Consider the following 144179-nt stretch of genomic DNA (forward strand, 5'->3'; position numbering starts at 1 on the left):
AGCTCTTATGCAAGTGTCTTTCCAACCTGTATGCTTGGTTCATAGACTTGTGACTGTTTAACTTTCTAAGATAGCACCAGGCTGTTATTCTAAGTAGCGCTGTTTGAATTTCTTACTGAGCTTTATGAAAAATATGTCAATGCAGCTATGATTCAAAAGAAAAGGCAGGCAGGCAAGTAGGAAATAAGGGAGGAAGGGAGAGAGAGCAAAAAAAAAGAATTCCCCTATTTAGTTTAAGGCTATTATAGGAAAATACATGAATTTCCTCAGGTGGTTTCTTTTCCCCCCTCAGGTGTTTTGCCTTATCTAATGATCCAAATTCAACTGCTCCAGGGTGTTCAAAATGTTATTGGAAGATCAAACATTTATTAAGTCCAGTCGGTGTGCATATGAGGAGACTGGCACTTTCACTTACTGTTTATAGAGTGTTAACTGTCCTCTTTCTTGAAAATAATTTAGCAAAATGAAACAAAAGTCCTTAAAACCAGTATAACTGGCTTAACACTTCCCTTCATAGGATTCTAAGAAAAAAATATGCCAAGAAGTTTAAGTATGTTAACTGCAGTTACCGATAGCAAAAGGAAAGGAGAAATAATCTAAATGTCCAGAATTTACTGGTTAAATAACTATGCAGCAATTTAAAATGACAAAAGGATGTGTATATCATAGTGAGCAGGGAAAAAGCAGTTATATATGTACAGACCATCCTGTATGTAGGAATGAGCGGTTTCTGAGTGACGGTGTACATGCGTAGGTTTCAGATGGCCCCTATGTGTGGGCAGAGCTGAATGTGCATTCTGATGTGAGCATTTAGACACTTGTAGGATAACCTTGAGGGCAGAGTATTAAACCTGCTTGGTACTAATATTTCAAGACAGGATTTTGCTCTTGATTCAAGGAGGGTATTTTGCTCCTGGGAAGAGCTATATGCCTCCCTTGGCAATCTGGGAAGCAACTACCACCTATTTCTTCCAGATCTTGCTAGGTCTTCTGATAAATTAATCCCAATCATTAGTGGAGGTCTATGTACTTATTATTTCCAGACTTGATGCTTCACATTATCTGGTTGAATTCTGAATGAGGCGAGATAGTACTGTTTTATCCATTTCCCACCTTAAGAAAATGGAGAAATAAAAGTACTAAATAATTAAAATAAAATGGAAACTTGGAAATTACAACTAACTTACCCAGAGTTGTAGCTAGAAAGTCGCCACACAGCCATGCTTTTGAGCCCAGACCTACTGGCTCTCCAGGCCGCAAGGCTACAAAACACATTGGTGGCATGATACCATTCCTTTTGCTGGCATCTGAATCCAGATAGACCTCCTGAATTACTAACTCTCTTTAGCATTTATTTGTTCCCAGTTACAGTGATACCAAATGCAGTATTTTCCTTTTCATTTTGGTTGTTCATAAATCCTACACTTAAGTTTTAAGGGGTGTGGAGAAAGGAGAATGTGACAAAAATGTCTACAAAACCCCAAGACTCTTTTTTTCTGCAAAAATTAGGAAATTCCAGCATCTAGCACCCTCCAGCGATTAGAAAAATCCTATATACCTCAAGTCTACTGCAGGGATCTTAATCCATTTTCCACCTGCCAGTCTCTTGAATAGAATGGGTTTGTAACACTTCATGTAATTAAAACATGATAGAATCATGCTATTTGCAAAATGAGCAGTTCTGAATCTCTGGCCTCCATGGCTCAGGCAAGTCCACTGAGGCACAACTGTGTGTTACCTTGGCAAGAATTCCTGCTGAGTGGGCAGTCCATCTAACTTGGGTCTTGAGAGAGTCATGCTTACCTAGCAGAATGCAAACGTCTCTGAACCTTGCTTACTGAATAAAAGGCAGCTTTAGCTTCCCATTGCATATCCTCTGGCAGGATCAATCACACATCCCAGCCAGACACTCGTGGCCCCTGCTGGTGATTAATCTCACAGAGAAGCTCCTCCTTGCACTGAATTGCTGTATCTGAATGCAGCCTTGGGGTGGTGTGGGGAATAAAGGCTGGGAGCAAAATAATAAGCACATGACATGTTTGAGAAGGCTGCTCTGTGCCATGTGCTCCAGGAAGCTTTTTTTAGTGGTTGATTCACCACCAGAAAATTCATTTTTGCCATGAATGCTACCTAGCATCATGGATTTCTTCTTTTCTACGGTGAATGTGGTGCCTTAGTTAGTTGTGTGTGTATGTGTGTTGTGTGTGTGTGTGTTTTCCTGTTTTCTTTTCAGCTAAATGAAAGTTGGCTACATCCTGTCCCTTTGGTTGTTCTAGGGATATACTCAGCATTCACATGCAGTCAGAGGGATAGAAAGCGCTTAGGTTTCTCTGCTCTGAAAGACTTAACTGATAATCATATGATTGAAAGAGGCCTGTTTTTACTTTGCTCCTGAGACTCTGCTTTTGTAATTCTTCACTGAGTTTGAAACTGCTCAAAAGCTGTTGCAGTTTTTAAAAACTGGGGTCATCTCAATGGGTGTGGGAGGGAATGATCCAGGGAGGCGGAAGTCCCACATGCATTTATCAGAGGTGGATTAGACTTAGTTGAGGTACTAAGAGCTTCCAAAAGGGCTGTCAGCTCCTTGGCTTTCCTAAATGATGCTGTTTATTACTATTTTAGGATCCAAGCAAAATACAGAAAAACCTTGCTTTAAAGAAACCCAATATACAGAAACTTCTATTGATACAAAAACCTCCTAAGGAGTGACTTCTTCAAGAGATCTACAACACTACTGAAAAGGAAGTTTCTTCCATATCTTAAGTATCATGTTTGAGACACATTTTATTTTAGGGCCATGCCCCATTGTATAAAGAGAAGCTCATCCGCATTTATCTCTGAAAAGAGATTTCTTTTGAAAAAGCACCTCCCTCCTCTGCAAGCCCTGGAAGACATATTGACAACAGGAGGATTAAGACATAATGACAATAGGGGGATTATTTCCTAACCTGGTGTGTGACAAATGCCTATTAATAAATGAACAAGCCAGTCCTGTCTCCATTTTCTCTCCAACACAAAGCCCCATCGCCCAACGACTGGAGCTGAGGCAGCCACGGGGTTGCTGTCCTCTCCTCTCCTCTTTCTCCTTTCCTCTCCTCTCCTCTTTCTCCTCTCCTCTCCTCTCCTCTCCTCTCCTCTCCTCTCCTCTCCTCTCCTGCCTATCACCTCTCCTCTCCTCTCCTGCTGCCTGCTTAGGACTGGGGAGAGGCCCTCCCAACTCGCCTGAGCATCCCCAGCCCAGATGGAGGTGGCTGTGCTGAGAGCAAGCCCTGCCACCCCAGTCAGGTGGGCTGCTCTCTGCTCCTGTGTGCCCCTCCTATCTTGACCCCTGGCACTTCCATTGCAGACAAAACATACATTGGAGAAGCTTGATCAAGCAACTCCTCTCAGGAAAGAACAGAAGTTGTTATTTGAAGACCTTGACTGGCATTGAGACTTCAAAAGCCTTGCTGGGCAGTTCTGGTTCTCAGCACAGATCTAATTTTTTTTTTCTTTTTTTTGTTTTTGTACGGGGAAGTCCTGTTCCCGCTCACAATTCCTGGCCTCTATCACACCAGGTTTGCATTCTCTTCTTTCCAGGACTTCGCCCAAGAAATGATCTCTTACAAAATGCAGCAACTAATGTAGTCTTGAAGAAAAAAAAATCTTTTAATGAAATGTGATTTAACACAGGAGCAAGGGGAGGTTCTGTTGAACAGTATGAACTACCTCTACAACAGCACAAAACACTCCAGAAAAGATAATGGGAACAGGCTTCTGAGAATGATGAGTCACCACCCCTCCTGCACTCACAGCCCTGAGTTGGGGGAAATACTGGTGCACACACTCACACCTGTGCTCACCCACCTGTGATGGCTCGCTGCAATGTCATGTTCACAGTCTGTTAGGAGATTACTCAGCCATTATTTAGAGATCACTAGCAAAAGTGAAGGACAAATCACAAGTCTAAATCTTTCTGACAGTTTCTGGTGGCTGGGAGTAGTTGTGTCCTGGAAGGTCCACTCCCCAGACTCTAGACCTAGGCACATCCTTGACATGACTTTTGCAGAATGTCATTATTGGAGGAGCTCAAGGACCCACCTCTGTTAGCTCCTAAACAAGCCCAAGATCAACTGGAGCTAGTGAATTCCTCTGGAATTCAGCACACTTCAAAAAATGCCTCTGAGTCCTGGGGGCAGGAGCAGCTTTCCTGCAAATGAATGGGCTCACATGCTTGGGGTAGGGAGTTATTCAGAGGAACAGGAAGGTGGGATGGACCAAGGCAGAGGGGAGAATTCAGGAGGTCCACGCACCTTCCTTGGTAACACTGTTTAAAAAAATTCTATGTGTAATAACTTATGGATGAAATGGAATGAGTAATACTTAGACAAATATCCCTGACACTTCAGATGAAGCACTTTTAAGATCCTAGGTATCTTAACATAAGTATTTAAAGATGATATTATGAGAAGGTCCATCTAGGACATAGAAAGACCAAGGACCCCTTCCCCATACGAATGTCAATGTGGTGGAAGGTGGACATCAGCACGGATATGAAGATGTGGCTCCATCTGACCTTCCTGCATTCAACAGCCTTAGAATATGTCCACATGCTTCCATTCACCCCATGCCTCAGTTTCCTTACTGCTAATATGGGAGCCTCAAAATCAGACAATGTGTGTCTTTGTCCATAGCCAGGCTGCAACCAACTCAGAATACCTCGTCATAAGGCACAAAGCCCTACTGACCTGCAGGTACCACTGAGCTTCTCCATCCATTTTCTGGACACAACACAGGATGTCCAGCCTCCTTCATTCTACAAAAAATTCCAGAAACTGGTCACCCTTCTAGTCACTCAACATCAGACTCAGCCAAAGCAACCTTGGAACTCAGCTGAATGTCACGGGGGCATGCTTTCTCTTCACCAAAGGAAGCCCACCTAATCACTGACCTGCTGTTTTAAGTCTGGGCTGAAAAAACTTGGGAGGGGTGGTGGGCATGATCTCTGGGGAATTCTCTCCTGCACTTGTGTATTTTTTAAAGACATACCGATAAGGCACAGCTGACGTCACAGAACCTGTAAGTACCTCTTAGCTCTCGTTTCACGCAATGCTTCTAGAGACATGCTTTCATGGGTCTTTTAAGCACAGATGGCAAGAGGATGAAGAGTTTCCTGTTTCAGGGTCCAGGAGTTCTGTTCCTTCCATTCTTCATTCTTAGAACCCAGGCTGGCTGGCGATACAGTGCTCTTTAGACAAAGCAGCAAGCCCACCACCTAGCTGATGTTATTGCTTTGTCCTCTCACTCTCAGGCAACAGCTGCAGACCTGGGGGCTCAGAAGTGGGCAGGGCTTTCAAAGGAAGCTGAAGAGAAAGGGCTGTAAGGAGAAGACTCTCTGCAAAGCTTGTCTTCTCAGCCGAAGATAGACCTGACTTCCATCCCCCTTGTCCTCAAGAGGCACCAAAAAAGATCACAGTGTTGTTCCTATTTTGTAGATGGGGAAAACCAAGGCAGTGGGTCTCAGAGTAAACTTTTCTGAAAGCAGTCAATTTAATCTTTATAAAAATTTGTGAGGGGGTAGATGTACTCTGTAAACATTTTTAACTTTCCTCTGGAGCAAATTTTGCTTCATAGTTAATGCTTTTTATTTCCTTTACTCCACAACGGCTTCAGACCAGCAAGGAAATGGTAATGAAGAATGAGGCAGCTTATCCACAACACTGACTCAGACTGAACTGGTGGGAAGCTCAGGGGAGCAGGTTGACTGCCAGAAGGGCACGGGGAGACATTTCCAAACACCACTTCTATTGCCTCCTCCAGTTTGAACGATTTGTTGATAGGACCATGGGTGGCTTCTGGAGGTGTCTGAGATTATGACCTTGCTTCTTCTGGGGAAGCTCTGTAGTCAGAAAATGAGAGTTACCATCACTCACCCCTGAATGACCCTGAGGCACTGACTCATCTATCTCAAGCCTCATCTGCATCATGTAGAACAGGGGATTGCATTATCATAATTGAACTAGACAACATGTCCACGTGAGGCTTTGCCATTTATGAAATCCACCTTCCCGGGGCTGATGCTTCAGCACATTTAACTGTAAAACACTGCCCACCTTTTGTGGTTGCTTCTGAGGGTCTGACCACCTAGTACTCATCAAGTAGAGGGCAGTGTGGCTGGAGTTCAGAGAAGACTCTCACAGAGCGTGGGTGGTACCTGGGGTGGAAAGGTAAAGGGTAAAGGTCAATGAGACGGACTGCCAATGATGAGCTGACAGTTTCTTTATCTGTAAAATAAGGACTGTAACAACACTTTTCCTCCTTGGCTGTCAGACGGAATAAAAGAGATAATCCACAAGCTCAGTAAATACTCACAGCCACCACCACCATCATCACCATCATCATCATTGTCACTGGCAGCTCGTTACAGAAATAACCCAAATGTCACATTGGGGAGGTCTTATAAAGCTCTGTGTTGGGGATCCCTGAGGAGTGGTACACACTTTGGAACATTCCTTCTAAATAATGCTCAGAGTTCTTTATGCCAAAGCGTAACATGTTGGTAGAACCTATTATGTTCTTGGAAGTGTTTACCTCCAATATCAAATATTAGGAAGAAAAATTAAAAAGGATCAAAGTAGAGGGACTCAGATGATTCACAGCCAACATGGGCTATGGAGTGTTCAGGTGTTTCTATAACGAAATCACAGAAAAATAATGGAAAAAGGAAACATACAATTAATGTCAGTAGGAGAGCTGGCTAGCAATATTGAGAAAACATTTTGATGCCCATTTGGTAACTACGACCTTGTCTCTGGAGACTAAGTTCTATCATTGGCTTCTGCCACACGGTGACCCCATCATCCCCACCAGCCTGCCCAGCCTACAGAGCCCAACCACCACAGAGCTCGTCAAGGCAGTTGGTGCCACCTCACTACATTTCTCAGAGCCTTAGCAGAGCATCCTCTGAGCCCTCTCTGGGGACGGTGAGGAAATAGGTGTGCAGACTGCAGGTGATAAACCTACTCCAACCTCCCAGCCATCTTAAGCTTTTGCGTCCTTCCTTCTGCATTATCCCAGGAAAGTTCTAGAACCTTGCTACTGAATGTAGAACCACTGAGTTTAACTTATAGCCAATCAGCAAAGCAATCTTTTAGAGCCACTTCCAACTGCTTGAGCTAACACATGAATTCAGAATCTCTCTATTCCATCTTCCTTAGTCAAACACCCTTAGAATCCATTCCTGAACATTTCTCTGGCTTTCACCAGTATAATTTAGCAAAACCTTGCAATCCTTTTGGAGGAATGTCCCTCCTGGGCTCACCCTGTTACACTGCCCTGGGGACCAGACGTTACTCTGGCCACCCCCATGGGGGTCAGGCCTTGGTGGAGGCAGGGCTCCTGGGCCCCAACTCTTTCTGCTCCTAGTTACCATCAGTGTTTCCACTTGTGGAGACAGCTCCTTAGGAAGCAAAATTTGCCGACTGAGGTGCTCAGTTCTATTTGGTGTTTTGCCAGAGATCTTTTTTTTTTTTTTTTTTAAAGATTTTATTTATTTATTCATGAGAGAGACATACAGATTAGAGGGAGAATCAGGCTCCATGCAGAGAGCCTGACATGGGACTCGATCCCTGGGTCTCCAGGATCACGCCCTGGCTGAAGGCGGTGCTAAACTGCTGAGCCACCTGGGCTGCCCTTGCCAGAGATTTTGATTTTGAAATTAAAGAGTCCTTCTGATCATGAAAGGGTTCCAGAGGCATGAGCCTGAGGCAATGCCCTGGAGTTCTCTGACCTGATGACACTGCTGTTCAGAATTGCCTCTCAAACAGTCTTTGCAGGCTGGGCCCCAGTATTTACCTCCCAGCACGAGACATTCCTCTCTCTCTCTTCCCTCCAAATGTCAAAAGATCTTGAATGGTTATCAAAGACAGACGGATTTTAGGTTTGCCGAGAAGGGACAGTGATGTGCGGACAAGGTGGCAGCTTCTGGAATTCCCAAGTGTGCTGGGTGGTCCAGGTGCCCTCCACACCTCTCCAAGGCTCCCAGAGAGGGAGATATAACATTGCCCCCACGTTATGTGTGACAAAATGGAGACATGGCCTCACCCCTGTGCTCCACCCACCTCTATATGTGCCCCCAGTGACAAGAGAGGATTGTTTTCACTCCCCAAATGAGAAAACAATGCATGCTCTGGAGCTCAGAGGGGAGGGAGGGGAGGAGGAAGGGGCTCTGGGTCAGTCATGGGGGAGAACCTGGGTCCTGGCCACAGTCCTCCAGCCCCCTGGTGTTGTCAGGAGGTGTGGTCTTTCCTCTTCTCGAAGGTTGGCAGTATACCTACTCTCCGCTGTTTCCCAAATTCTCTGGATGCAGAAGGGAGACCAACTCAAGCCATTCCATTTATTCGTGCTTTAGACACACCTCCTTAAACTGGAGTTTTGGAAAGCCTGGAATTGGCAGTAAAATGGGCCTTTTGGATTATCTAAGAATGTAAACACTGATGCTGCACTTGGGAAGGCACAGACTTCCTACAGGCAAAACAATCCTCCGTCTAACAGTCAGCTTGCGGACACCGTGCTTGACATCGACCCAAAGGAAACAAGGTTAAAACGTTTAAAACAATTCAGCACCAATACATAAATAAATGAGAGCTACTTCTTTTCTCAACTTTTTTTTTTTTTTTAAGCAAGTAAGCTGAATTCTGAGTTATAGTGGAAAACTTTTTTAAAAATGAGGCTTTGGTGGGAGAGCTGGGACCTGGGGTCAGACAGACCCAGAGGCCCAATCCCTCTCTCTGGGGTCGGGGGAAGCCATGTGGGCTCAGCCTCCTCAGGGTAAAACTGGATGGTGGACCCTCGGAGGATTGCAGTGGGGACTGATCCAGTTGAGCACGGGATGTAAATGCTATCAGCTCCCAGTGAGAACAGTGGAGCCGAACACATGTTTTTACTCTCCTGGCCCTTGGGATGCATTCAGGTCTCAGGAAGAGAGTGTTTCCATATGTCCCAAGCATTCCTTCGAGAGTTCCTTTCCAATTCTAAAAAGACTGGGTTGGACACTACCAGATTTGGTCACCAGTGATTCAAAGAATGAACACAGAACATGTAAGCACCAAAGTCAAGTTAATCAGCTGGCCTTTGCTAGCCTTTTCTCTTGAAGGGAAAACCAATTTAACCTACTAGACTTGGAACACAGAGACTTCCTTCAAAAAGAATGTGGGACCGACCGAAGTGCTAACAGTTACCTACACAACCGTAAAATTAGTCAGCAACCTCCAGCTAAAGCTTGTATTCTGAACAATAAGGGGGTAAGTGAAAACCAAATCCTCCCAATCCAGCTGAAGAACAGGATGAGAGAAATAAGCCCGCTGCATATGCCAGTCAGGAGGAAGGTGAGGTTTTATTTAAATCCTTGGGTGACAGGATTTTGCTGGCACTTGTTTTCCTCTTGCTCTTCAAGTTCACCCCACACTGGGGGATTCAGGATGCAAAGTTGCAAGGGCAGTGACATGTGGGGAAAGGAGGTAAATATGACTCAGCCTGTGGGTTTTGCAGTGTCTGGTTTCTGTCAAGATGGAACCAAGGAGGAAGGGGACAGACTCAGGTGCAACTGTTGAGATTTGTGGGGAAGATACGAGCTGCCCCCTTTCTTCCCACAGAAATAGAATCCGCCTGACAAAACATCCTAAATGCACAGAACTCCTCTGAGCAGACTCAGCTCTTGGAAATCATCTTTGAGGCTTTGAGCCTCATTAACAACAAAGGGTCACCTTATTTTGGCCTGATTTTGTTTTTGGTTCACTTTCAATTTGGGTTGTCATAAACCAAAGTAGTCAGAAAGGGATTATGGAACCATCTTCCCTGTCCCTCCTCTCCACACCCAGATAGCCCCTACCCCATCCCCCAATTCTTAGTCCTTGCTGCTGTGACTAAATCTATAAGCGTACAAGTGCCATTAACTGACATTCATCAAAACACTCTTCATTGTTCACAGACACAAGCGACCAAGAGGTGGAAATTACTTGGCATTTCATTTTAATCTGTATTGAAGATTTGCCTGACAAAACATATTAAGTGTAAGCATTGCTGGCTGGGGAATGAAGCTATGTTTATGGCATACCCATATTTTTCTTTCCTAAAGGAAGGGAAATGACACTTCCCCTGTCCTTCCCAACCTTGTGCAGCTTACCAGCCCCCACCACACCCCCACCATCTGTGAAACCTTAACGTTTAATTTTCCTTTGTGAGTGAAGCTTTTGTTAGCAGTGTCTATAAAATTATAATAAACACTCTGCGCTGCTGTCTGAGATTAATAACAAAAAACCCGCCACCACCACCAAAACCCAGGCAACCCTGCCTTTAATACGGCATTGTCGCATTGTCGGCAGCATCTCCCTTGGGGAGGTCCATCTAACTGCAGACCATGTGAGCTGCGTGCTGCTCTGGAGGGAGGCTGTCACCAAATGCTTCTGACAAAGAAAGGATGCTGTGCTAATGGATGCGCATAATTACCAAGGGACAATGATTCTCCCTTCCAGGTTCTACATAAGGTTCTGTGGTCCCAGTGCCACAACAGTGCACGCACAGTGCTTGCCGCGGCCAGACCATGGTCCGTTTGCTTTGGAGCCTCAGGTTAACACTTTAATCTTTCAGGAGACTACACATTGCATCAAAAAAATAAAAATAAAGCTCTCGGAGATGGAAGATTGTTTATTTCTTCTTCTTCTTTTTTTTTTTCTTTTGGTTTTTGGTCTCTCTCTGGATTAGCTAGGAGGCTGCTTTAGGGTGAGGCACAATGTGAGTGGTCCATACTCTCTGTGCTGCGGCTGGCCCAGATGAGGCACTGGGGTCCAGGAGGAGGAGAAACAAATAGGCGCAGACCTAGGAGATGGAGGTTTGGAGGCAGATCCAGGTCAGCAGGGAACCAGAGGGACACTTGGCTTTGCTGAGAAACCTGATGCTGCAAAGTGGGCTGTCTGAGTGTAGGCAGGGCAGAGAAGCCCTATCTGTGCATTCTGTCGTGTGCTCCTGTGACTCAGCTTGCACCCTGGGCAATTTCAGAGTTCTGCTTCTTGATGAACTTTGTTTCCACGCTTGACCATCTGGCTTTGCTTTGCTGACCCTGGTGAGGGTTAGGTGGACCACAGGCTTTCTGGGGAGGCCTCTGTCGTCCCCCACCTTGGCTGGTGTTCATTTCAGCCCTTCTATTGGCCTCTGGCATTTCCAGGACTTTGGAATCAGGAATTGAGAGCAGAGGAAAGGAAAGGAGAGCACTTCACATCCCCCCTTGTATCTTCAGCTGCTGTTTCCCTGAGGGGAAATAAACTTAAAACTGAAATTCCAGGGGCTTCTAGCCACAGCTCTTATGAGAGGGCAAGGCCACAGAAATCCTGAGGTTCATGCTGGGGGGAATGGGGACACCTCCATCTTTGGTGAAAGCATGTGGGTTGGTGGCCCGGCTGGCTCTGATTGTTTGGTCTCATCACGAGCATTAGACAGGCCTTGCTTTCTCATCTCCCCCCCGCACCCCCTCCCAAACAAATTACCAAATGAGTGGCTGAGGTCAAGCTTGATGGAAGCACAGATACCCAAGACATGCTTGTTGAATGAAAGGGTGAATGAATGAATGGGAAGTGACATCTTTGTTCCACAGAGCTGCTCACTCTCCGCTTGCTCTCTGAAATACCCCTGGCTTTGCACAGAACGTATGTGAGGAATGGTTCATGTGTTTTTCCCTAATACACACCCCAGCACCACTCACAGCTACATCTGTGACATGACCATCTCAGGCTGACACCAGAGGAGAAGAACACATCAAGCTGGCCTGGAGGCTTATTACCAATCAAGCCTTGAACAGATGCAGCTCTTCCTGCTTCTCATTGCCAATACAGGCTACCCTACTTTAAAAATTCACACCTTAATAGCCCAAAGGCATGACCTTTTTCACAAGATCTGAAAAAAATAACACCTACCTGGTTTCCAGTTGTAATTTCAGTCTGTAACCTTTTGATTTGCAAGATAAATACTATAAGAGAGACTTGCAATATGGCCCAATTTTCGGGGCAGCTGTGAACTGAATGGTAATTACTTGCTAAGAGTTGCAGAACATCATTTGAATGAACTCCGAGGTATAGTCACATCATGGCTAGAAAGCATAAGCAAGACAAATACCTATTCTAAATTTGTTGTACGTAGTTCTGATTCTTTTCCATATAAAAATTAGGTTAAACAAATAATAATGCCCTATTAGCTTCCTCTTGAACAAACTAAAATATATTTTTTTTTCAGGAAAGAATTGGTCAGATTATCAAATGAACTCTTTCTCAGTTCCTTGACCTAGTTCTGTCTGTAAGATGTACACAACTCTGTTTTGTCTCCCAGAAACTCCAAATGACTTAGCATCTCCTATAGATCATCAGACAGGAGCTCTTGGGGTCCTGCTGGCATCTCCCCACATACTCATCTTGGATCTAGCCCAAGGGAAAAGATGGAGTAGGCAGGCAGTCTGGGCAGACAAGCACTAGGGTACAACCCACAGTCAGAGAGGACATTCCACGGGAGGAGCTGGGTGAGTGCCCTAACCATTTCCCACACTCTTTCACATTAGCCTGTTTGATGAGCATTACAGTACTTGTCACCAGCTGTAATGATGTTCTCCTGGCTTTATTTACTAAGATGATGCATGGCCCTTCACTGGACCCAAGCTCTGTGAGTAGGGACTCAAGTCTGAGCTGTTCACCTCTATGTGTCTAGCTCCAAGAACAGTGCCTGGCAGATAATAGATACTCAAGACTTGCTGTTGAATAAATAACTGAGTGAGTGGGAAGCAACAATCTACAGAGCTTCCCAATCTCCCCTTCACCTCTGTAGTATTCCTGGCTTTGCACAGAGTAGGTATGAGGAAGCAGTTTAGGAGATTCTCATTAAAGCTGAAAAAGAACAGGTGAGAACCTAAGCTCAGAAGTGGGGCTAAGAGTTATAAATCAGAAGGATGCACCAAAGTTCATGGTTAGAAGCCCCAAGACCCTGGCATTACAGCCTAGAGACAACTGCCATGATGGTGTCCCAGGTCTTTATTTTTTAAGACCGGAAATAAGTATAGAAAGACAGGAAGGAGAGGAAAAGAAGAAAGGAGAGGCAGAAAGGAGGGAAGTCAAGGCACTAAGCAAAGAGCTCACAGAAAGAGGCTGAGAACAACTGTATGATCCTGTTCAGAATTTATAATGTGTCTGTGGGCCTGGGTGAAAATGGCCCATGGCAGCAGACACGGGGCAGCTGTGGAAGACAGACACAAACCTCTTTGGTTCCAAGGATGAGAAGCAGTGCTTTGACTGTCTCTTCTTCCAGATCCATCCGTGTGTAGACATAAACTCTGACACACATGTGCCACAGTTCCCACAAAGGCCTTTTTTCCTGACCTAACCTACCAGCAACAACCTGAGTGCGCAAGTGTCGACCTGAAGGCGGGCAGCCTACATGCTGAATTCAACGGGGCCTGAAGGGGGACGTTTCTTTTAACCTTGTTTACAAATTTCTTTGCACTACCAGGGATGTTCACTCCTAATTCTCAGACCTTTAATTTTTCAGCCACCCTTTCTTTTAAAATGTAACTTGCTAACTACCTGCAACAGAAGAACATTTGGGATAGCCTCAATGTTTTTCACGAATGTATGTGGCCTTTTGTTTTTATATCTCTGAAACACTTATAAAGGGGAGGGAAAATATAGGTTTCAGCTGAAATGGCTGCTTCCTATTTTGGAATGAGACCCTGGATACTGTGTTAGCAAATGCCTACTGTGTGTTGAGCAGTGACACTAGATAGTGGAGGCCAGAGCCCTTGGCATGTGCTGTCTGGGCAGCCAAGGCTGTGAGGTCTGCTAGCCATCAGCTACTGGACAATCGCCTTAAGGACTTAGATTACTAAAAGAAGATTGCAATTATTAATTGAAAAATGTGTCTTCATTTTAATCATGACAAAATATCAGAAATACCTCAAATGGGGGATCTTCTCGGTTCTCTTAAAACTGCCAATGCCAGGGAAGACAAGCCAGACTGAGGAACTCTTTCAGAATACAGAAGATCAAAGAGATGTAACAGCCAGACACAACGAGGACTACTGGACTGGACCCTGGATGGAGGGGAGAGACACTGCTTCAAGGGTATCGCATCACTGAGGCAGATGGCACAATTGGAGTATGGACTATGACCCTGTATCAATACAATAGTTGTATTGACACAATGTTAAATCTCCTGAATTGGAGAACTGTATTTGGTTATGTTTTCAGGCAGAGGGAGAAGCGGGCTCCATGCAGGGAGCCCGATGTGGTACTCGATCCCAGGTCTCCAGGATCATGCCCCGGGCCGCAGGCGGCACCAAACTGCTGTGCCACTGGGGCTGCCCACAAATTAAAATATTTAAAGATAAACTAACTCTCAAATGGTTTGGGAGAACGTATGCAAGCATATATGTATATATGGGAGAGAAGAAGGGGGAGAGAAGTGGTAAAGCAATTAGTCTGGGTTCAGAGTACAGGGGACTTCACTGAACCATTCCTACAACTCTGCTTTAAATTTTAAATTATTTTGGAAGGAAGACATTTTTATTTATTTATTTTCACTTGTGATGTTTTTTCGATTTTGTTTTTTTGAAGAGGCAGTAAAAAGTCGTATTTGAAGGAACTGACGTCATATTCAGTGTCAATTTATCTGTCATGGTATGTCTTTAAACTCCACCATATATGATCCCAATAATTACTTCATGTACAACATAAGCTTAAATTGTTTCTTAATTTGCTGTGTCTTGCTCAAAAGCTGCTTTGGGAGGAAAAATGAAATTTTTGTTTTTTATGGAAATGGGTAAAACAGATGGTTTATACTTTTCTTCTAATAGTATAATGTGGCTTAAATCACATCATGCCCTTTGGCTTTTCATCTAAGTCAGAACAAATAAATTCCTAGTAGTTGATCAGAGCTTCTTCCTGCTCCGGCCCCTCCTTAGCCAGTGTGGCTAGAGGTCCTTGGGAAGCCTCATCTCTCATACATGTTTAGTCATTAAAGGGTACTCATTTTTAGCAAGCAAGGCCAACAAAAATGTGGCTTATTTGACACTAAAATATTCTTCCTTCCATTCAAATGGCAGATGATCAAAAGGATACAAGCAAGAATATTTTGCTTGGCACGTGGCCTAAAAGTTCTAAATTTATCTATTCTATTTTTGCTTCATATTCAGATTGGATTAGTTACTAGGCAACTGAAGTATTTAATTTCATTTGCTAATAGTTACATTTTAATAGAGGCAGCTAGTGTACATGACCAATGCTGCCAATACAAACACAGCCCAACACCCAATCTCTGCTGGGCAGTAGGGTTTACTACTACTTCATTCTTGTTGCAGACAAACACTGTTAATACTCTTATATTTTGTTTATTTGACTTTCACATACAGGGAAAGGGGATGTCTCTTTTGGAATTATTTATATTAAAATATTTTAGTTATTTGTTTTCCTCACTTCAAAAGCTACCGGTTTGTGGCATGCTAAACTGTCTTTAAACTTGTGGTTCACAATGGCAGACCAAGCACTTAGGTCTTCCCACCACCAAGAAGGAAAATAAATCCTTAATAGCACTGAAAGGGCATTGTCAGTGCCCCAGATACATTGATAGGTGGGGGCAGGTCAATAGAAAAAATGAAAATAGTGAAAGCTGCTACCCAAAACAAATGTAGCAGTAGGCTTGGAAGAGGTAAGAGAATCTTCCCAGGGGTGCCCAGGTCATCCAGTCAGTTAAGTGTCTGCCTTTGGCTCAGGGTCCTGGGATAGAGCCTCATGTCTAGCCTCCTGCTCAGTGGAGAGCCTGCTTCTTCCTCTGCACCTCTCCCTGCTTTTGCTCACTCGCTCTGTCAAATAAATAAATGACATCTTAAAAAAAACAGAAAGACAAGAGAGTCTTCCCAATGGCAAGCTGGAAAAAATCTGAGTTTGGAGAGAGGGCAGACTGTTGGGAGCACTTACGAGGGAAATTATTTACAAGATAGTCTCCACATACTCAGACCAATCTTACCCCTGTATGTAGAAGGCTGGATATGGTTTGCTATGGGAGTGCCTCCTAAAGACTGCTGGAAGTTGGTCTAAGATGGGGTGAGGAGCTGTTTTTTTGGCTACTGAGTCTGGAACATTAGCCAGAGGACAGCACAGGTATCTCAACAGCCAAGAGCTGGGGGAAAGGAGGGAAAAGAGAAACACAACTCTGCCCAGATGTGGGCTATGGGAAGCTGTTCCATCTCAGGGCAAAACTTCTCGGTGTGGCCCCCATGTGGGTCCCCAGCTGGCCTGGCTGCCTTCTTCCCCAGGCACCCCGAAGGTAAATATATTGTCACACCATTAATGGACATGTGCTTCTTAGCCATCTTTTCCTTCAGAGGAGAGATCTACAAAAGAAACCAAGCATATGATTGCTGAGGAAACACCAATCCACATATTTCTGCATTTAAAATGTGAGCAGACAAGTAAGAATTATGAGACCTATGAGGAAACAGAGAAAGATGAAAATAACCTGAACTGGACTCCAATTCAGAGAATGAAATGTACAGAGAAACACACACACACACACATGCACGTGCTCTGGCTACCAGAGACATTGCAATGATGACACAAGAATAGGGTACTGTGAAAACAGGGCTATCAGAGAGCAAGAGAGAGTCCTTGGAAGTTAAATAGAGGTAAAGATGTGCTACAGATTTTGTCTTGTGGGGAGAGGAGGTTACAAATTCAGATTAAAATTATATTTCCCTGTCAATGATGAGAATTAAATGCCCTGCTTTAAACACCCAACAAGAATAGGATTTAGAACTTTCAAAGCACAAAAGGGAAAAAAGAAAATGTTATAACAATAAAGAAAATAGGGCAGCCCGGGGGGCTCAGCAGTTTAGCGCCGCCTTCAGCCCAGGCCGTGATCCTGGAGACCTGGGATTGAGTCCCCCGTCGGGCTCCAGGCATGGAGCCTGCTTCTCTCTCTGCCTGTCTCTCTCTCTCTCTCTCTCTCTCTCTCGTGTCTCTCATGAATAAATAAATAAAATCTTAAAAGAAAAAAACAATAAAGAAAAAGGAGATAGGGAGAGAAATGACGAGAAGCATGTGAAGTACACAATGAAAATAAATGACAGGAATGAGCCTAAATGTATAGATAATTATAATAAATATGAGCAGTTTAATTCTTTTAAAAGATAAACTTTCAGATGGGAAATATATAGAACTGAGCTGTATGTTAGTTAAAAAATATCTTAAAAGGCACAAAAGAGAATGGAGATAAACGTAGTAAATGTTACCAGAAAGAAAGAACAAATGCAAACCAAAACCACAATGAGCTATCACTTCACACTTGTCAGAATGGCTACTATCAAAAAGACAAGAAAAGACAAGTGTTGGCGAAGATGTAGAGAAAAGGGAACCTTTATGCACTGTTGGTGGAGATGTAAACTGGTGCAGCCACTCTGGAAAACAAGATGGAGGTTCTTCAAAAAGTAAAAATAGAACTACCATATGATCCAGTAATTCTACTACGTGGTATTTACCCAAAAAAAAGGAAAACACTAATTCAAACAGATATATGCACCCCTATGTTTACTGCAGCATTATTTACAATAGCCAAGATATGGAAGCACCCAGGTGTCCACTGATAGGTAATGGATAAAGATGTGGTGTGTGTGTGTGTTTGCGTGCATGTGTGTATTTATAATGGAACGTTATTAAGCCAGAAAAAAGGGGATCTTTCCATTTGTGACAACATGGGTGGACCCACAAAGTACTATGCTAAGTGAAATAAGTCAAACAGAGAAAAGCAAATACCATATGGCTTCACTCATATGTGGAATCCAAAAAGACAAAACAAATAAACAACCAAATAACAAAGTGCACACTGGTGACTGTCAGAGGTGAGGATGATGTGGGAGCAGGTGACACAGGTGAAGGAATTAAGAAGTACAAGCTTCCTGTTATAAGTCACAGGGATGAAAAGTATGACATAGGGAATATAGTCAATATATAATGCAATTATGTTGTGTGGTGATAGATCGTGACTACACTACTCATGGTGAGCACTGAGTAATGTATAGAATTACTGAATCAGTATGTTGTACATCTCCAACTAATACAACATTGTGTGTCAATTATTCTTTAATAATAAAAAAGCAAAAAATTCAGTATTAATATCAGACAAAAATAGAATACAAGGCCAAAAGCAAGGAATATTTTATATGCATTAAGGATACAAACCAGAAGATTATAATAGTCATAAACCTTTTTTACTGAACAACACAGCACGGATCTATGTAGTAAGTGTTAGAAATGCAAGCTAGAAACTATTAAATTCATGGTCATAGTGGGAAACTTTCACACCTCTTTCTCAAAAATTAACAGGTTGAGTAGACAAAAACATAGGTAAGGGTATAGACGATTTGAATACACAATCATCAAACTAATGATTTTCATATTAAACTCCATTCTCAACCAACAGAATACATGTTTAAATTTCCAGGGAACACTTAAAAAATCTGACCAAGTAATGACCACAAATAAAATCTCAATAAAACCTTTAAAAGATAAATACTACAGGTCTCTTGGAACTCTAACCAAAGAGTAATTTATAAAAGAAAATCAAAGCTGAAATTAGCCTATAGCAATGAATCATAAATGAGAGCACTCAGCTCAAAATCTACAAGGTGCATCAAAGAGGGACTCCAAGTTTAAAATGCATTTGGAAATCAAAGATTGAAAATGCATAAAATAATCATCTCAGTAAATTTTTTTTTAAAAGAGCTAAACAAAGAATACAGAGAATCAATAAATTCAAAAACAAGAACTGATGAAATAGAAAACAAGCAAGTCAGGTTTATTATTAAAACCAAAAGATGTTTAAAGACCAAAGAAGAGAGATAAGTCTGATAGAAAAAGGTAAGCAGAACAAAATTAGGAATAATAGGGGATATAACTATAGACATAGATTTTATTTCAAAATTATTAGAGTATACATGAATTCCAATAAATTTGAAAAAATTTTGAAACAAAATTGAAAGTAGAAATAATTTTCTAGGAACATATAAACTATTAGAATGACTCAACAAAAGGCAAAAAATCTGAAAAGACTAGTAACTACTGGAAAAGAAAAATGGAAAATGTAGTCAAAGCCTCCACCTCTAACTCCTAGCAACCAGGTCCCAGGCCCAGATGTTTTTGCTACTTTTTTTTTTTAACTTTTAACAACCTTTAAATCTTAAAGTACATATTAATTCCTGTGCTAGATTTCTATAGAACATAGAAAATATGTAATGATTCTCAATTTATCCTATAAAGTTAGTATAACCTAAATACTGAAAGATGGGTAAGATGATGCTAAAATAGCAAAGTGCAGATCAGAGTTCAATAACTAAAAATGCCTATTAAAGCCAAGATATTTAATAGTACGAAATTTTTTACTAGGAAATCTGATAGAGTGACCATACGGAGTGGTCCACGGCAGTGTGGAGAATATATGTCCTATATAAAAGAGATCATCAGTTTGGTGTACAGCAGGGATTAGAAGTACAATTTTATTAATGCACACATAAGCAGAAATTCTAAATATAATAACAAATCAAAATTAGTAGTTTCTTAAAAGAATAACACACCATAACCAGGAGGAGTGTTCTGACCAATGCAAGGTGGACTCAATGCTAGAAAAATCTATCATTATACTTCAACTTGTTAATATACCAGAGGAGAAAAAACACATGATTGTCTTGATAAACTCAGTAAAGGCATTTAATAAAATTGCATATCCATTCCTAATAAAAATTCTTAATAAGCTAAGTTCAGAGAAAATATTGATAAAGGATATAAACAGAAGCCTACAAAACCATCTATTAACACTAAACAATTAGAAGCAAGAGAGGGATGCTTGCACATCATCATCATTGCTACTCCATATTACACATTGGGCAAGGCAGTGATGTGAAAATAAAGTGAAGCATAAACATCAGGAAGGAAGAGCAAATATAGTTCTTTTCAAAGTACATGGCTGTTGTCATCCAAAATCCAAAACCATCAGCTTAAAAATGGCTAAAACTACTAAAATTGGTAAGGTGCCTTACTTAAAAGATATATCTTTTTATCTGTTCTATACCTCCACATCATAAAGATACAGATATGAAAAGCAGAGAGAAGAAAGATGACCAATACAATATATAGCCCCTCTGGAGTTCTTGAATTTTCTAAATTATGTTGAAACAAAATTCTAACACTGTCTGATGTAGTTGTAAGTTTGGTAGAGGAAATATTTAAGACAGGGAAGGATAAAAGGATGCAAAAGTAAGGTTTTTTATGCATCAAACTGGTGCAATACTGATACCAACAGACCGTGATAAATGACATATGCTTACATGTACACATATACACACATGCATACCTGTAATATCTAGACAAACACTTCAAAAACACACAGATAAAAAAAATGGAATTCTAAGAAATGTTTATGTAACCCAGAGGTAGACAGGAAAAAGAAAACAGGGAAATGAAAAAGAGAGAGAGTGCAAACAGAAAAGAAAAATAAAATGGCAAAGTTAAGCCCTGGCATACCAAAACTTAAATTAAATATACCAATTAAAATAAGTTGGCTGAGTAAATAAAGAAGCATGACCCAGCTATATACTGTCTATAGGAAATTCACTTCAAATATAATAATGCAGATAGATTAAAAGTACAAGGATAGAAAAAGATATATCATACAATCAATCAAAAGCTAATGGGAATGACTATATTGATATCAGATGAAGTAAGCTTCTTAGCAAAGAAAATTACCAGAGACAGAGATGGATATTACATAATGATAGGAGAGTCAATATATCAAGAAAACACAGCAAATCCCGAATGGGTATATACCAAACAACAGAGCTGCAAATATGAGAATCAAAAACTGATAGAACTAAAAGGAGAAACAGAGAAATCCATAATTATAGATGGAGACTTAAACATCTCTTACTCAAAAGTTGATACAGAAAACAGGCAGAAAAGCAGCAAGGAGAGAGGGACCTCAGCATCATCCCCCAACAGGTCTGAATCAACATTTATAGTACACTCTACCCGACAAGAGCAGAATATACACTATTTTCAAATGTCTGTGGAACATATTCAAGGAAAAACAATACGCAGAGCCAAACCATACAACACATGCACACACACACGCACACACACACACACACACAGAGGAAACCAGATATAAATAACAGAAGGATAACTAAACACCTGTAACTAAACAAAAGGCTCCTGAGTGATACATGGTTGAAAGAGGAAGTCTCAAGGGAAATAAAACATGCTGTACTGAATTAAGATGAAAAAAACATGGGGATCCCTGGATGGCTCAGCGGTTGAGCATCTGCCTTTGGCCCAGGGCATGGTCCTGGAGTCCCAGGATCAAGTCCTACATCGGGCTCTCTGCATGGAGCCTGCTTCTCTTTCTGCCTGTGTCTCTGCCTCTCTCTCTCTCTCTCTCTCTTGTCTCTCATGAATAAATAAATATAATCTTTAAAAAAAAAAGAAAAAACAGCTAATGCAGTGCCAGGAGGGAAATTTATAGCACTAAAATGCTTATTTTAGAAAAGAGAAGTCCTAAATAATAATCACCTAAGCTTCTACCCCAAGAATTGAGAGGGACAAAATAAACGCAAAGCAAGCAGAAGAAAGGCTATAATAAATAAGAGAAACCAGTGAAATTGAAAACAGAAAAATAAAAGAAGTAAGAAACAAAAATCTGGTTCTTTAAAAACAGCAGGAAAAAAAATAAAAACAGCAGGAAAACGGATAAGTCTCTTAGGAAGACCGACAAAGCAAAAAAACAAAAAAACAAAAAAAACAAAAAAACAAAAAACCCACAAATTACCAGTATCATGAATTAAAACAGAGGATATTACTATATAATCTGAAAACTTCAAAGGGATAATAAGGTATTACTACAAATAACTATATACACATAAATATGACAACTCAGACAAAATGGACCAATTCCTCAAAAAACACCTACTACCACAAACTCACCCAATATGAAAGAGACAATTTATATAGTCCTATAAATATTAAGTAAATTGAATTTGTAATTTTAAATTTATCAAAAAAGGAATTTCCTGGCCCACGCAACTTCTTAGAAGTCTGCTAAACAAGAATTAATACCAATTGTATACTTTCTCTTCCAGCAAGCAGAAGAGGAGGAAACATTTCTTAATTTATCTTATGAAGCCAACATTATCCTAATAACAAAACCAGGCAGGGAGAGTGTAAGAAAGAAAACTAGAAAATATCATCCTTCATAAAAATAGATGCAAAACTCCTTAACAAATATTAGCAAACAGAACTCAGCAATACATAAAAGGAATTACACACCATGACCAAGTGGGGTTTATTCTAGGGGTCTAGCTGGTAAATATTCAATTATCAGTCAATGTAATTCACCATATTAACAGGCTAAAGAAGAAATTTACATGATCATATCAATGCATAAAAAGTCTCTGACAACCTTCAATATCCATCATGATATAAACACTCAGAAAAATAAGGGAACTTCCTTAACTTGATAAAAAGCATCTATAAACTATTATACAGATAATATACTTCATGGTGAAAGACTGAATGCTTTCCCCCATAAAATGGGAAAGGTAAGGATGGCTGCTCTAACCACTCCTGTTCAACATAGTGCTGGAAGTTCTAGCCAGAGAAATAAGGCAAGAAAAACATTTTTTAAAGAACAAAAAGGAAGAAATAAAACTGCCTCTATTTCTAGATATCATGAGATTGCATAGAAAATCCCAACAAATCTAAAAACAGAAACAAAAATGAACAACTAAAACCTGTAAGAAAGCTCAGCAAGGTCACTGAATATTAGATAAATATTCAAAAATCAATTGTATTTGTTGGTATGCAATGAACATTAGTGAATGCTAAATTTAAAATACAATACCATTTACAACTACTTGAAAAAAGTTTTATAGGTAAATCAATAAAACTTGGATGCTGAAAAGCACAAAATGCTAATAAAAGAAATCAAAGATCTAAATAAATAAGAGACATACTTGTGTTCATGGATTTGAAAACTCAACACAGTGAAGATGTCAATTCTGCCCAAGTATATACTAGTTTAATGCAATTCTTTAAAAAAATCCCTGAATTTTGTATGTATAGACAAAGTTATTCTAAAATTCTTCTGTAAAGGCAAAGGTATTAAAATAGCCAAAACAATTCTCAAAATGAATCAAATGAGAAAAATCAATATACCTGTTTCAAGATTTGGTATAGAGCCTCAGTAATTCAACACTGTGTGGTACTGGTGGAGGGACAAACAGATCATTGGAAAGAAAAGAGAACTCAACTAATTCCATATTATTGCCCAGCTGATTTTTGACAAAGGTGCAACAGTTAATCAGTGGAGGAAGGATGGCCTTTTCAGCAAATGGTGCTGGAGTTATTGGACACCAATAGACAAAACCAAAATAAGCCTTAACTTAAACCTCATACCTTGTACAAAAATTAACTCAAAATGGATGATGGACCTAATTACAAAACGTAAAACCATAAAACTTAGGAAAAAAACCTAAGAGAAAACCTTTGAGATGTGGGGCTAGGCAAAGAATCCTTAGATGTGTCATGACACCATAAAAGAAAACAAGTTAATAACTGCACTTTAACAAAATAAAATCCTTCTATTATACAGGCTGGGAGAAAATAGTTGGAAGCCACACATTCTACAAAGGATTATTATCTAGACTATACAAGGAACTCTCTAAGCTCAATATTAAAATAACAAGCAATCCAGGTAAAAAATGGGCAAAAAGAATGAACAGACATTTCACTGAAGAAGATATATGGAGAGCAAATAAGCACATGAAAAAATGTTCAACACAACTATTCATTGGGGAAATTCACATTGAGACCATGACAAGATATCACCCTACACCTATTTGTGCAGATAAAATAGGAATAGTGACAGCACAAAATGCTAGAGAGGATGTGGAGAAATCTTTCATACATTGCCTATGAGAATGTACAAATGGTGCAGCCACTCTGGAACACAGTCTGGCAGTTTCTTCAAAAAATAAACACATATTTGCTATACAGCCTAGCAATTGTACTCCCAGGCATCTGTCCCAGAAAAATTATTAAAAATTATGTTCACGCAAAAACCTGCACACAATTGTTATAGCAATCTTCCTTGTAATAGCCTCAACTGGAAACAACCAAAATATCCCTCTAAAAGCACATGGTGAAACAAACTGTGGCACATCTGTCCCACGGAATACTACTCAGCAATAAAAAGGAACAAGCTTTTGAAGCAACAATGTGGATGGATCTCAAGGGCATTATACTGAGTAAAAAAGCAATTAGAAAGTCCACATAATGAATGATACCATTTATATAACATTTTCAAAGTGACAAAATTACAGAGGTTGAGAACAGACTAGTAGTTGCCAGGGGTTAAAGATGGTTAAGGGGGCCTGGGGTGTGTGTGACTACAGAGGAAGAGTACGGAGATCCTTGGGGTGACACATAGCTCCTGATCTTGACTGGTGATGGTTACACAAATCCACTATATGTGATTTTGTATGGCTGCTCTTGATAATGTACTATGGTTATGCAAGATGCAACTACACAGGAGGGAGACTGAGGAAAGGATGCACAGGACCTCTCTGTATTATCTTTGCAGCTTTCAGTGAGTTTATAATTATTCCTAAATAAAAAGTTTTTTTTTTTTTTAAGTTACTAAAGTTTAGAATACGAACTATCTGAGACCAGGGACCTTACTGATTCCTGGGTGTTTTATCCTTAGCACCGAAAAAGTGACTTACCCATAGTAGGTGCTCAATTAACATTTGGCAGCTAGATGAATACTTCTGTAATAGAGTCCCATTTCTGTTTTCTAAGGACCATGATTATAAATGGTGAACATCTGGAAACATAAACACCACATGGTAAATGGTAGTTACTTCCAGAGATGCGACAAGATGGGAAGAGACAAAGTTGGGAGGTGGTGACAAAAGGGAGATCTTATGAACACTGCAGAAATACACAGAGTAAAGGGTGAAAATTTTCATTCATTTCCCTCTCCATCATTCCAAAGGAGGATTTTCCTCATCTTAATGATTTTTAAAAACTGTAATACGTGCTTAGTCATAAGAAAAGAGCAAATATACATGTAGATAAGGGAATCCGCCTGTGTCTTGATTCTGCTGTACTGGAAGACAGCGAGCGGAGGAGGCTCGTAGCATAAATACCCGACGACAGTGAGTAAGTAAGCTGGCGACCAGTGCACAGTTGCGCCACATACTCCCCAGGTTGTCTCTGCACAGACCTGCTGATCAACCACAGGATGGAAAATGCATGTTACGTAGGAAATAAGTCCAAGGGGCTTTCACAATTCTTCAGTTCTTAAAATAACTTATAAAAATTATGTCAGTAATTCCTACCTATTTAAGAATCCTTTTCCCAACTTCTATTCCCTTTCTGTCATGAAGCACAGTGCAAGACATGTTTAAAACATCATCATGAACAACAGTGGTGTTTCAACCAATTAATTGCCCTCTGCAGGCGATGCCATCACAGGGTAGAAGCACTGCAAAGTTATCCATTTTATTATTAACTTCTCTTTAAACTTCTGATCTTTTGCTAGATCATGGCTTGAATGTGCCTATTTTAGTGTAGCCATCATATCCATGTACATAAAGTCCACAGCGGATAGTGAAACCTTAATAACACTTTAGTCTTACATTATATCATATAGTGCTTTGGCCTTCTCAGGGTACCTCCACCTAGATCTCTTTAAAAGCATGTAATAGCCCTGTGAGGTAGGCAGCATAAAAAAAAATCTCAAGAAATGAAATATTATACCTAACATTTCATGTTTAGACAGTAGATGAGTCAGAATTTAGACCAGAGATTTCTGCCTCCCATTATACCATACTTTTATGTGTTCTGGAAGGCATACTGGTGGAGAAATAAACACACTATTTGTTATAGTTTTATAAAAAGAATGCCTATTTGCAATGATGGCTATTTCACTTCGTTCTTCCTGCTTCACATAATTCCTCAACTCTACACATGTTCTCCTTAAATGTAAATTTAAAACATTGGCATATATTAATTAAGACCTGAAGAGCTGAACTAACTTTCTAAAGAAATTCTGCTGGGACAATTCTAGAATAAAGGAATCTTCTGGTCCCAAAGGCATCCTTAAAAGCCAGCAGATTTATGAAGTTGGAAGGGTGTAATGTCATACAGTGCTTAAAGCTTTAAGCCATTTTCTTGGCAAGAAACAAGACTATCAAAGATCATATCAGCTGTGGAGGGGAAATGCAGCTGCAAAATGAAACGTGTCAAAAAAAAATCAATGGGAAAAGTATGGAAAACTTGGAAAGTCTACTAAATAAGTGGGGACTAGGATGCGGGCAGGTATCATTCTGAATGAAACCTTCCCCAAAGCTGTCTTGGGACGTTCTCTGAGATCGGTGCTTCTCAAACTTGACTGCACAACGGATTCTTGTGCACTGTTTAGGGAAAAGCACCAATGTCGGTGTCTCTCCCCCAGAGACACAATTTAACTGATGTTGGGCTCATTGGAGAAGAGGGGCTCTAAAAGCTCCCCCACTATGTAATTCTAACTGGCAGTGAGGTGTGAGCTCTCCCTGAGCTTGAGATCCTGTGGCTCCAGGGCTGTTCACACACCTTTCCTCCTGTGCCCGGTGACTGCAGGGATGTGAGGCCACGGGAGCTCGAGGGCCAGCTTTCCTGGGACGACTGAGACGTGCCATGCAGCACTGTGGGGCACCCTGCGCACCTGCCGCGCCCCAGGGGTTCAGGGTCCTCTTGTGCCTCTCGGTTCTATCTCAGCAGGCCTGAGGAAGAGGGAGCAGGAGCTTTTCTCTGTGTCTTAAGGGGGCCAACTGTGCCAAAAATGGGAGCCTTTTGGTCTCTTTGTGATTTTTTGATGTCCCCGTTCATGTTCTTTATCAAGAAAAAAAGAAAGAAAATGATAGTTGGTAAGTATTAGCAACTTATCACTACCCAATCTGGATTTGGGGAAATCAGCCTTTATAGTTAATTGGCCAATAATTACATTTTTCCATGGTGGCCTGGAGAGAACATCTCCAATATCACAGCTTAGACACCTTTCTTTTCAAAACCAAGTAAATTTGGATGAAGGGAGGAAATCTTTCTTCCCTTCTATCACCACATGGTGAGGGAATTCAGACACTTTTGGTTAAAGAAGCCAAAAGCTACACACCTTGAAAACTAAATGAAGAGGGCAGAAAGGGACGAGATGTGGAAGAAGGTGGTAAAAGCATCACAGCTCTCCACTGTGGCTGCTGGAAAAGGCTGCCTCTGGGGGCAGATAACCTTCAAACTTTTCAGGCCTGGCCCAAGGGGAGCAGATGAAGGTCAGGGAGAGACACAGGCACAAGCTCAGGAGTCACCTGAGATTGGCTCCACCTGACTTATTACCTAAGAGGGAGAATTAAACTGTTGACAAGGACCTTAGATACAGAGGCAGAAATCTCTCACACTTTCCTCCCTCCTGTCTTCTCTGGGGGTCATTAAAAAAACAGACAACTCGAGAATTGGTGGCAGCCAGAGATCCTAGCCATCCCCATTCTGGCTGGTGGGTGATTTGGGAGCAGCCCTCACGTTTAATCAGTTTGAGACACATAGAGCCCTTCACAACTTGCTTTGCGTCTGGAAGGTGACTTGTTGCACTTCACCACAGTTGGTTTTACCTCTTCCAATTAAGTGTTTCTGTTGTAGTTCTTTCTGTGATACATTATTCATTGAGCATCAATCCCCTTAAAATTGGTCTTTGCAGGGAAACTTTGCTTTTTAAAAATGAGTAAGTGTTTAATAGAGGGAGCTGGTCTGGGCTCTGCTGATGAGCAAGCAGCTTCATAAAGGCAAAGCCCTGGCCTCCCTGCTCCTCTGTGCACACTCCCAGCCTCTGTCCCTGCCACTCGCTGAAATGCATTTTCTGCCTCTCTCTCAGCTAATAGACTCTCTTCAAAAATGGAAGTTAATCCTTGGGCAATGCGATGTTAAACCGCCTGAGGAAGAATTAAATATTTCAGAAGAGAACATGGTAAAAAATGGCAACTGCTATTTTAGATTCTTTGAAAATTTAAGTAGGAGAGCAAAAAATAGAAAGCAGCTTGTACTTGGTACAATGGATCTAAGTTCACTTTTGTGAGATTCTTGAGAATATGCAGGGAGAGAGAGAAACAGCAAAATGCTTGGACACTGAGGTGACCTGGCCACTCTGGTCAGAGTTGCAGAGGCCCAGAGATGGTTCCAATCCCTCAGAAGTGAAAAGAACATGCAGTCTGAAAAAAGAAAATTGACCTATTTCCCTTCCCCTTGTCATAAGGTAGCGGGTAAGTAAAACTTGCACCTTTGCGAGGAGCGGGCTCTGGAGATGGGCACTTGGGTGGCAAGCCTGACTCCCTGGGGACCGGCCCTTCGGCTTGGAAAACACTTGGCCTCGGTGCCCACAGGCCTCTCCTCTGAAAAGCAGAAGTGCCAAGAGAGCCTGTGGGCCGGGCAGGTGTGAGTCTTGGTGAGTGGTGAGCAATCAATAGACGCTGGACTATGAGGATATAATAATGAAACAGACTTAGGCTGGATACATTTTTACCACAGAAGTACAAAGAGAAAGCACTCTTTCCTCTATAGACAGAGGCAAACCAGGTAATTGTAAAAATGCTGCAATCATTTTTCTATCCTGTGCTTTTACGATCCAATTTATCGCCCTGCTCCTCACAGCTGCTTTCCAGAGCCCACAGACTGTGGTTAAAACATATTAACTGGAGTCAGAATAGGAGGTTCAAGTATTTATGTATTTATGGCTTGCCTCAAAGAGGCACAAGTGATGTGACTTCAATTGTTTTAATTTGCTATGCCTTGTCTCCCTCTGCCTCAAGGGGCTCTGCACATTCACACAGGCAGCCAGCAGGGAGAGACACCCCCTTGGGGGTCTGTGCCACTCAGACAAGGGTGTGTAGGTCCAAAGGCACCTCTAGTTCCAAAACCAAACCATCTGGATGCGATGTGCGCTCGGAGCCTGATCCGGCCTGAAGACACCTCAATCACACATTATTAGGGGCAGCTCTTTGGCTATTCAGCCTTTGGTTTTGAGAATTTTGAGACCAGTTTTGATTCCCCATGATGGGGGTCAACCATCATGAGGACCTACTCTGGTTTCTCTCCTCACGTTGCCTGAGCAAGCCCCCTAGCCTCTCTGGGCCTCGGTTTCTCCATCTGCAAAATGGAGATGAGAAAACTACTTTCAAAGGTAGGGGCAGGATTAAATCAGATGAATAAAGTGCTGAGTGGTTTAGGAAATGTTGGCTCTGTTATTAGGGAATTAAGATGTCTGGCAAGCCTACATGGTAACGCAGGTCTAGACCCCCAAATGCGCTGGCCTGACTGGTACTCCTCAAAGTCCACAGGGACTTTGCTTTCCACCTGCAATACCCTACCCCTGAAGCTTTTGCCCTGAGTCCTACTGCCTCATTTCTGTCTTGTCTCAAATGCTACCACTTCCATGAGGCCTCTCCCCTTCTCTGCTGCCCAGCTATCTGCTTCCTTCCTGGGCCTCCCATTGCACATTATAAAGGCACATGGCATGTGCTCTGGATTGCCACATGTCATCACTGCCAGTGCCCTTCAGGCCCTAGACACAGGGGCTGTGTCTTGCTTATTCCTCTCTGACCTCTCCATGGTTTGCACTCAGTAGATACACACCATGCTTTGGCTAAACTGTAAGTTTGCTTACCTGAACTAAACAGCCCAGCTTTCAACAATCCCAGTCAGAATGTATTGGGTTCCTAACTCAGTGAGACATAAATGAATGTACCAGATCCAGACCCTCTCAGAATCTAAGACAAGTCCTGCTGCTGAGGGCACTGGGAAAGGATTGCCTAACCCAGAATCCCTCAGCATGCCTGAAAATGCCAGGGGTGGCACTTGTCATTGAAGGAAAATGCCTTGACCCAAATCCTGGATCTGGGTGTTGTGAAGCACACAGGGGAGGGCACACAGTACCTCGTCCTACACTGGCACACTGACATTGTTAGTCTGTAGTGTTCTAATGTAGGGACGGCTTGAATTGGGGTCCTCGGAACTGCTCCTGAGCAGTTCTGGTTAGGGTGGAAACAGCTTGAGCTGGTGCTCACACTAGATGGCACAGTTAGGAATTAGGTGCTTAGGTGGATGGGTCTAACACCACCATTTTCATCTGAGTGCCCCTCATCAAGAGTAATTGATCTGTATATGTGCCAGTCTCCTTTCTGAAGTGGGAATTGACCAACCCCCCACTTCACAGGCATCCAGCATGGCAGTGAGCTGCTGCATGTAGTCTGGTCCAGTCCCTGGAATACAGTATGTGCTCAGTAATGCTCATTCTCACTGGAATGCTGCTGCGGATAGATACATTTGGACCTCTCTGAGGTGAGCCTGTGATCTCATAAGGAGTGAATCAAGTCTCCATAGTGAGCCAGGGATTATGGATGAAACTGTACTGCTTGGTGAGCTTGAGTGGAGAGAAAACAATCTAGAAAAAGAAAAGAAGATGACTAGAACCAGGGATATTCAGACCGTGTATGCTGATAAATGCCGTGTATGCTGATAAATGCTACACTCTGCTTCTTAAAAATCCAGTTCAAGAAGAGGCAGTGGAGTGGGGTGGGGCTGGAGTAGGTTGAATGGGTTTTTCCACCTCAGTGACCTTAATTTTCAGAGTAAACTGTCTCATGACAACTACATCCCTAGGTCTCAGCTCACCTCCCAAAGATTACAGGTACATAACAGGTAACAAGGGAAAGGCAGGTCCCAGCTGAGAATCTTTGGAAGTGAAGAAGCCAGGACACTGCTTGGCTCACTCTTAGCCAGGGAGAGGCCTAAGTGGGGGTCTGAGAAGTCCCCCTCCTCAAACAGTCTGTGCTTTTCAGATCCAGAAGAACTCTGACAGCCCTCTTCAGGCAATGAGTGAAAAAGACACTGGGGGACTGCCTTTCTGACATGTACCAGGACAGCCAGAGTGACAGGGAGGCCAGCTTGCAGGCAGCAAGGTTAAGGGGGCCTTTAAAGGGGCTTGTGAACTATCGGCCTTCATCTATGACTCAAATCACCCCAAGAAGTTGAGGGAGCCCACTTTTGGGGTGCACAGGGGGGCAGGAAGAGGGGAGTGGTGGTGAAACACTTCTAGCATACCATAGCACAGGAGCATAGGAGAACCATCTCAGGAAGATCAGCAAGCCCAGGGCTAATCTGTGGCACACTGATATTAAGTTAACTTAAAATGTGCACGACAGGTTTTGTGTCCAGAAGCATCTGTTTTTGAACAGCACACTCTGTCTACCAGCAGAGAACATCTGAAGACATATTCAGAGAGTGATGCACTAAGAGGGGCAATTGATCTCACTGCTTTGAGCTGCATTTCCTTTTTCTTTCTTTCCCCCTTTTTTGGGGGGGGAGGGGAGGGAGGTTTGTATAGATGTTTCTCACCCAGTTCTTATACTTGTGATCACCTAACTGCTGCTTCTTCCCCTGAACCCCCACTCAGGTCATTAGAAAAGGCCTTCTGTGGCCTGGCTGTGCCCAGTGGCTCCAGAGACCACCAGCACCTGGCTGGGGAGCTGGTGGGAATGCAGACCCTCGGGCCCACCCTGGACCTACTGGATGGGGAGCCTGTGCTGAATAAGCTGAAGAAGCCTGCTCTCAAGCAGATTTTGCTAACATGTCGATTCTGGTGAATTGAAAAGGAAGGGGAAGGTCTGATTCTTACCAGGCTACTAGTTCGAGAATATTATTCTCAAGCACCATGGAGGTCAGATTTTCTGAGGACAAAAATTAAGGGGAAGTAGAATTTGGAAATTCTGGTTTCTGCTAGTTTTGTAAAAACAAATCATAGGATACAAAGGCTCATCAATTGGTGGGTGTTCACTCTGTAATCATCATCATCATTACTCAGTTTTCATGGATTACTAAAATATTTTTTCTTTTTTATTATTATGCTTTTTCTGGAGGGAGGACTGACCAGAGATGTATACCTATGCCTGGTTATTGAACTCAAACCTGCCCCTTCCCATCGGGTTCCTCCCTGTAATCTTCCATGCCCTCCCCTGCATATGCACAGCTGCCTGTCACCACTCAGGCTGCCCAGCGCCCACCTCCCTGCACCATCTCCATCAATCTGTTGTGGTGTCTGCATCAGCAGACACTTCGTCAATGGTGCCCATCTCTCTGGTGGGGAGAGGCAAGTGAGGCTGGGATGCGGCTGTCCCTGGGTTCACCTTTGGCTAGCTCCCTCTCCATGCGGCCTCTCAGGTTACAACCCTCCTCCAGTCCCCTGTAGGCTGGCTGCCACAGCTCCCAGTCCCTAGACTGCACCTCTCCCTGTCTCCCCACCCCCTGCCCACATTTCTGTACTCTGCCCCTTAGTCAAACTCTCCTCAAATGACCCAACATGAGTGGCCATCTGTCTCCTCCCCACCCCTGGCCACTGACACATGGCTCTACTATCCTGTGTACCTCACATTACTGAACATCCCCATAGCCTTATGAAAAATAAACCGAAGGGTGGTTTGTTTCACCTTCAGCCTCTTTGCACTACGTCTGATAGTTCCCCAAACACCTCATGTTCAGAACGTCTACAGTAACTCCTTTCACTCTCCAAATTTGCTCCCCCACCCTCTTCCAAGGACATCACCACTGCCCCCTCCATCCAGGCTTCTATCCTGCCTTCACTTCCAGGGTGAGGGATGAGGGATGGCCTCCCAGACTGCACAGGCCCCGTGCCCCTGCATACAATCTGGTGTCTCACCGCCTCTCCACCTGAGGACACCCTGCAGCCTACTCTCACCTGTGGAAATGAATCCTCTAGCAGAGCTCCAGTGCGATGCACACTGCCACCCAGACACCACGCCCTTTCTACCCCTTGCTCTTATTCATGCTGCTCTCATGTTGAGGATCAGTCCCAACCCCAGGCATCATTCTAGTTCAGATCTGGCTCAGGAAACCCTAAAGGGCTCTCCTTTTCTCTCATTTTCTACAGTCCCTTATTTTCTGTCCCATTTATCATTAAACAATTAATCACGTCCTACTTCTGGCTGCCTTGATCTGCTACAAAAGACACATGTTTAACTCTTCAGCTGCACCTGCCTAGCTGCTCCAACCAGACCTGAAGCACTCTGGAGATGTGACTACTCATTTTGTGTATCTCGATGTCTCAGCATCTAGCAAAATGCGATGCGAACAGAAGGTACTGGAAAGACAGAGTACAACCCTCCATTTTATGGCAAGGGATATCTGAAAAGATGGTAGAGGCTGTTTTGGGTTCTCCGAGTGCCCTGTGAAGCAGTGAAAGTGCAGGGACAATCACTTTAATCATGGTTGTGCTCCAAGCCACCTAAAATGAGGTTTCCAGTTTCTGGTTTCTGTCTTCTATGTATGTCTGTTCTCATTACAACTGATTAAATATATCACAGAATTCTATTTTAATTTAGGTTATGACTTACAGATGTTTTTCCCCAAAGGTGCTGAGATGTTTCTGCATCCTGACCCTCATGTGAGACCCTCGTGTGACTGCTGACCCCACCCCTACTCAGGTACAAACCGCAGCTCCTGACCCTCACCCTGTCTAATCCATTCTTCCCACAGCAGCAAGAGAATGAAACAAAGCTGATCATGTCATTCTCTACCACCTCGACCTTCCAGTTCCCCAAGGCTGTCCCTGCCTGCTGTCCCTGCTGCCCATCAGGATACCTTGCCTTTCCCCCAACTTCTGCACAGCCCCCTCCCCCTGGCAGCTTCGTTAACCCATCCTTCGGCTTTGTGCCTAATGTCACTTAATATCTGTTCGCTCTCCCTCCTGCCCCTAAGACAAAAACTAACAGGCAGCAAGTCTGGTCTGATGCCCTCTGCCTCCTGAGCACAGTAGGTCATCAAAATGTCAGTTTCACTTTCTGCAAGATGAAACTGTAACAGCGTGGGATTCAGGGATGCCAGTCATCCCACGGAGTTACTCCCTAATAGCCCCCAAAAGTGTCATTCTTGTCTCAAATTAATCTGGGCTATAATACTCAGAGAGGCTTGTTCCATCCTTGCTGTGGAGTCCTCAGGTGGTATGGAGGTGACAGGCTGAGTGAGGTCCCCTGTGCCTGCAGTAGCAACAGATGCGTCTCCTACTCTCCACTGGCCTCATTGGAGACGACAGCTAGCCACTGAGTGGTCCTGGAGAAGTTACTCAGATGTTGGTGCTTGGTTTTCCTTCTTTATTTTTTATTGTAGTAAAATATACATAAAATTTACTAATCATTTTTAAGCGCATAGTTCTGTGGCATTAAGGACATTCACATTGCTGGGCAACCAGCACCACCATCTATCCCCAGAACATTTTCATCTTCCCAAAGTATAAACACTAACTCCTCCTTCTAGTACCCCTGGAAACCACCATATGGTTTCTATGATTTTGGCTACTCTATGAATTGAATAGAAGAGGAATCATACAGTATTTGTCTTTCTGTCATTGGCTTATTCACTTAGCATAGTATCCTCAAAGTTCATACATATTGTAGCATGTGTCAGAATGTCCTACCTTTTTTAAGGCTGAATAATAATCCATTGTGTGGATAGACCACATTTTGCTTGTCTGCCCATCCTTCCATCTGTCCATGGACAGTTGGGTTGCTTCTACCTTTTGGTCTTCCTTCCTGTAAAAGTACAATTATAGTTTTGGTCTGCCTGAAAAGACAAAGCCAAGCACCCCTTCTCTAAACAACTGTAGCATGGGTGCTGATGCCCCACCCATATTCCCTGGGTACCAGCTGGTGCCACCCAAGGTTTCTTGCTCCAAGCTTGGATTCTCTCTGCCTGAAGCTACAGAGGGCAGGCTAGAAGTGCTGGTACATTAACAGCCCAGGAGCAGCCCTCAACCAGTAACCATGAGAGGTGGTGGGTGAATGTTTCACTGAGCTCCTTCACCCCTCGGTGGCTGTAGTCAGGAACTCTTGAATGAATGCCTGCTATCCTGCCTTTTCCTCTGGCCTAACTATTGTTGCCTGGGCTCACCTCCCAGATACATTATTTGCACCTGAATCCTCTCAGTGTGGGCTTCTGGAGGAATCCAAATTAATGCCCACACCAAGCTCACCCCTGCACAGAGGCAATGATGGAGGAGGAGCAGACAGGCACATAATGTGTACTCTGCTGACTGAGAAGCCCATTATTCACTCACAGGGGCAATGGTCCCCACCTGTAGTCCAGGGGTACCCAGGGAAGATGGGTAGATCAGTTGGGGGATCCTGCCCTAAATTGTCCTGGAAAGACTCTTGGGAAATGAATGAGGAGGATCTTTTCTGACTGCTCCAGGCTTAGGATGGCAGCTATATCCTCCTGCTAAAACAGGCCAAGTCACCCATCTGGATTGCGGCTGGCCTCCCCTGCCCACTGTACCAAGTAGTATCTCCCCATACATGGTGATGCCACAACTATTCCAAGGCTAATGTCCCAGGCAGAGACCTCAGGGACAGTCAGGTCCCATGCAAATCTCACTCCTACAGACATAACACCTGCCTACTTTTGGCGGCTCAGTCAGCCCCTCAGTGCAAATGCAAGGGTGTATCATGTCTCACCATGCTTAGGCAGCCAGGGTAGAGGCACACCTTGAAGAGTTATCCATTCAGACTAAACACCCAGGCCACATGGGCACCCACCTCCCCCACCATGGGAGCAGAGCACTAAGTGTTTCTTGGAGTCACCAGAGCCTCCCGGCTGCCTTCCCATCTCTTTTCTGTTGTGACACTTGTTCTGCCAAAATGACCCTTTCCTGCAAATTGTAGAAGATTTCATAACTTAGCCACATGGCTCTGGTAACATCAGAAAGGTGAGAGCTAGAGTGTGAGACGTTACTGGAGCAGGCATCCTCCACACCATCTGCTGTCACTGTGTCATCTAAGTGGACTTCATGTGGTTAATGAGGTCACAGGTCATGTTACCCTCCACCCTGATTCAGTGCCAGGTGACCAGAGGATGACTGCTTTTCAGCAATGCAGTTGGAAGTCCTCAGCTGGATTGGACCTGCTGTGGATGCAGGGCTCTGAAGTGTTTAGAAAGAGCTGCTGATTATAAAATGGAGCTCTCCAATTCCACTAGGCCAACTTCTACTTCTTCCTCTGCTCAGAGCGTGTTCTGATCTGCCCACCAAGGCTGGGAGTAATACCTGTATGTTCAACAAGTAGAGACTGATTGTTCCCCTCTCCCTGATCTGTGGCACTGGGGTCTGTGGCAACACAGAGAGCCCTGAGCCAGGGAGGGGCTGCCTTCTGGGTGCGTCCAGGCTAGCCAAACCCCATACAAGCCCCAACTTGTATGCAGAGCACTGTGCAACTATTTCAAATGCCTTGTGTCCGTTAACTTTTCAATCTTGCGGCAGCCCTTTGAGGAAGGTATTATCATCTGCATGTCATGGAATGAGGAAACAATAGAACTTCCCTGCCTCAATTCACCTAAAGTCACCAGGCTATCAAGCAGCAAGCCAGGATAGTAGGCCCCAGCACCCACATTTATTTTTTAAAATGTTTTATTTATTTGAGAGAGTGAGAGAAAGAGAGAGAGAGAGAGAGCAAACATGAGCAGGGGAAAGGGAGAGGGAGCAGCAGGGAGCTTGATGTGGGGCTCCATCCCAGGACCCCAGGATCATGACCTGAGCTGAAGGCAGATGCTTAACCGGCCAAGCCAGGCAGGCGGCCCCAGCACCCACACTCTTAACCACTGTGCCACATCAACTCCCCAGAAGCACAAACGAGAGTGATCTTTACATTTCCCATAATCACTACATCAGCTGTCACCCTTTCTGAGCCTCAGAGCAGTTGTCTCACTGTCATAGGGAATCCACAAGGAAAAACAAGTATCAATTCACCTTTCTGAACATGCCAAGCTCTGCTGACCCTTGTGCAGAGCAGTTTTGCATGAATAATAGCTAAAGTCAGGGTTTTGATGGAGAGAAACAAACCACGATGTCTTATGAAATGTTAATCAGGGTGGTGAGGGCTCTGAGTTGTGACAGAGGTTTCCCCTACTGCAGAGGGCAGCCTCTCATGAGGCTTTGCCATCCTGCTCCCAGGAGTCACTGAAACCACCTTAGCCCCGTCTGCTCTGCTGTGGTACAGATACTCCAAGGTGCGACGATCTCAACAGAATACGGCATGTACGCAGAGACATTTTTGCATGCAGACATGCAGACACACATGCTTTCCATCTGGGTTGTTTTAACACAGAGTCTGCACATCCCTATGGTGGTAAAGACAGGGACATTCGTGCCTAGCACTGTGCTGGGAACAATTCAAGGCTCTCGGAGTCTAATGAGAAAAACAGACCTGAAGAGCTTGCTTCAAGACACTATGATAACAGCACTGGTTACACAGACTCTGCCAGGAGTGGTGTGGGGCACCTGGGAGCCAGGGAAGGCTTCTCAGGAGAGGCGACGTAGAGCTGAATCTCAAATACAAAGTAAGAATCACTTATAGTTCTACAAAAAACTAAGCAAGGCAATGGTGTGATGAGGAAGAGACACTTCCTGGTCAGAACTGTGGAGACAGGCTTGGGGTATGAGCTGGAGAGGCAGAAAGCCTACATTTAGACCCTTGCCTTCTTGCTGGGCCTGAGACCTTGAGCCATTTATTGCTTCACGTGTCTCCTTGCCTGTTGAATGGGGACTGCACTATCTCATGTAAACCTTAATACCAAGAGCTTAGCCTACTCAGCACCTGTTCAACCAACTGCTTATTAAAATGGTTCATGGATAGAGTGAATACTTGGCTTGTTTTCTACTATGACCATGTCACTTTGGTCTCAAGATGGGGAAGTGCCCCCAATCCAATGTCTCAGAGTTCTGCAGGGTCCTTGGCTCCTGGATTAGACCTTGAAACATGAATAAAAGAGGGTCTTTTGGTTTTTATTTATGAACTGCCCATGCTTCCTCACAGAATAATGTTGGAAAATACAGAATTGCCAATATGCTACCCTGAAGAGGCAGGAGATTGTCAACAGGCTCCAGGAGGGAACAGGAAAATATATCTTCTGTTTAGTACCTTTAGGGGCCTGCCATTTAAACGGTCATACCCTTTGCAGAAGGTATGGTGGGGTGGAGTGGGGTATGGAGGCTTGGCTTGAGGGTAAAGGGAATTTCCCCCAAACTGACAGTTAACTGTGGTAAATTGCAGAGAACCTAGAAGCAAAGCCCCCCTTTCAGAAAACAACTCACAAATAAATTGCCAATCAATACAGCCCTAAGTCCACCACAAATTCCCCTTCAAGATAGCAAAGGAAAGGGGCCAGGGAAATTTATAATCTCTTTTCCTAGGCATGCATCAGCCTATATTTTTGACAGGCAGTAACAGAAAGCAGATTTCCTGCATGCTTCTATTCTCCTTGCTCTTGGTTCTTGAACTTGATTTCTGCTCCTCTCTGCTCTGGTAACATTAAATTTATTTTGTGATCCCGACAAGTCTAGTGACCCAGACTTGTATGAGCCTTGCACAGAATTTTAACTACAGTTCTCTTCTGGACTTTTCATGGTTTATATGTTTCTTCAATTTTCCTGGCCCTTGGTCCTTGGCAAGAGAGAACTTAGAACACAGCACTATGAATGAGCTGCCATAGTGACTATGGCAGGACCAGGGACCAGAACCATCTTCAAGACAGGCTTCACAAAAGGAACTGGGGGAGAATAACAGAGAAGGTACAGTAGAATAAGAATCGTTTTAAAGGGACTAAATTAGAGGCTTCTAGAAGCTACCTTAATAAAATCTACAGAAAATGGTGATGTGATGGACACCAGCCTCTCTGTCCCCCAACAAAGATCACCAATCAGGCTGCTATCCACAAACAAGACCACTCTGGGAGAGCTCTAGAGTCTACTTGAGAAATTTTAGCAACACAGTGGAAAAAACCTGAGAAAACGTGCATAAGAGAGAAGGAAGTTTCACTTTGCATGCATCAGCCCATCCCTCAAGACAGCATTGATCAATACCAAGAGAGAACTTCCAAGCTACAAAGAGCTCCCCTCTCTAGGAAAGGAAGAGCAGATTGAACAACTAGCTTCTCCAGTTTTTTGGGGTAAGTGAAGGTCCTACTTCAGCTTTGCCCTAGTTCCTTCTCAAAATTTAATGTGTATGTGAATTACCTGCAGGTCTGGGGGGTGGAGTCTCAAATTCTGTTTATAACAAGCCCCCATGGAACACAGTTTGCATGGCAAGATTCCAGATAACCTAATTCAACCATCTCATTTTCAGATGAAGACACAGGTCCAGAGTGAATGAGTAACTCGGGGAAGGAACTCAGAGTGAGAAATGAGTCTAAAATCTATGTCTGTGATTCCTGGCCAATAGTTCCCAAAGGAGCCTTCCCACCAGCTCTGCCCTTAGTCATCCAAGCCCACCAGGAATCTGAGATTGGAGCTCCACTTCCCCAGCTGATTCTAATGCTCAACCAGTTTTATTTTTTTTATTGTTATTTTTTTTAAATTTTAAATTTTTATTTTTTTTGCTCAACCAGTTTTAGAGGCCAACAGATGAGCTGACCCCTCAAACTACCTTGCAGCCTGGGATGGTGTCACCACTTGAGACAAGGCTGGAGACCAGGTTGCTCGTTGTACACCTGGTAGCAAGGGGGATTACGGGTACGTTGCAGGAGGGTGAAACCAGAGCTGCTTCCCAGAGTTAACAAAGGGGTTATGAGAGTAGCAGGGGATCCCCACCCTCCATCTCTCTTTGAAGAGAATCAAAGCCACCCATGATGAGGAAGGACACCAATGAGCTACTGAGCTACTGTCATTGTGAGGAGGATGATCTGGATGTCTCAGTATCTATCAGAGAAAGTAAGGAAAACTGAGGCTGTGGTCTCAGTGTGAAGGGAGACACATCTAGAAAAAAATATCCCTTTGAAGAGCTTTTGGGAATCAAATGAAAAATATCTGATGTGGGACAGTTTTTCTCTGAAACTGTGAGTGGCCTGCTGGGTGGCTTCTGTGCTGTGCAAGAGCATTGTTATGAGGATGGTGGATTTGGGGGTGGGGTGGGGTTTGGGGTCTAGGGTTTCCTCCTGCTTATAAGGAAGGAAGGACACAGAAAGAAGGTTCCACTAAATGAGCCTCCAGGGAGTGTGGGGCTGTGGTGCGGGCACTACTGAGCCAGATTCTGACCCTCCTTCCCCTTTGTTTGCCACATGGATTTGCAATTCTTCCCACTAAGGAGGGGAGGGGAGCCTGCGTCTCTGCCCCTTGACTTTGGGTTGGCTGCATAACTCAGTTTGGCCAGATCACCAGGGACCTGATGCATTTTTACTTGCTCCATCGCCCCTCTGCCATCACCCTGAACAGACTGACCACTGTGTTACTGGTCGGTGGTGTGAAGAGTGCAGCCACCAGTGGCCACCACCTGAAGCACAGAGGCGTCACCAAGCCGACCTTGGGTCAGCAGAAGCCCAGTGGCCCTGCAGAGGTGGGCAACACAGAACTGTTGAAGTCCTGAGGCCGGGGCACTCCATGATATAGCTGTACCTTTGGCACAGGAAGGAGACCGGCAGTGGGCAGGAGTGCACTCCCAGGGCCCAGTCAGCACTCTGCTCGGGGCCACCAGCTGTTCCAGAAGACTAACAGCTGAGCCGCTAATTGAGAGGACAGGACAACTTTAGTAACCGGTCATCACTGACTCCAATTTCGTGATCCCTTCTGCATTTCAGACCTTTGCTCTCATTCCTACACATAATGAAAAGAAAAACCAGACTTTTAATCACGGTGGTTGGCTGCAAAAAGTGACACTTTTGCTAATAATAAACATGCGATCGTTAACGCTTTACCACATCACATGCCTTTGGCTCAGGTCTCCTGGTACTTCATAAACACGTCCTCATTCATCATTTGGAGGCCTGAGGTTTCTGCTCACTCCCATGGCGAAGAGAGGCAGCTAACTCCTGGCCTGGGGGACCTTTCCTGGGGTCCTGAGTTAATAGGATTCTCCGAGGAACGGAGGACAAGGAATTACCTATGGTCTTGTTGGAGAACACTGACTCTAAATAATTTCCTATCCATGCACCTGCTCACCATCTCAGTGCCTGACTTGGATTTTAATCTGGTTCAGCTTCTTCCTGACTGTTGTGACCTTAGGGAAATGAACTTTTCTGACCCTCTGCTCCCTCAACATAAAACCTTAAGAGTTGCTGTCAGGGTTCTAGATAATAACTACATAAGAAAAAAACTTCTGGTCCTATGCTTACATGTGTAGGTTCTTAAGGCTAGCTGTTTTCTTTATCAGAGCACACAGGAAGGAGGGTTGTCATGTGTGAATGTATACATTGTTAACTGCAAAAGACGCCTAGCCAAGGAGGCAAACAGGGCTGAAGTCCAATCCTTGTCTCCTCTGTGGCTTGTAGCTGTCCAGAAAAAAGGGTCCCTGTTCCTAACTTGCACACAGGGTATAAGGCAGACCTGATGGCCCAGCACCCTGAGAGTCAAAAACACTTTTGTGTTGAAATGTCTCTGAAAGAAAGTGAAAACCCATCACTTGAGTAGCCTGCAAACAGTCATTCCGCTTTCTTTTTGATTGAGCACATCTGGGGAGACACCTTGGAATCTGTACTCAAAGTCAATGTCTGGGATGTCTGTCCACACCGAGCCTCATGAACCACTGTGATGTTTCTGGTCTCCTTGGCTCAGGCCTGGGCTCCTGAGAGATAACAGCGGGTCGAACAAACAAACAGGAAATAATCTACACCAGTTCAAGTTTAAATCCCAGGGTTAAAAATCCAGAAATACCCGCTGTGTCTTGTTAACAAGAGCTTCAGTCAGCAGGGCCTCCCAGAGCACTTGGGGCAGAGAGAGGCCAGGCGCAGAGGGGGCACGTGGCAGAGGGGCAGTTGGAAGGTGGCCGGGTCTGTGACAAGTAGCCTCTGATGTACACTAATGATAGGAAAGAGCTTGGCCACTGAAGGCAATTACAGAGGATGAGACACTGCGCACGCCAGCGAGTCAGGGGAGTGCAGGGGGATCTTATTATCTCTCTGTCTTGCTTAATAGGAGTTAATAGTTGGAAGGGAATAAAAGAATGGTGTGTGAAGTTTAGTGCCAATACGGTCTAATATACATGCTATGTTTTTATTTCAAAGAGGATAAAGGCCCAAATTTTATACTGAAAACAAATGTTAAAAATTAATTATAAAGAAGACACCAGAGGGCCTCGAGCATGTTCCCTGGGTGACTGATTAAATGCCTGCCTCATTTAGACTGGTATAAACCCAATCTCTTGGAAGAAGGCCAAAACTATTTGCCAACGTCCACAGAGACTCTCCAAGAAAATGATCCTGGTGCCAGGAAAGAGAAAAACATACTCACCACTGCTGCCTGGAGCCAGCCACAGCCATGGGGTGGGATCTAGTCACGGGCAGGAAAGGGAATGCTTCTGCTAGGTCAGTGTGGGGCAAGCGCATCCTTTACCACCTGAAACTGATCACTGAGGACCCAAACAAGTGACACTGCACAAATCTGTGATGAAGGTGTCCTGAACAGTCCCTTGAAGCTGGGGGGTGGGGGTGGGGGTGGAGATGGGAACTTTATTTTTTTTAACCCCTAGATTTTGTTTGGTTTTAGAGAATATCTTCCCAATTCTCAGAGTGTGCAAACTCTAATTGAAAATTTAGGAAGTAGGAAATAAGCCAATGGCTCTGTTACCTTTTGAATTTTAAAATTATATTTTAATGGCAAGATAACATGTTCCTTGTTAAAACTAAAAGATTATCAAAAAAGCTGCCTTCGACACTCTGCATAGCCCCAAACCCTAATTTCTTTCTTTCCTTCTTCCTTCCTTCTTTTCTTTCTTTTGCCTCAAGTCTGGTGTGGGCTCTCTCTGACCCTCAGAGAGCACAAACACACAGAATCGTTCTGTGTAGTATCCTTCTACTGGTGTCATCACACAGGACATATTTTTCCACACCTCACATTTTCCATTCAATGACAGGTTTTGGAATTTAATTCACATTGGTACATATACTAACCATGGCATAATATTCTAAAATATGGATACAATTACTTCACATTCAACATTTTGAAAAAAGGTCCAAGTTTCTTAGGTTGATATTTAGGGCTGTTCACAGTAAGATCCCAACCTTCTCTGATATATAGGGCTGCTCACAGTATGACCCCAATATTCTCTATTTTCCACAGGTCCCCCTCTCTACTTCAAAGGAAACCAACCAAACCAGAGGAACCATTTGCTGTTTCTCACAAGGGAAGGGCAGCATTTCAATGAAGAGCTCTCCGTACCATCAGCTCTCCTCATCCTTGAAGGGCAGGCCCTGGAACCTTCCTCAGGAGGGCCAGTGTCCTTCACATGCCCCCTGTGTGGGGCCCTTACCACTCGTGCTGAGCATTCAAGTGACTAATGGACTATTCTCACTGTCCCTTTTCAGCAGCAAGCCCCTGAAGGGTAAGAGCATGGACCGGGATGTAGTAGCAGGTGCTCAACAAGTTTTTGTTGAATTAAGAAAAAAAAGTAACAATGTCTTACTGATTCTTTATACTGCCATGGGAGGAGCAAAGGCCAAGCTAGAAGTTGGACTGTGGACACATTTTCCTCCCTACCATCCATCCACCTATCCACCCATCTTTCTTTTTTATTCCTCTTTCTACCCCACCCTTCATTCTTTCTCTTTGGTGGCAGCCATGAAAACATGCCTTCAGATTTCTGACAGCACTGTAAAGCTGGGGTAGGATAACTAATGAGAAGCATGAGCCAGTGCTGGATACGTGGCCCCTCTTGTCACCGTGGGGGTGTGGCAGGACTGACAACAGTGGCTCACACTGGCTGGGCTCCTTTGAGCCGCACCCCCAGGCTGCACTGATTCCTGGAGTCCCCATGCATTGGCAAGGGCCTCACGTGTTTCATGGTGCATTCACTTTATCCTACTGCGACCTGGGATTTGACAACCCCTATTTTATTTTATTCATGAGAGACTCAGAGAGACGGGCAGAGACACAGGCAGAGGGGAGCCCGATGTGGGACTTGATCCCAGGATCCCGGGACCATGACCTGAGCTGAAGGCAGACGCTCAACCACTGAGCCACCCAATGGCCCTGGGCAGCCCTTCTATTTCAGAGTGAGAGGAAGGGACTGCCAGAGAAACTAGTGGCTTGCCTGAGGGGCCACGCCTGGGCCCCCTTGAGCCAAGTCAGATGCTCAGACGCCAGGGGCAACTGCAGCCGGAGGCAGCGGGGGCTGAACAGTCAGGGCCCAAGATGTGCTAGAACAAAACCAGTTCCATGATTCCTCTCACTTCCATCGGCTGTCTCTTGGTGAGGGAAGGTCTGATATGCCTAGGACACGCTAAAATGCTGACATTTGTTTCTTTAAAGCAGACTATGTCATTCAGGAGCGATGGGCTCTTCCTCACTTCGGATTTTCTAAATCCTGAGCTTCTGCAGCGAGTCTTCCAGTTCTCGACAAGCACTGACGGTGGGGTCTGTGGGGTCAGCACAGGGCTTCCGTGGCAGCTCCCTGCTCCCCTGGGCCTGGAGGCTGCTGGCGGCCCCCACTCTGCCCCCCTGCGGCCCTGAGGCAGCTGTCCCTTCCAGTGGGCCCCTGGCAGCCCCACGGAGGGCAGGCCGTGGCGCCCTCATGTCGGGGGCCCAAGGTGAGGGGCAGGGTAAGCCCTCACAAGATGGGCTGCCAGTGCCATATGGGGGCCTGGCTGAGCCCCCTCGGAGCCATCAGCTCTGCTGCCTCCTAGAACAGATGACAGGGACTGCCTTGTGTGTGTCCACCAACCTCTCCTGACCTCTGGTAGCCCTTGTCTGGTAGCCCTACCTCTCCTTCCTCTCGGCTCGGGTTTGGGAAAACAGGCTTCTAAAAGCATTCCTGCTTGTCAGCATCCTATCAACCATTTTCTTGGCTGATTGATTCTTGTTTTCTACAATTCCAAAATTCATGTCCTGTGTGTCCTCACGGCTCACATTTCCTGGTGTCCTTCCTCTGTTCCTTCCCATCCTCTTACTGCCTCCTCCACACACCTGCCCCGCCTCAGACCTCTGGGCTTGTTTTGTCCAGACAGACAGGACTCCATGAGCAGCACTCAGGTGCCACCATCCAGGTGGCAGCCTGCTGAGACGGGGACTGTGAGGATATGGCCCCAGGCACAGCAGAGCCCCTTGGCAGTTCTTAACACACCATCAGATTTCAGAGATGCACTCAGCCTGTTTGGGCAAACAAGCAATCTGAGAGCCAGCGTGGGAGTTACTGGGCAGGAACCAGCAATCTGAAAGAGAAACAAACAAGGGCCACCCAGAGTGCTGAAGTGGACGGAACCAGCGGGCAGAGATAGTAGGTCTGGGTATAGAGAGCAATACTCATTTTCAAGTTGCTTCCTACGCCACCATCAGTGGGCAATGGATGCTGGCAATGATGATGATGATAATACAAAAGAAAAAAGGTTACATCAGTGAATTTAACTTTCAAAAATCAGATGACTATATCTATATTCCTGTTTTAACAGTTAGAAGATAAACTAGAATCTAGGTCAGTGTCAAACTAAATAGCTGTTTGAGGTGCCTTCCAAAGACGAGGGTAAAGAAAGCACTTTTTAAAAAAAATAATTAAAATTCTCCAAAATAGGATTAATTTCTTACTATTCTAATTTTTATTTCAAGTGTACAAAACCTGGATCCTGATGTGAAGAAGATGACCATCATTTCCAAGTCTGGTTTGGTTCTGGTTGTTACATTAGCCCCTACATCATATGTGGGTTCCACATGCCCCCACACAGCTGGGAAAGTCTTGCCCTCGCCTTTGCTTTTATCCTTCTTGGAGGAGACTAAGACATCACATATTCCCCAGAGGAGGAGAAGAGGACAGTGCATTTTGCCCTTAGCCCCTCCATCATTATCATTCCAAAATGCTGCATCTTAAGTGTGGCTTTCTCTGTCTGCTAAGAACTCAGATTCTTCCCACTGAGAGATAAGGCTCCCCAAAACGTCACCAAAATGTATTCCAGAAGCGGTTAGCAGCCCTTGCCCTGGCCTGGGTGAGCAGGATCTAGTAGGAACCAGCCCCTTCACCTCACAAAACCAGCCATCCTTCCCAAAATGTCAAATAGGGAATAATTGGTTCAGGTAAGTGTCAGCTCCCCAGCCCCCAGGCCACCAGTTTTTGGTATTCTTTCTTTGCTTTCTAGTAATTCATTTCACAATGACCTTCCTCCAAAAGGCTGGCATTTTTACAAGTGTTTCTTGGGGAAGGTGTCCCGCTTTGCTAAAGCAGCATCCTATGAAACTACAGCAAAGTCTTGCTGGTGTTGCTTGTTACTGCTGGGGAAGTCGAGATTCTGGGTGAGCGCAGACCTCCACCTCCAGTTGGTGTGCACTCACCTCCTTCAATTGGCACATGTATGCCACTTCCAGGAGGGTAGAATTTAACCTGAGCACTTCCCCCCAAAGTGTGAACTACGTTCTCACACACTGTCACCTTCCTTTGTGTTTCTAAATTAGAAAACCTAAACCCAAATGTCACTTTTCTCAGACATGAAACCCTCTCATGGTCAATGTAAAAGGAGGAGGCAATTAACTTCCTGGGTAAATTCAACCACGCTGAAAAAAGTGGTTAAAAAAGAAAACCTATTCCACAAACGACATCCCTTGTTTAAAGCCAAAATGATGAATGCAGCTCCTGAGGCTCCTGTCAAATGAGCAAGGTGGAGGAGAGCGCTTGCCTTCCCTCTGTTGCCAGCTGGCTACGAGAATGCACTGTTTCTATGCTGCTGGATACACTGATTGGCTGTTTGATGAGGCCGATTTGTGGCTAGTTTCTTTGCTTTTTTTCCTTTTTCTTTTTGATACTGTCCTTCAAGTTTTCTAATAAAACAAGCTCCATTTCTGAGTTTCCAGTGGGGCTATTACGGCCTAGCACACAATGGGCCCGGCAGGCCCTGACTGAACGCACTGCATTCTGCTAGTGAGTCCAGTAATTATAGAGGAATAGACCTATGCAGAAACAAAAAGACAGAGGCAAGGCTCCAACTAGTTGTTCAAGTCTCAACAGTTTTCTTCCAAGTTTGATTAAAATTGTGCTTGAAAATTTGCCGTCTCCCACCTCTGCATAAGTGAAAATGAAAACACATTTTTATTTGCACAGTTCTTTAGATGGTCATGTTGTGACTCAGAGGGTGAAGGGACCTGCTTAACCATATTTGAATGAATTTCTAAGCCACAGACTGATTCCTGCCAGGATGGCTTAGAGCCCTGGAGTTCCCATAACCACAGGAGGTCAACCATTTCCCCATGACGAAATTTCCTCAACCCCGGCCAAAGGCATCAGTTGCTTCTCTAGAGGAGCTTGACCTCAGGATACAAAATAGCATGTGGAGCATGGCTGCACCTGGCACCTCAAAAATAGCTTCTTATTAAGGCACCAGCAGGTCCTAGCATCTTAGCTCAAAGACTATGGCTTCAGTAACAGAAGTGGGGTATGCTGAGTGGAAGGTCTGGAAGTTTCTGTCCTACTCAAGCCAGTGCCATCTTCCCAGAGCTACTGATGGCCACAGGTGTGTCTGTGATCACGGGTTCTCATCAGCCTCTGGGGAAAGGCAAGCCTGTGGCTCAGAATCCCTTTTCAGGTTAGGCCCTTGAAGAACTGGCCATGGGTTCTAAAAAGACACGGAGGCACAGACAATAGGCCTGGCCAACAGCTCCCCCAGGTACCTCTTGGGGGTTCCAAGAACTCTTTCCAGCTGCTCCACCCCCAGGGTCCCCGTCAAGTCACTCGTTTTCATTATCCTCCAACATACCACCACCCGATGTCTAAGCATTCTCCCCTCCCACAGCTGACATTCCCCCTTTTCATTCCAATCTCACTGCCAAATCCCATATTTCCTAAATCAGCTCTAAGCATTACTGAGAGACCTCAAAAAGCGGCAAGCCCTGCAAAATACCTTTGCTCTTGACACCGTAATGCCCCCTGTGACCCCTGGTTCCACGAAGGACTGCACAGGAGTCACCTCATCACTCTCCCAGGTGCAGGGAGACATCCAACACTGACAATGAGGGAGGTGTGGCAGGATGGGGTGCTGCCTGGCCCCAGGGACCAGACAGGACTGCATGTGTCCAATAATGATCATCAGTGCTGCCTGCAGGCTGGCACTGTAAGCCCCCTTTCCCTGTCATCCTCAGTTGCAAATGTTCTCGGCCATTTTCCAGGCACTTTTTTAATCTCTCCAGCCTTGCCAGGCAGGGCCATATCCTCCCGCTGCTTCCCTGTGCTGCCATGATGCACAAAGTGGCGGCAGTCACTTGACTCGGGTCTAGGGCAAAAGTAGCCCCAGGCTGGATCCTGCAGCCCCCCTGGCAAACAGACCCTTCAGGACTAAGAGGAGCCCAGCGGGGCATGCAGTGGGCTGGGCATCCTGCCTGTGCTCAGAGGCGCATGGGAAGCCGTGGGGCTGAGGGAAGGGGATGATAACACCCACCCACGAGTCCCTGCTTTGCACGAGGTGTGAGCAAATGAGGAACCGGGAGGGGAGCTTTGCAACCCGCTGCTCTCAAAGGCTGGCAAGCTCGCTCTCTCCATGACTCATCCAGTTTCACTCTCAGGACTTCTTAATGCCTTTTATCTGCCACAAATGTTCCTGTCAGGGAGCTGGTAGGTGTTAGATGTTCAACTAGACTCAGGGGTGTGAGCACACACACACAGTCTTTTGAAAAGCACATTTGTCTCGCTTAAAAACAAACACAACAACATACCTGCCTGCCTTAAAGTACTTCTCTGGGAATGAATGGCCTGCCTCTGACTTCTGAGCTCCCAGTTCACTATAGCTCTAAGTGGATGAGGGGCTTCTGCTGGAAGGGAGAGCAGCCCCTCGGACCCGGACCTGTGTCCTGCTGGGGTGGTGTGCGGAGAAATCAGGCCGGGGCAGTAGGCAAGCTGGAGTTGCCACTGCGGGCCACCCCAGCCCAGGCTCAGGGATGAACAGGACCATGGGCAGGAGGTGGGAGGGATGGCAACAGGCACTCTTCTGAGATGGCAAAGTTAAAGGGACAGAATGGTAAGGGAAACGAAGTGTAACAGTCAACAGCACTCTTCTCTACCTTTCCGTTAACGGTTGCTGACGTAAGGTTGTTTCCTAAATCTTCATGTCCCAGTTCAAATACTCCGTGAAGTCATCCATCTTCCCACAAAGGTGGGGCTCCAACACCTAAAAAGGGATTCAACTCCATGCCACAAACAGCCAGAGAAGAAGGAATGGCACTGCCCCCCAAGTAGCTGATGGCTCCGGGAAACAGGCAGATAGATAAAGTGTATGATGCTGCAGAAGCAGGTGAGCGGGGCCCAGCAAATGCTGTGGAACGCAGAGGAGAAGCTGGCAGGGGGGCAGTCTGCAGGGCAGCGGGGGCACAGGCAGGGGGTGGGCTGTGGTGAAGGGTAGCTGGGCACCTGGGGTGACCATCGGAGGCCCACGCAGGCCTGAGGCTGGGAAGGGAGCTGTTGGCACAGTGTGGAGGGGCCGGAAGCCTCCCCGTCCCCCGGGACCCCCTTCGGAGAAGACTGTCATGGGTGCTTCCTGTGGGGAGGTGACTGGCTCTAGTGTGGGGGGCTGGCTGGGGGTGGTCAGGGGACGACTAGAGTGAGAGCAGGTAGAAGGGAATGGCCAGAGCAGAGAACACTGAAGACAGAATTCACGAGACGGGCTCACATGAAGAAGGCACAAAGATGTGTCTGCCAAGCAAGAGGTCAAGGGTAGGTAGCTGGAATCCAGGGTACCACAGATTAGGGTGGTGGGCAGGGGTGGAAACAGGGCAGGAGCTGCATCTTGATGCAGGGCTGTGTCTTCCGGTTTCTGGGCCCCCAGGAGCAGGCACTGGCCTCTTCCCAGGGCCCTGCACACCTCAGCACCGATGTGCAGGTCAGGTAAGGGCTAAGGGAGAAGCTGCCATCCAGCCCGGACAAGCGACGCAGCATCACCCTGACTCCAAAGGCTGACATTTCGCCACCGCAGGTGGAAGGACAGCTGGGAAGTCCAGCAGGGCTATGCTCTGGTCAGCTTCAGCAAGAAGAGCTGCTGTGCTGTTCTGTCTTGGAGAAAGCAGGGAGGATGAGGGGAACAGGGTCTGTCGGCAGGAAGTATCAAGCACTTTCCCGGCCTTATTTTTAGATTAATGTGCTGATGCTATTACTAGCACTGGATTCCCAGCAGGAAGGGGCTAGGGAAGCAGGCGTGTTCGCCGTCTGTTCCATCACTTCAGCCACAAAACTTTCACCCTTGCTACCCCTCACAGATGGTCCTCACTCCTCCATTTTATTTTATTAAAATTTTTGAAATATTTATTTTCAAAATTTATTTTTTTAATTCAAGTATAATGAACATACAGTGTTACACTAGTTTTAGGCCACAGAATCATTTTTCTAGATCTCCTGAGGCAAAGAAAACAAAAGCAAGATTAAACTATTGGTACTACACCAAAATAAAATGATTCTGCACAGCAAAGGGAGCCATCATAAAAGAAAAAGGCAACTCACCGAATGGGAAAAGATTTGCAAATGACATATCCAATAAAGGGTTAGTATCCAAAATAAATAAAGAGCTTGCTTATACAACTCAACACACAAAAAATAATCCTTAAAAAATGGGCAGACGATCTGAATAGACATTTTTCCAAAGAAGACATCCAGATGGCCAACTCACTCCTCCATCTTAAAGCCTCAGCTCCGGGAGGTATCCTGCAGGGATTCTGGCTGGCTGCCCTAGGCTGGCCCCCTACCTGCCAGGACACCCAGGTGTGCCCTAAGGCACACACCTTCTTAAAGGAACCTCATGGCCATGCATTAGGTGATGAGACAAAATAAAATGACCAGCCTATTTACCTTACATTACAAACTGCACTTCAAAAGGGGAAAAATACAAGAAATATTCTAAACATGCGCTTCCTGGCATGGCTGAGCTTTGGCCTGACTCATTCTGCTTATCATCTTTTCCACAGAGGGCAAGGGAGGAAAAGTGAGGAAAGATCACAATTTCACTTCATAAAGGGACTTGGTTTTCTCACATAAACACGTATTTTTTTTAAGATTTTTAATTTATTTATTCATGAGGGACATAGAGAGAGAGAGAGGCAGAGACACAGGCAGAGGGAGAAGCAGGCTCCATGCAGGGAGCCCGACATGGGACTCCATCCAGGGTCTCCAGGACCACACCCTGGGCTGAAGGCGGTGCTAAACCGCTGAGCCACCAGGGCTGCCCTCTCACATAAACACATATTTTTCATGGAAACCTGAACCCATCTCATCAACCACACAACCACACGGTGTTCTGTCTTAGGTTACTGCAATTAGCTAAATACGATCTGTGTTCAGGCAGGAAACGAACAGCACAGGGTGCTGAGATTCTTCCCCCAAAGTTATAGTTTACAGAGCTCTGGTATCTCAGAACAATCCTGCAGTTTCAGGAAAAAACAGCCCCATATTCTCTGGGTCTACTGGAAGCCTTCGCCAAAGGTCTACAGACTTAACTTGGTGACCCATCAGGGACTTTTGTCTACATTCCTCCTTCACCAAAACAGTTACTTTTGTGGTTTTAGAAGAAGTCTCACTGCTTACAAAACAAAATGCAAAAGGAAACAACACTCAGAGTGCTCATGAGGCACTGAACAAGTTATCTCCAACACAGAGAATCTCAGGCCCTGCTTGTTTTATTTTGTCTGGTATTATAATTAGGGACGACTTGCATTCTCACCAATTATGTCTCGTAGTCTATCTCTGGGATTAGAAAGTTAGGTATCTGAAGCAGCAAATGAGTGATCCTTTCTAGTATTCTCCAAAATATCTGTCTGATGCCTTTGTATATGCAATACCTTTTTCAATGAACAAGGAACAATTGAATGAATGACCATCACTTTACTGTAGCTTTGGTAGGATCAGCTATGCTGTCCTTTTTTTACATTAACGAAAATCTTCTCCAGTTGGGGGGTTGAAGGCAGTTGATAAGAGGATTTGGAAAGGACTGGTCAGGGAAGGTGGCAAATCCACAACACCCAAACCAGACCTCCTTCGTGTGCCCTTGGCAGACATTAATAATCACTTATGGGACTCTTGTTGAGTGGTGATTAGGTCTCAGATTTCATCTTAGATACCAAGCCCAATCAATTGGCAGTAGCCAAGTGTAGAGAAAGCTCTATTTGCCTTCTTTGTGTTAGGTCCAGATTTTTAAAAGCAACACTTTACTAAAAATTAAAACAAACAAACAAACAAACAAAAAAACAGATTACAGGGTTATTTCTCTAGTTTCTTAAAAAGTTTTTCATTTTTATTTTTAAACCCCTTCTTTCCTGTGCTGATTTGTGTGTGTGCATTCTGCCTCAAACTATTTAAACAGAACTTTGTCTGATGATCCAGTTGACTTTCTTTATGGTTGCTCTTTGCTCCTGCCTGGTGCCTAGGACCCTCCTCCAAGTGGATTTCACTACATCATCACACACCTGCCTGCACCCCTAACAGTAGGGAACTAGAGGTTACAGTGAGGAACACTGGGTCATTTTCTTCCACCTACAAATATTCCAATTTGTTTTTAAAATTCTCCTTAGAGAACACCACCTCAAGTTTGATCCTCAGCACAGAGGATCTGCTTTACGTACTAGGGCTTGGGGGAGCGACATGGCTCCCACTGGACCCTTGGGCCATCACTATTTCTGAGGTCACCCCCTGCCTGCTCCAACTGTCTACCTTTCTCCGGAGGGGTGGGAGGACTCAACAAGCAATTGGGAATGGTTCTTACAGGGACACACCTGAAGGTTCCTGCGCATGAGAGGGATGCAGACACAGAAGCTGTCAATGATGAAGTGAGACCTGTTAGGAGGTGTGTTCAGTTAATATGAAGGAAAGAAAATAAGATCTTGTCCTTGCCCTTGGGAGGCTCATGATCTCATGGAGCAGATGAGACCCATGTAGCAGACCAGGCTAAAACACAAACACGGCCACTTTGTCTTGCCAGCTGAAAGATCACAAAAGCATGAGAGGGGTGGGTTTCCTATTTCCCTCTCACAGGAGAAAGCTGGAAAGCAGAAGGTCTGAGGCTTCTTTGGCATCTGGAGAAAGAGGTTTTGATTACTAGTTTTTTGAAATCAAATGGGGAAAAGCTAGATGGAGAGAGCAGTGAGTCCCTCCAAGACTTGAACAGGCCCAGTGGAGCCTGTTCCCCCCCCTGAGGGGGAAGGGCTCTGCAATTGGAAGGGCTGTGGGCTCTGTTTCCACACTGAGGGAGGGACCTGGGAGCTGGAGACAGAGTTCTGGGGGCTACCCTCCCCAGGGCTGCAGGGTGCTTCCCTTAACCATGACTTACCAGCTTTGTATGCTTTTGCTCACATAAAAATACTGATTAAGTTGAATGAAAATATTCTGACAAGTCCTCTAAGAAGGATGTGATGAGGAAGAGTCCCAAGCCCAGCTCTAGAACAAGGTCATAATGAAAAAGTCTAAAGAAAAGCTACGGGAATCAGGAGTATTTGCATCTATGTAATTAAGATAATAGCCTATCACCACAGCCGGCTGTAGTTGACTTAAGATGCGTATTGTAAGTGGAGTTGTGTTTCTGTTTTGTGTCCTAAAGGTGTGTCTTCTTGTTCAGACAGTTGTTCTGAGCTGTGAACCCTGGGAAGGGCCCCTGGAAGGAAAGTGAACCAAGGCCTGCACTGGCTGAGGCTCCTCCCAGGAGGCCTGGACTCCTGGCAGCACATCTATTACTCTCCTAGACCAAACGAACTGGACTGGGGGAATTTGCTGGCTGCCTGAGAGCCAAGTCATCCTGAGCAGCAGAGGATGTGACAGTCGATGAGGTCGGTGGGAGCATCATTGCGCTACAAGGTCCTTAGCATAGCAATAGGCAGAGTGTTGGCAGCACTGTCTTGGGCAGGGCAAGAGGACGAGGCCAGCCTGGTAGAGTTAACGGGGTGTTCCTTGGAGGGGACTGTAACTTCTTACTGCCAGAATGGGATGCCAAAAATGAAGTGCAGGGAGAGTGGGCCCTTGGGGCAGGGAGGCTTGTGTCTCCAGAGGCCAGTCATCTCTGCAGATACAGGTGGGGGGAAGGCAGACACATCCTCCACCTCTCGGGAGCACAGGGGCTGGGAGAAGTGCTCAGTGGGGATGCTTGCGGAAAGACAGGCCTTTCTGGTGGGCACTTCTCCTTTTCTCTATTACAAGTTGCTGACTGCTGGGCTAGGTTTAAATGTGGCAGGTGAACTTCTACTGGGCTCGGGGAATGGTGCCTGAGTGGAAGGAGAGGCAGATCCCTATACCCCTGGGCCACGTGGTGGCAGCAACCCCAGTGCTAGGGAGGCTGGTAGTCCTGGCCCTACAAGGAGATGAGCTGGGGATAGGCAGGGAGCCTTGGCAGGTGGAAGTCAGGGCAGAAAATCAGTACCAGGCCCAGGATGGGTCTGCAAAATGTCTAAATACACCTCACCCCTGGGGAAGCTGCTCAGGCAGGCCAGACGGCCAGTGTGAGAGGAAATGTGGTGTGGGTTTCCCCTAGGCTGACGCTGGGCAGAGCCACTTCTCCTGTGGTCTCAGGACCTCTGGGCAGGGACAATATGCTTTCTGGCCCAACAGACACTGCTCTGGACACGTGAATGGTGGCTCGAGGGGTGAGCAGGAGGAAGGGCAACTGTGTGGATGCCACACAATATAGGGAGCACTCCCTGGGCCCCAGGCCTCCCGAGCCACAAATACAAACGTCTTGGCCCGTGAGTACTTCATCACAGACAAAACTCATTTGGATAAACAGAGATCTCCAATTTCTCTGTCTGTGGGTGTTCTGTGGTCACCGTTTCCTCTGCTGTCCCTGGGGGGATTAGCAATCCAGTGACAGGGATCCCTGGGTGGCTCAGCGGTTTAGCGCCTGCCTTTGGCCCAGGGTGCAATCCTGGAGTCCCGGGATCGAGTCCCGCGTCAGACTCCCGGCATGGAGCCTGCTTCTCACTCGCTTGCGTCTCTGCCTCTCTCTTTCTCTCTCTCTATCATGAATAATAAATAAATAAAATCCTTTTTTAAAAAAAGGAATCTGGTGACAAATGAGCCCCCAGGATTCCTATCAGGGGAGCTCAGAGCTGAGTCCAGGGTGAGGGGAGGCTGTACCATTTTCCTGTGTGGGCTTCTCTACTGCTTCTGCCTCTCCTGCTGTCTTCACCCACGAGGACTCTTCTGACCCGACACATGCAGTTTCCTGCATGCAGCCTGGCATCTCCCCAGAACCCAAAGGCTGCCCCTCTTCCTCCTGAAGCCCCAGTGCAAGAAAGAGCCCAATAAACAGTTCCCGAGGGAGCGTCTTACTGAGGACACCAGGCTATGTCTGTGTGGTTCCCCTGAAATTCAGAAATCACCTCTTTACCCTTTAAAAGAATCCAATCTCATTTAGAATCATGCTTCTGTTTGCTTCCCTATAAAGTAAGATCCAGGCAAGTCTCTAAGATGCCCTGTGATTCTAAATCTGATTTCATACAGCATACGGTACAGAGGCTTGTGGAAGGATATATACGAAAGCGACCTTAAGCTTGGGGCGCCAGCAGTGCCACACGGACAGTGGGGGTTTGTTGGGGTCAGTTATATGAGACTCAGCCAGGCCCCTACCCCCTGCCTGGCTCTGTCCTTTGTGCCAGTGACAGTGCAGATGTGCTGACCAGCAAGGGGCGGGGTGAGCAGCCTCATCGATGCTCTGAGACTGAGGACATGCTAAGGACTGATTCAGAGCAGTGGCAACAGCTCCATGGAAAGCCCTTTGTGATGGGCCCAGCCCCAGGGGGAAGGACATAAGGATCAGCCATGAAGGACCCATTTCAAGTCAACAAGGATGTATTGAGGTCCCACCAGGTGCAAGGCACTGGGCTCAGCCCCGGAGAGGCCAGCAGAGAGGGACAGCAGACAGATAGTGGTGTCAGGCCTGCAGCTCACCAGTGTCTGTCAGCCGAGCCCCTGGCATCATGCTGCACCAATGAACAGTGGGGATCTTTGCTCCCATTGTCCTTGCATAATTCACCCTGAGTTGGGGGAGCTGTACACACACTGAGCGTGACCCAGAAACAAGGGGACACACTCTGGCTTTCTCCTTCAGATGGACTATTCTGCAGCATCATAAGGTGACTAACTGCCAATCTGCAGGTGGCAGCGTGGACATCACAGAGATACAAAGACACCCAGAGGGTGCCGATGTCTCCACCAAATGGCTTTCTCCTCCACACTCCTGGGTCTCCACCTAGTAAGGGTTACAGTATACGCCGTGTGGCACCCTTTCATCTGCCCTCACGCTGTCACACATGCATCTCAGCAGTTTAACATGTTGATGTCAACGGAACTAAAGTTGATTTTTGAAATTGGATTAAGCATTCTGACACTTGAGTGTTAAATCGCTTTTGAAATGTGAAGACTGCAAAATGGTATCTAATGAGTCTGTAGATAAAATTCCTTTAAAAGTAGGAAAAATCTGGGGATCCCTGGGTGGCGCAGCGGTTTAGCGCCTGCCTTTGGCCCGGGGCGCGATCCTGGAGACCCGGGATCGAGTCCCACGTCGGGCTCCCGGTGCATGGAGCCTGCTTTTCCCTCTGCCTGTGTCTCTGCCTCTCTCTCTCTCTCTCTCTCTGTGACTATCATAAAAAATAAATTAATTAAAAAAAATAAAAAATAAAAGTAGGAAAAATCTTTCTGCCATGAGCCAAAAGGGCTTCTATACAATGATATATAAGAATATCCACAGCAAAGAAAATAAAAATCTCTACTTATTTACTCTAGTTTTTTTTCAAAATTTTAATGCAAAGGCATGAGTGGGCCAAAATCATAAATGAAATTTTATCCCCAAATGAAATCTTATTAATAAACTTGATTACCAGAAGATCTCTGTTTAACACTGCTAAGCCCCAGTCAGTATTTATATGCCATCATGTTCTAGTATAAGCACCAAACCCAGACAGTCTCCTGGAGTTTGGTGCTATGGGGTTTAAGCTGTATTAGTTGTTGTTATATCTGATAGAGAGGTTTGTGGAGGAAGCCCTGATCAAACTAGACAGTCCTGCCTACAGAAAAACAATCAATTCACATCTGTATCTGGAAGATACTCTGCAGAACCAGAGTCCTTGCACTGCTGGAAAGACCTTATAAACAGATGAACAGACTCCACAGTGGAACAGTCACTTTCCATGTAGGTGAGAAGAAATGCTCTGGTCAGACAAAGCTCAGAGTTCGGAGGCTGACTCCTGGTGATCCCAGGTAAGTCCTTCACAAATAGGACCCCTTACACAGGTGTAGTAAAAACCCCAGCGGCTGGCTTTAAGTGTTGGCAGGGAGGGATCTCAGGCTGCTGGGTAGCTCTGGGGTGACAGTTTGCCAGCTGGTTATCACTCTTTGCCGCTGTCCGTGGGAGACATTATTAATTAGTCACATGCAACTTCATACCTCCTAACACTGACCGCAGTCCCCGGTACCCTCCCCCCCAGCTATAACAAGGAAATCCCCTCTTCCAAACACAGATAGCATTTCCTCATCTATAGTTTTCGGACCACAAGCCTAGGGACATTACTAAGGAAATGGATTATAAAAGCTTTGTGCTTAAAGATAGCATTCAGATGTCTACCACAGTCATGTTTAGCATTCCAAGAATGGACTGGTATGAAGAAGGCTGGCTCAACTAACTTGGTCAAAATACCAACAAAACCCAATACACTGGGCCCTTTGTTTATCTGGGCTGTTCACAGAGAAATGTCCCAATTCAAAAGTATTTACAAAGAGCTGAAATGACCATTCACCAAAGACCTCAGGGTTGCTCTGAACTGACTAGCAATGGAGGGCAGGCCTCTAGAGAGGACATGAATTATCTGGAAGCCAGAACCTTCCTGTCAAACTTCATTCCCAAGATAACAAAGGAAGTCACACAGGCTGTCAAACTGCTTCTGTATTGGCTGGATCACCTGCTTGACCTCCATCACCAGACTCTGCTGGTTCATAAAGGTAGAACCCAGAGACCACTCTGAGGATTGCAGAAAACCCTCCTGCCCCTTCATCCTGGGAACATGATGTTTAACAGAGGGATAGGAATCAAGGGCCTTCTACAAACACGCTTGTGCCTTTAACTTAATGGTGTACAAGAAATGTGGATGCCGGGGAAATGTGGGATTGTGTCCTACATCGGGTTCCCTGCATAGAGCCTGCTTCTCCCTCTGCTGTGTCTCTGCCTCTCTATGTCTCTCATGAAAGAAAGGAAGGAAAGAAAGAAAGGAAGGGAGGAGAGGGGAGGAGAGGGGAGAGGAGGGGAGGGGAGGGGAGAGAGGAAAGAAGAAAAGAAAAGAAAAGAAAAAAGAAAAAAAAGAAAAGAAAAGAAAAGAAAAGAAAAGAAAAGAAAAGAAAAGAAGAAAAAGAAAAGAAAGGATGCCAAAGACATTTTGGGACCCTGACTGGGTTACATAAATTCAAGGAGGTTCCTGAATTTCTGTGCCCTCCCTGTGGAGGGGGAGGTCTTGCTGCTTCAAGATAATCAGAAGCAGGGCCTGGTGATCTGGAAGGGACGGCCATAGGCAAATGTCTGAGGCCTGGTACTGTCCTGTGCAGTAACTCAAAACTAAGGGTTAATCAAACGTTAAAAATTTAAGAATAAGATCTGCTTTTAAAAATAGCACTGTCAGGTCTATCCATATAATCACATCCCTTGCATTCAGATGAGCTGCTGGAATGGGAGAAGGTAGTGACTTTCGGCAACTACCAGGGAACTGCTTATAGGTGTCAGCCTGCTTTGTCTGGGCCACTGGCCTCAGTGAGGACCCATTAATCTCATCCTGTCTAGGGTGATGGCAATTACTAAGTACCTTTGTGCTTTGCTCCCCCGCCTGAGATTGGGTGGCTGTTAGTTTTGTTGGAATCTAAGGGCACCCCTTGAAGTATATTTCATGTGTCACTATTACCTAATGCCCATGTTTAGGGTGGGGAGAGGGACAAGATTTTCTCAGAAGCAGTGGGAAATCTTTGTTTTTTTTTTTTTTTTTTAAGATTTTATTTATTCATGAGAGACACAGAGAGAGAGAGAGAGAGAGAGAAAGGCAGAGACACAGGCAGAGGGAGAAGCAGGCTCCACACAGGAAGCCCGATGTGGGACTCGATCCTGGGACTCCAGGATCATGCCCTGGGCCAAAGGCAGATGCTCAACCGCTGAGCCACTCAGGCATCCCAAGTGGGAAATCTTATGATGGAGAACCGAGAATGGGGCAAAGGAGGCAGCTGCTTGGAGCAGCTGGTTACTGCTCAGACGGGAGTCTCAGGTCCCATCTTGCTGGGAGGAATTCCAGGTTTAGGTCAAGTCTATGCATCTTCCAAAGGCTTCTCACTGCAATATGGTTCTCAAATGTATGTTCAGTGCTGAGAAGAGAAGGTACTCCCCACTCTACCTGAATCATGGTGTGCATGGAGATGTACTTCTCACTGGAAAGCCCTTGATGAGTTTTTGGATTTACAAAGAAAGTGTAAGGAACAAGGATAGATCTTCCAAGGTCTGAATCTTAGAACCAAGAAGCCAAATTGACACAAATGACCTTCATGATCATGACCGTGTCTCTGTGATCTATTCTCACCTTTTTTTTTTATTCTCACCTTTTGACAAGAAAAAATACATATTACATGAAAAAATTGGGGTTATGAAACACTGTTCAACATAATCATACTTTGGTTAACCAAAAATGCAAATATTTAGAGAAAAGATGCTAAAATATACAGCAAAATATCAGTAGTGGTCCCCTCTACTATTCACTTCTGCAGTTTTTCTATCATACAGAATGACAGCATTGACTGTGCTGTAGGCCCTTTAGAAAGCTCTTCATTCTGTTATGCACATACAGAGGCTAACAATGTATGTAAAATACGACACCGCACACTTTAAGGTTTCTGCAGGAAATAACCCCAGTGCTATTAAGTGCACACCAACATACCATATGATGCTGTGAGGAAAATTATCAGACTTGATCTACACAATTGACGCTTAGTTTGAAGTCTGTTAGCATTTTCATCTATTCAACTGAAAATTGACTCTCTCTGTTCTAGATTAATGGCAATCATCTAACACAGTAGCCTCCAAACTTTTCTGAGCACAGGACCCCATTAGTGAAAGACAAATTATGGTCCAGCCTGCTGCTATATGCATATTTATTTATAAATTAGGTGTATACATCACTATACTAACATATTAGGTCCATTTTCAAATGCAAGAGGATAAACTTTTCTAGTCTAATGTGCATTTTTTCCCACACCACAGTGGGTTCTCTGGTGGTACACCACTTAGGAGATCTCAAGTTTGGACAACTGAGAGAAGAAAGTGGTCATGGCTGATGTTAATTTCCTGCCCCCAGCACAGGAGCTCCAGACCCTCCCACCATTCACCCTGTGCACATGCACTGGGGACCTGCCAGGCACACCCTGGAAACTCCCAACTAGATGAGCGGAGTGGCCTCAACCAACTGCACCTGGCTGGTCACAGCGGGAACTTGCTTTTCCCTGAGCTGAAAGTCCCTTCCCACAGTGAAGTTCATAGCAGCTATGACTGGGGACCTGGGCATTGCTGGCTGAGGTCCAGGGAACCTCTGAGAATGAAGCACTTCCCTATTTTTTTTTTCAGATGGCTTTCTAGATGATGATTAAATTAGAAAAGCTTTAGTGATTCTTTTTCTGCTTGGAAATCTATAAATACAGTCAGCTGTCAGAATAATAATATCAGAGGCTTTTGAAATTTTTATAAAAATCTGATATCAATTAGGACATTAAGAAAAGTTAAGACAGGGGATCCCTGGGTGGCACAGCGGTTTAGCGCCTGCCTTTGGCCCAGGGTGCGATCCTGGAGACCTGGGATCGAATCCTACGTCGGGCTCCCGGTGCATGGAGCCTGCTTCTCCCTCTGCCTATGTCTCTGCCTCTCTCTCTCTCTGTGTGACTATCATAAATAAATAAAAAATAAAAAAAAAAGAAAAGTTAAGACACCTTGGTACAACACTGCATCCAGATCTGTCCCTAAAATAGTTGGTAAGAAATGCTGAGAATCTGCATGGTTTTCTATTTCCTCTAAACAAGTTCTGAATACCATGGGACAACTCTTTCAAATTCAAAATCTGGGGAGCGATGGAGATTAAAAGTTTAAAAAAAAAAACAAAACTAACCCTGGTTGCCTGGGTGGCAAAGCTCACATTGGTATCACTGAATGAAAGATGGTAGTGGCATTTGTGGAATGCAGTGTGATGCCTCCATACGTGGCTGAGAAGCCACCTTGGCAAGGCCATAAGATCACTGCACCCCATTCTTTGCTCACCAGAGGAACACTCCAGTACTGGAGGCAGGCAGGAAGGACACATAGCCCAGCCCCTCTTCATTGCATGCATCTTGGGACCACCCTCCCCCACACTGAAGTCCTGAGGCAGACTTGTAACTATATGGCTTGGATCACAAACACTGTCATTGATGTTGCCATGTCTGTGTTCACCGGTAAAAGGTGATCTGTGGGTAAACAATTTTGGTCTGAATGAGCAGAGAGACCCATGACTGAGAACAAGCTCTTAACTCCTTCCTGGTTGACATCTTCTGGCGTTCTTCACCTCTCCTGCTTATATGTGTAACTGATGCCTAGCTGTTATACAACAAACACTGGCGCTGAGGTCAGGCTTTGCCTTTATAGAGCTGCTTTGGAAAGAAATAAAGTTCTGATGGATCTCCAGAACTGGATTTTCACACCTGTGTCCCATATGGAGCAATTCAGAGCAGCGAGGGAAGGGTGAAAGAGCAAAGGCTCTGTCTCCCAGCTGAGGAATCCAGGAAGGGGAACTGAAGATCCTGATCTGCCCAGAGAGGTAGAATCTAGCCCCAGAGACGGTCTTGTCTGATGAGGGGCAGCACAGGGTAGGGGTGGAGACTTGGGACTTCTGGAGAGTCAAAGACAGACCAACTTTCTCCAACTCTGTCCAAAGTACTATAACTGGGAAGCTCCTCATAAACAACCATGCAACTCTTGCATTTTATATACAAATTACACTGCCTCCTTCTCTGGGCCTCACTGTCCCTAATGTGGCACCACAAACACACAACTGGGGTAGAGTAATGGGGACAAGAGTCTTGGGTATCCTGCTTGTTGTGTAATTCCTATTACCAACCCATCAAGCTGCTTCTAGAAATGCATATCACTTCTTTTCTCCTCTGAGCCCAGAAAATGTTTTTAAAACATATTCAAATCTTATGCAGTCTAAAAGCTTGATGACAAGAACTCTTATTTTGGCAAGCAATATGAATAGACGGTTCATAGAAGAGTCTGTTCAAATGGCCAATACACAAAGGGAAGATGCCCAACCTGAGGAGTTGTCAGGGAACTGCAATCACAGCAACAATTAGCTATCACTTATCACTTCTTAATTTTTACCAATCTGAAAGGTGAGAAATCCCACTGCTGAGGGGTCAGGCTCAACATCACCAGTGGAAATGTAAATTAATTCAATCTTTTTAGAAAGCAATCTGACAACATAGATTCCAACTTAAAGGGCACATTCCCTCATACTTAAATCTTACTCCTGGCAATCTTTTCTATGGTAGACATTATTGGGTTGGTTTCCTACTTTGCATTATTTCCCCTTCCTCTTTGTAACGGAAGGCTAAGTTTCCTCAGGTACCCAGCTTTGCCCTGGTATAACTCACCTGATCTTCACCCACAGCTTCTTTCAAAGACTTAGTAAGTCTAAGAGTGATCTCATCTCCCTTGCCCATGATTGGCTCAGGGATACAGGCCTAATAAGCCAATTAACTGCTGGCCTTTTCCTGGCTTCAAGGTTTGGTTCAAGACTAGACATGTGACCTGTTCTAGACCAATGAGACTGAAGCAGAAGTTCCCAGGGCTTCTGAGAAAGATGGTTCCTCACTCTAAGGAGAGACAGCAAAAGTCTCGCTCTTCCTCTGGCTGTTGTTGAATGCAGTGGCCAGGCCACAGATGACAGCGGCCATCATTGCTTTCAGTCTAGGAATAAAGCACAAACACAGATGAGGACCAGGGCCTACTAGAACCACATCTGCCACTGACCTTTCTTGCCAAGAAAAGGTTTTCTTTGTAATTTGTGAAGTACTTTAAACACAGAGAAAGGTACAGAGAAGAAGGTAGAAAATATCTAAGTACCCATAACTCAGGTTTCACAAATGTTCACATTATGCCCTATGCATGTTCTGCATGTTAAAAACAAACTTTACAGACACATCTGAAGCTCTCTTGTAGGTTTTCCTAACTCAGTAACTCTTTCACCCTCCCCAAAAACAATCACTATCTTGGAGTTGGCAAGTGTCTTTCCTTTCACCTTTTAATATTTTCTATTTATGTGTATTAGAAAGGACTATATGAATTGGTCAATATCAGCCATTTTTTACCTATATTTTACCTCTATTATCCATTTTACATATACATATGTATATATTTTTTGTATAGTCCATCTGATATATATACATGAGTGTGTGTATATATATATGTATATATATATATATGCCAATATTTTCATAAATGGCATCACTATATATACAATTTAATGAGTCTGGTCACCAATATACCTTTGAGGTTTATCCACATTGATCCCTGTCATTTTTGCTGCCACTTAGAACTGCACTATGTGTGCCAAAAAAGTACTTTTTCATCTCCCACAGATGGGTGTTTAACTTGTTTTCCATTCTGTCATAGGTCTGCATCTCCTAGAGCACATGGAGGAGGTCACTAGGGTAGACCACCAAAGTACAGTTGATGGGGAGAGGCTGGATCTTGAAATTTACTAGATGTTGTCTGCATTTATAATCCCACCATGCAGTATGACAAGTTCTTTTTCAATGCTTCCTCTCCTACCTAGCTCATTTTTGTCAGACTTCAACACTTGAACTAATCTGCTGGCTGTGGAATGGTTGCCTTTTGAGGTTTTAATGTGCATTTCCCTCATTATTAACTGAGCATCTTTCCATATATTTATGAACTATCAACTTTCCCCTTCTGCAAACAGCTTCTTCTCCCCTATACTTTGACCATCTCTCTAATGTTTGTGGTTTTCTCATTGAATGCTAGTAAGTCTCTAGGTAGTCTGAATTAGTTCTTTGTTACATGTTTCAAACATCTCCTGGTGAGGGTCTTATTTATCCACATTTAAAAAATGGTTTCTAAAAAAAATTAAAAATAAAAAAATAAAAAAATAAAAAATGGTTTCTATTGTCATTCATAAGCTTGAATTTTTATGTTCCAAAATTTATAAATTTTTCCTTTTATTGTTTGTGCTTTTTTTTGTGTCTTAAGAAATCCTTCCCTTCAGGAAGAGAGAAGAAATGGGTAGGAAATATCAGAAAGGGAGACAGAACATAAAGATTCCTAACTCTGGGAAACGAACTAGGGGTGGAGGAGGGTGGGAGGTGGGGGTGAATGGGTGACGGGCACTGAGCGGGGCACTTGACGGGATGAGCACTGGGTGTTATTCTGTATGTTGGCAACTTGAACACCAATAAAAAATAAGTTTATTATTTAAAAAAATGTAACTAAAAAAAAAAGAAATCCTTCTCTTCAACATAATAAAGGCCATATATGACAAGATCATAGCTAACATCATACTCAATGGTGAAAAGCTGGAAGCTTTTCCCCTAAGATCAGAAATGAGACAAGGGGGATCCTTGGGTGGCGCAGCGGTTTGGCGCCTGCCTTTGGCCCAGGGCGCGATCCTGGAGACCCGGGATCGAATCCCACATCAGGCTCCCGGTGCATGGAGCCTGCTTCTCCCTCCGCCTGTGTCTCTGCCTCTCTCTCTCTCTGTGACTATCATAAATAAATAAAAAAAAATTTTTTAAAAATTTAGAAATGAGACAAGGATTTCCACTCTCACCACTTCTATTCAACATGGTATTGGAAGTCCTAGCCAGAGCAATTAGGCAAGAATAAACAAAAGGCATCCAAACTGGAAAAGAAGTAAAGCTGTCATTATTTGCAGATGACAGTTATGACATTATATATTAAAAAAGCCTAAAATTTCACCAAAAAACTGTTAGAATAAACAAATTTATTAAAGTTGCAGGTTACAAGCCCAATATGCAAAACACTCTTGCCTTCCTATACATTAATAATGAACTAGCAGAGATACAAATTAAGAAAACAATTTCATTTACAAATGCATCAAAAAGAGTAAGTTTAACCAAGGAGGTGAAAGACCTGCACTGAAAACTGTAAGACATTCATGAAAGAAATAGAGTAAATCAAATAAATGGAAAGGTATTCTGTGCTCATGGACTGGGAGACTTAATATTGTGGAAATGTCCATACTACCCAAAGCAATCTAAAGATTCAAGCAATTCCTATCAAAATTCCAGTGGTTCCCAAATACAGAAGCCCAGGACCAGACAGTTTCACTGGCAAATTCTACCAAACATTTAAAGAAGAGTTAATACTTGTTCTTCTCAAACTATTCCAAAAAATTGAAGAGGAAGGAAAATTTCCAAATTCATTCTATGAGGCCAGTATCACTGATTCCCAAATCAGATAAAGGAAGAAGAAGAAAGAAGAAAGAAGAAAGAAGAAAGAAGAAAGAAGAAAGAAGAAAGAAGAAGAAAGAAGGAAGAAGAAAGAAGAAAGAAGAAAGAAGAAAGAAGAAAGAAGAAAGAAGAAGAAACAACTCCAGGCCAATATCTCTCAGGAATATAGATGCATAAATCCTTAGCAAACCAAATCCAAGAATACATTTGAAAAATCATATCCACAATCAAGTGGGATTTATTCCCAGGATGCAAGGGTTGTTCAATATTCACAAAATAATCAACGTGATATATCACATCAAATAAGCTATTGGGACTACATTAGTATACATCTTCTGCACAGTGAAGGAAACAATCAACAAAACTAAAAGGCAACCTACCGAATGGGAGAAGGTATTAGCAAATAACATAACCAATAAAGGGTTAGTATCCAAAATATACAGGTAACTTATATAATTCAACACCGAAAAAAAAATCCAATTTAAAAATGAGAAGACATGAAGACATTTCTCCAAAGAAGACATGCAGGTGGCCAACAGACACATAAAAAGATGCTCAACATTACTCATCATCAGGGAAATGCAAATCAAAACTACAATGAGATACTGCCTCACTGTTGTTAGAAGTTTAAAATCAAAAACGCTAGAAACAATAAAGGTTGGCAAAGATGTGGAGAAAAAGAAACCTTCTTGTACTATTGGTGGGAATGCAAACTGGTGTAGCCACTGCGAAAAACAGTATGGAGGTACTCAAAAACTTAAAAATAAAACTACCCTACAGTCCATCAATTGCACTACTGGGTATTTACCCCCCAAATGCAAAAACACTAATTCAAAGGGATACATGCACCCCTATGTTTATAGCAGCATCATTTATAATAGCCAAGATATGAAAGCAGCACAAGTGAACATCAACTGATGAATGGAACAAGAAGATGGGAAAGCTTATGCACAAAGGAAGATGGGAAGAAGATGGGAATATATATATAATATATGTATTATTATATATATATATTATGGAATATTATTCATCCATAAAGAGGAATGAAATCTTGTCATTTCCAACAACATGGATGGAGCTAGAGAGTATTAAGCTAAGGGAAGTAAGTCCGAGGAAGACAAATACCATATGACCTTGCTCTTATGTGGAATTTAAAAAATAAATGAGCAAAAGTAAGAAAAATAGAGGGAGACAAACCAAGAATAAGAACAAACTCTTAACTATATAGAACAAACTGGTGATTACCAGACGGGAGTTGGGAAGGGAGATGGGTGAAATAGATAATGGGATTAAAGAGTACACTTATCATGATGAAAAAAAAAATTCCATCAATATTTTTCACAGAAATGGAGCAAACAGTCCTAAAATTTCATGTAACCAAAAAAGATATGAAGTAATCTTGAGAAACCACAGGAAAACTGGACATGTGCTGATTTCAAGCTACATTACAAAACTATAGTAAATAACACAATGCAGTATTGCCATAACAACAGAAATGTAGATCAATGAAACAAAATAGAGAATCTAGAAATAAACCCAAGGATATAAGATCAATTAATTTACAACAAAGGAGCCAAGAAAGGACAGTGTTTAAGATCAGAGATTTGAATAAGAGCTGAAGTCATAAAACTCCTAGAAGAAAATATAGGCAGTACATTCTTTAATATTGGTATGGCAATGATTATTTTGGATCACCAAAAGCAAAGGCAACAAAAGTAAAGACAAATAAGTGGGAATACATCAAACTAAAAAGCTTATGCACAAAGGAAAACATCAACAAAAGGAAAAGACAACCTACAAAACAGGAAAAAATAGCTGCTAATCATATATCTTACAAAGGATTAATATCCAATACTTATAAAGGATTAATATCCAATAAACATAAAGAACTCAATTCAATAGCAAAAAAAATAAAAAATAAAAAATAAAAAATAAACAAAAAACAAAGAGAAACAAAAGTTTCAGTTAAAAATAGGTGAAGGATCTAAACAGATATTTTTCCAAAAAAGACCTACAGATGCCCAACAGGTACATGAAAAGGTACTTAACATCATGAATCATCAGCAAAATGCAAATTGAAACCACAATTAGAGATCATCTCACAACCATTGGATGGATTATTATAGAAATAACAAGTGTTGGTGAGATTGTGGAAAAAGAGAACTCTTGTGCATTGCTGGTGCAACCACTATGGAAAACAGTATGGCGGTTCCTCAAAAAATTAAAAACATAACTACTGTATGGTCTAGTGATTCCACTTTTGGGTGTTTACCTTAAGAGAGTGAAAACACTAACCTGAAAAAAATTTCTGCACTCCCATGTTCACTGCAACATTATTTACAATAGCCAAGACATAGAAACAACCTAGGCATCCATGACAGATGAGTAGATTTTTTAAAAAAGTGGTCTATACATTTACATATACAACACGTATGGTATTGAGAACATTATGCTAAGTGAAATAAGTCAGAGAGAGAGAGAGACAAATATTGTATGATTTCTTTTGTATGTAGAATCTAAAAAAACAAAAACAAAAAAAATTGAATTCATAGATACAGAGGACAGACTGGTTATTGCCAGAGGCAGGAGTGGGGGTTGGGAGAAATGGGTACCAAAAGGTACAAATTTCTAATAGTAAAATAAATAAATCATGTGGATATACTGTACAGCATGGTGACTACAGTTAATAATACTGTACTGCATATTTGAAAGCTGATGAGAAAGTAGATCTTAAAGGTCCTTGTCATAAGAAAAAGAAAGTGTGTAACTATGTATGATGGCTGATGTTAGACTTACTGTGGCAATCATTTCACAATATATACAACACATGCTAAATCCTTACATTGTACACCAAAAACTAATATAATGGGTACATCAATTAGATCTCAATTAAAAAAAAAAGAATGTGGAATGAGGTTGACTTTAAGATTCATTCAACCTTCAAGGCTTATGGGTTCATGCCTTTAAGGATAATACTTCAATACATTCTACATACTGGAGTTGGTTCTCAGTCATTATTGAGGAAACTGGGAAAAAAAAAAAAAAGAAAAAGAAAAGAAATCCTTCCCTTCCTGAGGTCATAAAGATATTTGCTTGTTTTTCTTCTAAACATTTAAAAACTTTGTCTTTCACATTTAGGTCTTAGAACCATCTGGAATTTATTTTTGTGTGAGATGTGAGAAAGCTATCTAAGTTTATATTTCCCTGTATGAAAAAATCAGTCATGCTAGCACAGTATATTGACTTGGCTCCCTTCTTCCACTGATTAATAACACCACTTGTGAAGTATAACTCCTATAAACACTTAGACCAAACGGACTAGAGAATCCAAATATTACATCTCTGCAAATACCACATTATTTTAATAACTATGTCTTTATGAAAAATTTCTCTCATGGTGAATATCCTTATATCCTTTCTTATCTTGGGTTTTCTTGGACCTTTACTCCTCCACATGAATTTTAGGATCAGCTCATTAAATTTTGTAGAAATTTTTATTGAAGCTCTTATTGAAATTGTACTGAATATATTAATTTGGGGAAACTACTGGCTTATGTCTCCAGGTATTCTCTTGTCCTTCAATAATAAGGCTTTAAAATTACTTCCATATATACCTCACACTGCTGTAACAAGAATTATTTTTGAGTTTCCTATAGTTAACAGAATCTCTTAAATTTCACTTCCTTCTTAGAAGTTGCAAGTACTTTTGAACAAACTTTTATCCAGCAAACTTTCTGGATTCACTGAACAGTGGTTTTTTTAAAAAAAGATTTGATTTATTTATTCATGAGAGAGACACAGAGAGAGAGACAGAAACACAGGCAGAAGGAGATGAAGGCCCCCTGTGAGGGAGTTGGATGCAGGACTCAATCCTGGGACCTTGGGTTCACAACTTGAGCCAAAGGCACTCAACCACTGAACCACCCAGGTGCCCCTTCACCAAACAGTTCTGATCACATAGATTCTTTTGAATTTTCTACACAGATTACAATATGAGGTTCAGAAAATGATAAATTTCTTCTCTTTTCAATCCTTATACCCATCAGGACTGCCAGTAAAATGCTAAAGTGGTGGAATGAGGCATCTCTGCGGCATCTCCGCATGTAACAATTGGCCAGTAAAGCTAAGTGTTTACTGTAGGTTTGGTAGGTGCTCTTAATCTGCCCTTGACCCATAGTGGTCAAACATGTTTAAAATTTGGGAATGAAAATAAAATTTCTATCAAGAACTACTCATGCATGTATTGCAACGACTGAACACGTTTTCTCCTTTAATCTGTGATTATGATCAATTCTACTAATAGATTTTTAGATGTAAAGTCATCCTTGCATTTCCTTGTATTGATGTATTCTTCACTAACAAGTTGCTGGATTCATTTTAGTTATGTGGTTGCACAGTGGTACATCCATCCTGTGGACTCTGCTGCCACTGACAAGGATGAATTAGGGCTAACTCCAACAACTGACTGTAGGGATTGGCCCAGTTTCTTAAGTGACAAAAGTGAAATGCAGAGAAGTACATAGACTATGATTACACTTGTACAAAACAATGACCACATCACACTTATGTTATACATATGTGAATTTATGTCCATGGAGAAAAGTATGGAAGGAAACTCACTGGCTATTAATTGTGACCACCTTACTGTGAATGGTGGAGATGCAGGGAGAAGAGTTGATTTAAAAAATTATGTCCCCTGAAAAATAACATTTTATATATATATGAAGAGGGGAGTATACACACACACACACACACACACACACACACACACACACACACACAGATATATATATATACTCCCTCTTCATGTAAATTACCTTAAAGTCTTCAGCAGAGCCAGAGATTTTTATGGTAAATATTACTTACACAAAGAGAAAAAGTTTAGGAAAACTCTCACCGTACATTTTTACAAGAGAGACCCTGGGGAAAGTACCTTTACTTGATTTTGTCTGAAAATGACACTTGCACATCAGAACCTATGCTCACTAAACCTCCGAGCCCCTGCTCGGAGGGGTCTCATGGGTCATGGGACATGGGTCTCATGGGACATGGGTCTCATGTCCCAACAGGAAACAGAAAACAGATGTCCTCAATGGAGTGCTTTGCTCCTGGCAACTTCTCCTCTTCTTGCTTTTACAGCAGAGGAACAGAGGGGATGGAAGAACAAAATAAAAGAATATTATTTTATCTGCCCCAACAGAAAGCCACTTGTTCTAAGACAAGAACTTCAGAAGTAAGGCAAAACAGGAAAAAGATGGCAGGGGTGGCTGCTTTGACTAAGAATATGATGCTGCCAACAGATGTCTCCGTGGATTACCTGAGGCCATACATCGGCCACCAACGACCTTCTCTCTGGCTTCTTTGTAAGGAAAATCAGTGACTCAGCAAAAATTTGCCAGCACATGCTCTGGGCCAGAATCTTGGCTAAGCACTGGGGATCTGACTGTCCCGGCCTTCCAGGAGCAGAGTCTGCCTGAGATACTCCAATATTTAAACCAAGGGTTAAAGGCCTATACTAGAAAATGTAGAGTGTCATAGAAGACCACACACACAAAAGAGCTTATCTCTAAAAGAAATCAGTATAACATTAGCAGAGCAACACAGCTGAAGTCTTCTGTCAAGAACATGGGCACAGAAGTCTAATACTGTGGAAAATGTCAGGGAGAAAGAAAGAAGGAATAAATGGAACATAGAAGAATTACGGGTTTGAAACAGGAAGAGGAAAATAATATGCAATAGATGATAACTATTGATATAGTTGGGCACCAGTGTAAATGCTTTGCATCCACTCACTTATGTAGTTCTTAACCTCTCTGAGGTGGTGTTATTGTTATTCCCATAAGCCCCCCCAAAAAGACAGGAATTAGCTGAGAGGCACAAGGGGTTTGGTGACCAGCCTCTTAACCCCCAAGGTCTACTTCCCCAAAATGAACCTTAAGAAAACGACATTTTCCTGGAGACACATGGGGCCCTGGGCTGGGCTGAGGGACCTGGTCTATCAAGAGACTCAGGAAGGAGTGTCTAAACATCCAAGGGGTAGACTAAGGGGGGGCCATGGACAAGTTGACAATTTGCCACTTGTTTAAATACTCTCCAGCATTTCTTCCAGGCAAGGATTCACATTGCCCCAAGGGAACTGTGCAGAGGGTAGTGGTGCCAGAGATCACAGTGTCTTCCAGAGTGCCAAGGGGCAGGGAGTCCACACCTTCCACTTCATCAGCAGTACCGGCAGGAGCAGCAGCAATCCTTGTCCTGGCAGGGTTTCCATCACGTCAAGTGCTGTTCTAAGCATTTCACATTTGCCTGCTTATCGATCTTGGATGCCAGGACTTTTATCATTCCCATTCTGCTCATGAGGCTTGAAAGGTAAAGGCAACTCACCCAGCTACTGTGCCTGAACTACTAGGTGTAGATGCTCCCATCCCCATGCAGGTCTGGCCCCAAACCTCCACACCCCACACAGCGAACCAGAGCCCTGGTATTAACTGGGCTCACACACTTTGGGTGGCAGCTTGCTCTTTGGGGGAGTTGGGGGGTCCTCACCCATCTTACCCAAGTAGCTTATCCTGGCATTTCTTTTAACCACATGCACTGAGGAACTTGGAAAAGACAATTTTCTCCATTGTGTTGGATTTCTCTAAGGTGGGATGCACTTGGGCGGTGTCCAACCTGACTGCCTGCAATCTGACTGCATCCTCCAGAGGAAGTAGTAGCTCAGCTCCAGGCCATCCACTGACTTGATGAGACACACCCTGTGCTTGAGGCAGATGTCCTAGGTAGAGTCTCAGGCCTACCCCCAATAGGCTGTCTCCCCAAGCAGATGATGCTGGGCTCAGTGTCACCTTTGTAAACTGGGAAGGCTGGACCAGACAGCCTGAAGTTTCTCTCATGTCCCAAATCTAAATTGTGCACCTTAACTAAGGGCTCCTCTCTACATGCTTTGCCGACCAGAGATAACTTGTTAACTGGTTTTCAAAAGCTGCCATCCTCAGAACTGCTCCTTTCCTTGGGAACATAAATGGGGAAAGCCTGAGTCTGTGGGAGGGGCATGAGTGGGTGACTTGTAACTCGATGACAGCCGATACTGCTTTCTAGTCCTGAGCAATACTGGTGAGCAAAATTCTACCCAAATGAGAAAGTAGCAATGACAGTTCTCTACTGATTTTAAATGCAAGCTATGAGCAGGTGAGTCAGTGTAGCCCGTTTAAAAGGGAAAAAACAAAACCTAATGGTTTCCTATTCTATCAAGAACTGTTGGTAGCTTTTACTTTTAATTATCGGGGAGAAAACATCACGTAGAGCTAAAGCTCTGGGTGCCAGTGAGCCAGGGATCCGAGTCTATCTCCACTCTTACTCGCTGTATGACTAGGGCATCTACTTAGTGAGTGGAGACTCCATTTCTTCAACCCGAAAGTCAAAATAGCAGCATCTCTACCACGGGGTGCCCAACAGCATTATATAAAATCCTACAAGAAAAGTCCATGGCGGGGATCCCTGGGTGGCTCAGTGGTTTATCCCCTGCCTTCAGCCCAGGGCGTGATCCTGGAGTCCCGGGGTCGAGTCCCACGTCAGGCTCCCTGCATGCAGCCTGCTTCTCCTTCTGCCTATGTCTCTGCCTCTCTCTCTCTCTCTGTGTGTCTCTCATGAATGAATAAATAAAATCTTAAAAAAAAAAAAAAGAAGTCCATGGTAACTGCTGGTGTTTGAAGACTTGAAACAACCCACAGCAAACAATTTTGAGAGAAATATAAAAGGAGCCTTTAAAGGTGGCATAACACACAGGTGTTTACAAATGTAAAAATGTATGCTAACAGTCTGTTTTATTTTATGTATGATAGACCTCAGTTTAAAAAGTTACAGAAGCCCAGGGCCAGAGACACCAGTGAAGGTTTATTAACAATGACATCTCCAGAAACACTATTCATTCTAGCAAAAAAAGAGAAACAATATGAACATTCAGCAGTAGGTGAACAGCAAATACATTCAGGTACTTCCACGTGGTAGATAATTGTCTATTAAAATTATGTTTTCAGAGAATGTTTAATGCCAGGAGAACATGCTCAAAAGAAAATGAAAGGTGGGGAGAGAACAGGATATGAAACTGTGTATAGAGCAGAGTTCCAATTTATGGCTTATATCTGCACAGAGAAAGACGAGAGGAATCAGAAGATGGTCTAATCAGTTGTTATCCCTAGGGGTATGACTGTGGGTGGCGTTTATGTTTTCTTTATACTTTCCTGTATTTTCTAAATTGTCTCAAATGAACATATATTATTTCTAGAGTCAGAGAAAAAAAAACATAGTAAGAAATAAGTGCATGCCACATAGTACTTATAAGACAGGATGAAATTACGGAAATAAGGCATATGCTAAGGTACTAACACCCCCAAACAGGCATGTGGGTTGTTGTAGAACAGAAAAACATCTTGCCTCTCATCACCAGAGAAAATAGAGCCTTTGCCCAACCCCAAGACAGAGAATCTGGGAACTGAGTTTTGAGACTATAGAAATCATTGGCTAAAAATCCAACGGATCACTTAAGCACTCTGGGAAATGAGGAACAACAGTGAAAGAGACAAAAGCCTTCTGAATTATTTGAGAATTTTGATCCTAGAGAGACAAGAGAAGTTTCTCAGTAAGAAAGACCTTGCTCGTAAACAATTATTTTTTGGTGACATATAGCTAAAGACTAGTTCAGGGATCATCTTACTGTTGCTCTATTGTCATTATCACTATTATCATAACACCATTTTGTAAAACAGTGAGTTTTCTGAGATGTGAGGATGGCCTTAGATTTCTGAATTTAAATGAGAAATTGGAGTTTATCACCAAAGAAAGAGAATATTAAATTGCTGCAGCAATGAGTATTTTTACTGTGTGGGATTTTACACTCACATCTTTTTTTTTTTTTTTTTTTTTTTTTTAAAAAGGATCTGAAACAGAATATCATCTTTGATTTTTGGTCTTTATCTCAAAATGTCTAATGTTCTGGAAGGGATAACATTAAAAAGGCCAGAAAGAGAATTTCCTCTTAACCCAGCAGCTGTGCCATAGGGACACAGCCAGGGAGAAGCACTGTTTAATTACGGAGGGCAGAGCAGTTTTAGGTGAGAGTGGGTTGAGATTAGAACCACAGCTGCCACCAGGAAGGCACCACAGAGCCCCCAAGCCCCCTAGGCCTGGGGGACAAGGCTTACCCACAGCCTGCAGCTGCCCAGTGTCCACCAGCTCTCTTCAGAGGGCACTGCCAAGGCCATGCTGGCCCTGCCTGCACTCAGGCACCAGATCAGCCTGCAGCAGACTCCATACCTGCCCAAGAACAAGGGCAGGGATCTCAAGATAAGGGTGGGAAAGTGAGAACAATTTGGCAAAAGATAAGAGGGGCACCATGAAAGTCCATGGATGGGGTGACAAAGGGGCACCAGGTAGAAAGAGCCAGCTGTGTGAGATTTCCCAGGAAGCAGCTGCATAGATAACAGAATATGAGTTTTAGCCAAAGGCTTTTGATCTTCCATAACTAACAATCTGGACTGTGGTAGTTAAGTTTATATTCATGAGGAGTTCTTCAGGATGGGACTATACCGGGCCCCTGTCTTTCAAAAAACTACAAATGTTTTCATTTGTTCCTCTTATGAAATCCAGGCACACTTCCATCTATCCACCATCCTTCTGTTCATCTGTCTATCCATCCATCCACCCATCTAGCCATCATCCATCCATTCGCCATCTATCCATCTGTCCGTCTGTCTACCCACCTGGTGATTACTTAGTGTACCACTCATTGTGCTGGGTGCTAAGGACACAAGGAAAGTTGGATCTGCCAGGATTCCTGTCTATAAGGACATGAGATTTGAGGTGGGGAAGACAGGGATGTGGAACAGAAGTGACCCACACCCTATGATGAAGAGTTGCAAGGCTTGGTGACACCCAGGGAAAAAAGTTACAGATAATGAAGAGGATCTTGGTCCAAAGGTTAGAGATGGGAAGGCCAGCAGATTTATCTCAGCAAAATCCTTCCCATCCCTGACAAACCCCATCTTCAATGAAATCCTCTTTAAGAGGGGTAAGCATTCTGGAGAGGCTGAAGGTCTTTGAGTGGAGGGGGATTTGACAACAAAGACAGGGTAGGGGCCCACTGACTTCAGCTAGGAGCACCATGCTGCAGAGCTAGGCTGCCATGCCCTGGAACACTGGAGGGCAGTATTTTGGCTTTGCTGACAACTGGAGAATGGGCCTCCAAGGTGCATGCCCAATGGTACTAGCTGGCTCCTGGGGTGCCACCAAAGTACGCTGGTCTAGAGGTATGAAGGCTGTGCCACACAGATTTTCCTTCTCCTGGGAGTGGCAAACCCTTGCAGGGGCAACAGAGAATCATTAATGTGGCATTGTTCAGCCATTTTTCATTCATACCCCTTTGAGTAACAAAAAATAAATTCACACTCCACCCCCCTGAAAGATTCTGAAATGTCCCTTCTACCCCCATACACCCCAGTGGAGTTGGGGAGGTGTCCTTGGGCATATGTTGCACAAGCCCATAAGCCAAAATTTGTCTTGCCACCTCCTCTATGTTCTTCTCCCATTTCCACACATAAAAAGGCAATATTAAAAATTCTACTTCAAACTAACCCCCCCCCCGGGTCATTTACAATTCTCAAAAACCAGGTTTCCCCCTCCCCACCTCTGAGAATTACATTGGAAGGACACAACATAGGGTGAAGATCATCAGATCTGAGACTGCAGGTAAGACCAGGCAAGTAGAGATGAGGGATGAGATGACAGGCTGACCCCGGGCAGGGCTGTGGGCATGGCTTGAGTGGGAGATGCTAGAGAAGGGAAACAGAATGGATGGGCCTTGGGAAAAAATGCCAAGAGTTATGACTTGGATAGCCTGATGACTAGTTGTACCAGTAACAGAGATAGAGAAGCCAGGAGGACTGGACCTGGCAAGAAAGTTAACGAGTTCAGTGCCAGAATGGCGAAAGCTTTAATGGGAAACACAAAATGAAATATACGGTCCAGCCTCCCTGGTCCCTTATTTGGGGATTATTGATAAATCACATAAGAGACATTTGAATCTTGTTAGGGCTCCTAACTGTGTTTACTCTTCCTTCCACACTTTTATCCATCTTTCTTCTCCTTCCTTCTATCTGTCCATCCATCTACCTACCCATGCATGCATGCATGCATCCATCCATCCATCCATTCCATATTGTGCATGTGGTGCACATTCATGTGTGCCAAGCATGGTCAGGGTGATGGGGATCCAAGAGTGAAGAGACAACATCTTGACCTTCATGGAACTTTGACTCTCTCACTGGACTTTTTAAAATAATCATACAAAGAAGGCTCCCTTGAGGAAGTGCCTTTCTTTCTTTAACTACTAAAAAGATAAGAGCAAGTATTCATAAGGATGTAAAGAAAAGGGAACACCTGTATACCGTTGGTGGGAATATAAACTGGTATAACCAGTAATGGAAAACAGTATGGAAGTTCCTCAAAAAATAAAAAACAGAGCTACCATAAGATCCAGCAATCCCAGCAGTAATAAAATCACCAACTCAAAGAGATATCTGTACCTTCATTTCATTGTGGTATTATGCACAATTGCCAAGATATGGAAACAATCTACATCCACTGATGGATGAATGGATAGAGAAGATGTGGTATATATACATAGTGGAATATTATACAGCCATAAAAAGGAAGGAAATCTTGGCATTTGTGACAACACGGAGAGACTTGAGGGGACAATGCTAAGCAAAATATGTCAGACAAGAAAAGAAAGACAAATAATTTATGTTCTCACTTACACATGGAATATAAAAAAGCTGAACTCATAGAAACAGAGAATAGGATGCTGGTTGCCAGGGATGGGGGTGATGGGGAAAAGGGGAAATGTTGGTCAAGGGTACAAACTTCCAATTAGAAGCTGGATAAGTTCTGGGGAATCTAATGTACAGTGTGGTGACTATAATTAAAAATACTGTATTATGTACTTGAAAGTTGTTAAGAGAGTAGATCTTAAATATTATCACCATATCAATTTTGTGAAGGAATGGAGGTGTTAACTTAAAACACTGATAATTTTTTTCACAATATATATGTGTATGGAATCATCACATTGTACATCATAAACTTACATATGTCATATGTCAATAATATATCTTAATGAAGTTGGAAGAACGAAAGAAGAAAAGAAGTGTCTTTTAAGTTGTGATCTGATGAATGAAAACAGAGAAAGGAGGATTTCAGCTCCAAGCTGGGAGAAAGCATGGTGCATTTAAAGGAAATGAAATAAAGTGGGCAGGGGCCCAATGGTGCAAGGCCCTAAGAGCACCGTAAGGGACTCTGGTCTTCCTTTTAAAGGTAATGGAGAGCTTTGAAGAGACTGTTTTCCCAAGTCTCCCAAAGATAGTTCATAACTGGTATCCTCCTAGATATACCACAGAATAGTTAATTCTTTACATGATAGATGCCTTAGGGCTTAATACTTTCAAGAAACTAAGAACTACTGACTGTATTTAAACAAACTCTTTTTGTTATTTCAGTAATTATATTCCTCATTCAAGGGATCTCAGGGTGAATCTGCTTTATACAAAGCTCGACCATCAATCTTGGGGGAGGTAGAACAGTCTAGTGGTCACATACACTCAGGTTAAAATCCAAATCTATCATCCACAAGCTGTACTACCTCAGGCAAGCTACTTAGCCTCTATGTTTCAGCTCCTTCAACACTTATTTCCATAACTTCTTCCAACAAACTAAATGAGATAACTCCTAAAAGGAGTCTGGCATACATTTTTTTCCATTGACTACTATATTGACTACTACTATTATATATCAGTGTAATAATAATAATGGCATGTGAGAGCTGGAACCAGATTGTCTTCCACAATGGCTGACAAGTGACTTCATTAAAACATACCTTCAAGGGGCACCTGGGTGGCTCAGTCTATTAAGCTTCTGCCTTCGGCTCAGGTCATGATCCCAGAGTCCTGGGATCAGGTCCCACGTTGGGCTCCCTGCTCTGAGGGAAGTCGGCTTCTCCCTCCCTCTCTCCCTCGCTCATGCTTTCTCAATCTCTCTCTCTCTCTCTCTCTCTCAATCTCTCTCCTCCCCCCACTCTCTCTCCAATAAAAAAACATTTTAAAAAATTTTTAAAAAACCTTATCTTTAGTTCAAAGTCCTTGTTATCCTATTCTAGCTAACAAATCGAACAAAACAGAATTGTTACCTTATCCTAATTAACTCTAGGAAGTGAAGGTAATTTGGGATTTTTTTCTAGGGACTGCTGTTGGTCTTGAAGTTTTCTGGGCACTCTGGACAAGGAAGGTATGGGGAAATCTCCACCTCTGGGCTCAGTTATGGGCAGCACAGGACAGGAGCATCTCTTGCAGCTGTATGAAAGCCAGCACAGGCCAGTGCTACATGACATGACCACGAAAGACCCATCCTTGCTACTGACTGGAATAGATGGGCTCAGAGCTACCAGTTATCTCTTAGGAAGTGTTTACAGGAGTAACTGTAGACATTTCTGACCAATACCATCTTGAGGGTTATCTGAAAAGTGGGAGAACTCACATAGACACTACTCTCTCAGTGGAGCAAACCACAGTGTGTTCCTACACGTCCAGATGAAGAAAGATGGGAAACCTGGTCTCAGGTGTATTCCAAGCACCTAGAACAATGGGTGCTCAGTATAGGGAAGAAAGAGTTAAGGTACCAGACAGCTTTTCTCGGCATCTGGATGTGGGAAGATGAAGACTGAAGATAGGCTCCTACCTGGAACACAGTACTTTGCTGAATCCCAAGACCTGCCGGCAGGGCTAACCTCAATCTGGAGCAGAGAGCAGAAACTCATTTAGGAGGAGGCTGGGAGATAAACCCACTAACTCAGTAGGTCCTCGTCTGTCTCATTTCACAGTTCCCAGGGCCCTTTCCACACATTCTTTCAGTTCCTGCCAACAACTCTGTGAAACAGATATTATCCTCTTTTAGGGATATAGAAACCGAAGCTAAGAGAAGTGCCCAAGCTAAGCTGCTCATCACAGATACTAGAGTGGTTGTTCAAACGGCAGCATCCCAAGCCTCAGCTTCAGACCTACTGGATCAGAACTCAGGTTTGGGGAGGGGGTTTCCTGGGAATTATTTTTTTAATCACCTCCAAGTGATTGTTTTAAATAATCACCTTCACTTACGAGCCACTATATCCCTGGGTGATCACAATGCTGGCAGCCCCACCTCATTACCTCCCCTTGTGTCCCTCCCCCTGCCTCGCAGTGCTCTGTCCTTTGATTGGCCATAAACTACTCTCATCTGGTAACTTACTTGGGCAGGCTAGATTTAAACCACCATCCTGGGAACCAAGCCAGCAGGTATATTCATGGAGTCTATAAGAGGCAACCCAAGCCAGCCTACTTCATATCTTCCCATTGTAATGCAAATGTGTAAAGTATTCCATTTGCATTAAACTGATATCAGTATGAATTTTAAAATCATAACGAGAGCAAGTGATGGATTTTAGAACAGTACTATGCATGGATAAAGAGTCAACCAAAAGAAGGGCAAGGAAATCAGCCGTTTGACATGCAAAGTGCCTCTCAACAGTTCACAGGGCCAATCCACCTCCTTCTGTTGAAAGTGAACAGGAAACACTGAAGAAAGCATGTGAATAAATTATGTACGGTGGTGACAGTTCCATATATTTGCACTTATGTGTTGTTATTGTTGATGACCAGGGAATGGTTTCACCTCTCCACATTCCTGTTCCTCCTTCTCACACATTTTTAGAAACATGAAAATATGGTTCAAAAAGCAAAGCAAAAGATTAAAACGTTTAACAGAATTCTCTTGTGGGATGTGAAAACAGAGGGACATTTCCTCAAGTAAGATGGAGGATGGAATCACAAACTAGAGGTACTAAGTCCAGAAAAGATAAGGAGTTGGTCTGATCTGCAAAGGCCTTTAGACTACGTGCAGACTTTTCCTTTGATGATGTTGATCACCTTGCCCTGTGTTGGCAGAAACACAGCACTGTAAAGGATGTACACACTTGAGCAGAAGAAAGAGGAAAATGAAGACTTGCCTTTGACATCATGTGTCAACTATACATCAATTAAAAGAAAGCTTGACTTTGAAAAACATGACTGGATGTGCCAATAAGCGAGAGAATAACATACTCATGAGCAAGAACTTAAAGATGGTATTGTGTATTTAAAAAAAAAAAAACCCTCATAAAAGAGTCAACAAATTCCTCTATGAAATGGGCTATTCAGATCCATAGGATTTAAGGAGGCCACAATGGCAAAACAGAATGTTATCTTACATTATCTGTTATCTCTTTTCTGGGCATGGTGGTATACCTAGAAGAGCAAAAATGACTGTTCTCACCACTTACCGTCAATAAGACCCTAGTACGTTCCAACAGAGTTAAAGATCAACACTGGAAGACTAGCTTCTCAGAGTGTGACTCTGTTTTGCATCAGAAATACCAAGTAATAAGAGATACCAAAGTGTTTTGATCCCTTGCTGATTCAAGGGTTCTACCTTTTCCATAGGAAGGGTCTTCCTGGCCAGAAAAGATTATTTCTTTTCAGTATCAGCTGTTTTGCCTGATGTTTTATTCTTTGGATTTGTAAATACCATCAATGACCTACAATTTAAAGCTGTACCTGAAATGTTCTTTGCTCAGATGCATGTGGGCCTTGTGTGGACAGGAAAAGCACTATCAAGTTGAGAGTCTTCTGCACTGAACAACCCTGCCAGTCCCCATACATGAATGCTGAAACAGGAAGTATGAGGTGTGCCAATCCATCATGACCACTGGCCTCGAGGTTGCTCACCTGCTACTCAGAGGGCCTAGGGTAAGAGTAGCCACTTAAACATTTCTCAAAGTCAACGTGTACCCTCTGGTTCCTAATATGTCCCTGGGTGGGCAACACCCTCAGCTAAAAACCAATTAAAAAGTCTAATACGGGATCCCTGGGTGGCGCAGTGGTTTGGCGCTTGCCTTTGGCCCAGGGCGCGATCCTGGAGACCCGGGATCGAATCCCACATCGGGCTCCCGGTGCATGGAGCCTGCTTCTCCCTCTGCCTGTGTCTCTGCCTCTCTCTCTCTCTCTCTGTGACTATCATAGATAAATAAAAAATTTAAAAAAAAAAAAAAGTCTAATACTGGGGCACGTAGGTGGCTTAGTTGATTAAGTACCTGCCTTCAGCTCAGGTTATGATCCCAGGGTTCTGGAATCGAACCCACATCAGGCTTCCTGCTCAGTGAGGAGTCTGCTTATCTCTCTCTCTCTCTCTCTCTCTCTCTCTAACTCAAATAAATAAAATCTTTAAACAAAAGCAACCTCTAAGACTGTGTCACTTCTGATTAGGAAGTGTGCAGGAAACATTCCAACTGCACCCACATGCACTGGGAAGGAGACAGGTAAGTGCACGGATATTCATACCTTCACAGACAGGGGAGGTGGTGGGTGGCAGTCCCTGCAGAAGAATCCAGTGTCTTGGAGATGGTGAATCTGACCCCAACCTACCTCTTCCCTTCCTCTGGGTAGCTAAAGAATGTACCCTGGAACTGCTTCTGAGACTTTGCCTTTAGGGACGTGAAATGATGCCCTGGCCACCCAAGCGGGCCTCATGACAGACAGCTTCTCTCTCCATGCTTCTCCCCACCCTCAAGACAACCTGTTCTGCCAATGTACAGTGAGTGGGCTCATGTCCAGCATTCTAGATACCCAGGGCAAAAGGACACGTGTCCACAGCACTCTTGGTCTCACTCCTTCCTGTGCGCCCATCTTCTCTGACTTGATAGAGGCAAAGAAAAGACAAAACGGCGTTCTCCTCTGTTCCAATGTACAGCAGAGAAGGTGGGCCCTCCCCAGGATTTGCCTCTCCTCAGGTCCCATCCTTATCTCCCAAAGACCTCTATTGTAGTTTTTATAGTGCTTACTGGGAGTTGGGTATTCTCAGCACTTTATAGATGACATGTCATTTAATCCTTAGAATAACCTGGCAGGTGGGCACTGTGGTAAAGAAGAAATAGGGTTGGAGAGGCACAGTGGCGCTGGGCCAACTCCAAGGGCTGGATGGGGGGTGGTGGAAGAGGTACAGGAGGTCCAGCTACCATGCACTGAACCACAGATGTGGAATCCCTAGGACAGAAGCAAGCCCACAGAGCAGGTGTAAATGCTAGGGCCGGTTTGGGGTGGGCTCCTGCTCACCCCTGCACAAGTTCACACCTGTGGTCAACCAGGCAAATGAACTAATACCTGATCATGGTCTCCTAGTGCCCTTGGGCACCCAGGCCACTTTGGGAGAAGAATTCACAGAGAGGAATAACAGGGATAGAGGGACTCGGAAGGAGGGTCTGAGGTTATTGACAAAGGCCTGAGTCAAAAGCCAGGAGATGGTGGTCATAAGGGAGAGGCTGAGAGAGCCAGTCCACGATGTGGCCCTTAGCCCTGCAGCTGATGGCATGTGACCTTGAGCCACTGATTCAATGTCACTATACCTCCATTTCCTCATCCATTCAGTGGGGAAAATACCTCCTAGGGCTCCTGGGAGGAATAAATATTTAGACTTAAAACTGTACATCCTCATTAACCATTAGCTATTACCAAATCAACTGGGTAGTATAGAAACTAACTGGGTTATTTTATTATTTATTTATTTATTTATTTATTTATTTATTTATTTATTTATTTATGATAGTCACAGAGAGAGACAGAGAGAGAGGCAGAGACATAGGCAGAGGGAGAAGCAGGCTCCATGCACCAGGAGCCCGATGTGGGATTCGATCCCGGGTCTCCAGGATCGTGCCCTCGGCCAAAGGCAGGCGCCAAACCACTGCGCCACCCAGGGATCCCCTATTTTTTAGAACAAGATCATAAAACATACTGCACCTTTATTAGGCTGAGTGCAGGCAGATAGTTTAGCAGGAGTGGGGACAGGAAGATGAGGTGGAGGAGGTCATCAAGGAAGTAGGGGCTGCCGTGCTGGGTTGGCTGGCCGTGGTACCACCACAGGTGCTCCACCCCTGGAGGAGGCACTATGAGGGTGATGACCAGCAGAGGGTGGAAGCGGAGGCAGACAGCTCTGGGCAGAGCACCCCTGGTGGTACCTATAGAAAGCTGCCCCACACTGCTTGTAATCAGGCTCTGCAGTGGCTACAAGCTGCAAGGAGTCCCAGCGGTGCACAAGGCGTCCAATACGTTCACTAAACAAATCCGCGCCAAGCACCTGCTATGCACCAGGCAATGAGGCCACAGCAGAGAACAAGACAGGCAAGGTGCTTGCTTCCTCTTCCACTGTTGTGAAGGAGAGGGCAATTGAGAAGTAAAAGTGGAAATATCAGATAAGGATAAAGTACTCAGAAGAAAATAAAACGAGCTAATGGAGTCAGGAGGAAGAGCTCCTTCAGACAGAAGCACCAGGAATGGCCCATCTGAGGTTACATTGGAGTTGAGACATGAATTACAAGAAGGAGCCAGACATAGGATTCGAGGGACAAATGCAAAGACCTTGAGGTGAGCTCTGGAGCAGCAGGGAGGCCAGCTCAGGAGAACCAGCGTGAGCTGCAGGAGAGCAGGGAAACGGGGAGGGGTAGGCAGGGGCCAGGTCCTGAAGGAACTGGGAGGAGGCCAAGGTGAAGAGCCTGGATTTTCTTGAGTGCACTGAGAAGCCAGTGGAACATTTTTAGTCAGGGGAATTACGTGATCTGGTTGCTGTGAGAAGTAGAGCAAGATTAGAAATAGGGAATGAGGAACTGCTGTTTTTGTAGGTCAGAAATAGCCGAATTCCTGTGGTTCAACCTGATTCCCTGCCCTGTTAAATGGTCACTGGGAACAAGAACAATGCTTTAATAAGGCTGTGGTGCCTGCAACCACCGGAGCATATTCCAGGAGAGAGCTGCTGAACAAGGAGGAGCCTCTCAGGTGGCTGCTGGTGGAAGCAGAGCAATGGGGTCTCACCGTGTCTCTGCAGCCCACACAGCACACAGGAAAGGACTTCTCAGAGCTTCCCTTCCACCGTCCTCCTAGGTGCTAGGTTACACACACTCTGCTAACATACAGCCAACTCCCCGCCAGTGCCCCCGACTACATACACTTAATCTGCTTTATCACAGACCCATGCAGTGAAAGGAGGACCTCTGGGACTGCTTTGCTTTCTTGCTCCTGTTTCTTCTATTGCCACTCACCTCCTTAGTAGAAGGGAAATTCTTCAGAGGGGAGAGAGGGGTCTGTGTAAGAGGTGCCACAACGTTTGATCAGCATTATAGGTTCCATGCAGTGACAAGCCTCCATCTGCACCCTGACAGGTTCCTGTCTTAAGCATTTTGTGGTTAAGCACAACATTGATTGGTGAGTCACCAAGCCTGGATTAGCCTGGATTAGCACTCGGAGCAGATTAGCACACATTCCTATTTTTCTACCCATCCACATTTTTCTTAGGCGCATATGACACTCAGTTCCACAGTGGTGTGAAGGTTATGCTTTTAAAAATGTGAGTGTAGGGATCCCTGGGTGGCGCAGAGGTTTGGCGCCTGCCTTTGGCCCAGGGCGCGATCCTGGAGACCCGGGATCGAGTCCCACATCAGGCTCCCGGTGCATGGAGCCTGCTTCTCCCTCTGCCTGTGTCTCTGCCTCTCTCTCTCTCTCTCTGTGACTATCATAAATAAATAAAAAAAAATAAAAATAAAAAAATAAAAAAAATAAAAATGTGAGTGCAGCACAAAAATTCATCTTCCGGCCATGTAACCATATCCAGTATCTGCCCTGCACTTTTAGATATTTTATGAGACTACTATTACCATCTTTAATTTCAAAAACTATAAGCTATCTAATAATTAAACAATACCTTGATGCTATTGTACACTTTGATTTTCATGTTGTTAATCCTTGAAGCAAAGGGGAAGTGCCTGTTTAGCCCCTAGGCCACCTGGAGACTGTTACAGAGAAATCCTGTGGGGCAAAAGACAACAAAATTTCATTGGAAATCAAACCCCACATGAATCATTATTGATTATCAGCCAGTGGAGCACTGTATTTGGGATAAAGTTTGAAGAAAGGGCAAGAGCTTTTCTCTTTGAATCTATTACAAACTAGTTATGGAGGGCCGTTGGGGCTGCTCAGTCATTCCTAATTTATTTTTTCTAGGATATGTTGAATATGTTAATGCTGGTCAATCATCTAAAGTAGAAAAATAGGCCACTGACCTGAAATAAAGAGCTTAAAATATGTTAATTACATAAAGATGAAACCACTAAGGTATTTTACTATCTCCCTGGAACTGAGTTCTGCAAAACTACACCAAAATCAACTCTTTTTCAAGTACACAGAAGATGCAGTTTTTTGGGTGGAGAAAATATCCTGATCCCCAAATGACAGTATTAAAGTGAGCCTAGAAACAGTTTTGCCTAAAAGGTGGCCAGAAGTCAAAGGCTACCAAGGTAGGCCAGTATGAGTGGGGTTTTAGATGCTACCTAATTTCTCAGGGGTAATTTAAGACATCCTAGTGGGGTAACTGGAATGCCCTCAGCCCCTAGACTGCTACAGACCTATGCCCACAGCCACTCAAAGAACTCCATCCTACTCTGAGTTGCACTCAGAATACATTAAAAAAAAAAAAGATTTTACTTATTTATTCATGAGAGACACACACACACACAGAGAGAGAGAGAGAGAGAGAGAGAGAGATTGAGAGGCAGAGACACAGGCAGAGGGAGAAGCAGGCTCCATGCACAGAGCCCGACGCAGGACTCGATCCCAGAAATCCAGGATCACTCCCTGGGCCTATGGCAGGCACTAAACTGCTGAGCCACCCAGGGATCCCTCAGAATACATTTCTGCATCAGTAAATATCTATACAAATAGTCTCTAATACTTCCCAGTAATTTCATTCTCAACACCAGCCTTGATAAACAAGGGATGATCGATAACATCTGCAAAGTGGAAACGACTTTCCCCTTGCTTCTGGATTCAGCCACAAAAGACCATGATACCATATCATGTTGCCTTGGTATAGGCTTTTATATTAAACTGTTCCCTTTCATTTATTTATCAAAATGAAGAAAATACATATTTTTTTGTGAATCCTTGAACCAAATAGGATATTTCTCCCCAATTTTTTCTGATACTGAAGAATAGTCCAGTTGCTATTCTTTCTTAGAACAGAAGCCTAACAAACACCCCCCCCCCTTTTTTTTTAATGATCAAGAGTCTCCAGTAGAGAAAAGGTTGCTTTCTAGGTTTAAAAAAAATGCACAAGTAGTAATGTGTAGGGCAATGATCTGGGGTAGAGTTTTTAAAAATTCCCTTATACTCTTTTAAATAGATTTAAAGAAGCCTGCACAAGCACATGTTCACATTGGTTGCTTTCTAATAACTGTGTGTTTGTATTTGTACGAGTGCAATAGAATTCAGACCATCAGTAAAAGATTATATATACCATAAGCCTCCCCAGGGATTTAGTGCCAACTCCACCCACAATAAACAAAAGGCCACACATATACAGTGCCACTAAAGAGGGTGGGGGGCGTTGTACCGTCTGCTTACTCAAACAACCACATTTCAAGGCATAATATCTCTTTGCTCAGGGGGAATCAGCCCTGCTCACTGTAATTCTTTCCATCATTACGTCCTCTGTGGTAAGTTTCTGCTATACCCGAGACTTTAGAAAGATCTATGTACTGCTTACCACACTAAATGTATTATTGCTGTGTTAAGTCCCTACATTCATTCTGTGTGTACGTAGTGCTGTGGTTCACAGACAATGCTAATGTGCCTCCTATAAAACAGGCACAAAGACACACCAAACATACTGCATGTCTATATGCCAGATTCTTTCCCACAAGCTTAATCACATCCCAACTCATATCTGCTGTTACTCTTAAAAGTCTGTTTCTCATGCCATCTTCAGAATATCAATCCTATGATTACCTTTCAGTAGACGATAAGGGCATTGCAAAAATGTTTGTAGTAAATATAGAAAATAAAAACAACATATTGCCTGGTAAATGTCCTGTTTTCTTCTCTTTGCTTAACCACTCCAATATGAATATGATGCCACCAGAAAAAGGCTTATTCAAGAACTGAAGCAAAAGAAAAGCTTCGGGCCCCTTTCTGTGCTAGTTACTTATGAGTTATTGATCTAGGATGGTTTTCTCTCTTGCTCTTTCTCATAGAGGCAGACGCTTCTTTATTTCCACACTAGTGGCTGTCGTTTCTACCCGTGGGTTAAATCATATACATACATACATGTAGCATGTTCATCTACCTTACATACAATATAAGTTGGCAGTATATTGAAAATTTAGATCACTTTTATTTTTATTTTTTAGATCACTTTTAAAAAGTAAAAGAGGCATGCCAAATAGAATATACAAGTTCGCAAAAAATATAAACCCAAACAAATTTAACTGTACTTTAGTTTTCATGCTTACATGGCTCCTTCCTCGTCTCATATAAGAAATGCGTACTTTTTTCTTGAGTTTAAAATCAGAGTAATAGTTTAGGTGGTGAAATTTCTATTGCCATTAGATCAGCTATTTCCATAAAGGAAATGTATAATGATTTAATCATTAACAAAATAAACATCTTTTGTTAGAAGCACATTTTACATTGATTAGAACTGAGAACTGGTTGGGTTGAACAGGTTTTTAAAGTACTGAATCAAAAATAGGTCTATCAAGATCTGTAAAGACATTTTTGCTAAGTGTTCACTGGCCTAAACATATCCTTTAAAAACAATTTAGCTAATTTGGCTGAGGGGTTCATATGGACATATCGACTCATAGGCTGTGATTTCCTGCATGACAGGATAACCTACCAAATTAGTAACACAATCCAGGTCAAGTTTATAGGCATAATAGAGTTCCTGAAAAATATAAGCATGCCTGTGCAGACAATTTTTTTTAACAATGGGGATGTGGATGGAGGACGGGTGAATCAAGGGGTGGGAACATAGAAAGATGAAAGTCAAAGTTGAGAATAAAATAAGGATAATAGAAAACACAGTTGAAGTGAGGTCTCCCTTTTCACTGCACCATCTTTGTAATGAAAGGCAACATTTATTTTCATGTGCCTTGATAGGAATGTGCCAGTGACTGTTTCACAGAAGTAACATCAATCCTACAACCATTCTCAAACTGAAACATGCCACCCAGTCCAAGCTGCATGACACCCCCCAGGAGTTACTTGTCAAATGCTGGGCTTGCCAAGATAACTGTGTCCTTTCTTTGTAAACACTAATATTTAATCCACTGATGCCTCCGGGGGAGAAAAAGCCATTCCTAACTAGCTTTCCATAAAACAACGAAGTCTGTGGTCACTAGGTAGGAAATGTAAGGGGGGGGGGCGGTGCCGCGACAACCTTTGTCTCTCCATCCTCGCGGTGAACATGCCTGGGAAGTGCAGACGGCTCCATGAATTGAGGACTGCCTAATTACTAAAATAAAACACACTTTATACATAAATCAATAAATCAGCCTGCAATGGCAAGACGGGCAGCCAGTTCCTAGACAAAATGAATATGCATAAGCACCACCTCCTAGGAGAGCTTCTGTGCCTGGGCAGGATCACGAAATCTGCAAGGATGGTTCCAGGAAGGCGGCAGGCAGTGCCCGTGAGAAACGGCACGCGGCGTCCCGGGCAGGGCAGGAGCAGCCAGGGTCGGGGCGAGCGCGCGGAGGGCGGGTCACCTGGAGCCGGGGCCGGGAGGCGGGGAGGGGGCGGGGGGCGGGGCGGGCGCAGACCCGAGCGCAGGGTGCGCGGTGCACGGGCCGTGGCGGGCCGGGGCCGAGGGGCGGAGGGGCGGAGGGGCGGAGGGGCGAGGGGCGGAGGGGCGAGGGGGCGCCGGGCCTGGCCCGGCCCGGCCCGACCCTGCCCTGCCCTGCCCTGCCCGGGACCGCGCACCGTGCCGCGCCGCTACTCACCCCAGCCGCCTTATTAATAGATGTTAATGGTTCCGCTACATCCAGGAGAAGCCTCTTGCCTTTTTGTCATATGGAAATTCCAAGTTAAAAAAATCGTGGAGCAGCAGTGGGCTCCCTGGTGCAGTGGATGTGAGTTCACACTCCGCCCCCAGCCGCCTCCACACTCCGCGCCAGCCCCCAACTTGATGCGGCAGAGGCCAAAAATCAATCCGGAGCTGGGAGATCCTGCGCAGGCAGACAAAGACTTCACCGGGGCAGGGCCCGAGTCTGGCTCTGCTTTGAAGGCGGTAACCTGCAAAGAGCATTACTGAGAGGGGTCCTACACGTTGTTTTCCTCCAGAAGATTCTTTCATGACACCCTAAAATGCCAAAGTCCTGACACTTCCCCCATGAAGGTGGGACCATCATGTCCCAAGATTCTCCAAAGGACATTCTTGATCCCCCTCGTGCAAGGCCAGAAAACACCCGACACACTGACCCTGCTGGGGTCCAGTCCCAAAAACCTCCCTCAGTCTTGCCAGGGAGCAAGCCCTCAAAGCCGCCTTGGGTTTGGGGTGGAAGGAAGGGAGGGAGAGCTTACTCTAATCTATTAAGAGATACCATGGTTAATAGTAGTCAACTATTGATGCTCTGAATTCCAAGACAAACTGGTTTATTTAAATGGGTGGAAAACTTAAAAAAATAAATTAAAACCTTGGGTCTGGAGATTTAGCCTGAATGCATTCTGGCAGAAGAGAAACAAAGTAGGTCCTTTGGCTGGTACTTAACCCTTTAGATAGGCCAGACCATCTTAGTTTGTCACATGCCAGCAAGGCCTGACATGTTGGTGACTGAATGTCACAATTCAGCCAGTGTTTGCTGGAAAATTATGTAGTTCAACTCTATTAAGAACTCAGTAATTTTGAAATTTGCAATAAATAAATCTGTGGAGGTGAGCCCTGAGTGGGGGAATAGCTGACTTCCAACTTCCTTGATATTCAGGATCTTCCACACTGTGTATGTGTTGGGGGGGGGGGGGAGGCATCTAACAGCCTGTTTCTTCACTGTGTCTTCCAGTTCTTGGTTCAGAAATTGTTTAAGGAAACTCTGTAGTTAATAATTATATATAACTGTTGTGAATTTTAACTATTTTAATTAAGTTACCTTTTTCTATTTCTTAGTATTCATTCATAACTATTTAGCTTCCCAAAAGTAATAAAAACTCCATTAGTACAATTACTATTTTTCAATAAATCAGACTGGCCTTACCACGATTCTCCATGAACAAGAATTAACAGTACAATAATTACAGATGTTGCAACTGAAGTCACGGAAAAATTGGGAATTTCATTACAACCTTATTATCATCTTTCCAATTCCTAACTCTAGAAGGACAGGACAAAATGTGACAAAGTTTCAGGGTACTGGATATTTGTTGAGAGCCACACACTGTGCTTTACAACAGCCAGTGTTTCTTTTGTTAAGTTGGCTTTTAATGAGCAGCTGCAAAAGTTCAACGACAAGCTATTAACCACTTCAGGGTCTGCTTTATGAGAAATGTGATCCTCCCTCCCGCACAACCCAGAGCCCTGCAAATTCCAGTAAACTAGGGGCAATACCATTTTTAAAAATAAATCAATGTGCTTTAGTAATTGAACTGGGCATGCATATCCTGGTAGGTGAGGGTGCTGGGGAGACGAAGGCACACTGAGCGTTACCTTCTTATGAGCAGATAAAGAGCTGCAGCTGTTTTCTTGGTTCCGCGGAAAGAATGAGAAATGTCATTAATTCTTTTAAGACAAACGCAAGCAACTGGCTTTGTTGCCTTTCCTCCCTCCCTCCCTCCCTCCCTCCCTCCCTCCTTCTCTCTCTCTCTCTCTGTGCAGCTTTAGAGAAAAGCAGCCATAAGATTGTTGCAGTGATGGAATCACAGGGTCTGGCTATATTAGCAGAATCACAGACAGCACTAGGGTGATGTGTTCGCTCTCTAGCTCTCTAATTATTTACCCAGATCAAGCCTGACTGCTGGAAAATCAGCTCTCTCCAGGAGGTAACCGAGCTGAAAGGTTCTTTTCACTGAGAAATGATGGGCTGGTGGCTGGCATCCAGCCTACAGGCCAGTGCGCCCTTGTGGGCAGTGTCACAAAATAAATACCCAGCACCACACCATTTTCCTCATTTCTTCCCATGAAAGTATTGGTCAGTTTAAGAAAATTAGGTACAAAGAGCATATCTGTGGTGCTGAAATGCACAAAGATTGAGCCCCTAGAAGACACTGTTCCTAAAATTAATTTTGTGAGATGAGGAAAGGGGGCATGCTGAGATTGTTTAGTATTTTATAGCTGGAGCGTCCATTCAAAGTCCCTATATGCAGACAAAGCAGATTGCGGCATTGTTCCCACTTACGGGTGCTGTTTTCTCTTGCAGGTCTGAAAACAGAAAATGTTCAGGCAACATTTATTTCCTAATTTGCTCGGCTCTTATAAAAACAGAAAGCCACTAGCACTCTGTCAGCTCACGCGCTCCTCCAAAGCTTTGGGTCACTCTCCCTTGACTCTCCAGAATAAAAGATAAAAAGAAAAAAAAATCAATTTAAATCAATCAATATCATTTATATTTGTCTATTTCTAAAAGCTTTGTTAGAAGCAACATTTAATTTTAATGCTTTTCACTTTCTTCTTCGCTTTCCTAGGACTATACAACTATTGTCATACACACACAAATTTTTAATTTATCAGGCCCACGATGGGACGAATCACCTTCAGATTTCCTTTATTTTTCACCACTCACAGACGAACATGGCTGCCAGCGAGGATCTGTCGTGAACATGAACGTGTGGGCCTGGCACACACATTACCACTACTCATTTACCTACACCCTTCGGAAGGCGCAATGACAGGGTTCATCCAACAACGTATGACAGCTTAGGGGAGACAATACACGTGTTTTGAGTGGCGTTTCAAATTTATGCTGTGTTTATTCTAACATTAAAATCAATTTGTATTCTCTACATACACAGCCATCTCTTAATAGTACATTTGAGGATTCTTTTTCCTGCTTCCTGGTCAGGACTGGAATTCAAAATCTGCTGTGGTCAATTAGCTTGCTGATTTTTTTTTTTTTTTTAGCTTGCTGATTTTTAAAAACAGATTTCTCTTTGCAAAAATCACTCTTCTGGGGGGCAACTGACATTCTAACTTGAGCTTGAGAAGCAGTGGAATTTTATTCCTGTGTTCAATGCTAACCAAACCAGAGCTGACCTTTGAATGATGTGAGGGTTAAGAGCATGACTCCCGTGCAGTCCAAAATCCCACATAACTCTTTACTTCCCCAGAATTTGACTACTAACAGTCTACTGTCGACTGGAAGTCTTACCAATAACTTAAACAGTCTTATTAACACGTATTTTGTATTTTACATGTACTACATACTGTATTTTTACAATAATGCCTTTTTCTAATTTTTTCAGTATTCCTAAGTTATGCAGTTCATCTGCTTTCCTCAAACTGTTGTAAATCTCCAAAACATTTACCCATAAATTTATTTTAAAAGGAGACATGCGTCATTTAAGCCTATGCTGTTCAAGGGCCAACTGTACTTCTTTTTACTGAAAGTATTTGTAATACATTCGTCCCATTTCTGCAATGAAACACTTGCATCCATATTGTAGCATCTCATTTAAAAGAAGGGACCCAATAAATTCATTATTTAGAAAAGAACTAGTTTGGGTTTGTTAAAAGTCTATCTTGAGCTTCTTCTGAGACACCATAGAAGCACCTCAAGTATTCCACAGAATGAAGTATCAATTGAAGAAATAATAGAGTTTTGAACAAGGTATAAATTCAACAAGGGGGAGACAATGGGGCACTCCTTTCCAGTAGAAAAAGCCACTGCCCAACTGTCTTCTAAAGCCATTTAAAATAGGAGCAAAGAGAGAAACTTCATCACATCTCATGTTAACAAATCATTTTAGAAGAAAAAAAAAAAAGAGGAATTTATATTAAATTATTTTTCATTTGGAGAACACATATTGATTATAAACAATTTTCTCTCTGGTATTGAAAAAAAATTTTTTTAATTTATTTTTACTGGAATGTCAAGCAATTTCCCCCCAATTCTAAATGGAAATAAACTCCTTATTCTTACAGCCATCACAGACTATAGACTACAGTGTTCAATTTAAAATTTTTTTATCTTCCGTATAAAAATGTTTATTGTAGTGATTAGAGTTCTTTAAAAACAAAAACAAAGACAAAAAACCCTCTTAGGATGTTGAGGACACTTCCAGTGCTCATAGGATTTACAGCTGTTTAAACTTTGAGCTTTTTTGTCTTAACTGCATTGGGCTCGACTCAGACTGAAATCACTGTTTTGTTCACCTGATTACAAAACAAGCTCCATTTTCCTTTTGGGGCCTATTAATAGTCTCTGAGCCTGAGTTCCCCTTTGTATTTTTAACCCAATACTTTCGGGTGTCAAGTTATTGGAACACTGGTCCATACCCCTAAAACAAATGGACTAAAGTAGGACCACCCCAGCCCACAGAAGAGCCAGCTGCTTTGCTTTATGGCTAAGTTATGTCAGAATTAAGAGCCAGGGCAGTTGATACTATTGGGGGAGGCCTGTGACTGCCTATCACTGGGGGCATCCCTAGGGAAGTGTGGACAGCCACTTGGGACAGCTCCTCTTAACCACCAGTGCCCTGTGCTCTCCTCCTGGTCTAGTTTTCCATGGTCTACTTTCCCGGCCTTGGCACAAAACATTATTGGCTGTGTGCAATCATCCTCTTTCCATAGAGGTGGTCCACATGGACCACAAGTGAATTACTCATGTGGATCACAAGACAGTTTAAAAACCAACATTACCGGATAAAGTTACAGGGTCAGTGTGGCTTAAGCCATTAAAGTATCAGTGTTTGAAAGGAAAATACCGTAGACCTGAATCTAGTTTGCATTTATACAAACCTGGCATGTGCAGTACTACAGCATGCAATGGCACTGCCCTTTTGCAGAAGAGGGAAAGGGACAGGAATGAGGTGACATGGGAAGCTAAGTCCCAGGCCAGGAGTGTGCCTACTGATTTCAGGGTATTCTCCCTTGGGAATCTGGATCTCTGAATGTTCAGCTAATAAGGGGGTGGGATTGCCTTGTGGCTCCTTTCGGAAGGCAAGGCTGTGCCCTCTTGTTATTTCTCAACATCTTTCAAACCTGATCTCTACCTACCCTCACCCTAAAGGCTACCACCATTCCTTGCTTGGGCTAGCACTATCAACATGAGGGGTGCTATAGCTGAAGACTCTTACATAAGAGCAGATTAAGGGGACTCTGTGTGATGCTGTCTACTCCCTAGGAGTCCATCTGTGTGGAGAGCAGGAGCTTGGGTCTGTCTGACCAACACCAGCATCTAGAAGTGGGGCCTGCTCCTGAGCAAGAGTGGAGCCATGAGGGTGTGACTGTGTCCTCTGCCGAGAAAAAGGTCAGGAACCACCACTAAGTGTTGTATTCAGAGTCCTTTGATCTTTCTCCTTTGCCTATAACTCGCCTCCTACCACCATCACACGATCTTTCTATCATGGCTTGGTTACCAAAGCCTATTTTACACATTTAATGTCTGACATCTGTGACAGCTCTGTGAAGCTCTCATCTCACAACCCTCAGCTGCTGACAGAGACGCAGGCAGAGCCATACCCAGAAGGGGAGATTTGGTCCTGCTTTCCCACCCACCTCCGCTGTTATTTATTTTCCTGGCCGGTCAGTGCTTCATCTGGAGACTGCCAACACCTGACCTTATCATCAGACCTCAAGAGCTCCAGATGAGGGGAGTCACGCCAGTTACACGGTGCTGAAGCTAAGCAACACTTTCCTGGACAGGTTCAGACAGTTGCCAGATTCTTCAGGTAAAAACTGTCCACCAAAAAAAATAAAAAATAAAATAAAAAATAAAAACTGTCCACCTTGCTTAACAGACCATCATCATATCTGAACGTTCCTCACTGTGAGAGCTCATGCTGGCTATGACCTGGGGATAAAGTGATTTGATCCTATTAAGACAAATGGTGTTTGAGCCCTTGCTGCTTTGTGGTAGCTTTGTTTAGTTCAGGATTGGCTCTGAGACCGAGAGTGAAGAAGCTTCTCTGAATCTCCGTTTTCTAATCAGGTACCTGGGAACTACATGACTAAGCCCAAAAAGTTTTGGTGGAGCTGAACTGAGATGATGTGTGAGAAAGACGGCACCAAAGGTACTCAACAAATCTTTACCACTCCTCTCTAACCCACCCAGTATTGCATTCCCCAAGAGTTAGCCCATGCTTGCCACCTTTATCCTGGTGAGAGGAGGACCTGTTTTCCCAGCCCCCCATGAGCATGTGCACTACCTAGACCTGGAAGCCCTGCCTGGCTCTCAGAGGCAGAGATGGCAGGTGGGTGGGGTACTGGGGCTTTCTTCTCCCCACCTCGTCTGTACCAGCCCAGTGACCTCCAATGGGTCCTCCTAGCTTCTTAGCAGGTAGACTCCCAGACATTTCTATCTTTAGCTGCTCTCAGACTTCTTTCTCTATCTGCCCCCAAGCAATGACCATGAGGCCATGCTAGGTGCTGGGGTACAGAGGTGAGCAATACAGACACAGTCCTGCACTTGTGGCCCTTACCAGCTAATGTGGGCCAAAGGAACAAAGCAGACCCCACCAAGTACAAAGTGAAACTGCAGAGTATTATGAAGAAACATAGAAGAAGCTACAGCCCACGGCAGGGAGAGGGGAATGAGAAGCATAAGGTGATCAGATTTGTGTTTCTTTTTTTCTTTTTTTTTTTTCAGATTTGTGTTTCTAAAGACCACAAATGGATGCCGTATGGCCAGGGACAAGGTGCAGAGGGGGGAAGAGGGGAGCAGAGGCTGGAGATGGGTAGAGCAGATGTAAGTGGGTCAGATAGAGGCCAAGGGTGTGGGCTCAAAGGTGGTGATGGTGGCCTTTGCTTGGGTGATGACTCTGGGGTGGGGTACATGTGGGCACGAGAGAGATGAGGGTACTCCAGATGACAATACAGTCTAGTCACCAAGAAGCAACAGCACATGGAGAGAAAGCAGACAGAATATAGTTCAGACACTGTGTGGAACTCAGCATGGCCTAAATAAATTAAACAAACAATAAATCACATAATCTCCCTGAATCCTGTAATGTGGCCAGCAAGGCCTCTTCTGATTTTAAGTGGGTACCTCCCTAGAGCTGTCAACCATTTCTGCCCATAGAAAACAGGAATTATTACTGGTTTTTGTGGGTGACAATATCCACAGCCATCATTCTGCATAGTCTTTTGTGGGCATGAGTCTCTTCTTATTGCTAACATGAAGCACTATTGCGTGCGAGGCACTTTCTCTGGGTGCTTACACACACACACACACACACACACACACACTCATTGGTCCTAATAACCATGTTTGGAGAGAGGGCTGTTATCATACATATTTAGAAACTGATACACAGAGAGATTAAGGAACTTGGTCAAAGGCATCCAGCAGTGAGCAAGTGGAATGGCCAGAATATGAACCCAGGCTGTCTGAATCCAAGCCAGTGCTTGGTCACTCTCATGAACTTGGGTGCCTGGCCCTGTGTTGAGGGTTTCTCATCCTGCTTTCTCCCTCTGCCCCTGAAGTTGGTTGAAGTTGGTTGCATCTGCCTTGGTTTCTCTTCCTACTAATGTGGGTAGATGGGGGAATCAGGAATGATAGGTACCATGTGTCACTGAGCATGAACCCATTCCCCCTTCTCTTAGCATTTCTCCAACCAAGGTTTAGATTGCCATGAGACAGAATGTTTCACTGGTATCTGGGATAAGAAAAATTTCAGAGTAGACACTCCACTGAAGCCAACATCCAGAATGGATAGCATATGGTCAGGTACCTTGCAGAGACAGAAATCTAACGGTGAAACAAAAAGTAGTTCTGAAGTCTTTGGAACACTTCAACCAATGATCTCCAGAGGCAGACATAAATCAGTATGAAGAAAACTTTTCTTCTAATAGGAATAAAACTCTAAGAAAACAAAGTTGAGGATGGTATGCATGGAGGCGAGGGAAAGTGGGTCCTGGGGAGTCACATGGATGGACTGCAGAGGCTTGAGGCCTGGCTGGGAAGAGGAGGCTGGGAAATGAGGCCCCTGAGGCACATTGGAGCTTCTGGTTTGTTCCTTCTTTTTTTGTTTTGCCAGGCTCTCGATTCCTGGGGTAGGTGATGAGCTGGTCTAAAAAGCCTTGCCTGAGGGAACTCAGTGTCTGGGCCTTGAAGAGGGAGGACAAGACGTGGCTGGCCTCTACCTCTTCTAGTTGCGTGATCTAGAAGATCTAGAGCCACTAGCCTACCCTCTCTAAGCCAATGTCTTCACTTGCAAATTGGTGATCACAGTACCTACAATCCGGGTGGTTGTGAAAATAAAATGAAAATATCCACATCAAGTGCTGAGGAAACGCTACAGACTGATAGTTAACAACAGCGGTAATAATACGTCATGAGGGTGAGGAGGCAACTTCCTTAGGCCCTAGGTCCTGCTGCTTGGGCCCAGGCAGCGAATTCAGGTCCAACCTTGGGGGAGAAAGAGCACACGCCTGGGTATCCCCAATTTAACTGATGCCCTCAGAGCTTGAGCCAATTGCAGCGTATGATCCTGACTCTCCCCAGCCCCTCGAGGTAGAGTGGGTGCTGGGAGACAAAGAAGAGGCATCACACTGGGAGGACAGGTGGTGATGGGACCAGGGAAGTCTTCCTCAAGCACTCCAGACCATCTCTAAATGTGCGCTCAACTTCTGTCAAGACAACTGCATCAGGTCAACCTATCTGTGAGAGGAGGGTAGAGGAGTCTGTGGGGACATCCTTACTAATTAGTGGCGCATTGGTGCCGACAATTGGAGAGTTAGAAATAACCATCGTCCTTTCCACAAGAGATTAGTTCCCAATACTGTAACTTTAAATTATTATTATTATTTAAAGATTTTATTTATTTATTTATTTATTTATTTATTTATTTATTTATTTATTTATTTATGAGAGACAGAGAGAGAGAGAGAGAGAGAAGCAGAGACACACAGGCAGAGGGAGAAGCAGGCTCCATGCAGGGAGTCTGACGTGGGACTGGATCCCGGGTCTCCAGGATCAGGCCCTGAGCTAAAGGCGGCGCTAAACCATCGAGCCACCCAGGCTGCCCTGTAACTTTAAATTACTGATGAACCCAAGCGTCTCTCAATTTGTGGGAGTCCGAGAGAACAGCTCCCCCCTGCCCACAGAGCTGCTGTGTCATTCTGCAGAGGGCCTGTCACAGGCCTACATTCCCTCCTCCCCCAGCTCACAGACCCCATGACAAAGGCTCTGCCCATGCGACCCTTGACTCTGTGTCAGCATGCACTCTGCCACCTACTCAGCAAACTCTGATCAAATCTCTGCTGTTGGCCTGGGCTACAGGTCGGACTGTGGACAATGAACCCTCTCTGTGTACTTAAATCCAATGACCAAACAATCTTCTTGAAGCAATGCTGTTTGATCATTCTCAAGTACAGTAACGCCTATAAATAAAGATATAAATGGTGCTAATCTGGAGGATTGAGCCATTCTTGTGCCTAGAAGGATTTTTCTGTGTAGGCTTGTTGTGATTTGTCCTTTATCATTGGTTTAATTGTCAGCCAGAGATGGACAGCAGAGGAGACGTGCTGGTAGGAAGTGCTCATGGAGGGGACCACCCAGAGCCATCCACACATTTCATGCTGTGGAGCTCATGGGGTGGCCAAGGGATGGGGCTTTTATTTTATTTTATTTTTTTCTTTCTTTATTTATGATAGTCACACAGAGAGAGAGAGAGAGAGAGAGAGGCAGAGACACAGCCAGAGGGAGAAGCAGGCTCCATGCACCGGGAGCCCGACGTGGGATTCAATCCTAGGTCTCCAGGATCGCGCCCTGGGCCAAAGGCAGGCGCTAAACCGCTGCGCCACCCAGGGATCCCGGGATGGGGCTTTTATATGAGGCATGCCACAGTCCAGAGCCCGGCCGGCTTCTGGCACTAGATGGGGCTGCGGCAGGGAGACCTAAGAAGGGCACAGGAGACTGACCAGGCTTTTCCCCAGAAGTTGCCAAAGGGCCTCTTAGCTGAGGGACAAGTTTGGAATGTAATGCCATCTTCAGAGCCACAGTCTACTGGTGCTTTGTGGCCATTTCCCCTCTGGGATTAGTTCTCTTCCACATGAGGTCATTGGTAGGTCAGCTACTATCTACAGCAGGTGGAGACAGTGCCCACATCAGCCCTCCCACCTGACTATGGTCACTGCAGTAAAGGCTCTCCACATGCTGGGTAGCATGGCTCAGGCATGGGATGACGGGATGATGACACAGCCCAGGGTGGACATGCCCCAGTTCAATCTGCCTAGCAGCAGTGTGGCAGCACTAAGATGGGAAAATTCACAGACAGGGTTGGAACGAGGAAAGCAGATGGCGGCCGGTGGCCCTCCTAGGCATTTGCAATACCCCCAACTGATCAGTCTATGCAGGCAAGGCAGGTACTTACCTCTGTCCCTCCCACTTCTCCTCCTACCCCATGCTAACATACCCTCCACAAGTGCAGTTCCTCCAGCCAGCCTTGCTCCCTCAGCCCGTACGCCTCCTCACAGGTCCAGAGAGTCCCTCAGAGTCTCATACCTTCTTCCTCTTCCACTAAGACTGGGTTCTGGAAGCTTCTTCAACCTCCCCACCACCAACACCCAAGGGCAAGGTCCTCTGTGCCCTGGACCAGCTCCCTTCCACAATTTCTCTCTTCCTTGATGTGCCCTTCTCCCTATGGGAATGGATGCAGAGCCAGCATCCTTCATTAACATCCACTTGTCCAGAGGAGGGGCCTGGCTGTCCCCACAGTCTCTGAGGGATCTCCAGGAAAGGAAGACTCAGTGCCTTGAGGCTACCCCCAAAGCAGCAACCCCAGAAAGGGGCTTACTAGGTACAGCCAGGAGTTGCACAAAACAGAGCTGCTGTGCATGCTGAACCATACTTCACAACTTGTTCCGGCAGGTCAACAAAGCTGGGGACTGGGGCACACAGCGAGAGAGGGCAAGAGCAGGAGGGTTACTGGCATCCTTCCACCCCACGCTACAAAAACTTGCCAGCTATGCCTCAACATTCTTGTTCTTTCAAAGAAGAAGGACGTGGAAGAATTTCCAAAAGTATCAGCAAAGTGCTAGGAGGCTGCTCGGAGAAGGCAAGTATGGGTGAGCAGCTTGATGGGGAGGGAGGGAAGGATGAGGGATTGGCAGGAAGGAACACAGTTCACCAGGGGGAAAACAGTGCACATGTGCATCTGTGTATACATGTGTGCGTGTGTGTGCAGCATGTTGGGCAGAAGCAGTGAGAAGAGCAGAGGCTGCAGGCTAGGAGGCCTAAGATGAATGCCCAGCACATCCACAGTCAGGGGAAAAGCAAAAGCCTGGGTCATTGCCAAGAGCATCCAGTCAAGGGCACTAAAAAATGTCACAGGCACCTCAGTCGGGGTGTGTGATACAGAGAGAGCCCTTGCAAAGGCCTTGTCCTGGGAGCTGAGGGACAGGTAGGGACGGGCTGTGGCTCCTGCCTACAGGATGGAGCTACAGGGTGGAAGCAGGCCCTGAGGGCACTCAAATATGAGCCAGGGCAGATGAGGAAACAGAGCTAAGGACTAGAGAGGTGGGAGAAGATGCGCGGTGGTGATCTTAGGAATGAGCAGTTTAGCCACAGGCATCAAGAGAAGCTTGCGGGCACCCAGTGAAGCAGGCCTTGAGGATCATCAGATCAGCAAACACAGAGGGGAGGGCAGAAGAGCAGATGATGTACAGGGGCTACCGAGTGGAGAAGCCCTGCCAGTGGCCCAGAAGGACAGGCAGTGAAGGCAGGGCTGGGCAGATAATGGAGACACAACCGGCCTGTCCCCAAGCCTGGAAGGATGACTGGAGGGAAGAGCAATCCAAGGAGCCCTTTCACTCAGCCTGGGCAGGAGATAGGCCTGAATGACGTCAGCATCAGAGTGACTGGAGAGACAGAACACTGCAAGGGACCATGGCAGTGGAGGTGGCAGGGCTCAGGGACCACACTGGACCCTGGGAGGAGGAGCTGCTGAGATTATACACGACCCCAAATTCCTGGAGAGCAGGGTGGGAAGGGCACACCACTTCACCTACACCCAAGGACACGTCCCACCGGTGCTAGAAGACTGTCTAAAGCAGTCATTGCCTAGACATAGGCCCAGGGCTCATTGGGCAGAGCAGAAGCAAGGAGGCTGCCAGGAGGCAGCCAAGAGGATGAGGCCAAGGACACTGGCCTAGGAGGGCCTGACTCACAGCAGGTACCCAACAAGTGTGCACAAGCTAAGTGGGGAAATGGGGTGGCGGCCTCCCAGAGCAAACTCCTATTGACATAGCCAGATGCAGGCTGTCGCAGATGCAGCGTCCAAACCCCACCCCAAGAGATTCTGATTCAGTCTGAGTTGGGGCCTGGCATAAGCAGGTTTTGAAAATCCCCTAACCACAAAGAAAGAATTGAGAGAACTGAAAGAAATGTTCTAATTCAGTATTTTTGTAAACAATCTCCTAGATGATTGTGAGGTAGGGCCAGTTTGGAAGATCTTGGACCAAGGGGGAGATGGTGAGCCCTAGGCTGTGAAATTCTGAGGACATTTCTGCCTTACCCACCTGCACCCACCATGGTGTCTGTCTCTCCCCATAAAAGCTTCACACAAAGGGAATGGTCACAACTGCAAAGCAGCCTTTACCCCTCTCTCATCCCCCACATATCTATTGGCAAAGTCTTAGGATGGTGGGAGTTGAAGACCCCAAGCTCCATCAAGAAAAAGTCTACTAGCCCAGTGACTCTTACATCCTGGAACAGACGCTGAAAATGTCAAAGTCAATTCAGTCAGAACACCCTCTACATTGATGGCGGGAGCTTTAGCTGGTTTCAGTAAGAGGCCTGTGCCTGTGGGATCAACGAGTTGTCCTCATTTCTCAGTCCTGCCTTGATGGAAGGGGTCTATGCTTCCTTTTTAAGCACAATTGAGGTAAGTTCTTTAGACCCAGGAGTCCACATGTCAGTCAGATGGTGAAGCCCTAACCATGTGCAGCAGGGTAGAGTGACCACAAAGAAGTGATAGAAGGACCTTGTGAAACGGCAAATCCAGACATTTGTCCCTAAGCCCCTTCTTCCAAAGCCAGAATTCTGAGAGCCCCTCAGGTGGACACCCAAAGCCAAACAAATGAGCCAGGATCTGGGTAGGTTCTGACAACTGAAGCTAAGTGCCCAGTTGGGGACTGAGCTCGGAGCAGCAACAATAGTCAAACTCATGGAAGCAAAGAATAGAATGGTGGTTGCCAGGGGCTGGCGGAGGGGGTATGGAGAGTTGCTAATCAACGGGTATAAAATTTCAGTTATGCAAGACGAATACATTCTAGAGATGTGCTGTATAATATTATGCCTATAGATAACAAGACTGGATTGTATACTTAAAAATCTTTTAAGAGGGTAGGCCTCATTCTAAGTGTTCCTACCACATTAAAATTTAAAGAGAGAGAGAGAGAGAGCAATGACAATATCATACACTGTGTCCTGATCGAAAGCATTTGGTTCTATTTAAAACTGTAAAAACAAGAATGCACCAGGAGCCACCATGAGTTGCAGGGCCCACCATGCAGAGAACACCGTGGTTGGTGCCGACCCACCTCTGGTTTCTGTAGCGTGTGCTGCCTTTCTTTAGCTCATGTTATCCATGAAGGGGACTTCATGGCAAGCCTGACTCACTTCCCTGATGCTTTGAGGCAATGCCATCTCGCACATAGTCACCAGCTTCATGTGGCTTTTTAAACTCTTAGTTAAAATTAAATAAGATTTCAGAAATTTCAGTTTTTCAGTCACACTAGCTACATTTCAAGTGCTCGGCTGTTGCACATGGCTAGCGGTGCTATATTGGACAGCACAGATACAGAGCATTTCTGTCATTGCAGAGCTAAGTGCCACTGGACAATGCTGCTCAAGATGTAGGCTCTAGGAGGAACCTGGTCAGCCTCATGTTTGGATCTAGGAAAACTAAGATTGTTTAGTCATTGTGGCCACCACTAGCAGTATCCCTAGACTACTATACAAGAAAAAAAAGAAGAAGAAGAAGAAAACCTGGAATTTGGCCAGTTTTCCTACATTCACTAACATATCCAAAGAAACAGCGGAAATTGTTATCTCTCTAAAATGTTCACCTTGTGCTGTTTTAGCTTTTATCTTAATTTTTCTATTTAAGTCCTTGCCTAGAAAATGTTTGTCTGCCTGCTATAACCAGCACCCCAGTTCTGCAAACACTTGGCTAAGACACATCTCCTAAAGGGTGTTCATGAAGGCCTGAGTTAGAACTTTGTCTAGGCTGAAAATTCATGCTCCCCCAAATCACTTTCAGAGGTGGAAGAGCCTAACAATATGGGTCTATCACAAGTTTCATATTTTAAAGTTTTACCTTGAATGTTAGCTTTTATTTTAACAAGGGAGAAAAATGATCTTGAAGACCTTAAGGGAAGATCTGGGTGTTTGCAGGGATTTACGGAAGAGCACAGCAACAAAATGAAGATTCTGAAAGGGTATGGTTACCTTGCTGGAGAATAACACTGCTAGGACACTGGGTTTTCAAATTCTTGATGTAGGTACATAATTCACAGACTGGGGTATGCCCTCTGCTTGGCTGAGACAAAATCAAGTCCATCGGACAATGGATCTGCATGTTCACAGTTGTCTGTGTGAGCAAAGCATGGTCACCAGGGGAACAAAGTGCAGCAAGATGAAGAGATTTAACCTGAAAATAGGCTAACTGGTTTCACTTGATGTTTTTATTTTTAAAAATGAGACTTAAAGCTCCTATCCCCAACACACACACAGACGCTCTCCAAAACCAGAACAAACCAAAAAGTCTACCACATAGTATTTTCACCAAATTTCTACATGACCATGGTGGGTCTGCCTATCAATAGATGATTTCTCTCACCACGTTGTATTTTAAACAAAAACTAAGCTTGGAAATCGTCAAACCTATTTCCTTTAATGTTAGGACATTTGCTTATGCCTATTTCTCAGTATTAGGTTTGAATTAAACTGGAATGGTTTAGGCTCCTTGAAATGGCATAAGCACTTAACTATTAATAAATATAACAATATGCATATGTTATAAATTCATACAATGTACATATATTATTAATATATCAATAAGTACAAAAAGTCATTGGCTGACTGTGACCCCAGCTAATCCCCTTAAGAATACGAATTCTTAAGAGGCACATGGGAGTTTAATAAAGGTTTGCTCTATGTCACAGAGTTTCTTTTAATGACACTAACTTACATAGAGCTTGGAAGGTACATGCCCTAAGCAAACTGCCTGTTGATTTTCTGTTGGCATGAGCAGTTACACCTGAAAATAAACTTTTTATTAAATGTGAAGCTAATAAATAAATAAATAAATAAATGTGAAGCTAGATCTACTAAAAGTAGTATATGTCAAACTATTTCACTGATAACTGAATTAGTACATTGTAATTTTTCTTTATTTTGCCTGAATGTGTTTTTATTAAAGTGAAAAAAAATCAATTTTTAAAAAGCATATTATTACCCTTAATCCATTACCTATTACTGAAATCATTGTTGGAAGAAAAAATAGTCCCACTGCTGTTCTTCTATTAAATGAATGTAACTTTAGGCTGCATCAAAGGGAAAAGAGCTTAGACTCCGGTTTCTGAAAATATAGCAGTTACAAGAAAAAAAAATACAGGAGTTCCAGCTACTTCCAAATTTCCATTTAGCATATATAAAATATTAAACCTCAGAAATCATAACGTCCATTTCTGCAAAACAGCTGCAAATGTGACCGTGTTTTGGAAATTTATAGTAAATAAAGATTTGAAACAATTCAAAAGCTTTACTGAGAACCAGGTGAGTATACTAAAGTTATTTTTAATTCTACTGAAGAAATCTATATGTGCTTACATTTGTTCTGCCTTTAAATATTCTCACTGTAGGATGTTAAGGACTGGTTAGAAAGCAATCTATTGAAACTAGGTATTTATATCACCAAACTGAGTATTATATTACCAACATAAAATCTTTAGTGTCTTTTCACCAGAAAATAGTTCATAGAACTTCTACCTTAGGTCCTATTAATTTTTCTCCCTTCATTTAATTAAAATAAATTTGTAAAACTGTCCAAACTTAAGACAACAGCAAGGCCTGTAAATGCAGTTTTCAGACTCAAATTTCTCTGGGAAATGTTTTCTTTCCAGTTTTTTTCTCCCCAGGATTTAATTTGGTGACATCCAATAAGTCCCAGTTTTGACATTTGCAGACATACATTTCTCTGTAGGTTAAAAGTAATGAAGTTTATGCAAATAGTTAATTCCCGAGTTTAAGGTTCTCATATAACCTCGATTTTGCTAAAATCTCAATGCATAATTCCCCAAGCTTAAACTATCAAATTTGATTGCCTCTTTTTGTGCAAAAAAACACGTATGACAAATAGTTCCGAATCGTTACAAAACTAGTATATACATAAGGGAATATATAGATAAAAGATTTTACTTCTAAGAAAATATAACTAAAACGCATAGGTCTCCTATATTCACATACTATTAAGCCTCTGCAACTGGCTAGGTCTCAGACAACCCCATTTTCTCAGCAAAACTTGCATTGTCTTAACTGCTAACTGGAAACCTTAAAAAATAAATCAAAAGCACTTTAATGAAGTAGATAAGACCAAGCAAAAGTTCTTGAAACACTATGTAAGAGTACACATGATCAGGGCCTGATGTCATGTCTTTTATGCCTTGATAGCCTCACTTGTCCTGTTTCACCCATTTTTTGTGATAAGCAGTAGATTCTTCTGGTTATCTGATATGACCTGAGATTTTTTTTTAAAAACTCCATCACAGCACACTTTTAAAATTCTTGAAAACTGCTCAGGACTGGAAGAGACATTTGTGTAGAGAGTGATTTGATTTTTGCCATTAAAAAAAAAAAAAAAACCACCCAATAATTAAAACCCGATTAGCAAAGAGCCCATTGACTTTATTCAGTTATAGGAGACAAAGAACTCCTGATGGAAGCTAGGTTGCATCCCACCCAGTGGAAGAGTATAATGGATCCCGGGATCCCTGGGTGGCGCAGCGGTTTGGCGCCTGCCTTTGGCCCAGGGCGCGATCCTGGAGACCCGGGATCGAATCCCACGTCGGGCTCCCGGTGCGTGGAGCCTGCTTCTCCCTCTGCCTGTGTCTCTGCCTCTCTCTATCTCTCTGTGACTATCATAAATAAATAAAAATTAAAAAAAAAAAAAAAAAGAGTATAATGGATCCCACTATCCTGGGATAAAGCAGGATTACAGCTACTACAAAACTCCGCGTTCCCTCTGTGGCCAGATTCCATCCAGACAACAAGCAGTCAGGAAGTTAGCTCTATGTCAACTACAGAAAGTAACCGAAAATATCACTTTCTCGGAACTACATACCATCATAATCACTGCTCTATCATGAAATAGATTTTAGTGAATTGCACATAAAACAATAAAATTGAGATTTCTTTACTTATCATTATTCACTGGAAAATTTTAAAGGGAAAAAAAAAAGATTTAGTTTTCCTAACACACGGGTACTTCTCTGCTTGGTTGTTCTTAAGAATAATTTATGTAAAGCAGGCTTTTCTCTAAATATACTGTGCTCTCCCATATACACATTGAAAATGATATTTGCATACAGTGAGTGTATGCACTGATACACACATGGTAAAAACTTAAAAAATATGGACTGCATAAATCAGTTGCTGATTTTAAATATACACCAACTTAAACAGATTTGTTTGCAATTTCTGAATTCCTCAGGTAGAAAAGATCTTTCTTGCTGGCTGTGGTTCTAGAAGATGTTTATACTCTATAGAGTGTACAAAAATGCTTCCCCATATAAACAAAGAAAGAAAGCTTCCAAGATCTTGGTATTCTAACCTTGCCTCTGCTATTAAAAATCTACCCGTTGAATGTGATGGAGAACGGTATAGTCTGTCATGCTACAGTAAACATGATATTTCGTGTGCTGCCCAAGACATTTTTTCTCATGAATATAAGTCGCCTGCCATTTATTATAAGATTTTTTCCCCAATTGACACCCCATTATGTATATTCAGTCAAGCTCAAACAAGATTTCAAGTGATCAATATACTATTTGTGCTGAAAGTCTATTAGCAGCTCTAGCAATAAACTCTGCAGTGAAACAAAAATGGAGAGATATTTAGTGAATGGAATTACATGGAAATCCATGTTCTGGGCAAAGGGACAGAGACAGGAAGGCAAAAAAGCAAGGGGAAGAAAAGGTAGGGAAGATGGGTTTCCTAATAAAAATTAGCTTTCTAGGGCCTGACCATTGATTAAATGTATTAAATGCCTAAGAATCTTTCAAAAATATCTTAAATTTCATGTTGAGGTCTCTAAGAAAGCAGGGAAGGGTCTAACCCAGCACGGAGTCCTTTTCTGAGAACATATAGCTCCCTCTGTAAAGAGCTGTACTTGGAAGTACTTGATATCCGCAAAGTGGAAAAGGTAGACTGACCCTGGGAAATCTGCAAAATCCTGCACCATCCAGTGTCTTTGTGTGAAACAGCAATGGCCTCCTACAGATTTTGACTCTTCCTGTTTTATAGATGAAACTTACCAAATCCCTATAGTATGACCTTACCAGCAGAGCTAAAGAAATGTATATAAGTCAATGTATATGGTAGGAAAGGGAGCTTGACAGTAGCCATAGAATTTCATCTGGCCACAAAAGAACTCTAGTCCTGAGGCTAGATGTATGTCCATACTGGAATCCGTCTGCTTGAACTGGGAGATTAGAATAGGCAGGGCCACCCAGAAAGATGTGACATCTGGGGAAGTGTCAATTCAAGCATCATCCAGACACCAAAGATTCATATTCTATTACCAGAAAAATTATAAGGTTGGGGAGGGTAGGGGAGAATGGCATTCCATGGCTGTGATGGCAATGTGGTAACTAACGTCGCTACCTTGCTGCGTGGTGAACAAACAGTCTAAGCTAGGCACCCCTTCCCCCAACCCAAGGAAGTGGTATCTTACTTACGAGGCTAATGTCTTGGGCAGAAGGGACAAAAATAAGAAACTGTTTTGCATGGAGCTCCAGAATTATTGATATTTCATTATTGGGTTGTTTAACTTACATTTTAAACCACTCTCAGGCAGAAGAGCCGAGTCACCATCCACTATTTCAAAGGAAGACCTGTAAGACGAAAATATTTAGATCAATAGCAGTCTGGATAGTTTCCAAATTCCATAAGTAGCAAAGAAGATTTATAGAAATTTGACCAAAAGAGATGCATCCTGAGCTACACTGGGACAAAAGTTATTTCTCATGGTATTTTTAGTTTTAAAACCTAGAGCATGAGTACTTTTAAATCAGCAACCTAAAAGACACAGTGCAAAAAATATACTTTACATATAATATAAACTACTGCATTTGTTCACTGCCTCTTCTTGAAGCTTGTAAGTACGAAGGTACCCAACAGAAGGATTAAACACAGAAGGATCAAAACCCAACATCCACCAGAAAAGAAATAAAGACGCTCCCCACTACCCCAAGTCTACTCAAAATAAATAACTGAATAATCCAAAATAGCAATTCTAATTTGTGTAGGCTGCATGCATAGGTGGCAAAATGTGTGTTCTTTAATTTTGCAGAGATATATGGTGCAAGTATGTAATGTCAAATGATTTTTAAGAAGTAGCAATTTCCAAATGATTTATTTTACTTTTTTAAAAAAAGATTTTTATTTATTTATTTGAGAAAGCATGAGAGAGATCACAGAGGGAGAGGGAGAAGCAGACTCTCTGCTGAGCAGAAAGCCTGACCCTGGGCTCCATTCCAGGACCCCAAGATCATGGCTTGAACCAAAGGCAGATGCTTAACCAACTGAGCCACCCCAGGTGCTCCTCAAATGGTTTTTAAATTTTTTTTTTAAGATTTTATTTATTTATTCATTAGAGACACACAGACATACACACACACACACACACAGAGAGAGAGAGAGAGAGAGAGAGAGAGGCAGAGACACAGGCAGAAGGAGAAGCAGGCTCCGTGCCGGGAGCCTGACATGGGACTCGATCCCAGGTCTCCAGGATCACACCCTGGGCTGAAGGCGGTGCTAAACCTCTGAGCCACCTGGGCTGTCCCCAAATGGTTTTTAAAAGGCAACTTCCTACTAACACTTAACTCAACCCAATACCCCCACACTGAAAAATATATCAATATATTAATTAACTTTTAAATACATAAATCTGCTGATATTACTGATATTACTAATCTTACAACTCGCTATAATAAGATTAGCATTGTGAGTTTTCTTCAATTTCCTTGCAAATATGTGTAACCTGACATTGTCAAATGGAAAAAAGGTAGATTCCTGGAGGCCAACTCTAAAGGAAGTCAGACATCAGATGTTCTTCTTCATCCTGCAAAGCTCTCTAGGGTCCGACAAAAGCTTAGATGAAATACCATCTCCTACGGTAAAAAATGAGATTTGTTGGCAGGCTAAAGCAGCCCAGGTGTTTATTCAGCCAGCGCATTCACTTCACTGGGAGGTGGGTGTTCTGGAATGCTCTTCATGCAATGCTGTGTACATATTTACTGTCAGAACTCAAGGAAATACTGTTCTGGAACCTTCTCACAATGCAATTAACTGTGCAAGTGGGCAGAGTTAACTTCCACAAAATAATCACTGCAAATCTTAGGAAAAGACTCTTTTTGAAAACAGGATGCCAGGATACTGGTGTCTAAGCAAAGCTCTGGAGGCATCCTACCAATTTGATTCTTGAGACTGAAGCTGAGATCTATTTTGATTTCAGAATGACCCACAATCATAGGCAGTTTATCTGATTGTGTGTTCCAAGTGAAACCCCAAAGCCTTCTAGGTGCTAGGATTTGTAGGTGTGGTTTGTGGATTTTAAAGACAGGAGAGACAGTATAAGAAAAAAGGAAAAATAAAAAACAGGAGGTAGTTTTAGCAGCTTTGAACCTATATTGGTTCTCAAGAGAACATACAATTTTTACCTAGAGTCTCACTTCGTTCTGGAATAACTGTTAAAATACTGTTAACTGGTTACTGCTTCTACACTAGTAGCACATTACTTCACTCTAGCCATCAGGGGAAAAGTATTATTTTCTATTTTTTAAATAATTTATTTGTCTTAAAAAATGAATGGTAACATCAAGTAGGCAACCTTTTGAGTTGTTTTTAAAAAAAGGAAAGAAAAAAGTCTTGGTATCTCTCTTCGTCATGGTCAGACCCGCTATCTGCAATAGACAATGCAGACAAGCATGGCTATAATAATAATGATTTGTGAATTTATACAGATTGTCTCTTTCTTCAGAGCAACTCAAAACATTTTCTTTCCCATAGTATTTAAAATAAGATTTGAAATCTCCTTGTCTTGTTGCAGAAATGCCTTGCCTTCTCCTAATCTGACGTGACATGACTGGGTTCTGACTGAAGGACCAAGCAGGAGAAGGTAAGCTCATTCACATCTTTCTTGCTCCACTTATCCATGTCTGTTGTGAGATGCCAGGTGTTTGTCTATTCTGCAAGCAGGTTTATTGCCTGAAAATGAGCCCCCTCTTTCTGAAAAACTTACTTTTGTAAATAAATTGTATTAAAAATATCAGAGCAAAAAAAAAAATAACTTTTTGGCTTTACCAAATGCTTTGACATTTGTCCTTCCAATCATCTCTTTTAGCTCCAGGATCTTAAAATTTGGAAGCAGCTCCCACCTCATATCGCTTTTCTATCAAAATCAACCCCGAAAGTTAAATGGATATTTAACAAGCTGTCAGGTGAAACAGAATAACACTGTGCTTTTCAAGACCCACCTATGGATTAAAGGCTACCCTTCACAATTTTAGTAATCATTTAAGTAAATGTAACACCCAAGCCTAGAAACTGCCTCTCTCTGCACCACTGCAATTCTTGAAATCCTTTCCTGGCCTTTCATGCAGATGCTCAGAAACAGGGTGGGGCTCCCTAGTCTTGCATGCAATGTTAAGGGAGTCTATGCTGCAAAGAAAACTCAATTAATCGTTCATATTCCCGTTTTTCAGTATCTTTCACAAATATCTTGGAAATAATCATATTTAGGAGTGCCATTATTTCTCATGTTAAGATTTAGATTAAAATATTTATGTCAAACTAAATGTTATGTGCATGAGCATGGATGACAGGTATTGAAATGAAGGTGACAAGTCAAGGAATCGGGAAAAAACCTCCCTGAAGAAAAGAAGGGAAGAGGAAATGGACTTCTGTTTATGGATGTCTGCAGGAGCTTTCTCTTTCTTTTATTACTATTATTGTTTTTTTATTGAGGGGGGGCCAGCAGGTACAGTTCTTTCAGAGTCTACAAGTAAAATCCAACCCTGTAAGCCATTCTGGTTCCCTTATGAGTCAGCAGGCCACTGAGCAGTTCAGACAGTGCAGCCCAGAGTAAATGGACAAGAGCTGTCTTTGGACACACCCATTTTACTAATCCTGACTCTGATTTTTTTTTTTAAATCATCTTTATGTTACTTGGTGTCTGACCTCAGAACTTGCATCAAAAACTGCAGCCGTTCACCTCCACCAAAGACTCAGGCCCCAGTGTGGAAGCACTCTCCTTCAGCTCTTTTACTGACTAGCACAATTGGATTAGGGCTTATCCCTCCATGGGCAACTCCTGTTTCTTTTTCTCTCTAGTCTGCATGTTATCAGCTTGACATTCCCTTCAGTGGCATATGACAAATCAAATTGCCCATCATTGCACTCATCAAAGGAGGATGTTTTCTATTTCCGAGGACTGTTTCCTCCACTCCATTCACAATCATGGACACACCAAAAAAAAAAAAAAAGGCTTGGGTTTTCTTTTCTTCTCTCCCCCCCCCCCCCCCCCCCCGTAGTGGTGGTGGTAGGAGATAATGAATGGATACAACTCACATTAAAGAAAGAAAAGCAGCTAATACTCATAAAGCCAAGGGCATAGTCTCAAAATGTGAATTTTAAATACCCAGTGCCTTAAATTTAAAGCATTCATCCAGAAAGGCAGATATTAGTAGCTTTGAAAAACTTTACCAAAAAAATAAAGTACATTATTTTTCACATCTTTTTGCATGATTCAGCACTTTTAATATTAATTTCTGCCAAGAAGTTAAAATGTAAAAGGAATATTTTCTGGGTGCCTGAAAATCTCACACATTCTTCATAAGCACCTGCACTTCTGCTATTATAAGGGCATATCAGAAATCCAGTGTGGGGTGGGAGGAAGTCAATGGTTTGCTGCCATATCATCTATCCAGTGACCACCTCAGAGCAGCGCAATTTCCCTCTCTGGCATCTAAGTGGCTTCTGGGGATGGAATGACCCACCGCAGAGACTTCGCCCTATCTTGGGCTCATCCTTCTAGCCAAGAGTCAGTCTCTCTCTCTCTCTCTCAAACACACACACACACACACACACCCGCAGGCACACTCGAATGCACCTGTCTAACCCTTCAGTTGCAGCTCCACGCTCCACCTGATATGTCTTTTCAACCTTTGTCAAGTATCTCAAGACAAGAATTTCGCAAAGCCCTTCCCCCAAACCCAGGCTTTCCCGGGAGACCCCGGCCCGCCGGGCAGCAAGAGGAGGCCGAGAGGGAGAGCAACCTCGGGCTCCCTCTGCAAACTTAACCTGCGCATCGCACGGATCCGCGTCTGCACCGAGGACCCGTAAGCGCCCCGCACCGTGCCCGCAGCATCCCACGCCCGTCCTGCACACTCACCTGCGGGAGGGGGAGCGGCGCGCCGCCGGGGTCCAGCCTCCCGCAGCGACCTCCGCCGCGAGCCTCCGCGCCGGGTGCCGGCGGCGCCCTCCAGGGTGCGGGGACCGCGGGCCCGCTCGGGCTGGGCGGCGGGACGCCGGGAGCCGGCGGGAGGAGCGCGCCCGGGCGGGTCCGCGCCGAGCTCGAGCGAGCGGGCGAGCGGGGCGGGAGGGGCCATTTGTAACCGAGCAGACGCTACCACCGCCCCTTACTCGCGGGGGGCGGGGGCGGGCGGTCAGGTGACGGCGGCCCACCCTCCGCCGCCGAGCCGGGTGGTTCCTGCCCAGGAGGAGCCCCCTGGCGCGCTCTGATTGGAACTCCCGCCGCAGCGGCGGGGGAAGGGGCACGTGACAGCCCGGCCCCGCGCCCCGAGCGCCCCACCCCCGCTGGGCACCCCACCTTCCTGCTGGAAAAGCCGGGGGACACGGGGGAGGCGGGGAGCTGGCGGGCCGCGGGAGAGCCTCCAGCCCCTTCAGCCCCATCTCTGGGCGCTCGCGACCGCTGAACCCGGGGAGCCCGCGGGCCTTCGCGGTCCTCCTGCCCCCGGCCGCGTTCCCTCCCCCACGGCTCCCGGCGCAGGCACTCGGGGGAGACCACCACCGCCACAGATGCCAGGGGCACTTTAGGAGGGTGTTTCTGGGTTTTGCTGTGTTTTGTTTTGTTTTTCTCTGTGCACACCGGCACCTTGTGCCAGGGCGAACCCAAAGCGAAGCATTGCAGACCCCGCCCAAGTCCGAGGCCCTGGAGGGCCCGGACCACGCCCGGGGAGGCCTGACGGCTCCGGGGTTAGGTCGCAGGGGGCCCGCTCCCGGGGGACGGAGGGGGCGCCTCGGGAGCTGCAAGTTTCCGACCCTCCCCTGGAAGCACGCGGCCGGGTGCAGGAGCGAGAGGGCAGCCATCGGGGTGCGCGTCCCGTTCCCAGTCTCCGGGAGCGCGTTACTGATGACAAAGGTCAAATTAGAACTATTAAGCCAGTGGTGCGGGCAGGGACGGTCCTCCGGTCGTGCAAAGCCCGGCTATGAATCAGCCGTAGCGAGCATCGCTGTCCTCACGTGGGAGAGCGGAGCCGTGCGAGACCCCCATCCCCGAGCTGTGGTCCTGCGGAACGGACGGGTTCCGCAGCCTCTTCCCCCACCCCCCGGGGCCCTGCACCACCCCGGAAGGCAGGAATCCGGAGAAAATGCGGTGTCACGTTCGCCACTGTGCCCGCGGACGCGTCTGCGCCAGCTCCAGCAACACGTGGGGACCGCGGATCTGGGCATCTGCTCTCCACTTGGGTGGCTATGTGGATACACTTGGATGATTATTTATTATGACCAAATTTAAAGGAAAACTCTGTTTCTACACTAGATTCTCTCAAACTTTTGTGCAAGGTAGTCTTGTACTCGGTTTGGGCGAGGACGCGGGTGAGGTCGCCGCGGAACTCGGCTGAGCCAAGGGGACCTCGGGGAGGAAGACGGGTCCCTGGGTGCCCCGGCCCCTGTTCCCCACTCCATCGGCTGGGCCACACGGCTGTCGCCCCCGAGAGCCTTTCCGACCAGACTGTGACTCAGTATGGAAGTCAGGGGCCCCTGACCCACTGGTACTAGGTTTCGCTGGGCGCGGGACAAGCACCGAGCAGGTTTACCCGAAAAGGGGGTTTAGCCAGCATGCTTCTGGCACAAACGCTACACAGGGAACCTCTGAGGAAGCTGAGAATCCGACCAATGTAGACTGGGGGTGGGGTGGGGGGGTGGGGGGGAGGTGGAGAGAAACATCAGATATAAAAAGAAACGTGTTCTCCCTAGGTCCCCGCCTCCAATTCCTCCAGCCGCAAAGGTTGAGGAAGTCTTATCAATAGTGTTAAATCCATCGCAAAGAAAAACGCTCGGTTATAAAAACAGCACCTCTTTAATAGGAAAGTGGTTAAGTTTTCCATTTCCAGGTGTTAATCTTGATGATGCCGCCGCTTTAAAAATAGGGCTTGATTGTGACAAGAGAATAGCAGCACACAGAACTCAGAATTTTCACAATTAAAAATAGTCTCCCCCTCCAGCAAGGGCTGGGGACCGGGGGCTGTAGTCCGGGGTGGCGGCGGGGCCCCTCGATGCGGCACTGCCAGCGGAGATGATTGCCAAGCGGATCCGGAGGAGATTCGGAGTTAGAATCCCTTCTCCGCCATGCAGATGCCACAGAAGCAGAGGCAGGCGACAAGCACTTTCTCAGTGCCTTGAGGAGATTTTTCTTTTTCTTTTTTTTTAACTTGAACTCTGGACAGACCAATGCTTTGTCTTCCGGGAATTACTATGTGGCACAGGCGTCTCTCTCTCTCTCTCACACGCACCACCCCGAGAGGTCGCCCCAAACGGTGGGTTTGGGGGGAAGGTGAGTGGCACAGGTGCCTGGAACTTTCATGGGCTCTGCCCTTGACAGCAGAAAAGGGGGATGGCCCCCACGCGGCTGCTGCCTTGAGACAGGAAACGCGGAAAAGCCCCCTCTGGGCTGCTGGGAAGCAGGCGGTGGGGAGCTGAGGACGGAGCCCGGGGTCCAGGAGCACACGCGGCGCCCGCGGCAGCCAAGTGCAGGGTGTCCGGAGGAGGATGCTGCCCACGGGCAAGCGGGCTCTCGGGATGCCGAGCCCGTCGTCTGCCGGGTCGCGCTCCGTTGAGGAAATGAACGCCACCCGGCAGGGAGGCGGACGCGCACACTAGCGTCGCTGCAGGCCCGGGCCGCCCGCCCCGGGAGGGGGCGCGAGGCTCGTCTGCACTGCGCCCCGCGGCGGTGTCAAGGGCGCCCGGCGGCCGCCGCGACTTCGCCTTCAGCGTCCCCCGGCGGCACCGTCCGGGGCTTGCGGAGCGAAAGCCGCCGCAGAGCAACTTGGTGTGGGTTTGGAGTTACCAGGTCTTCGGACTGTGAAAAGCTGCCTCACGGGGGGCTTGGGGACGGAGAGGTGAACAAAGCGAAAATTTTGCCTTTTTTTTTTTTAAGCATAACACGAAGCTGGTAGAACCGACTTAGACCACTAGGAATTTGAAGGTGTCGGGGCAGATTTGGGAAGGGGTTAAAGCTGGCTTTAGGGCCACTGTGGGAAATGCCCAGTTTAAAGGACCAGGCCGCCCGCTCTCCCGCTGCGCTCCTGGGAGGTCAGCCCCGGCGGAGGCGCCGCTGCGCTCGCGGTCGCCTTCCCGCATTACACCTGCCCTCGCCCTGCAGCTCCCGCGCCCCGCGGCCACAGCCCCGCACGGGCTGGAGCCAGCAAGTCTCTGCCCGCCGGTCCCTTTAAACGGTCCTCCCTTCCCTTCAGCCCGAGGACACTGCCGCGGGCGGGGACCGCAGTGCGGCCAGCGGCGGGGATCTCGCCGCCCCCGCGCCTCATCCGCGCGGGCGCCCGCGGCGGGGCTGCTGCGGCAGCCGGGCCACGGCCCTGCGGCGCCCCCGCCCCCTCGCCCAGCCCCGCCTCAGCCGCGCACGCCCCACCGCCCCCGCGGGGCCGCCTGTTCCGCGCCGCGCGCTCCCGCGCCGACCCCGCCCGCGGCGGGGGAGAGCCGGCTCCGTGTGCCCGCGCTCGCGTGCCGAGAAGGCAGCGCACGCGACGGCCGCCTGCGACCGCTCCGAGGCCCACGGCTCGGGCCCACCCACGTGGAGCCGCTGGCGCGCCAGTCCCCGGGGCTCGGCTGCGGACGCAGCTCCCTCGAGGCCCGCGGCGCGCCCGCCGGCCTCTGCCCATCCCTGTCGTGCCCCCGCGCCGGCTTTGGAAGCCCCTTGGTCCTCCGCCCTCCCCCCGGCCATCCCCGGACAAAGCCGCAGGGTTTCCCGCACCGGGGCCGCGGGGGCGCCCGGGGCGGGGAGGGACCGTGCGGAGAGCGCCTCCAGGCGCAGGCCCCGTGCTCTCCCCGCCCCGGCGCGCCTGCGGGGCCGCGGGGGCGCTGCAGCCACCCGGCCCGCCCTCCTCGGCGCCGACGCCCGGCCGCGGCGGCGGCTCACCCACAGCCACGTGCCCCTCGTGTGCGCGCCCCGGCCTGCGCCGCCGGGATTTCCGGGCGGCCCCGCCCTCCCCGGCCTCTACGCCGAGCTCCCGGCGTCCGAGTCTCCTTGGCGCGTCTGCTGCAGCATCCAGGCCAGGCGCCGCCCCTGCGGGCCGCGTCCCAGACCGCGCCCCCGCCGCCGTCCCGCGCTCCCCCTCTCCTGCGGACGGGGGTTCGGTCCCTGCACCCCGGCTGCTGGGCCGCCGCCCCACCGCCTCCCCAAGGACGCAGCGGGAGGGCGTTCCCGAGGCGCCAGCAGCCTTCGTGAACCTTCCCTGGCTTCGGGCAGTACCTTCAGCAGTACCTTCATCAGCCGGCCACCTTCCTTGACAGTAGCAGAAGCGCTCCCTCGCCTTTTTCTCACGTTCGCACCAGTGCCCCCCTACACACACGCGCACGCACACCTGAATACCGCGAGGCCACGGCCGCCTCTCCCTCCGGAACTCCTGATTGCAGTTCCAAGCTGCGCACTTCACCTCGCTGGCAGCAAGGTGAGGGAGTGTCACCTACGAGCGAGGTGCTTTCTTAAAATCTATGAAATAGCTTTCTGGCCTTGGACAATGCATTTTAAAAGGACTGTACATTTTTAATATAAAAATAACCCTAATAGTGGATGCTGCAGCAGAAACGCACGTTTAATATAATATTAAAGTATGTTAAGATGACTCACATGCAGTTGTTCAGAAACAGTGCACAGAGATCTTGTCCACCCTTTACCCAGTTTTCCATTCATGGTAACAGTTCCCAAAACTACAGCACAATATCACAACCAGGGTATTGGCCTTGACCCACCAATATTATTTAGATTTCCCCAGTTTTACCTCTATGCACATATATTTAGTTCCATAGAATTTTATCAAATGTGTAGGTATTCACCACCACCCTCAAGATACAGAACTGCTCCATTACCACACAATTCCTCCTGTTGCCTTTTACAAACCACCACGCTTGGAGGGAAGGGACAAGCTGACGGCCGTTAACTTGTTTTGCTATAATTTTGTCATTTCAAGAACATTATATGAATGGAATTATAAAGTAATGTAGTCTCCTTAGATTAGCTTTATTTTATTTTATTTTTTTAAAGTTTATTTATATGAGAGAGAGAGAGCAAGAGTAGGAGGAGGGGTAGAAGGAGAGGGAGGGGGAGAGCAGACTCCTGGCCGAGCTAGGAGCCCTACCTGGGACTCAATCCCAGGACTTTAAGATGGTGATCTGAGCTGAAGTCAGCCCCTAAACCCACGGAACCACCCAGGCACCCCTGAACTGGCTTTATTCACTCAGCAAAATTCCTTTGAAATTCATCCATGTCCTTATGCGTATCAATAGTTTATTCCTTTTATTGCTGGATACTATGCCATGCTATGAAGGTTCCACAAGTGTATACAGTTTGTTTCACCATTCACTGTGGAAGGACATTTGGGTTGTCTCCAGATTTTGGCTGTTACAAGTAAAGCTGCCATGAACATTTGTGTGCAAGTTTTTGTGTAAATGTAACTCTTCATTTCTCTGGAATAAGTGCCTAAGAGGGCAATTGCAGAGTCATGTGGTAAGCACGTTTTTAGTTATCTGCCATACTCTGTCCCAGGGTGCTTGTGCCATTTTACATCCAGCTTCTCTCCTCCACGGCATTTGGTATTGTCACTGCTTTTTATTTTAGTGATTTTGATAGGTGCAGCAATATCTTATTGTGGTTTTAATTTGTATTTCCTTGATAGCTAATGATACTGAATACCTTTCCATATGCTGATTTGCCATCTTTATAACCTTTTAATGAAATGTTTCTTCACATATTTTGCCTATTTTCTAATTAGCGGTAGTTGTTTTGAATTTTACTTTCAGCTTTGAGAGCTCTTTTTTAAAAGCCCCTTATTGAGGTATGATTGATATATAAAACACAGTACGTATTTAATGTACACAACTTAGTAAGTTGGAGATAAGTATACATTTGTGAAACTATCATCACAAGCTGTGCCATAAATACATCCATCACCTCCAAAAGTTTCCTCCTACTCTATTGTTTTTATTGTGTACAATGAAAACACAACATAAGATTGATCCTCTTGGCACAATTTTAAGTATAAAATGCAGTATTGTTAACTACAGGTGATATGCTATACGGTAGGTCTCTAGGATTTATCCATCTTGCAGAAGTGAGACTTCATACCCTTTGACTAATATTTCCCCATTTCCTTCTCCCTCCAGACCTTAACAACTACCATTATACTCTCCAAGTCTATGAGTTTGACTCAGTAAGTGGTGTCAAGTTGTATTTGTCATTCTGTGTCTGGCTTATTTCTTTCATTCAGCATAATGGTCTTCAGGTTCATCCATGTTGTCACAAATACCAGAGTTTTCTTCTTTAAGGCTGAATACTATTCCATTATGTGTGTAATGGAATATATTCCACACATATATTCATCTGTCTATGTATACACACAAATATAATCTACATACATACATATACATATGTATACCATATATACTATAAATTATATATATATATATATATATACACATGTGTATATACCTCATATTTTTATCAACTCATCCATCTGTGGACATTTAAGTTGCTTCAGTATGTAGGGTATTTTGAAAAATGCTGCAATGAATATAGGATTGCAGGTAACTCTTTCTTCAAGACCCTGATTTCAGTTCCTTTGGGTATATACCCAAAAGTGGGATGTTTGGTTCAATGCGGTAGTTCTATTTTTAGGGTTTTTTAATACCCCACTGTACTGTTTTCCACAGTGGCTGCTCCAGTTTACATACCCATGAATAGTGCACAAGGGTTCTGTTTTCTCCACATCCTGGTCAATGCTTCTTATCTCTTTTTTTCTTTTTAATAAGAATAGCTATCCTAACATTTGTGAGATGATATCTTTTTTGCAAAGTTGATTTGCATTTCCTTGATGATTAATGATGTTAAGCACCTTTTCATGTTCCTGTTTCCCATTTATATGTCTTCTTTTGAGAATGTCTGTTTGGTTCCTGTGCCCACATTTAACAGGGTTAGTTGTTGTTGCTGCTGTTTTGCTATTTAGTGTAGAAGTTCCTTACATATTTTGGACATTAACCCTTTGCAGAAATATATTTTCCATATATATCTCCCATTCTGCAGTGGCCTTTCATTTTGTTGATAAGGGGCTTTTAAAAAAGAGCTCTCAAAGCTGAAAGTTTCCTTTATTGTGCAGATCTTTAGTTTGTCTGTTTTTGCCTTTTTTTTTTTTTTAATCTTTTTACCACATCCAAGAAATCATTGCCAAGACCAGTGTCAAGAAACTTACCTCCTATCTTTTCTTTTAGGACTTTAATGGTTTCTGACCTTGTGTTTAAATTTTTAATCCCTTTTTTGAAAAAGAATTTTATTCATTTGAGAGAGAGAGAAAGCACAGGTTGAAGGAGAGGGGCAAAGGGAGAGGGACAAGTGGACCCCCCCCCCCCCCCCCCCCCCACTGAATGTGAAGCCAGACACAGGAGACACAGGGCTTGATCCCAGGACCTGGACATCATGACCTGAGCCAAAATCAAGAATTGGATGTTTAACCAATTGCTCCACCTGGCACTCCAAATTTTTAAGCCTTTTTGAGTTAAATTTAGTGTATGGTGTAAGAAAACGGTCCAATATCATTCTTTGCATTTGAATATCCAGTTTTCCTAACACCATTTATTGAAGAGACTATTCTTCCTCCATTGTTTATTCTTGGCACCTTTGTCAAAGATCAGTTAACCATAATGTTTGGCTTATTTCTTGTCTCTCTGTTCTGTTCTATTGGTCTGTATATCTGTTTTTATGTCAGTACCATACTAGTTTGATTATTGTAAATTTGTAATATATTTTGAAGTCAGGAAATTTGATGTCTCTGGCTTTGTTCTCCTTGCTCAAATTTCTTTGGCTAGTCAGGATTTTTTTGTGGTTCCTTACTGACTTTAGGACTTTTTTTTCTTTTCATAGTTGCTTTGGGTAGTATGGCCATTTTAACAATATAAATTCTTCCAATCCTGAATATGTGATACCTTTCCGTTTGTGTCTGCTTCAATTTCTTACAGCAGTATTTTTAAATTTTCCATGTAAAAATCTTTAACTACTTAGTTAAGTCTATTACTAAGTATTTTATACTATTGTAAATGGGATAATTTTTAAAATTTTAAATTTTCATTTTGAATAGTTTGTTTTTAGTGTAGAAATGCAACCCATTTTTGCATGCTGATTTTGTATTGTGAAACTTGACTAAATGTGTTTATTAGTTCTAACAGTTTTTTGGGGGAAGAGGAAATCTTTAGGGATTTCTACGTTTGAGATCATGCCATCTGCAAACAGACATAATTTTACTTCTTCCCTTCTGATCTGGATACCTTTTCTTTTCTTTTCTTTTCTTTTCTTTTCCTTTCTTTTCTTTTTACCTAATATCTCTGGCTAGGACTTTCAGTACTCTGGTAAGTGAAAGTGGTAAGATCTTTGCCTTGTTCCAGATCTGAGAGGGAAACCTTTCAGTTTTTCACCATTAGATATGGTATTTGCTGTGGACTTTTCATATATGGCCTTTATCATGTTGAAGTATGTCCTTCTCTACCTAATTTGTTGAGAGTTTTCATCATGAGAAGGTGTTGAATTTTGTCAAATGCTTTTTAGGCATTTATTGAGATAGTCATATGACTTTTATTCTCCATGCTGCTAGTATGGTGTATCACATTGATTGATTTGTATATGTTGCATTATCCTTGTATCCCGGGGACAAATCCACTTGATCATGTATGATCATTTCAATGCACTGTTTAATTTGGTTTGCTAATATTTTCTTGAGGATTTTTGCATCTTTTTTTATCTGGAATATTGGCCTGTAGTTTTCTTTTCTTGTGTCTTTAACTGACCTTGATATCAAGGTGATGCTGTCCTCATAAAATGAGTTTGGAAGTGTTCCTTTTTTAATTTTGGAAGAATTTTTAAGATTGGTAATTCTGCCTTAAATGTTTGGTAGAGTCAACCTGTGAAATGATCTTGTCCTGGCCTTTTCTTTTTGGGAAATTTTTGATTACTGATTCAATCTCTTTATTTATTATTGGTCTCTTCAGGCTTTCTATTTCTTCTAGATACCATCATGATAGGTTGTATGTTTCTAGGAATTTATACATTCCTTCGATATTGTCCAATTCATTGCCAAATACTTGTTCATAATAGTCCTTTATGATCTTTTTTATTTTTGTGGGTGAGTTGCAACATCTCCTCTTTAACTTCTGACTTTAATTATGTGGGTCTTTTTTCTTAGTCTAGCTAAGAGTTTGCCAATTTTTTTTTTTATCTTTTCAAAAACCAATTCTTAGCTTTGTTGATTTTTTTTCTATTCTCTATTACATTTATTTTTGTTTTAACCTTTGTTATTTTCTTCCTTCTGCTAACTTTGGGCTTAATTTGTTCTTTATCTAGTTCATTGAAACATAAAGTTGAGTTGTTTGAGATCTTCTATTTTTTTTTAATCTTTCTTCTTTTTTAATGTAAGCATTTCTATAAATTTTCCATCTTTGTGCTGCTTTTGCTGTATCCTATAGGTTTGGGTATGTTGTGTTCTCATTTTCATTTTTCTGAGATGTTTTTAAAATTCCCTTTTGATTTCCTCTTTGTTCAATAGTGTGTTTAATTTCCATTCAAATATGACTTTTCTGTTTTCTGTTATTGATTTCTAGTTTTATTCCATTGTGCTCAGAAACGGTACTTAGAATGATTTCAGTTTTCTTAAATTTGTTAAGACTTGTTTTATGACCTACCATGTGACCTATCCTGAAGAATGTTCTCTGTGCATTTGAAAAGAATGTATATCCTGCTGCTTTTGGAAAAACTGTTCTGTATGTGGATGTTAGGTTCTTCAGAATATATTTTGTTCAGGTTGGCTGTTTCCTTATTGATTTTGTCTGGATGACCTATCCATTATTGAAAGTGGGAAATTGGAGTTTCCTAATACTGTTATATTGTTGTCTAGTCTTTCCTTCAGATCTGTCAATATTTGCTTTATCTATTTAAAGTGCTCTGTTGTTGGGTGCATACATACTTATAATCGTTATATAATACTATAACATTTATCCTTGTATCATTATGTAATGAACTTCCTTGTCTCTTATGACAGGTTTTGATGTAAAGTCATTTTCTATCTGATATAAATATAGACACTCTTACTCTCTTTTGATTATCATTTGCACAGAATGTCTTTCCATCACTTCACTTATGGTCTATGTATGTCCTTAAATCTAAAGCAAATCTATATAAATAGCATATAGTTGGATTTTGTGTTTTATCCATTCAGCCACTCTATCTCTTTTGATTGGTGAGTTTAATCCATTTACATTTAAAGTAATTACTTATAGGTAAAGACTTATATTGTCCTTTGTCATTTTGTTCATTTTTTTCTGGTTTGTAATCCATTGTTTCTCTCTTCCATTCTTGCTGTCTTTGTGATTTGACATGTGTTTGGCTTTTTTTTTTTAATGACATACTTTGATTCTTTTATATGTTTTTAATACCCCTAGGTTTTTCCTTTGTAATTACCATGAGGATTGAATAAAATTTCTTATTATACAAGTCTATCTAGGTAACAACTTAAATTCAACTACATTAAAACTACACTTTTATTAACCCCTTCTTTATTTTATTTATATCAAAATTTACTTATTTTTACATTGTATATCCATTTACAAATTTTTGTGGTTATAGTTATTCTTATGGCTTTTGTCTTTTAACATTCGTACTAAGATTAAAAGTGACTCATACACCATCATTATCACATTACTCGATTTTTGTATATATTTATCTTTACCAGCAAAGTTTATACTTTCATAAGATTTCATGTTGCTGTTTAGCATTCTTTTATTTCAGTTTGTCTAGTGATGGATTCTTTCAGTTTTATTAATCTGAGAAAGTCTTTATCTCTCCTTCATTTTTATTTTTTGTTTTTAATTTCTTTTTGTTTCAAGTTTTTAATTTCTAGCTAATTAACAAATAGTGGAATATTGGTTTCAGGAGTAGAATTTAGTGATTCATTAATAATATGTGACACCCAGTGCTCATCACAAGTCCCCTCCTTAATACTCATTACCCATTTAGGCCAACTCCTACCCACCTCCTCCCCATCAATCCTGAGTTTCTACCCTACCATTAAGAGTCTCTTATGGTTTGCTTCCCTCTCTTTTTTTTCTCTTCCCTTATGTTCACCTGCTTTCTTTTCTTAAATTCCACATGAGTGAAATCATATAGTTTTTGTCTTTCTCTGACTGACTTATTTTGCTTAGCATAATATACTCTAGTTTTATCCATGTCCTTGCAAATGGTAAGATTATATTTTTTTGATGCCTGAGGAATATACTATCATATATATATATATTCTTTAGATAGCATCATATATTCTTAATATCATATGTCATCATATACATATTCTTTATCCATCTTCTTTATCCATTAATCAATTGATAATTGGACTATTTATATTCATCAATCTTCTTTATTCATCAACTGATAGACATTGGACTCTTTCCATAATTAGGTGATTTTGATTATGTTGCTATAAACGTTGGGGTGCATGTGCCTCTTCAAATCAGTGTCCTTTGGGTAAATAACTAGTATTGCAATTGCTGGATCATAGGATAGTTCTATTTTTAACTTTTTGAGGCATGTACATAGTGTTTTCCAGAGCGGCTGCACAAGTTTGCATTCCCACCAACAGTGTAAGACAGTTCTCTTGGTATCCCCACCAACATCCCCAACAACATCGTTGTTTACTGTGTTGTTGATTTTAGCCAATCTGACAGGTGTGAGGTGGTAGCTCATCATACTTTTGATTTGTATTTCCCTGATGTGAGTGATGTTGAGCATCTTTTTATGTGTCTTTTAGCCATCTGGATGTCTTTTTTGGAAAACTGTCTATTCATGTCTTCAGCCCTTTATTTTGCTGGATTATTTGTTTTTGTGTGTGTTGAGTTTGATAGGTTCATAATAGATTTTGGATACTAATCTCTTATCAGATATGTCATTTGCAAATATCTTCTCCCATTCCATTGGTTGCCTTTTAGTTTTGTTGACTATTTCCTTTGCTGTGCAAAAGATTTTTATTCTGATGAAGTCCCAATAATTCATTTTTGCTTTCGTTTCTCTTGCCTTGGGAGACATGTCTAGCAAGAAGTTGCTGCAGCTGATGTCAAAGAGGTTGCTGCCTGTGGTTTCCTCTAAGATTTTTATGGTTTCCTATCTCACATTTAGGTCTTTCATCTATTATAAAAGTATATTTTTGTGTATGGTATAGGAAAGTAGTCCAGTTTCATTCTGTATGTGGTTGTCCAATTTTCCCAACACCATTTGTTGAAGAGACTGTCTTTTTTCTATTGAATATTCTTTCCTGCTTTGTCAAAGATTAGCTGACCATATAGTTGAGCGTCCATTTATGGGTTTTCTGTTCTGTTCCATTGATCTATGTCTTTCTCTGTGTCAGTACCATACTGTCTTGATGATTATAGCTAGGTAATATAGCTTGAGGTCCAGAATCATGAGACCTCCAGTTTTTCCTTTCTTTTTCAGATTGCTTTGCCTAGTCAGGGTCTTTTGTGGTTCCATGCAAATTGTAGGATTCTTCATTTTACCTCTGTGGAAAATGCTGGTGGTATTTTGATAGGGGTTGCATTAAATGTGTAGATTATTTTATAGTAATATAGTATAGACATTTTCTTTTGTTTGTTTGTTCTTTTCTTTTTTAGTATAGACATTTAAACAATATTGGTTCTTCCAACCCATGAGCACAGAATGTTTTTCCATTTCTTTGTGTCCTCTTCAATTTCTTTCATAAATGTTCTATAGTTTTCAGAATACAGATCTTTTGCCCTTTTGGTTAGGTTTATTCCTAGGTATCTTATGGGTTTTGGTGCAATTGTAAATAGGATCAATTCTTTGATTTCTCTTTCTGCTCCTTCATTACTAGTGTATAGAAATGCAACAGATTTCTACATGTTGCTTTTATATCCTGCAACTTTACTAAATTCATGCATCAGTTCTAGCAATGGTAGAGTCTTTTGGTTTTTCTACGTAGAGGGTCATTCCATCTGTGAATAGTGAAAGTTCAACTTCTTACTTGCTGACTTGGATGCCTTTTATTTCTTTTTGTTGTCTGATTGCTGAGTACTATGTTGAACAACAGGGGTGAAAGTGGATATCCTTGTCTTGTTCCTGACCATAGAGAAAAAGCTCCCAGTTTTTCCCCATTGAGAATGATATGAGCTGTGGGTCTTTCATATATGGCCGTCCTTTATGATAAAATGTTCCCTCTATCTTACTTTGTTGAGGGTTTTTATCGAGAATGGATGCTGTACTTTGTCAAATGCTTTTTCTGCATCTGTTGAGAGGATTATATGGTTCTTATCTTTTCTTTTATTAATATGGTATATCATGTTGTTAGATTTGTGGATATTGAACCACTCCTGCAATCCAGGAATAAGTCGCACTTCATTGTGGTGAATGATTCTTTTAAAGTACTACTGGATTCAGTGTGCTAGTATCTTGTTGAGAATTTTTGCATCCATGTTCTTTAGGGATATTGGCCTGTAATTTTTTTTTTAGGGGTCTTTGTTTGGTTTTGGAATCAAGGTAATATGGGCCTCATAGAAGGAGTTTGGAAATTTTCCTTCCATTTCTATTTTTTTTGGAATGATTTGAGAATAGGTATTAATTCTTCTTTAAATTTCTGATAGAATTCCCCTCGGAAGCCATCTGGCCCAATATTTTTGTTTGTTGGGAGATTTTTGATTACTGATTCAATTTCTTTGCTGGTTATGTATCTGTTCAAATTTTCTATTTCTTCTTGTTTCAGTTTTGGTAGATTATATTCTTCCCAGGATATAATTTCTTCCAGACTGCACACTTTGTTTGGCATACAATTTTTCATAATATTCTCTTATAATTGCTTGTATTTTTGTGGTATTCGTTGTTATCTCTCCTCTTTCACTCATGATTTATTTATTTGGGTCCTTTTTCTTTTCTTCTTGATAAGTCTGGCTAGGGCGTTACCAATTTATTAATTCTTTCAAAGAACCTGCTCCTGATTTCATTGATCTGTTCTTACTTAGTTTTTTTGGTTTCTAAATCATTTATTTTTGCTCTTATCTTTATTATTTCCCTTCTTCTGCTGGCTTTAGGCTTTATTTGCTATTCCTTTTCTGGTCCTTTAGAGGTAAATTTAGGTGTGTATTTGGGATTTTCTTGCTTTTTGTGGCAGGCCTGTTTTGCAATATATTTCCCTCTCAGGACAGCTTTTGCTGCATCCCAAAGGTTTTGGACTGTCCTGTTTTCATTTTCATTTGCTTCTCTGTACTTTTTAAATTTCTTCTTTAATTTCCTGGTTAGCCCATTCATTCTTTAGTTAGATGTTCTTTAATTTCCATGTATTTGTGGTCTTTCCAAAATTTTTCTTGTAGTTGACTTCAAGTTTGATAGCATTGTGTTCTGAAAATATGGATGGTATGTATGATCTCAATCTTTTTGTACTTGCTGAGGGATGATTTGTGACCCAGTATATGATCTATTCTGGAGAATGTTCCATCTGCACTCAAAAAAAAATGTATATTCTTCAGCTTTAGGATGAAATGTTCTGAATAAATCTGTTAAGTCCATCTGGTCCAGTGTGTCATTCAAAGCCATTGTTTCTTTGTTGATTTAGTTAGTTTGTTTGTTTAAATGACCTGTCCATTGCTGTAAGTGGCATGTGAAAATCCCCTAATATTATTGTATAATTATCAATGAGTTTCCTTATGTTTGTTATTGATTTATATAGTTAGGTGCTCCCAAGTTTGTGGCATAAGTATTTACAATTGTTAGATCTTCTTGTTGGATAGACCCCTTAATTATGACATAGTGCCCTTCTTCATCTCTTGTTACAGTCTCTGGTTTAAAATCTAGTTTGTTTGATAAAACTATGGCTACTCTGGCTTTCTTTCACATCCATTAGCATAATAGATGGTTCTCCATCCCCTCACTTTCAATCTGTAGGTATCTTTAGGTCTGAACTGAGTCTCTTATAGGCAGTATAGAGATAGGTCTTGTTTTTATCAGACATTCTGATATCCTATGTCTTGATTGGAGCATTTAGTCCATTACAGTCAGAAGGATTATTGATAGATATGGATTTAATTCCATTGTATTCATTGTAATACAATGGAATGGTTGGTGTTTCTGGAGATTTATTCTGTTCCTTTCTAGTCTTTGCTGCTTTTGGTCTTTCTTTCCCACTTAAAGAATCCCCTTTATTATTTCTTGCAGGGCTGATTTAGTGGTCATGAACTCCTTTAATTTTTGTTTGTTTAGGAAACTCTTAATATCTCCTTCTATTCTGAATGGCAGCCTTGACGGATAAAATATTCTTGGCTGCATATTTTTCCCATTCAGCATGTTGAATAAATCATGCCACTGTCTTCTGGTCTGCCAAGTTTTTGTGGATGTCTGCTGCTAACCTTATTTGTCTTCTCTTGTAAGTTAGAAATTTCTCTTCCCTTGCTGCTTTTAGGATTTTTTCCCTTATCTCTGTATTTTGCAAATTTTACCACAATATGTCTTGGTGCTGTCCTGCTTATGTTGAATTTGATGGGAGTTCTCTGTGCCCCCTGGATTTGGATGTCTGTTTCCCTCTCCAGATTAGGGAAATTTTCAGCTGTAATTTCTCAAATAAACCTTCTGTCCCCTTTTCTCATTCTTCTTCTTTCAGGCCTTCTATGATATATATGTTATTATACTTTATGTATTTGCTGAATTCTCTAAGTCTACATTCATGATCCAATAGTTTTCTTTCCCTCTTCTTTTTAGCTTCACTATTTTCCATAAGTTTATCTTCTTTTTTTTTTTTTTAAATATTTTTTTTTAAATTTTTATTTATTTATGATAGTCACAGAGAGAGAGAGAGAGAGGCAGAGACACAGGCAGAGGGAGAAGCAGGCTCCATGCACCGGGAGCCCGACGTGGGATTCGATCCCGGGTCTCCAGGATCGCGCCCGGGGCCAAAGGCAGGCGCCAAACCGCTGCGCCACCCAGGGATCCCCATAAGTTTATCTTCTATATCATTTATTCATTTCTCTGCTTCTTCCATTTTGTGGTCATTATATCCAGTCAGTTTCACATCTTGGTTATAACATTTCTTATTTCAGCCTGATTAGTTTTTAGGTCTTTTATCTCTGTGGTAAGGGACTCCCTGGTATCTTCTATGCTTTTCTCAGGCCCAGCTAATATCCTTATGATTGTTGTTTTATATTCTGGATCAAGCATATTACTTATATCTGTTTCAATTAGATCACTGGCTGTGACCTTTTCTTGTTCTTTCTTTGGGATGAATTCCTTTGTCTTGGCATTTTCTAGGTCTCTGTCTTCTTCTTCTCTGTGTTAGGAAAGCCTGTTATGTTTCCTGCTGCTGAAAGTAATGGCTTTATTAAGAAGTGGTCATATACTGTCCAGTGCCTATCTCTTCAGAAAGTGTTTCTTGCATATGCTGTGTGCACTCTGCTGTGTTTTGGCTAGTCTTTCCCTCAGGCTGGGCCTCTGCAGAGTTTCTCCTTGCCTGCAGTGGCGGGTGTTTGATCCTTGTCCAGAGTGTGGCAAGTTTTAAGTAGGTATGCTCTGGGCTGCTTGTTAAAACAGACCTGATGCTATTCCCACTAGAGCTGAAACTTTGCTGAAGTCTATGGTCAGTAGACTTGGTGCACATGAGGGTTGTTGGAGGGGGGACTCTGGTGGTCTTCTCGGGGAGAGGCCTGTTGCTGATCTGGCTCTCAGGCACACTTGCCCTAGTAAAAAAAAAGTATGTGCCGGGCACAGGGGGACAGGGCTTGGTGTAAGTTGCTCAAGCCTCTGCTGTGGGTGGCTGTGCTGCACACTTACGTCTGACCATGCTGATGGACAGAGCATTAACATAGTGCTAACCCACTCTCTCGTCCCCATTGAGGGGAGTTTCCTTACACTGTTCTCCAGAAAGCCTTCATAGAAGAGCAAACAATCTCCTCCCATGTGTTCCAGGCATCCCTTAGATCACGGCTCTCACCCTGTGTCTAAGTCATCTGCCCACCAGGCAACACAGTGTACCTGTGCTTTATCTCAAGCACCTTAGCTGAGTTTCAAAATTTTAGGGACCTGGTGTGGCATGGACCCACACAGATCCTCTGGGGGAGGGTCTCACCATCCTGGGGCTAGGGCTGGTTTGTCCCAGAAAGGTAGTTGCATGAATGCACAGGCACTTGGTGTTTAGAGTAAAACACAGCAAAAGCCAGCATCCAGGTTAGCTGCCCTCAGCAGGTGTCTCTGCCCCTATGCTAATGAACAGGGCAAAGCACAATGGCACTGCCAACTCTTTTGTCCTCTGAGACACAGTGCCACCTCTCCCCACTGCACTCCAAGAAGGGGAACTATTTTTCTCCGTTTGACCCAGGGGGTCCTCAAGAGCATGCTGTCTGCTTCTGGGCCTTTGCCACCCTCCACAGGAGCATAGCTCTGTGTGCCAGGCTCCACCCAGTCACTGCACAAACTTCTGGTTGTAAAAACTCATAATAATAAGGCACTCTCATTTTCCCAGCCAATAGTTTTGGGGACTCCCTGTGTACTATACTATTTTTGCCTTTGACTTCTGATAACTTAAGTATAATGTGTCTTGGTATAGACCTCTTTAGAGTCAATATTTTGGGGGTCATTTGGACTTCATGGATCTGGCTATTTCCCTCCACAGATTTGGGAAGTTTTTATTCATTATTACTTTTAATAAGCATTCTGTACTCCCTTTTTTTCTCTTCTCCTGGTGCTCACACAATGTATTTTGGTTTACTTATGGTTTTCTTAAGTCTCACAGGCTTTCTTCATTCTTTTCATGCTCTTTCCCTGTATTTTTTTCTTTTGACTGGATAATTTCCATTATCATTATAATTTCAAACTTCTCTTTAAGTTCACTAATTCTTTCTTCTGCTTGGTGAAGTCTGTTGTTGAAATGCTCTAAAAGCTATTTCAGTTTAGTCATTGTATTCCTCAGCTTCAGAATTTGTTTGGTTCCTTTATTTTATGGTTTCTACCTCTTTGTTGTACTATTTATTTTGTTCATGTATTTTTTTTCCCTGTTGCATTTAGTTGTCTATCAGTGTTATCTTGTAGCTCACTGAGCTTCTTTAAGATGGTTATTTTGAATTCTTTGTCAGGCAGTTCATAGGTCTCCATTTATTTAGAGCTGGTTACTGGCATTTTATTTTGTTCCTTTGGTGGTATCATTTCCCCCAATACTTCATAATTATTGTAGCCTTGCATTTGTTTCTGAGTATTTAAAAAGAAATCACCTCTGCAGTCTTTATAACCTGCTTTTGTCAGGGAAAGCCCTTAACCAATCAGCCTAGCCACAGATTTTGGACAGGCCAGTTGACGGAGACCATGGGTGGACCCAGCACTGGACTCTGTGGGTGGGCTTGCTCTTTCTTTCCCCCAGAAGAGAGCTCATTGGCTGAGGGGATCTCTCTTGTCACTGTACTGTGCTGGCTTGGGGGAACCTAATGCAGATAAAGTGAAACTGTTTTCTTACCCTTCTCAATTACTTTCCTCATTTCTGTATTCCACTGGTGTGCTGTAGCCACTGACCTGAATTTTGGAGCTCTCCTAAGCTTTTCTGTGCATGGATGGTTATTAAATTGGTATTTTTATAGGATGACAAGTTCCGGGATCTTCTGGGATCATCACTCTTCTGAGAGTTCTTTATATATTCTTTTAAAAAGTCCTTTTCCAAGTATGTGCCTTGCAAATATTTTGTCCCAGTCTGTAGCTTGTCTTTTCATTCTCTTCACATGAACTTGTGCAGAGCAAAATTTCCATTTTTTATAAGCTCCAACTTGTCAATCTTTCATTTTATGGGTCTTGCTTTGGTATCAAGTCTAAGGAATTTTTCTTATCCATAAAGTCTGAAGATTTTTCTCCAATTCTTAAAATGAAATTTATGGTTTTATATTTAAGTCTGTGCCCATTTTGAGTTAATTATTCTATAAGGTGTGATGTGTAGGTATGAGATGATTCTTTTTTGCCCATGGATACCAAATTGTTCTAGCATCATTTGTTGAAAAAGCTATCTTTCCTCCATTAAATTGCTTTTGCACATTTATAAAAAGTCAGTTGGCATATTTGTGCAGGTCTGCTTCTGTGTTTTCTATTTAATACCATTGATTTATGTGTCTATCCCTTTACCAATGCCAAATTATCTTAATTACTGTAGCTATAATAATCTATAGCAAGCTCTAATATCAAGTACAGTGATTCCTTTCATTTTATTCTTTTTATAAGATTAGTTTAGCTATTTTACTTGTGCTAGTCTGTATAAATTTTACAATGGACTTTCTATATTTACAAAAACTCTTGGAGTGATTTTGATAGGAATTGCATTAAATCTATAGATCACTTTGGGGGGAAAGCTGACATCTTTTCTATGTTGAATCTTCTATTCCAAGGACATGGTATACCTATTCTTGTATTTAGGTTTTTATTGATTTCTTTCATCAGTATTTTGCAATTTTCAGCATACAGATGATGCTATTTGTGTTGTTAGATTTATACTTAAAGTTTTCATTTCCTTTGATAAATTTTAAGTGATATTATACTTTTAACTTTGGTTTCCACATCACCATTGTTAGTATATAGAAATGCAATTTAATACTGGTGTGTTGATCTTGTGTCCTGCAACCTTGCTGGATTTACTTATCAGTTCTAGGAATTTTTTTTTAATTTAAATTTAAATTGAAGTTAACATATACTGTATTATTAGTTTCAAGGGTAGAGTTTAGTGATTCATCAGTTGCATATAACACCCAGTGGTCATTTACATTAAGTGCCCTCCTTAATGCCTATCACCCAATTACCCCATTCCCACACCTACCTCCACTCCAGCAACTCTCGGTTTGTTTCCTCTAGTTAAGAGTCTCTTATGGTTTCTCTCTCTCTCTCTCTGTTTCCTCTTATTTTTCCTTCCCTTTGCCTATGTTCATCTGTTTTGTTTCTTAAGTTCCACATATAAGTGAAATCATATGGTATTTGTCCTTCTCTTACTGACTTATTTCACTTAGCTTAATAACCTCTAGTCCCATTCATGTTGTTGCAAATGGCAAGATTCAACTCTTTTTGATGGCTGAGTAATATTCCATTATATATATATTCCACATCTTCTTTATCCATTCATCTGCTGATGGACATCTGGGCTCTTTCCATATTTTGTCTATTGTGGACATTTCTGCTATAAACATTGGGGTGCATGTGCCCCTTTGAATCATGATGTTTGTATCCTTTGGATAAATACCTAGTAGTGCAATTGCTGAATTGTAGGGTAGTTCTATTCTTACCTTTTTAAATAAGATTTTATTTATTTATTTGAGAAAGAGACAGAGACAGAGAGCATGAGCAAGGGGGTGAGGGGCAGGGAGAGAGGGAGAAGCAGATTTCCCACTGAGCAGGAAGCCAAACATGGGCTCCCATCCCAGGACCCTAAGATCATGACCTGAGCCAAAGGAAGATGCTTAACCAACCGAGCACCCAGGAACTCCTCTGTTTTTACCTTTTTAATGAACCTCCATACTATTTTCCAGTGGTTGCACCAGTTTGCATTCCCATCAACATCATAAGAATGTTACACTTTATCTGCATCCTCACCAACATCTGTCATTTCCTGAGTTGTTAATTTTAGCCATTCTGACAGGCACGAGGCAGTATCTCCTCATAGTTTTGATTTGTATTTCCCTGATGATGAATGATGTTGAGCATCTTTTCATGTATCTGTTGGCCATCTGTATGTCTTCTTTGGAGACATGTCTATTCATGTCTTCTGCCCACTTCTTGACTGGATTTTTTGTTTTTTTGGGTATTGAGTTTGATAAGATCTTTATAGGTTTTTGGATACTAGCCTGCATCTGATAAGTCATTTGCAAATATCTTCTTCCATTCTGTAGGTTGCTTTTCAGTTTTGTTGACTGTTTCCTTTGCTGTGCAAAAGATTTTTATCCTGATGAAGTCCCAATAGTTCATTTTTGCTACTGTTTCCCTTGCCTTTGGAGACATGTCTAGCAAGAAGTAGTCAAAGCCAAAGAGGTTGCTGCCTGTGTTCTCCTCTAGGATTTTGATGGTTTTATATCTCACATTTAGGTCTTTCATCCATTTTGAGTTATTTTTTATATGGTGTAAGAAAATGGTCCAGTTTCATTCTGGATGTAGCTGTCCAATTTCCCAACACCATTTGTTGAAGAGACAGTCTTTTTCCATTTTCCTGCTTTGTCAAAGATTAGCTGACCGTAGAGTTGAGGGTCCATTTCTGGGTTCTCTCTTCTGTTCCATTGATCTATGTGTCTGTTTTTATGCCAGTACCACACAGTCTTGATGCTAACAGCTTTGTAAGATACTTGATTTCCGGTATTGTGATTCCTCCAGCTTTTTCAGCATTCCTTTGGCTATTTGGGATCTTATCTGTTCCATACAGTTTTAGAATTGTTGGTGCCAGCTCTATGAAAAATGTTGATGGTATTTTGATAAGATTGGATTGAGTGTGTAGATTGCTCTAGGTAGCATAAACATGTTAACAATATTTGTTCTTCCAATCCATGAGCATGGAACATTTTCCACTTCTTTGTGTCTCTCTTAGTTTTTTTCATAGTATTATACAGTTTTCAGAGTGTAGATCCTTTACCTCTTTGGTTAGGTTTATTCCTAGATATGATTTTTGGTGCATTTGTGAATGGGATTGATTCCTTGATTTCTCTTTCTTATGCTTCATTGTTAGTGTATGGATATACAACTGAATTCATGAATTCATTTTATATCTTGCAACTTTGCTGAATTTCTGTATTAGTTCTAGGAATATTTTGGTGGCCTAGGAATTTTCTCTATAAACCATCATGCCATTTGCAAAGACAGCCAGTTTTATTTCTTTCTTTCCAATCTGTGTACCTTTTTTTTTTTTTTTCTTGTCTTATTTTAGTGACTAGAACTTCCAGCATTCTACTGGGTAAGAGTGGTGAGAACAGAATCCTTGTTTTCTCTTGATCTTAGGGGGAAGCGTTTAGTCTTTCACCTTTAGGTATGTTATTAGTTGTAAGGTTTTACAGATGCTTTTTAACAAGTAGAGGTAATTCTCCTCCATTCCTAACTTGATTAGAGTTTTCATAATTAATAGGTGTTGGAATTTGTCACCAATTTTCTGCACCAATTGATATGATTATATGATGTGATGAATTGATATAACTGATTGATTTTTGAATGTTGTACAAGTTTTGCACATGTGGAATAAATCCCACTTGGTTATGGTGCGTAATTCTGATACATACTTAAGTTCAGTTTGCTAACATTTTGTTGAATATTTTTGCACCTAAGTTCAAGAGTGATATTGGGGCAGACCTGGGCTCAGCGGTTTAGTGCCACCTTCAGCCCCAGGTGGGATACTGGAGACCCGGGATGGAGTCCCACGTGGGGCTCCCTGCATGGAGCCTACCTCTCCCTCTGCCTGTGTCTCTGCCTCTCTCTCTCTCTCTCTCATGAATAAATAGAATCTTTTTTTCTTTAGAAGAGTGATATTGACATAAGCTTTTCTCTCTTTTTTTTTTTTAAGATTTTATGTATTTATTCATGAGACAGAGAGGTAGAGACACAGGCAGAGGGAGAAGCAGACTCCATGCAGGGAGCCTAATGTGGGACTCAATCCCGGGTCTCCAGGATCATGCCCTGGGTCAAAGGTGGCACTAAACCGCTGAGCTACCCAGGCTGCCCAAACTTTTCTTTTTTTGTACTGCTTTTGTTTGGTTTTGGTATCAGCCTCATAAAATGAATTGAGAATTGCTCTCTCCTCTTCTGTTTTCTGGAAGAGATTGTATAAAATTGGTGTTAATTCTTCTTCAATATTTTGTAGAGTCCTTGAGTGAAACCATTTGGGCCTGGAAATTTTTAAATAAGTTTTTGTTGATGAATTTGATTTCTTTAATGGTTATATGACAATTCAGATGATCTTGGCTGCACTTTGGTAGTTTATGTTTTTCGGTAACTTGATTCATTTCCTCTAAGCTGTCAAATTTCTTCTAGGAAACTGAGCATAAAGTTGTTTATAGTATTCTCGTTATTTTTAATGACTGCAATATTTGTAGCAATATGCCTAATTTCATTCATGATATAAGTGATTTATGTCTTCTCCATTTTTATTTTTGTCAGTTTCATTGATCTTTCTCAATTATGTTCTTATTTTCAATTTTGTTCTTATTTTCAATTTTATTCATATTTATTTTTATCTTCATTTTTCCTTTCCTTCTATGCTTTGAATTTATTTTGCTTTAACTTTCTAGTTTTCTGAGATAGGAAATTACATTATTGGTTTGAAATCTTTCCTATTTGGTGCAGCTTCTGTGGAAATTATTTTGGTGTTTCCTCAAGCATTTACTGCTATTAATTTCCCTCTTGGCACTGCTTTAAATATGTCTCACATTGTTTGACATGTTGTGTTTTCATTCTCATTCAGTTATAAGATACTAAAATTTTTCTTTTGAGAAGCATGTTGTTTAATTTCCAAGTGTTTGGAGATTTTTCTGTTATCTTTCTGTTATTGATTTCTATTTGACTCTGTTATGGTCAAAGAACAAACTCTGTATGATTCCATTTTTTAAGCTTGTTGGAGTTTGTATTATGAACCAAGATATGGTCTATCTTGGTGAATGTCCCATGGGCTTTTGAAAAAAAAAAAAAAGTGTATTCTGCTATTGTTGAGTGGAGTGTTCTATAAATGTCAATTAGATTCTATAAATTGATGATATTGTTAAATTCTTCTATGTCCTTAATGATTTTCTGTCTAGTAATTCTATCCTTTACTGAGAAAGGAATATTGAAGCCTCCAACTACATTTGCAGATTTGTCTATTTCCCCTTTAAACTTTATCAGCTTTTATTGCATATATTTTGAGACTCTGTGATTTGGTGCATACACACTTAGCATTGTTATGTCTTTGTGTAGCTTGATCTTTTTATCATCACATACCTTCCCTCTTTTTCTCTAGTAATTTTATTTGTTCTGAAGTTAATTTTGTCTGTTATTAATATAGCCACTCCTGCTTTTTAAAAAAATTAATATTTCCATCCTTAAATTTCAACATTCCTACATCACAGAATTAAAACATTCATGCCTGTTTTAAAGTTTGTTGTTGTTGTTGTTGGCAATTGACAAAATTCCAAGTCATTTTTTTTCTCATAAAAAGCTGCTATGATTTCATAACATTGGATTTGATTATGGGTTTTGGTTATAATACCAAAAAAACATAGGTAACAAAAGAAAAATAGGTAAGTTCACCAAAATCAAAAGCTTTTGTGCATTATAGCACACTACTCAGAGAGTGGAAAAACAACCTACAGAGTGCAGAATACATTTGCAAATCATATATGTGATATGGGATTATATGAAGAACTCAACAACATAAAAACAAATGGCTCAATTCAAAAATTGGTAAAAGACTTGAATAGACATTTCTTTAAAGAAGACATACAGGGGATCCCTGGGTGGCGCAGTGGTTTGGCGCCTGCCTTTGGCCCAGGGCGCGATCCTGGAGACCCGGGATCGAATCCCACATCGGGCTCCCGGTGCATGGAGCCTGCTTCTCCCTCCGCCTGTGTCTCTGCCTCTCTCTCTCTCTCTCTCTCTCTCTCTCTCTGTGACTATCATAAATAAAAAAAAAAATTAAAAAAAATAAAACAGATCATTAAAAAAAAAAAAAAAGAAGACATACAAATGACCAAAAGCACATAAAAAGATGTTCAACAACCCTAGTTATTAGAGAAATGGAAATAAAAAATCATAATGGGATACCACTTCACACCTATTATAAATGAACACACATACTATAAACAAACAAAAATAAAATAACCGGTGTTTTTGAGGATATGGAAAAATTGGACCCTGTGTATTGGTGGTGGGAATAAAAATGGTATGGCTTCTGTGGAAAGTTTTTTGATAGTTCCTCAAAATATTAAACCTAGATTTACCACATGATACAGCAATTCCACATCTAGGTGTATACCCCAAGGAACTGAGGGCAGGAACTCAAACAGATACTTGTATGCCAGTGTTTATATCAGCATTATTCACAATAGCCAAAAGATGGAAAAACTCAAATGTCCATCATAAGATGCATGGATAAACAAAATGTGATATATATATATATATATATATATATATATATATATATATATAAAATATTACTCAACCCTAAAGTCAGATACAAAAAGGAAAATATGTTCCACTTGTATGCGGTAACTAGAATAATAAATTTACAGAGATGAAAGTAGATGAAAGGTTACTATGGGCTGAGGAGAGAAAGGAATAGGGAATTATTGGTGAAGGGGTAAAGAGTTTCTTTCTGGCAAAAATAAACTATTGAGAGTATGCCAAAATAAAAAGATATTTCATGGTGAAGAAAACTATCAATTAAACAAAAAAGCAACCTACCAAATGGGAAAAGATATTTGCAAGTGATACATAAGGGATTAATATCCAAGATATATAAAGAACTTATGTAACTCAAAACCAAAAAAAAAAAAAACCCACAAATAATTTGACTAAAAATGGACAAACGACCTGAATGGACACTTTTCCAAAGAAGTTGCACAGATGGCCAACATATGAAAAGATGCTCAATATCACTAGTCATCAGAGAAATGCAAATCAAAACTACGAGATATCACCTTACACCTGTCAGACTGGCTAGTATCCAAAAGAAATAACAAGTGTTGGTGAGGATGTGGAGAGAAAGGAATCCTCATACACTGTTGGTGGGAATGTAAATTGGTGCAGCCACTGTGGAAAACAGTAGGAGAGTACTAACAGAAATATTCAATTCTGGCCATATATGCCATGCATTCTATCCTTCTATTCCTCACTCACTTATAGCTTCCAGCACCCCCTGCTGCTGCCCCACAGAAACACTTTGATTATACACAGTCTTTTGCCAAATTAGGCCAGTGTCCAGAGAGGGTACTGGCTCCTTATCTCACTTGGGCTTATGCCAAAATTTGAGCCTTAATGCATCAAAATGCAGACCTTTTAGCCTATGCTGTAGTCATTAATATGGGGCCAAAGGGAAGAACAGTGGTTATTAAAGAGAATTGGGTAAGCCCCAAAGTAACAACAGATAGTGTTGCAAAGTCCACTGACTTAAAAGATAAATATAGATAAGAAGATAAATATAAGAATATTGGTGCTAAACTTGTTCAAGATGTTGCCAGTAATACAAATGAAGAGGCTGGGGATGGCACCACTACTGCTACTGTACTAGCACACTTAAAGCCAAGGAAGGCTTTAAGAAGATTAGAAAAGGTGCTAGTCCTGTGGAAATGGTAGCTGTTGATGCTATAATTGCTGAATCTAAGTAGTCTAAAGGTGTAATAACCCTTGAAGAAATTGCTCAAGTTGTTATGATTTCTGCAAATGGAGACTAAGAAATTGGCAACATCATTTCTGATACAATAAAAATGGTTTGAAGAGAGGGTGTCATCACAGTAAAGATAGAAAAACACTAAATGATGAATTAGAAATTATTGAAGGTATGATGTTTGATTGAGGTTATATTTTTCTGTGCTTTATTAATACATCAAAGGGTCAGGAATATGAATTCTGAGATGCCTATGTTCTCCTGAGTGAAAAGAAAATTTTTAGTGTCTTATCCATTATACCTGCTCTTGAAATTGCCGATGGGCAGTGTAAGCTGTTAGTCATAACTGCTGAAGATATTGATGGAAACACTCTAAGTACACTGGTTTTGAGTAGGCTAAATTTGGTCTTTAGGCTGTAGCACTCAAAACTCCAGGTTTTGGCAACAATAGAGAGAACCAACTTAAACATAGGGCTACTGTATTGGTGGTGCAATATTTGGAGAAGGATTGACCAAATCTTGCAGATGTTCAGCTTCATGCTTTAGGAGAAGTTAGAGAGGCCATTGTGACCAGAGTTGATGCTATGCTCTTGAAAGGAAAAGATGACAAGCACATTTCAGATTGAAAAATGTACTCAAGAAATCATTGAGGGGCAGCCCCAGTGACCCAACGGTTTGGCGCCACCTTCAGCTCAGGGCCTGATTCTGGAGACCGGGGATAGAGTCCCATGTCAGGCTCCCTGCATGGAGCCTGCTTCTCCCTCTGCCTGTGTCTCTGCTTCTCTGTGTATGTCTGTCCTGAATAAATAAATAAAATCTTATTTTTTTAAAAAAGAAATCATTGAGTAGTTAGATATTTCAACAAGTGAATATGAAAAGGAGAAACTGAGTGTACATCTGGCAAAACTCTCTCTGAGTAGCTGTGCTGAAGATTGGTGGAACAAGTGATGTTGAAGTGAATGAAAAGAAAAAAGGTTACAGGTGCCCTCGGTGCTATACAAGCTGCTGCTGAAAAAGGCATTGTTCTGGCAAGGGGCTGTGCCCTGCTTCGGTGGACTCTAGCCTTGCATTCAATAGCCCCAGCTAATGGAGATTTAAAAATTGGTATAGAAATTATTAAATGAGTACTCAAAATTCCTGCAGTGACTATTGCTAAGAATGTAGGTGTGGAAGGATCATGGGTAGTTGAGAAAATTATGTGAGCTTCCTCAGAAATTGGTTATGATGCTGTGCTTGAAGATTTTGTGAATATAATGGAAAAAAGGAATCATTGATTAACTAAGGCTGTAAGAACCTTTCTTGGATGCTGCTGGAGTGGCCTCTCTAATAATCACAGCAGAAGTTGTAGTCACCAGGGTTCCCAAAGAAGAGAAAGACCTAGGAGTGGGCAGAATGGGTAGAATGGGAGATGGTATGCATGGTGACATTTTCTAATTCCTAGAATAGTGCTTTACCATTACTAATGAACTGTGAGAGGAAGCTCAAGGCAGAGATCCTCAACGATAACCAGAGAAGTCCGTTGAAGGAAATGACTGAAGAAAAGGCTGGCTGATGTTTAAGAAAATCACTGTAATCATCAGTTTACTGGTTTCAATTGACAGCATATGATGGTTTACTGCTGTCACTGTCCATACCTACAGATAATTGGCTTTGTGCTTTTGAATAAAAAGATATTTGTACATTCCTGGTAACTGAGTACAAGAGCCATGTACCAAAGTACTACTTTCAACTTAAATCACTGAGGTGTTTTTACTACTATTCTGTTAAAATCAGGATTTTAGTGCTTGCCATCACTAGATGAGAAGCTCAGAAGTAGCCATTCTGTGGAGAGTAAGAATAATTGTGTACAAAGTAGATGAAAAAAGTAGAGAAATATCCACATTTGTGACAACCTTTGTGTGACAAAAATTTGTTTAAAGTAAAAAAAAAAAAAAAGAAGTATCATACAACCCATTAATTCTACCACTGGGTATTTATGCAAACAGAACAAAAGCATGAATTGAAAAAGATATATGCACCCCCATGTTTATTGCAGCATTATTTATAATAGCCAAGACATGGAAGCAATCTAAATGTCTGTCAATAAGTGAATGGATAAAGAAGGTATGACGATATTCCATGTTATATTCCATACACAATGGATTATTATTCAGCCATAAAAAAGGATGCAATCTTGCCATTTGCAACAACATTGATGGACCTAGAGGGTATTATGCTAAGTGAAAGAAATCAGACAGAGAAAGACAAATACTGTATGTTTCACTTATATGTGGAATCTAAAAAACAAGGCTAATACACACAAAAAAGGCAGAAACAGACCCATAAATACAGAGAACAAACTGGTGATTGCCAGAAGGAAGGGAGTTGGGAGGATGGGCAAAATGGGTGAAGGAGACAGTTTTGGAATGAATAAGTCATAGGGCTAAAAGACACACCGTAGGGAATATAGTCAATGATATTGTAATAGCCTTGTATGGGGACAGATGGGAGCCACACTTGTGGTGAGCATAGTATATAGAGTTGTTGAATGAATATGTTGCACACCTAAAACCAATGTAGCATTGTATGTCAATTTATGCTTCAATAAACTATATTTTAAAAATCTAGATGCAATTGTAAAAAACAAAAGAAAAAGTGAGTTTCTTTTTGAGATGATGAAAGAAAAAAATTCTGCAAATGGATAATGGTGAAGTTTGTACAACCTTGTGAAATACCAGCTATAGTTATTGTTTTGCAAAATTTTAATGATGATTTTTGCTAAAAAATGACATTATCAAAAGTAGAGAATGAGTATAGGTTATAGGGTCTCAGGGTAGCTTGTGATTTTTTTCTTAGCTTTTTTTACATCTGAACTACTCAGTGGGAGATTCCATTTCTAGAAACCATAACCAGGTCCTCCAATGTCTACTATGAATTTATAGAATTTCATTCTTGAACTTCAAAGACATAAAAACCAATAATGAGGAACTTTCTGGCATACCTGGTTTTACACAATCAATGTATTCCTAAAAAAAAAAAAAGGCAACTGAATTGTTGGAAACTGAATTATATTTGAAATGCACTAAAGAACTTGGATATTAAAAGAAAGCCTACATTGAATCCTTTTGTACAACAAAGAATAATTTTTATAAAGCAAAAAATTACCCCTAATTTGCTTGATGTGAAAACTCAGGCTTAAGTGCACAGTTTTGTGACTGTACAAATGGGAGCCCATTTAGACACACAATGGCTCCTCTTCTTCTTTCAGCCCTGAGGATGTGCAGGTGGAAGGAAGAGGTAGGAAGGGTAGGAGGATGTCAGCATTATTTACAAATGTTCACAACCCATTTCCTACTTGAGTGAAAAGTATTTTCCTAAGCAAAGGAAGACAATAGGACCCAGAGCCTTCAATGAGATCAACACTGATGTGACAATGGAAGCTCTTTTCAGGAAACACACTGTGAAGAATAACAACAAATATCACTTAAATTCAGAATTTTAGGCAGCTGAGGTGGGGTGGTGAGGTGTGGGAGTTCACAAGTCATCCATGATGGCTTTCAAACTATAACCAGCTACACTAGAATCAGCCAGATAGCTATTGAGAGATACACAAATTCAGAGACCCCACTCTCAGAGGCAACAGATTCATCAGTCTGATTTTCTTCCCAAGTGGTTCTGGTTTTGATGCACAGATTTCAGAACCACTGATTTACAAGCCTAACCATAAAAAAGGGAGTGAGTAGAGGCTCTCCTCTGGTACTACTACCCTTATATAGTAGGTGGCTCTGTGTGTGATGGGTACCTGCTTATCTCACTCATCTGTTTTGTTCTTACCCACTTCTCCCTCCCAAGAACTCTTGGAGCCTCAGATGCATAGACTTTTTCCTTTCTTTTTCTATTTGGATATCTTATCCCCTTTTATGATAAGATTTAGACTTCATCTAAGTCTTAATGGCTGACAGAAGAATTTTACCTGTACTAGTAGAGAAACCTACGAGAATTGACTCTCAAGACAAGGAAAATGATAATATAAATAAGAACTAAAGCAGTTGGAAAATGTAATCTCTCAGGCAATAGCCAGGCCAGATTGTTGTCTTGGAACAAAATTTAATTCTTGATATTTTTGTGTACTTTTTGCAACATTTTGTCCCTGTGTGGTTCCCAGAAAGAAGGTCATGAGATAATGATTCAAGTGTGCAGGGCACCTGGGTGGCTCAGTCAGTTGAGCATCTGCCTTTGGCTTAGGTCATGGTCCCAGAGTCCTGGGATTGAGCCCAGTATCAGGCTCTCTGCTCAGCGGGAGCCTGCTTCTTCCTCTCCCTCTGCTTGCTACTCTGCCTACTTGTAGGCAAGTCATTCTCTCTCTCTTTCTGTCAAATAAATAAATAAAATCTTAAAAAAAAAAAAGAATCAAGTGTGC

At 43.1% G+C, this 144179-nt stretch overlaps 1 long non-coding RNA gene across 1 annotated transcript; it reads right to left on the reverse strand.

Annotated features, from left to right (window-relative positions):
• Window positions 1–3624: 3624 nt before the first annotated feature.
• LOC140594492 (uncharacterized) lies at window positions 3625–113468 on the reverse strand. The gene is made up of 5 exons (XR_011995367.1): window positions 113338–113468; window positions 108720–108778; window positions 34621–34735; window positions 6093–6193; window positions 3625–5878 (listed from the first exon to the last, which is right to left on the reverse strand). It is a non-coding gene; the product is annotated as an uncharacterized lncRNA (long non-coding RNA).
• Between the last annotated feature and the right edge of the window lie 30711 nt (window positions 113469–144179).

The sequence above is a fragment of the Vulpes vulpes genome, chromosome 11 (assembly GCF_048418805.1).
Source record: "Vulpes vulpes isolate BD-2025 chromosome 11, VulVul3, whole genome shotgun sequence".
NCBI classification, from domain to species: domain Eukaryota; kingdom Metazoa; phylum Chordata; class Mammalia; order Carnivora; family Canidae; genus Vulpes; species Vulpes vulpes.